Source organism: Pagrus pagrus (genome assembly GCF_965226575.1).
Source record: "Pagrus pagrus genome assembly, chromosome: 7".
Lineage (NCBI taxonomy): Eukaryota > Metazoa > Chordata > Actinopteri > Spariformes > Sparidae > Pagrus > Pagrus pagrus.
The window spans coordinates 26,065,243-26,194,752 of record NC_140191.1 but is presented as its reverse complement, the minus strand read 5'-3'; the positions used below and the strand labels follow the sequence as shown (position 1 = coordinate 26,194,752).

The following is a 129,510-nucleotide window of genomic DNA, read 5'->3' as shown; positions in this document are numbered from 1 at the left end:
AACAGTTATTTTAAAAGGAACCTTTCCACAATAGTGTTTAACAGTAACTCTGTCTTTTCTGTGCGTGTTTTGACTTGCTTGCATGAACGTGTGGGTGTGTTTTGGCCCTTTTTATGATGACTGTGCCCACAAAACAAGGTGTGCCATGGAAGTCAATCTGACTGCAGAATGAAAAGAGCTGTGCAGGAGGCAGGCCAAAGTTGCGTCGAAAATCACAGCGCAAAGAGTCAGCCAGAGAGACAGCAGAGCTTCTCCAGTCAAACTACCAAATGGCATTTGGCAGAATGAGCTAAAGAGGCGTCATCATTGCACTTCAACAAAAACCCCTTTCTTCTCCAGGAGAGGGGACAGAGATTAGTGTGTTAACCTATTCGCACAGTGTGTTTATGTAACCTTTCTGACCCTGCAGAATATGTGAGTCTCTCTGTCTTTCAACATGCAAACACACGGAGGCTTTTCTGCTTTCCTCGTTTCATTCTTATTGTATGAAATCATTCCAAACCTGTGAGGATCTGTTTGCATATTTATGTTTGTGCGTGTGTGGGTGTGTGTGTGTGTTCCCGGATATGTTTGCACAACTCAAATGTCCCAAATTTATCATGCAAAACGTCAAACACCTCACACAAAATGTATCATATGTCAAATGTCCAAAAACCGCATGCGATCGATGACAAATGGAATTATTTCTTGTGTTTTCATGTGAAATATTTTAAATTTGCTTTGATTGTATTAAGGGAGGCTTAAGAAGCTGATACTATATATGTATTTGAACATTTGCCGTGACTAATATCCGCAACATCCAAGCTGAACAAATACCTTTTCTCCCCGTATCCTCCCTCCTCTCACATGTCTCAAGTCCTGGCAGCACGTTGTGAAATCAAAACACCTCCTCTGTCCAAATCCTCGCTATAAACAAAAGCTCTGTCAGGAATAAATGTCACATCTCGCCGTGTTTGTCTCAGCGTGTATAAACAGTTTCATCTCGGCGCGGACACACTGCAGATCTGTTACCCTTCGGCTCAATAACAGGCCTGAATTGTTGGTTCCACTTTCCTGTGCGTTGCCAAACGAGCCTCACTGATGGTGCATCTACCGTATAATCTGCAAAATATATGTTTGGTGTACACTGTTAAAGTTATTGCAAAGTGGAAGAACTAAATCCATGTCGACCAACATCTTGAGCAAACTTTTGTTTAAACATTGCCCTGCCTGGTGTGCACACATCACTCTACTAAGAGATAGGCTTTGGGATGTTTGTTTTGCTTCCTCTTGATCAAGCCCAGAGTTCTCAGCTGTGCTAAATGTTTTGACACTAGTGGGATGAATGAGGAAGGAAGACACTCAAACATGTTCACGAACCAGAAATGAATTCAAAGATCTCTAAGATCTTGAAGTGAGACACAGAGGTCAGTGAAAGAGCACTGAGGGAGCTTGCTATTTTAGATTCTGCTTCTCAAAAGAGGCTCAACTCCCAAGTGCCGTTTCCTTCATACGCTTTTGGGCTGCTAAACTAACCATTACTGGACCGGAGCACAAATTAAAAGATCATCAATCATGGCTGGAAACCATAAGTGTCCAAATACTGTCTGAGCCATGAAAGAAGCAACAGGCACTCCAGTCTGTTTCTCACCTGTAGGTCAGCAGAGAGGGGATTAACAACATCCATGGTGGATGTTTCAGGTGCATGCAGGCATGTGATGTGGAATGATATTTTTACGTTTTTATTGCAGGAAGGGATTACTGGCAGTCCGTGTAAACATGGGGCCACACACACAGAGGGAGTCATAGATGATGATAAAGGAATACATTCTGATCTGTTTGAAAGGGCGGGCTCAGTGTAGCATGCTAATCTGCATATCAAAGTGCAGAATACCTAAACCGAGGAGGTTTAGTTTCATGCTTGTTAGCCTGTCAGTTAGGTTTTCTGGAGGGGGGGAATTTGGAGAATGAATGACAAGATTTCCATGCAGTTTAGTGCAAAGATACATTTAGTACTGTTGATTTTACTGTGGATGGATGTTTGAGTTCCAGATTTAGACAACTTCTCTTTAGACACAACAGCAGGGATGGTCAGTCCACCACATCAACCATTACTGTACGTAGCTTACCATCCAGTTTGGTGCAACCTTGATGATCCCCTGACTTGTGCCACGATTCGGTCAAACTTTCAAGCTGCTGAATGAGCATTAGCTTCACAGAGGCACTAGTGTGGCTCTTTTCAGGGTGAAAAAAATATTTTAACATGAAAGAGAAGGAAGTGAGGGAAGTTTGCATTTAAGGGATTGGGTCAACTTGAAAGAGTTGGCAATATGTCAGCGTGCAACGGTGCAGCGGCCTGGATTTACTTGACTTTGGATTATCTGACAGAAAGAACTCAGACACATCGGGACGACCCGACACTGCTGGGCCTTACCAGCAACAACAATGAAACAGGATACAGAGGCAAGGTCGAGCGGCTTCCACTCTACTGTCACGAATAACAACCTTTCTCTGGTGTTACTAAGATGAAAGAGATGACCGGGCTTCAGGAAGGCCCACACTGCACGCCACCCTCTTCCTACCACCAGAGCCTGCATGGGTCAAGCTGGGTGTTTACACTGCTGATGACCTCAGCTGGTCAAGCAACTACACCAACCTGACCAAGAAGACACAACAGGGTCTCCGATGCCTTTTCCCCCATCCATCCTTTCCACCCTCCATCAAGAGCGGCCCGGCCAGCTGCTTCACTGTCTGGTATGGGAATTGCAATAACTCAGACAGCAAGTCCCTTTAGAGGATAGTGAGTCCATTATTCTGACTCCTCTCCCCTCCATCCATGACATTTTAACTACAGTAAATGCTGCATAAATAGGGCCTCCAGGATAATGAGACTCATCTCAGCCTTCCCAAAGACTATCTGACCATCTGGGTGAGATGATCCAGAATCAACAACAGCTTCTTCCCCCAAACTGTCAGACTCCTAAACACGTTGCTTATCCAGGTTTTGGTTACAGTAGCAGCTAGTAAGGTAGCACCTACATTGTTCTAACTCTAGCTTTTCTTGGGGGTTCGCATGGAAGATACCGGGCTATACAGTCCTTTCAGGGTGTTCTGTGTCTGCACCATGGAGTCTGTCTGGAATACCCTCACAGGGGCCATCAAAGAGGCATCCGAATCAGATGCCAGAACCAACTTATTCCTTTTAATACATGCCAGATGTCCGAGGTCAATGCCACTCTTATCATTGATCTGAATCTTTTCAGCACACTAGCCAAAGTTCAGGACCATAGGTGAGGGTTGGAACATAGATTGGCTGGTAGACCCTCAAGCTCAGCTGCGTCTTCACAATGACAGTCGCGTCCAACGTCCACATCACTGCTGATTCTGCACCAAGCTGCCTGTCACTCCCATGCTCTATCTTACCCTCATGAACCTTGAGTTACTTGAACTCCCTCATCTGGCACAGTGACTCACATCCAACCCCCGAAGGGAGCACTGCAGCATAATTTCAATTACTTGTGCGTCAACAATTTGAAAAGGGAAGCTGTTTTCTTTCCTTGAAGAGTTACGTTTCTCTTCTAAACTGATGGCAGTGCTGTGACATGCCTTCACAGGTCCGACTCTGCAGCGGCACTGCGGTTGCCTGTTCGTTTGCACATGAGATTCAAAGGCGCACGTGTGATTTCAGTCAGCCTTTCATCACATACAGTCTGGTCTCTGAAGAAAGCTGGCATGCGAACCATTTACCTAAATATTTACTGTTAAAAAGGTTATAAACTGTATGTGGATCTAAGCGAGATCTTTAACTAACTGTCCCATTACTGTTTATATATATATTTACTATATATACTGTATTAATGTTGCTGTGTGTGAGAGAGGTAGTGAGGCAGAGAGTCCTATCATATCAATGGTGGTCTGTTTGGCGTGGAGCAGAGCTAAGAGGCCATTCAGTTGTCAAAATAAAGCCTGTGGAAGTGAACTGTGGGTCACTGCAGCCCTCTGAGCTGGTTTATTAGTGTGGTCAGTGCAGAGGAGTAGGCAGCCTTTAATGTATAAACTGCTATATAAGCAAAAAGCCCACTGAGGTCCTCAGAGATAGTTTTCAGAGGAAAAAAGTTTTTTGCTGTCTGAAATTTGCCAGAACACAAATCAGGGAGCTCAGGGTTTCTTTTAAATAATAAATCACATGAAAGAATCCAGATTAAGAACCAACCAGTAGCATTTTGAGCCTGTGAGTCAGGGCAGAGGTTAGTCTCTTCAAAACTTGGTGTATTCCATTAAAAGCCGCACCCATTTGCTGCTTTACCGCTGTGAAGGTGGTCAAGGTCTCATCCAGTACACCCAAACACAGCTAATGAAATTCCTGAACCTTAGCTCCCACCAATAAGCATCCACTCACCACAGCAGAGTGCAAAGGGAGCACTTCCTGTGAGGGTGTGACGCCCGGCACAAAAGCCCCTCTATCCACTCCTCACGGCCCTCGACCCCGACCAGAAATATCACTCACTGCTTTTCTATTTGGAGGCCGCGGGGCTCGGAGCATAGGCAACTCTCTCTCTCTCTGCTGTTTCACTCCTCTTCTGTGACCTTTGACCTTGAACTTAACTGAAAACAGGGACATTTTACTGCGTTTCTCTGTCTGCATCGGTGAGGGTTGTGATAACTGTGGTCACAGTTTGTTATGGTGTTGGGATGTCGAGTGGCCTCGGAGCGGAGTGGAGCAAGTTGCCAAGGACGCAGTAATAATACAGCACGTTCTTTTGCTCATTAGTCGGCTCACTCATTTGGTCAGAAAAATGTGAATCATTCCTGTGTCCACAGTAGATCATTTGCACATGTCCCCACGACTGACTCCGAAATGTGTTTTGGATTCAGGGTTTTCATTCAAAAAGAAAGAAGGGAAGATTAATTGACTTGATAGAAAACATTTAATGATAATTAATGTAAAATGCGCCCATCCCCTACACAAAACTGAGTGCGGTTGCATAATAGTCAACTGCCACGGCCAACTGATTAAGCAAATGCATAAACCCAGACAGACACTGTACAGATTAACCCTGATTCTTCTCAGAACTGGTTGCCGCTGACTAATTTTAGAATTGGCTTGAATTTCTGCCAGATTTGTTGTTTTCCCCTGAAGGATCAACAGTCTGGCTCTCAGGCCATTGGTTGAACTTCAGGCAGGTCTGAAATTTTGGACAACTGCACTTTAACAAGTTCATGGTCCATTTCCCTCATGGCTGCGAGCAAACGAAATGTTATAAACCATTGTTAGCCTGTTGTAGTATTATTGTAGTAGTATTTCACATTATTGTGACTAATAAAAAGATGAAAGTCATTTAATTCTTTCTTTCCATTTACTTAAAAAAAAAAAACTAATAAAAAAACTGTGTTACTACTACCTCCCCTCTGCCTGGATTTTATTTTTTTGCCATGTCTGAATGTTTCTCTGGAGAAAGATAGCTGATTGTTACTATTAGAGCCCCGCTGATATATTGGTTGGCCAATATTTGCCTCTCACAGATACATTGGTATGTGTAGATGTTTCCCAACATGCGCTGATATGAAAGCTTTCTTTTACGAGATGGGCAGTAAAATATTCTTCTAATTCCCGGTCACGTTTACTGTTTCAGTGAACTGGTGTTGTTTTAGAAATTAAAGAAACGTCCTGCCTCTGTTACATATCATTGTCACAAGTGCACAAAAATATGTGTATATCAGCCATTGTATTAGCATCAGAATTATAATCTTCTTAATATCAGCATTATAATCTGCACCTGGATTTTTTTACAAACATCAACCAATAAATCCTGCAGAGAATCCTTTAAACATTGTTGAGGAGTTCCATGCACACTTTTAGTTTGAACAGCTACATCATCGCCAGTCATTTTATCCATGCATTGTAAGTATTAAGATTCAAAGGCTAACTACAAAGTGTCGTGTGGGTAAACACAATATTCAACATTAATAGAGACACACAGTTTGTGCCCATCTTAAAGATGCCCTGTGTTGGAAGTTCTGTTTATATTCTGTGTTCAGTGTCCTTCCTCATAAAACATCTACAGTCATTACTAACCAGCAGGATTCTTCTTCACTGCTTCACTAGATCCAAAGCTCAAAGGTTCAATGAGCTGGGAGGACTAGTTAATCAAGTTGAGTTTCTTATTTACTGTGGTAGCTAACAACATTTTGATAAGTCAAACCCTCAAATGTTGTCAGGGAAACGGAGTTATTGCTTTTAAAAAACTTGGACCATGGTATAACGGGAGGCAACCGCTGGACGGTTCCGGCCTCCACATTCTCCATCAATCCTTAATAATGGACACCTCATTGGGCATTGTGCCTTACTGGTAGATCACTGGAATCTGGATCCTGCCACCTGTGTGCACATGTGTTACCCACTCATATGAAACTGCTCCAGATTAAGTTATTTTGTTCCACGACAGCTCAAAGTCTCAGAGGGGGCTTGTTTACTCAACTCAGAATAGTTTCAGGCGATCATATGAACTGTGGTGGTGTGTTTTCACCCGACCTCTGCTCCTCCCGGCTCATTGCCTAAATAATTTAGATACTGTGGCTTCGGTAATTTGACAAAGATGGCGGTGAGTGGTGAACCCAACTTAAGCTTCAAAAAGTCTCTTCAGAGAGCCACGGCTGATGTCACATACACGATGTTTTTCCACAGTCTGTGTGGCCTGTTGTGCTTAACTTCATATGAGTGTGACTGTGCTAAAGTCTCAGTGCTGTGCACCCGAGCTAATATTCTACCAGGGACCCGTGTGTGTTTACAGACCCAGCAGTATGTTTTCACTGTCCAGTGGGTCAATCTCCCAAAATGTAGGTATGTTTCATTAACATGATGGGCCTGAAGGAAGAACCAGGACCACACCCAGAGAGAGCAGGGGGGAGAGAAAGTGTGCCTCCTCTTCTTACTCACATTGCTCAGAAAACATGAAGCTTTGTAGGTGTATGTGCAATGTACACACACACGTGTGTGATCACCACCCACATGGATGAGCATCCATCACGATCCTTAACACGGTGGTCAGGTGTGCAGGCCACCCAAGTATTCCCCCCCCCTCTCTCTCTCTCTCTCTCTCTCTCTCCCTCTCTCTCTCTCTCTCTCTCACACACACACACACACACACACACACACACACACACACACATTCAGTTTGAGAAACAGGTGTCATTCATGATCTGTTTATTGAAAACAGTACTGGGGAAGCCGGCTGTAAGTCAAAGTGACTGACAGATTACACAAAGATCAGTTCCTAATCTGACTGACGTCCTGTACTCTTCATCCCCTCTTCAGCCAGATGTGTATAATCACCCTCCCTCCCTCTCCTCTCTCTCTCTCTTTCTCTACCTCATTACACACATATTTTCCGTGTCTTTTCTTGGCTCATTGAGACTTCAACTAGTTATCATGGCATTCATCCTCTGTGGGCCGGAGGCCCTCGTTTCTTCCTGTTGGTCCTGACCTTGCATAATACAAAAAGACTAAACACAGAAAATATTTGACTGGGTCTCACAGTCCATCACTTCTTGTTACTGTAAAGAAAAGAAGATGACGTGCACCACAGTTTCTGTGAGGCAACTGACACATGTTTGTCCTCTGGGCAGCTATGTGACCACACGATACCTATTAGGACAACAGCTTGAGTGGACTGACTGAACTGTATTACATTTCATAATGATACATATTAATGTGATAGTTAGCCAGAAGTTGCTGAGTTGTTGCCTGCTACCCCTTAATAATGAAGCTGTGTATTCATGATGCTGTATCACAGGCTGAGTATGTCTATGAGTTGTGGTGAAGAGTACATTAATAAACACACTGAAGCTAAATGCAATACAAATGTGAGGCGCTGATACTTTGCGTAAGGATTTGATACATCAGGTAAGATACAGGTAACGAAAACACAACAGTCCTTTCGGGTGATTATACACAAATGAAAACATACGTTTGAATGTTATTTTCCATTTCTGCCCCTAAATCCACTCAAATCCTCCACACTGGAGCTTTAAACTAAAATCTTACATATTACACCTTTTAAAGCAGAATAATTCCCACTTAAACAAAAACAATAAACCTCTTCAACAATGAACTTGTACGTGTGGTCATTGTTAGATAACATCAGATTTATGTCAGGAAGTGCAGGCTGAATTTGGGTGCATTCACTGCACACTAAGGTGCAGCTCCATCCCCGGTGTTTACACTCCACTGGGCTGGAAAATCAAAGGGCTGCAGATGCTGCGGCTCAGAATGGCAACGCCTAAGAAAACTATTGTAGAGAGCAGTGGAACTAATTCCTTCACAGTCAGCTCAGAGTCCCATTGACGAGGCTCTCCTCCTCCTCCTCCTCCTCCTGCAGCCTGCTGTCCACCAGGCAGCACACCTCCTCACCCAATAGACCACTGACTTCACCCAATTCAGCCTTTAGTTAGGTCGCTTGGTCTGGCCCCACCCATATGTGAACAGCTTTTGTCACAAGTGAAAGAAAAAAAAAAAGTCTCTTTGAGTTTTTTTTCCTTCCTCCCTCCCTCACCCCTCTCCTCCCCCTCCTCTCCTCTCCTCCCTCCCTCCTCAGCATCAAGTGCAGCCTGAGCGCAGCGTCCCGGCTGCGACTTTTCTCTCTCAGCCTCTTTGAAGAAGCAATGAGGAGAAGGCAGCCGTCGCCCTGCTGATACCAGGACGTCTGGGATGCAGTAACAGCCGTTTGTTTTCCACTGGGATCATATTTGTATATTTCTCGGGAAAACAAACAATACATTGCGGATTTGGCGGATCCATCAATCGGATGCAAGCAGGTAGGAAGCCCTTTGTCTTTCTGCACAGTTAGAGGGATCTCTGATGGAGCCTTGGGGAGAATACAGCGTTTCTGCATTTGTTTTTTCATTATTTGTATAATTTTTCTATATTTTCATTTTTAAATCGACTTCTTTCAGTTTGCATTGTTGCTTCTTTTCTTTGAGGATGCGCTTTTTTGTAGTTTTAAATTGGATTTTGTATCCAGTATTCCTCATTCATATCAAAATTTCGAAGTATTTTGATAACTATTAATCCAACTATTCAATCAGTGCTTCATGTTTTTTTTTTAAAGAGACAGTTTGCATTGGTTTCCTTGGAATTAACAGACGCTTTTTGCCTTTTCTTTGCACACACAGTGGCTTTGCTTTTACAGATGTGCAATCACAGATGTTATATTTCACATTTCTTTTGATATCTATTTTAAAAAGAATTGTATTTGCGTTTGCAACGCGAATAACGATGCTTTTATTTTGGAGAGACAAAAGACAGCTTAGACTTTTTTTGAGAATTTTTTTTTAAATCATAATTAAACATTTTTCTTTTTGTAAACCGGTGACTGTGTCTGTTTCCCTCGTTGCTCCATGTAACGCAGGAAACTGTGCCTGAGATGCAGAAGTGCTGAAAAAGATGTCAAAATGTATGAAATCACTCTTTTTAATAAACTTGGTGTTGAACTAGACAATGGATGGTGACCCATGCTGGCTGAGCTGCTGATGGACACTTGCTCCATAGCGCCACCCTTTGGTCATTCTGTCTCCTGGGTGTCTCTTGCAGTTCTTGTGACTCCCTCCGCTGAGGGATGCAGAGGGCACAGCCTCTCCTTCAGCTGACTGCAGTGGAAAATAGTTCAAATGAGCCCCTTCTGCGACCGAGAGCCATCATGGCAGCATATCAGTTTCCACTCTATGCTGAATAATTGCAGGCTTTCTTCTGGATTTGTGTTATGTCTGAGTCTGGCGGTGGGAGTGTGAAGTTGAACAGAAACTAAGGGTCATTTTTGTATTCTCATTTATTGAGACTGTTTTACAGCTCTTGCGGGCTTGTATTTTATTACCGTCTGTTTCGGGGCTGGTTAGATGTTGGCCACTGGGTTTGTTTTATTGGACAGTGTGCGGTAAACTCAAGCCAAACAGTCTCCTCTGCAGTTTGACTCACTGAGATGACAATTCACTCACTGGAATTTGTAGTCTCAACTAAAACAGGAGATTTGGGCGATGAAGCTTTGACATGGTCCACATGTGATGCTGTACATTCTCCCTCTCAGCCGAGTCTCCTGAGAGTCACGCCACACTAACATCTAATTGAAATGCAATGTGTGTCTGTGGACCCCCTGGACAATCTTTAAGGGCTTGTCCTGATGTCAGCCTGTCTGTCACACATCATTAAGACCCCTTTCACAGCCAGAAGAGATGAAATCACTGTGGCTTTTCACTCTGGACTTCTGTTTGAGATTAAGCGTTGGATTCACACTCCTGCAGCAAGCATCCAAATGATTTTCTCTCCCTGTGTGACTTCATCACCACAGCCGTGCTGACGTAATAAAGCTCCCCACTCTGTAGTTAAGTGATGGTCTGCTGAATCTATTAAAACCAAATTGCTATTTCTTTATAGGGTTATCAGGATTGTTGGCAACGCCACACTCATACAGTAGAGGTATGAACCAGCAGGCTGTCTGCAGCCTGCATAGTCTCTGTGTTTGATGACATTTGTGTGCATGGACAAGGACTGGAGTGGAGCTGAGGAAACCAGATATGGTCATTACTGAAGGAGAAGGTTAACCATTGTGGCAAACCTCCAAGCCACTGTCTCAGCCCATTCAGAGGATCAGGGTTCATCCTCTCCCTCCTCGCTGCCCGCAGCCTGCAGCAAGACTCAGAGGACATAAATCTCCTCTTAACCACACAGCTAATGTATCATGTGCAGAGACATGCTTTAAGATCTTAAGAAGATTTTATGCAGAGTGCTGTTTCTTTGTGCAAACTTGAGCATTTTGAGGAATTGTGCTCTTCAAAAAAACTGGACTGTCTTGACTGTGTTGCGCTGCCTGCCACAGACAGCTCAGCTGCCCCAGTCTCAGCTTTGGGCCTGTTGGATGTCCCTGATATTGTGGGCTATACTGCCTCCTTGTGGCTATAAACTGATCTGTGTTTATTTTCTATAGACTGAGAGGAGTCAACATTGGATATAAGACCTTCTCAGTTCTGGGAGATCTGAGTTAAGATGTGCCCAAATCTAATTAAAGAGTCCAAACAAGATAATTTTTCTACAGTACAGCGCTGTATGTCCCCTCTCTTACATAGCAGAGGAGATTACTAAAGCAAATATTACAGATTAATCAAAACCAAATCAATAGATTTTTACACTATGATGAGAATACTCTGCTGCAGATAAGTTGTCGCTGAGTTGATATCCGGCTATTTTACAAAAACACAAGGAAACTGTTTAAACTAGCAGCAGGCTGAGCTGAATTTAAGGTGCACTTTGTAGTTTTGTGACCAAAATCAAACTCAGAAAGTTAATATTTACAATATCGATAATATAATAATACTTATTCTAATAATATTTCTACATAAGCAAGCAGTCCTCAAGAGGAATAAGGTCTCCATGAAAATGTTTGATGCTGGAAAGGTAGCTACTTAGAAGGATCCTGCTAACATAAACAGTATGAAAGTGTGTCGTCCGATGAGGACAGTTTGTTCATTCAGTTTATTCAGTCATGAAAATTGATAAGTGAATACTTTTTTCTTCTGTTAAAATTCCTTCCTCAAAACTACATGGTGCAGCTTTAAAAACTAAAGTGAAGACAGAAGCAGGATTGTAATATTAAGGCATCATGAAAGTTGGGGCAATCACATGCTGATCTATTTAAAGGGTGCTTAGCTTAAAGAAACAGGGCTAAGGATCTACAGCCATGCTTGCAGCTCTGTGACACTCCACTTTGGCAAAGCAGTGCTTTGAGCTAAATGCTAATGTCAGCATGCTAACACAATGGCAATGCTGACATGCTGATGTTTAGCAGGTATAATGTTTTCCATGTTCCTATCTTAATTTAGCATGTTAGCATGTTGACAATTGATAATTAGCACTAAACACAAAGTACATCGTACGTACATAGTACGTCGTTAATTTTGCAGGTGTTTGGTCATTATCCAAAGTACTGGACCGATTGAAATTTGTCCTGAAGATGGTGCTAGCTATAAAGTCAGAAGATCAGCGAAGTTATTACAGTTCATCCTGTGGAGGACATGAATGTGTTTACAAAATGTCACGGCAATTCATTTAGACATGGAGATATTTCACTGGACAAATGCAAACTTTGACCTGCTAGTGGTGCTAGAAGAAAAGTCGGGAATTCACTGAAGTAATTAAGATTAATCCTCTGGGCACCATGATTATCTGTATCTAATGTTATGTGTTGTGGTTGTCCAGACATCTCATGAAGAAATTAAAATGTAAACCTCATGTAGACGATAAAGGGAAAAGTCTGGGATTTACCAAAGTTATTAGGATTCATCTTCTGGGAACCATGAATGTCTTTATTGAATTGCATGGCATTTCATTCAGTAGACATAGAGATATTGCACTTGATAAATGCAAACTTTGACCTGCTAGTCTAGAAGAAAAGTCAGGGGTTTACTTACGTAATTGAGATTCATCCTCTGGGGACCATGATTATCTGTATCAAATTGTATTGCAGTCCATCCATTAGTTGTCCTTTCATTTCACTTAAAAATACAAATGTAAACCTCATGTAGAAAGTAAAGGGAAAAGGGATCATCATAGTTACAAGGAGTCATCATCTGGAGAAAATGAATGTACAATATTTCATGGCAGTCATCATTTCATTCTGGATTGACTGACATTGTCATTCCTCGAGCCATTTGTAGCTACTACGTTACACTGTCAGTAACTATTAATTTTTGTATCGTAACACCTCTATTAAAGAGTTTCACCAAGTATTCCTATTTCCTTTTTACATTTCAGAGCCAGGCCCGACTTCACAATGGGCCCAATACCCCTGTGTGTCCTGCTCCCGGTGACGGTGCTGGCTGTGGTGTTGGCTGTTGCTGCTGAGGAGAATGTAGTCGAAGATGAGTATACATGGCCGCAGTGGAAGGTGCCTCTGGTAAGAAAAAGACGCACTGTGCCTCTCAGCAGCCCAAACTTCTCAGCCCGTCCTCAGTCGGAGCTGAGTGGGACCTGTGGGATTGAGTGTCAGCGTCGCCTGCCTGCCACATCTCTGGAGGACCTGGAGCAATTCCTGTCCTACGAGACGGTTTATGAGAACGGTACACGCACTTATACCTCAGTTTCTGTGCAGGGCCTCAATGAGGTGTCTGCCTGGTCCAGAAATGTCTCGTCTAGCTCTCGCCACAAACGAGAGGTGTACGGCACAGATACCCGCTTCACCATCTCTGATAAGCAGTATTCTACCAAATATCCCTTCTCCACCTCTGTGAAGATTTCCACTGGATGCTCTGGGGTTCTTGTGTCACCTAAACATGTGCTGACTGCTGCCCACTGCATCCATGATGGCAAGGATTATCTGGATGGGGCGCAGAAGCTGCGTGTTGGTATTCTGAAGGAGAAGTCCAGACGAGGGAAAGGAGGCAAAGGGAGAGGAGGGCGAGGAAAGGGCAAAAGGAGAAAGGGAGACAAAGATAAAGAGGAAGAGCAGGAAAAGGAAGAGAATGATGGGAAAGGGGACCGTAAAGGAAAAGGAAAAGGGAGGAAGAGCCGGAGTCGGAGAAGTGCAGAACCAGACAAACCTTCATTCAGGTGGACAAGGGTCAAGCAGACCCAGGTGCCTAAGGGCTGGTTCAAAGGTGTGGCTGACAGACTGGCTGCGGATTATGACTACGCTGTTCTGGAGCTGAAGAAAGCCCCAAAAGTCAAGCACATGGATCTGGGTGTCGTCCCTTCACTCAAGAAGGTCCCTGCCGGGAGGATCCACTTCTCTGGCTTTGATGATGACCGGCCTGGCAACCTGGTGTACCGGTTCTGCTCCGTCTCTGAGGAGTCCAATGATTTGTTGTACCAATACTGCGATGCCAAGCCTGGCTCCAGCGGCTCAGGGGTCTACATCCGCCTCAAAGAGCCTGGCAAGAAGAAGTGGAAGAGGAAGATCATCGGGGTTTTCTCCGGTCATCAGTGGGTGGATGTAAATGGGGACGGGACGCAGCAGGATTACAACGTGGCGGTGAGGATAACACCTCTCAAATATGCACAGATCTGCTACTGGGTCCACGGGGACTCAAGTGAGTGCCAGGTAGCCTAAGGCAGTACAGGATCCCCCCCTTAACCACCACCCTTGTCCCATCCCTCCGACCCACCTCCATCCAAGGGACACCCTACCTACTCTTACCGACAAGTGACCATGACCAACCAGGGGCCCGACGACTGCCTCTCATCATGCCACCTGCCTGTTACCTCCTGTGCCTCCCAGTGACTCTTGCTACACTGATCAACACACACACACACACACACACACACACAGACACACACACACACAATCCACAAACAGCAATACAGACTCGGTGTTGACAACAAAAAGAACTCGTCAGCACATCAAGAGAACTGTGGCTCGTACGCTTTTCTAATTTATTTGCTAAAAAAAAAACAATTGAGAAAAAAATATGTATTGTATGTATTTACAGATCATTCAGATCTGCAGTTTTGCTTTCTATTTTGACTCTTTTTTTCAAAGAATTGACCTTTTAGGATGCCATGTTGGAAAGCTTGTATATTCAAAGATTTGGGAGCAAAGCCCTGGTACATTCATCTTATATCCCAGTTAGGCTTTGTATGGAGAAACCTGCATTTTCAAGAGTTCTCCACCACTGTAAAGAAGAGAGCGTGCATTGGCTTTGACAAAAGACCCAGGAGAGATTAATGTAACTTTTGTTTTACATATAGAGATGTTGAGATAACTGTTTTTATAAACGTTTTAATTGAGCGAACTGGTGTTTTGCATTGTGTATATCTAGAACTTTTTTTTGTTTTTTTTTTACAGCTACCTTTCTAAAAAAAAAAAAAGTATTTTTCTGTCTAAATAGAGAAAGGGTCCCTAAGGATCCTGGATAGAAGATTTTTCTGATTTGACTCTCACCATTTTTTCTCTGTTCTTGCAACGCAGTGAATGTGGTTTCATTGTTGTGCACATAAGTATATCGGTGCTTTTCCAGAAGACGTGGTGCTAATTTATGGAATTGTAAACTTTTTGTTTTTTTTGTTATATTCTTCTCAGAATATATTTTGATAGCCTAGTACTGTAACTATGTATTTAATGTGAGGCCACATATTTGGGTTGCGTTAAGATGGGACTGAACCATTTAACAATTTACTTGAGCTGTTGACATTTCTCTAATTCTTTGGGTTAAATGAGATTACAAAAGCAATATTGTTATGTGATAACAAATTGAAATCTGGGATGTGATATTTTCATGTTGTTCATGTTGTTCCAAAAAATTTATACGAGAATCGTTCTGAATACCAAATACCTGAAATTAATGATGCAGATTGAAGACTACCAACCATTAAACCAAGATCACTACTTGTGTGTGTGTTTGTGTTGATGATCCTGATAGCAGAAAATGATTTCTACCATCATGCACTGGTTTGCAGATAATAATTAGACCTCTTCCAACAACAGTCACTGTACTATTTAATTAACTCTTAACCTACTCGCAGTACAGGAGATCTCCTTAGAGACTGAGCCGCTGTACCATCTGCTGGTTGTGCTCTGTAACATCAGGACCTGAGGTATTGATTGGTGCATTTTTCTCTCTAACGCTTCAGCTCAGATTACATTAACATGGTGGTGTTTGCCATTAAATTTGGTATAGATTTTCTTGGTCTCCAGATAATAATTTGGTAAAACTGGGGCGAGAGCTCTGATTCTCCTCCTTGTCATGGAGTTCTACCGTCATGCCCATTAACACCCTAAAACTTGTATTTATGACAGAGTATTATTAACTAATGGCTGTATTTTCCTAAATATTTCCTTGGAATTATCATCAACAAAGTTTCAAAAGTTCTTCTGTAACCTTTCCCATGACACCCGCATCAGACCAGAGATTCGATTCGTACACACTGAATGAAAGATGAGGACCCCGAAAATACACTTGAAACAAAAAAGCAGGTTAAGATAAAACCTTATTTACTTGTTTACGTTGCAGGAACACAGTATTGGGAATTAATTGTTGACATTTTTTGTGAAACAAGACACTCAAATGGGTCGGTAGAAGTAGCTAACAGCTCCGTGTGTTCCTCCAAGCAGCATAAGCCAAGGAGACGCTAACCCTTCTGATGTGGTGGGACAAAAACCTAAAATACTGCATTAAAACTGACATTTCAATAATGTTTGTGCTATGGAAGAAAAGAAAGTCCTTCATGGGCAGTTCAATCCGTCATTGAATTTATTGCACCTCAGAGGGCTTACATGCACTGGGGAGGGTCATCGAAAAATAAAAATAAATTTACAACTAAAGAAAAATACAATTTTCATGAAAAATGTCAATAATCTCCCATTGTTTTCTCTGAATCACATCAGATTCTCACAACCAATTGCTTATTCAGTCCACTGACATGACAACACACAGAGTAAGCTTTACATTAGTCTGGTTTACAGCACAGGACAAGGACCTCTCGTACATACAGCCGTCCGAGTGTATATCAACATATTGATTCCATTGTAAGTCTGCGGGATCAGAGGAGCTTTATGTTAAGATGCTTCAGGGGAATGAGATCATGGCTGGACTGGTCAGTGGCCTCTTGTGGATTTCCACACTGTACACATCACTCCTATGTGGCCACTTACATTATGCATTGTTCAGTTGACAATGTGCCGAGGTCAGCAATAATCAAATGAACAACTTCCACAAAAATTATGTTCAGACAACAATCAAATGTGAACTTGTGGTCAGTGTTTGTCTCTGCACGTTCAGGTTAACTTTCATTCACTTGCAGTAATTATAATATTGTAAAAGCAGCAGTGCAGAAACACACACTGTCACTTGACCCGACATCACTGGGTGCAACGGGTCAGTAACATGGAACGTAAAGGTGCCCTGTGGAGTTATTGACTATGAAGCATTGTTTAGATGAGCGGGCCCAGCTTTGTTTTTTGTAAACAATATAGGTTTCAAAGTTTCCAATATAAATCTGCTTTTCAAGCGATTCAGTAAATGCATTCAACACCTCTGTTGACCTCAAGGATACACACAAACCTTATTTGGTGAGAAACAGTGAATGTAAACAGAACTTTATTCAGAAAACTCGACAGGGTACCTTTAATTTTAAAAAAAAGTCCTTTCTGCTGGATCACCACGTTCTGCTATTCCTTGAAATTTTGATCTCCATGTCAATCACATACCGTCATGACTTTATTTTTTGTTTTGATTTGTCTGAACATAGAGTTTGGTATGGCAAAGGAATAAATTACTCTGAATACAAAAATAACCATACTGACCGTCATAGTTATAATGAAAGCACAGGCAACAAACATATCCACATGGGTAGTGTCAAGACTGCAGATAGACACTGATAACTCACTGTAAGCAATTTTTTCTCTGGAAATAAGTTGTAAGATATGTACTTTAATAGCAATGCCAGCAAATATTGACACCGGTCTGGAGGATTATACGAAAAGAAACAAAACATATAAATAACATCGGACAAAAAGACAACAAAAGAAACAGGAAAATGAGCCACGAGTATAAAAAAAAGAAAAAAACAGAAAGGGTCACTTCCTGGTCTGGTATGATTCAGAAACCCATAGAAGTTGTTCTATAATATACAGTATATTAATCATATAGCAGTATTCATATTGGTTTCCAAATACTTTTTCAAAAGATGACGGGAAATAGAAGGATACTCACACGACTTCTTACAATTTCATGTCAGATTCACATTTATATTTCTCTTCAACAGACATACAGAATAGAGACGGAATCCTCGCCAGAGAAATCTATGTACATCAAAGAGGACCTTTCTGTAAACAACACACGAAATGTTTCTCCGAAAATCTACCGGGGGCTTCGTTTACCACTCCCGTCCAATCAGAGAGGGACAAAGAAGAGCTCCTCCCCCTTTATGAGGAGGCGGGGACACACATGGGGCGGTGGGTGGGGCTTAGGACACCAAAGCACATCCATCATTCAACTCAACACTAGAAAGAAATCTAAACACATACGCCTTCACTTTCTCTCACCTACTTTTGTGGACTTTTTTTGTCAGGGTTTTGAGTGATTTTGTTTAGACAAAAGATTAGTACATCTACATAAGCACACGCTTGTATTTTTTTTTTCTCATATATATATATAATTCGCTATGGTTCACTTTCACAGTTTGTGCTACGACATCACACAGGAGAAGGGTGGGGCGTTGATGGGCGGGGTGGAGAAAAGAGGCTCTTATAAGGTTGAGTAGCTGAGCATCGGCTGGCATCCTGAGATGTTGACGGACACCAGGCAAAAGGTGAGAGGGCTCTGCTCCAGAGGAAAAAAGCAGCTGGAAGGAACAGGAAGTAGAGAACATGTCAACATAAGACACGTGCGGATGAGCCATCTGTCTATCACCCTCCATTACAGGCTAAGTTAAACCAATCAGATCAACAGTAGGTGAGCGCTCCCAACGAAAAATGTTGGTAAATCAAACTCTATCCAAAAGTCAGTCGAAGGCCAGAAGAGCAAAAACATGTTTCTCATCAAGAAAAGCCTCACTGTGATTCTTTGCTCTTCTGTCAAAGAAATATACTCTCCAGTATTCTAAAGTATTTTTTTGGGGGGGGCTTTGGTGACGTGGATCGCCAGCTCCATCTGCAGGTGCACAGCTGCACAACGGGGTTACAGGTATCAGCAGAGGTTACCGGGGTCATCAAACAGTTGGAAAACACTCCAATCCCACTCAGAGTGGCATTCATGTACTGAGAAATATTGACTAATTTGTTATTTTATGTTGAAGTCATCTCTCAATTCTGTAATCAAATCAAGTCACTCTCTCTGTAATATAAATTTTGTAGAAGCAAAAAGTTGAAATAATCTGATTCCGATTGATCTCACATTCAATCATCACCAGAATTAAGTCATTTCATCCCACCAGATATTTCATAAACAACCACAAAATTAATGTATCATGGTATTCAGGAAGATACATACTGAATTGTATATAATATGTGTACTGTTCTGAGCTCCCACCTGGGGCGTTATAAGAAGTCCTTGAGGTCGAGATCTGCCAAAGGGTCCTTAGGCTTCTTGGGGCTCTGGCTTGCAGGTCCTGGAGAAAGCTGAGACAACAGGAAACACACAAGTTCATATGTTGACCAGACATGGAGTGGCAGGCAAACATAGCTACACATGCATGCTGTATTTTAGGAAACCATAAATCTGCTTGATATGAATCACATACAGGTCTACTGTATGTGTACACAAATTGGCCTTATTGTTGACTGCAGGCTCTACTATGTGTGTGTGGTTGGTTACCGGTGCTCCGGGTGCAGCGGCTCCGGGTGCAGCTCCAGCCACCCCAGTGAAGGGAGGTCTCATCAAGGGCTGTCCCATCATAGGCTGCCCCATCATGGGTTGCATCATGGGAGCTCCAGGCCCTCCTGTAGGAGGCTGGTAAGACAAAAAGGCCAACACAGCAGATTGGGATTTCTAGAGGTTGTGCAGATTAATCATCATATACCTCCGAGATGACCTGATCATCTGCATAGATGCAGTTACAGTACGAGTTGTAGATTCAAAATCTGATGAAGGCTCACAGCAGAAAGAGAGAATTCACAATGAATTAAATCAAACTCACCACGCCAAAGCCAGGCTGTGCACCCATCGGTGGCACCATGGCAGGCGGAGCTGCTCCTGGTGCTCCAGGCGCTCCAGGAGCTGCACCAGCCTAGAGAGACAGGAGGACAAGGGTTCATCGATGAAAACTGTATGTTCTTAAAACCACAGCTTGTGTGAACTATACATTTTTAATGTTTGGATCATGATTTTAATCACACACTTAGGTTTTGCCATATTTATCTTTGTTGTTCGTGATGTCTGGAGAGATTAAAACGTTTGTCAATAACTGCATATTTTCAGTCTGTGGCAAAAGGAACAGCCCTAAGCTCAGTTTGCAGTGAAACTACATTATGGATGAAGTGTGATCTGATGGTGGGGGGGGCAATGCAGTGTCCATGCTGTTCTTACCATGGGGGCTCCTGGTGTACCCCAGCTTGTGGGCGCCACCTTCGGCATCCAGTTAGCGCCTCCCGTCAGCTTCTTCTCACTCTGTGGGTCCCTGAAGGAGATCAAACACAGGATACAGCTCAGGTTCTGCTCTGTGGTTGTTTTTCCCATTATTGTATATGATAATTATGTTGCAAAAGTCCAAAAATGATGTGTTTGAACCAATAGACCTTAATCAGCTTTGACAGTGTTGTGCTATCGGCAGTGTTATATCATACACATTCACATCTGTAAACACACACTTACTTTTTCTTTACCCCAAGGTCTGAACAAAAGGAAAGAAATAAGAACAAGTTAAATTTCTATTGAAGCATTTATTATAAACAGAAATTACTGATCTCCAGACTAGAAATTCTGCAGTCTACCTCCGATCAGGTTAGCCAGCGAGGAGTCCAGGTCTCCTCCGATGGTTTTAGTCGGAGGTGGGGTGGCGGGGGGAGCGGCTGCGATGCCTCCTGCTGCGACAGGAGTCATCATGCTTCCTCCTGTGCTTCCAGCAGTGCTGCCCCCAGTGCTCTGGGGCGTTACGGCGGGCATCAGCAAGTCGCCTAATCCATCAAACACTTGAGGAGAGGGTGGGAATGGCGGGACACCAGAGAAACAACACGGATTACAAACCTGCAAATCCTTAATCTAGCTTTAACATGGGCAGAAGGCAGAGTGAGAACAGACGGTACAGTGAAGGAGACAATCCAGTGGATACAGCATCAGTAGTCAGCTGTGCATCGCATGCACAATGTAGGACAGTGCTGTAAATATGACATCAGCCAGTTCACATGACATCTCAGGAGCCTACAAACTGGTTGATTTTGGAATAAAGCACTGGTTTGGAACAAGGAGTCATCAAGGCCAAAGAGTTTCCAGGTTTTCATTCCAAGTAACCATCACAGAGGCATTTGAAAGTTTAAAGCTCAGTCAGGGAGACTATCTTAATGTTATTCACCTCCAGTTCATCATATCCAGTTCCCAGATCCAGCTCACCAGAGTCTACCTCATCACATCCAGATCTTCAGCCATCCTCTCCATCCCATCACCACCACCAGTGTCTAGGCTCCAACGGGGGTTTCCCATACAGCTCACAGCTTCACCCTCCCTCTTAAAATATAATGGACATCACAGTGTGTGCCTACTCGCATTTCTCATCCGATGTGCACATTGCAATGAATATTTATACAAAATAATTTAAATATGTCTCAGGATACTTTTAATTATGCTGAAGTATAACCCCACTGGGGTTCTCCACTTTAACATAACTAACATTATTTCAACCACTCCATTTTTCCAATACTGTTAGCTAACTATTTCAACCATGTATTCATTACTTATAGCTAACTATCTGACTCTGTTCTGTAACTAGTTATCACACATTGGCATTCACAAAACCAGCCTGTACTCATCAGAAAAAAAGACCATATAGATCAACTATAAAAGCAGCTTACTGCGACCCATATCTTATTCAGGACACCACTGTTTGTGTCCTGTGTGAAACCAGATATACACGCTAAGTTTGTTTCACTTACCATCATAGTTAAGTGATGTTATGTTATGTAACAAAGTTTAACATGATGTAAATTAACTACAGTGTTTTCCTACACCTATGTAGTTTTCTTGCTTAAATCTAACCAAACTGTGACTTCATGACAAAGGTCCAGTACGCCTGTCACTTGTTCGCTGCAGCGCGGCCATGTTGTTGTTTTTGGGGTCGCTGGCAATCGACCTATTCAGTTGTCTTGCTACAAGAGGATGCATTGCACAAAACATAGTTTTCAGGTTTTACAGCTGACTCAATATGTGAATTTTTTTCTATTAAAACCTTATTAATGTATTTTTTAAATAACTACTCTACAATCTTTCAATGTATCATCTGGCAAGTGCAAAATTCGCCCGTTGGGGGGAACAAATACCACTGGTTGGGAGCCATTGTGCTAAAAGATAATGTTAAGCCCTAATTAACAGCTTCAACCATTAAAACGTTTTCATAAACTGTAACTATAGGCAGTTTAGCAGAACTTTCTGCCCTGTACAGTTAAGGGTTCATGAGTATGGGTTTTCACTACAATGTGATGCTGTTAATGAGCAACAATGAAAGGTGTTACAGTAGCACTGTATTGTAAAGGTGTTACAGTTTGGAAATAAACCTGGAGACTCTACTACAGACTTGGGCCTTGATGACATGTTGTTAATAAGAGCCACTGCTCCATGAGACCAAGGGAAAAATAAAGATTTATTGTACAAACATAAACAACAGTACAGTAAGTCTTGTCTCATGCAGGAGACAATCAGGGGTTCTGTTGCAACATGCAAAGACGCAGAATGGGAGACTTGTCCAAACTGCACATGCTGCAATGCACTGCGAGATTAAACTCACCAATTAAAGATTAGAAGAAGCAAGCAATGAGCCAGTAGAGTGGAAGGAGTGTGTGTCGGGAAAGAGGGAAATAAAGAGAGAAATTGTGTCGCAGAAAGAAAGAATCAAAGAAAAAATAAGACAGGAAGAAAAAAAGACAGATTGCAGAGAGGGGTGGGGTGAGCAGGAGGTGGAGAAAGCACAGCATTTGTGAAAATGTGATAAGTACAAGAGAACAGATTGAGGAAAAAGAGAATCATTGCGAGAGAGGCAGCGGTGGTGAGGAGTTAAGCAGTCAGCAGAAAAAACAGAGAACAGTGAAAGCAGCAGATGTCAGTGTGTCATTCATGCAGAAGTCAAGCTCTCAGCAGGAAGAGATAACCAGGTTTCTATAAGTCCGTTTTAATGAACCAGAGCAGAATAATGTGCATCAAGCAGAAGAACTGTGCAAATACGATCAAAAGTCTTTTCGAAATTCTGTAACTACTCACAAGACATGGCGAATAGACAGATTACTACAATGAGACAAAAACGGAAAAGGAATCATTTTCAACATATCACCATCCACTTACTTGAAGCATCGAAGCCACCAGAGGGCGCCGGTGTGGTGGTTACAGGTTCTAATACAGCTGGTACCATTGGTGCTGCTGCCACTGCGGCAGGTACAGGCGGTGCCGGAGTGGAGAGGGAGCCCAGAGCATCAAAACCCGACTCCAGGAGGTCGCTCTGCATCAGAGCTGGAGCCAAGGCTGGAGCGAGAGCTGGGGCAGCTGTGGGAGCCAGGGTGGGGGACATCAGGCCTGAGGGGACAACAGAAAGCACTGTAACTGTGACATCTTGTAGCGCTGCTATCAGTCTCACAGTAAGTCCATGATAAACACACAGTAAATATGATCAGTGAGACAGCAGATGGCACATTAGACGTCTTAAAAGCAGCATGAAATTTGAGTGGGAAAGAAGATCACTGCAGCAGCGGTGCACGACACAGAGACATAGAATATAATACAGCACATTACTCAACTAGTTACAGCACAATAGATGAATAATCTGCAGGATATGCCAAATGTTAAATGTAATGTTCAATATTGAAAAAATGAATGATAACTGTTGTATACATTATAACAAAGGAAAAATATCTAGATATAAAGGCTTTTATGAAGCAGCTGTGTGGGGCCCTGTCATGTTTTAGATGTCTCTGAGTTGTTAGCTGTTCCACCAGAGTAATTTCACCTCATTCTCTTCCAATATTTAACGAAGGAGACAAGGTTAGAGAAAACGAGAATTTTTCTTTTTGTAGCATAATTTTCATTTTTTCTTCTCTCCCAACTTGTTAACTATCTCATGACTCCTCAGACGACTTGGTGTTAGTGGTGAAGTGTTGTGGGGCATAACAGGAAGATTATATTCTTCTTCTTCATTAACTATTGCCCATGCAACGGTGACAGAAATGAGATGGTTGAGAAATTGGCTATGACATCACGAGGAAGTTGCAGCGGACAGACATTTTACAGACATTTCCAAATGAGTCCGGAGCTACTTTGGAACTATTGTGAGTTAAATGTAACCAGTCCTGCCAAGTGTGTGTCATTATTAATTTGATAAATGCATCTCCATCATTACTGCATAATTTCTTAATCAGCATGAAACATTTCTGTCAGCAATTTGCCAGCAAAAAACCTTTCAGCCAGACTGCAGAGAAGATGCATCAGAATTTGCTGGTCCTTTCAGTCTTTATAATTTAACCATCGTTGACATAAAAGTACTTTAGTGCAGTGTTTTTCAATCCTCTCCATGAGATGTTTCTCTGCCCAACACACCTGAATCACATGATGAGCTCGTCATCAAGCCCCGCTGAAGCCTGATAACGAGCCGGGGGGGGGGGCCCTGGGAACTGCCTTAGTGTAATCACAAAAAGTGAGAGTCAGACAAGTCTCACCTCCCAGCAGATCGTCTCCAGGCCCTCCAGGAGCAGAGTTCTGCTGCGTCTCCTCCACAGCACCGCCGAAGGAGTCTGCAGGACCGTCCGGTTATCCACAACGCAGCATGGAGGGCAGAAAGGGGTGAGAGGTCAGCCCTGGACCACACTGGGACACAGTGGGGGGTAGGAGACAAGATCATCTTTATAAAGCAAAACTATGAGTGACATAAAGATGTCAAAGGAAATTAAGGAAAAAAAGAAACTTCAGGGTGGACAGAAGAGGTTTCCAGTCGAGACGAAGCCTTTACAGGAAGAAACATTACCTCAGTATATATACTGCATGCTCAGTTCTATTTTCAAAATATAACAAAATGACCTGAGACCATTTCTTTTCTACTTGCTGCTTTATTTATCCTGGAGTGGGAGTTGTTAAAAAATGTGCAGAAGTACACAGCAACAAGACAGAGAGTTTACAGTCTGGCTGTGCTGCCTCACAGAGCTGTAAGTTAAGCTAAATGCTAATATGCTTGCTAACGTATTCACATGACAATGCTAGCATGCTGATATGTTTACGTTTGCCGCATTAACAATCTTAGTTTAGCATTTTATCATGCTAACATTTTCTTATTAACACTGAACACAAAGTACAGCTGCGGCTGTCAGGGATAACATCATTCATCCAGGTGTTTCATCATAAAACATTTACTGGACAGTCAGGATGTGATTTACTGTGTTGCAATTATTGTCTATAGTAAAAACATTTATTCAAGTCTCACTGTAATCCCATGGTGTTATTGGCTAAGTTTAGCGAGAAAATCTCATTGAAAAAGTCTTGCGAATCTACCACAGGGATCAAAATGCAACAGGTGCAGCAGCCTCTCATAAAATATTAATGGCATAATTCATCCCAATCTATCCCTGAACATCCAACAACATTGTTGAAATAAAATAGAAATAAAGGGATAAAGGGCCTGTCCAGGGACGTCTGATGCCCATCTGTTTATCGGGAATGATTGTGAAACAAATATGTCAACCTCATGAAGGACTCAAGGATTCTTTCTCTGGTAACCATGACAATCTGTTCAACGTTTTGTGGCAATCCATCCAGCAGATGTTGAGATATTCAGAAGTGGTCCTCTGGCAGGGTTGACAGACAGATCGACATTGCTGTGACTTTAACCATGCCATAGGAACGACATTAATTTAACTTGGGAAAAAAACGCACTACATTTTGTAGAAAAAAGACACAAACAAACACAGTATAAAACGATCATTTTAGGAATATAACTAGTAGCTACTGCAAACTATATCTATGATCTGCCCGCAGTCTCATCCAGAAACTAGTAACACTAGTTCTGTGACACCAGCAGTCTAGAGCCCCGCCCATTGGTTGGCTGATATTATCAGCCAATAATGGCCTACCACAGGTATATCAGTATCGGCGTATGTGTTATTCAGTACGTGCCAATATACAAACTTTCTTTTGAGAGATTAGAGTGCAGAAAAGTTTTTTGTAAAACTGTAAAATATCCTCTGCATCCTCAAGTGTTTGATAACCCAACACAGAGATCGTTGCCAAACACATGTTTATTTCAGTCAATATATCAATATCAGGATGTTTCACTTCCTGATGTCGGTATACTACACTCTATCACCACATCTAGAAAATATCAACCTCACCGGTGCGAACATTTACCCATGAACTTACTGGGACAACTGAGGATGCTAAAAAAATATACCAAGAAGGCAGAAAAGTAAAATGATATAATGCACAAACAGCTGTTGAAAATCAAGAATTCACATGCAGCACATGTTGCTTTAATGAAAGTGTGTTTGTGTGTTGTGAGGTACAGTACCCAGCAGGTCGATGACAGGTGCCGGCTCTGCTGCTTTGGGTGGAGAGGAGGCCTCTGGGACGGGAGCTGCAGCAGCAGCAGTGACAGGAGCAGCATCAGCAGCAGGAGCTGGAGATGCAAATGTGTCTAAACAGAGAGAAAGGCAGAGACGGAACACATTAAATTATTCTCACATCTAAATGACTACATTTATCAGTTAAAACCTCACGTCCAAGGGGAGAACGCATTTCACATGCAGCTATTCTGCTTGATCTAAAAGGCTCGCAGACATGCAGAGAAGGAGCAGGAGAAGAAAGCACGCATCCCTGCATCTTAACTGTGTATCCACATCCTTGAAGCGTGCACCCTTTGGAAGTACAGCACTGGTGTGCATGTGCATGCAGACACCAGCACCATGCAAAAAAAATTCATAATAAGTTGAGACTGGCTGCACTCTTCATGAAAAAAGGAAGGGAAAAACAGTGATGCAGGAAAGATAAAGCAGCTTAACTCACCGGTCACGATGTCTCCAACCGGAGCCGGCTCGGGCAAAGGAGAGGGCCCGCGTGAAACAGCAGGAAGGTCTAATATACCAATGCAAGCGAGAGGCAGAGTACGAGAAAGAGGAAAACCGTGGCGGTCGGGGAGCAAAGAAAGGCATTAGCGTGGCAGGTAGAAAGACACGGCGGTAGATAGAAAAGCAGCCACAAGGACAATCCAAGATTTGACGAGTGGGTCACATGCACAGTTCTCATACCACTATGGGGGACAAACCAAGACGTGTGGGGAAAAAAAACAGTTGACAGAGGAGTGGAGGTATGGAAACCAGAAGAGATGAAGAGGTTCCACACACAGAGAAATGGATATCAACTCCTGTACCTGCACCAAAAAGGTCTACGCTAGGAGTGGTAGCAGCTTTGGATTCTGTGGTAGGGCTTTGCTCAGGCATAGAATCAAACATATCTAAGAACAAGGACACACAATCATATGACATTCAGATTTCAAGTCCAGTGCATACAGAATGATGAGTTCAGAAGAGAGATGAGGGAAAGCAGAGAGAGCAGACATTTTGATTATCAAACGGGTAAGCTGCTGTGTATCTGTTCAGTGCAATGCAAACAGTGCAAAAGTTAAAAGGGTATATTACCAAACTTCAGCAGGAAGACTTTCATGTTTGTATCAATTAATTTTGATTATAAGACAATAAATTACTATAGAGTGTATCTGGTTTGTCCCGAATCAGTGAGGTGACGTCACAGATGGGTCCACAGCAACGCCATCAGCTCTGTGAGGCTGTATTTTTTTGTTGATGGGAAAAAAATCAGCCGTATTAAGGTAACTGGTATCCATGAGTGAGTACAGTTTGATGGGGACCCAAATAAAAATCTGGATCTAACTTCTTTTTTTTAAATAAATTGGATTAGGCTTGATTGAATTGAAAGGGGGTTGTTGGGCCTGGGTGGAGATATGCGCTCTGCTGAATGCCATTCTAGTTACAAAATATTGTGCCAATCAATCTTGTAGAAGTCAAGTTATTTCACTATATAAGCGAAAACTTTGACCTGTTGGTGGTGCCAGAGGAAAATTTAGTGGACCACTACAGTCGATATGATTTCTCCTTTGGGGCCACTAAAAAGTTCAAGGCAATCAGTCCAATAGTTTTGGAGCATTTTAGCCTGGGACAAAGTGATGGTCAGACATTTCTGTCTCTTGAGCCAAAATACTTCACAAGTTATGCAGAGTCAAAGGGGTCTGGATCCCATCCCAGCTCACATTTGGCTTTAAATGGGCAGTTTGGACCCAACAATTCAACCTTCATGTCGTCCTGACTGCGGGAGCAAACCGAGCACTCTGCAGAAACCCATAGTAACACAAATTCTGACGTTGAGCAATATTCCCTTTTAACTCAAGTGCATAAGCTACAATACGGCATTCTCAGCTATCAGTATCTAAGACATTGGTCACAAGCAGAAGAAGAAAACAGTTTTCTTCCCTCTACGTTTGGGCAGTCTGTTAGTATAAGGTTAATAATCAAAACAAGTTGAGCCCCCTCTGTTAAGAAGAACAGATAGATTTTCATTTATGTCCCAGGAGATTAAATTTACACTGAGAGTCTGGTCGCCAAACAATGGTTAATGAATTCATTTACGATTAAAATAGCATGCACAAGTGACTATTTCAGTCCTGCAGAGGAGGTCAAGATGCTTGATTAACTTGATTAAATGATCTGTATCTGAGGGGAAGGCATTATGGAAAATAGAAAAACAAATCTGAGATGTAGGGACTGGGCAGGTTATCATCATTGTCACTACTGTCATCATCATCATCATCACTAGCAAGAGCAACAAAGTCATCATTATCACAACCTACATCATCATCATCATCATCATCACCATCATCATCGTCATAATGCAGGGCAATGCAGTGTTAGGCAAAATGAGAGCGAGAGGACATTACCACCAAAGATATCTAGAGTCGGAGCGGCTGCAGACTCTGTGGTGGTGGTGTCGGTGGTGGTTGTGGTGGTAGTGGTGGTTGTGGAAGAAGGGGTGGGGGCAGCGGGGGCAGCGATGGGGGCGACGATGGTCGGCGCCTCACTAGAGGTGGGAGGGGTGATGACGGCGGACGCCGTGTTGGTGGGCCTCATAGCGAACAGGTCCAGCTCTGGAGCAATGTCCCCACTCCCCTCCGTCGTAGCAAAGGGGTCTTCAGGAGAGGCAGCACGGGGGTGGTGTTGAGAAGTTAGGGGGGATTAATGATTAGAGAAGAAGGGAAGGGGTTGGTAGGTGGATGGGGGAGGGGGAGGGGAGGGAGGATTGAGGGTTTGTTAAAGCAACAAACACTGTAAAAAGCATATTTGTGAGGCGAGACACCTCTGAAGCTCCAAATCAGGGTTAGATATAAAGAAAGTAAACCAAGCACACGTCACTCATTAACTTCAGAACTGCATCCACAAGCTACACTGACAGGAAGGACCAACTCTTCAGTAGTTATTAATTGACTACTGTTGGTACAGTCGTGTAGAATAGTCTCTGATTGACTGGCCGGTTGGCCAATTAGTCTTTCATCCTAATTAGCTGTGTGATAATACCAACATGTCAGCACACAAGAGGCTACCTGATTACGCCGCTAGAACGATATAAAAATGAGAAAACAATAACATGCTACTGAGAGTAATAAATACCTAATAAAGGTAATAAAAGAAACCGTTTACTAGCTACTTGACTCAACTGGCCTACCCACAGACCAACAGAAGGTCTTAGATGAGACAGAAGATGCTGTACAGCCCCTTCAGTCATGCTACTAAGGGTGTTTGTCTTTGTATCTGCGCACTTTAGCACACACTGAACCTTTAATAAAATTTGGGGGCTGTTGAAAATATATTTCAGTATATTTTATATATTTTCAGACACATATAGCAACCATTATTATCTCTGTATAAGTCACTTCAAAAGCAAACAAGACCACTACTTGAGCTAAAGCTAAAGTCAGCATGCTAGCATGATCACGATTACTGCCGGTGTGCTAACATGTTGAAGTTTTCAGAATTCACCATCTTAGTTTAGCCTGCTAGCATGTTAACATTGGTAAATCATCACAAAGCACAAGGCACAGCCGAGGCTGATGAATGTCTTTGGTTTTGCAGATATTTTCACCAAAATTCATCAGGGACCCACCGAAGCCTGCAGGATTTATCCTCTGGTGACCGTGAATGTCTGTACAAATGTGTTTGTCAGAGATTAGACAACAATAATTTCAAAGACTATGCCTATTGTTATAACTGACGAGGTAAGCTACCCTATAGGAAGGAGGTCAAATGTGGGCGCAGATTAAAGTTAATGCCAAAACAAGTTAAATAAACTGCAACCATTTGCTTTACAGCTATGGTTAGCATTCTATGCACAAACTACATTTACCATCAAGGAGTATTTTTTATTTATTTAAAAAAAATGTTTTTGCCAAAGAAAAAGACTGAATTAGTTGTTTAAAAAAAAGAAAAGAAAAAATGCTCAACAATGATGAGTATAATCATCATCATCATCATCATCATGATCACCAAGTAGTATCAGGGTTAGGGTATCAAAATAAATGGTATCCTTTCTGAACTGACAGTGTAGTTAATAGCTGTGCTGTGCTTTTTACTGTAGTAACTGGGTGAATATTAGGAGGAGAAGAGTAGTCAAGATGAAGTAGGTGAGGGTCCATGACTGGGGCATTAAAGCAGGATTTGGGGTGAGACAGTAGGCCCTGGGGGCACGCTTGTTCTACTGTCTCCTATGGAAGCAGAAGCAGCTTTAATATAATAAAAGCAATATCAGCTTTCACATCCACACACACACACACATCCACACACACACACTACACGCAAAAAAAGCTGTATTGTCACCCACCAGATCCACCAAATGCATCAGCAGCAGGGCCCGCAGCCACGGCAGCAGGACCGTCTCCTGGGGAAGGTGCAAACGCATCTATGGTATTGCAGACGTAAACAGCCGGAACGCAAACAAAAAACATAACACCCGGGCCAACACACCGACAGACACATGGATGTAAACAAACAAAAAGATGAGTTAACAAATGGAATGGACAGGAAAGAAAAATGAGAGGTCAGCATCAGGAAAAAGCAGAGAATACAAGAAGTATGCAGCCCAGTTACTGCTGATTGTACCATCAGTCACGTGGAGAGTTTTGAAGGGCTGCATAATGCTGCATTCAGTGAGTGCACCACCTGTGCAGGCTCGTGGAATGAGGCACGTTGTCACAAGTTACTTGTACTCTGTGACAAGAGGGGAAATGTCAGGGATGGACGAGGCAAAGTCTGTCTTTGAACAAAGGAACTCAGTTGGCTCTTTTCAGCAGACAATTGGTGCTCAACTGTGCTTGAGGACTGAGGTTAATGTTAAAAAGCCAAAATATATTTAAATAAAATCCAGTTACCCATCATCTTGACATATTAATGAAACTGTTAGTAAGCCATTAGGGAGAGAATCATTAAGGATGATGAAAAGAAAAAGCAAAAAAGCAGCAAATCCCCAAAATACGAGACATAATAACAGATTAATTACACTGCAGTGGGTTTATTGAGGCGAACAAGATTATGAAAAAACTCTCCGATGAATGTTTGAAACACATTAATGTCACAACTCATTAGTGTTTTGTTCCAGTTGTGGAGCGTTGAATAAACCCAGTGAAAAGCTAGTAATTCATTATACTGGCTCGTATTTTTGGGATGTGCCACAAATGACAAATGCCAAACAGTGTGCTTGACATTGTGTCAGCACGTTAGTGTACGAGCTGGATGTTAACACGTTAGAAAGAGGTGACGATATAAAATCATCACGGGTGAGTCACAGCACTGGGGATCAGATACAATATATAAACTAAATATCCACAAATCTTTGAAAAATCCAGAAGGTTTCTAACACTCTCAGTTCTGAAGGTATTTCAAGAATCTATTCCCTCTTTTGGCTTTTCACCTTGCTCAATTTGTGAGCATATTTTCATACCAAATAATGTGCCATATTTTGCTTGTGTTATACAAAAATGCAAAAACAGACACTCACAACTTGAGAAATAGATTAAAAAGCACTCAGCAGACCAAATATTTTTTCATCCAGATGATAAAAAGAGTCTTTTAGGTTTCTGGAAATACTTTCCGAGCAGCAGTGAGTGTTGCTGAACGACCCTCTGAGTTTTTCAAAGATTGCCGGGTGATTAATCTTTTGAAGACTGAATGTGTGGCTCTGTGAATGTTAACACATGAGAGGCACAAACTGGGGTGAAGGTGCCATCTGCTTAATCAAGTGACACAGTTTCTAGCGAGTTTATAACGTTTCTTTGAAATGTTTTTGTTGCATCAAAAAATGCACCTCAAAGTTAGATTCTCGTCAACCTTTATATCTCATAAATGTTGCTTACATCACATAAACGTGTCATCTGATGGGACAAAAGCCTGAAGACTTTTAATGGTTTTGTGATCTGACACTCTTCGTGAATATATTACTGGTTGCAATTAAAAGTGAAGAAGTGATAATCAAATCCTCTATATAGTAACTTTAAACTAAAGGAAACCTATCAGTAAACGATGAAGGGGATTCGGTGCAGACAAGCAGGTAGGCTGCCATGTTGTATTTCCTGGTCTACATCCTATCCTGGGACCAGACTGACCTCCGAACAGGTCGATGTCTGCAGCTGAGGTGGCGATGGGAGCTGAGACAGGCAGTGAGGTGGGTGCTGCAGCGGCCGCAGTGGCGGCAGGAGCGGCAACGGCTGTGGGCGCAGAAGCTGCAGGGGCAGCAGCGGCCGCAGCATCAGCATCAGCATCAGCTTCAGCAGACTCTCCATCCGACAGGAGAGCTTCAGAGGCTTCCTCAGTGGCAGCCGGAGTTGCTACGCGGACAAACCCCGTAATCCAAATGCCACGACCCAGTCACAACCCCCCAAAAGAGAGAAATAGGAGAAAAAAGGAAAGAGGAGGAAGACAGCAGCGTCAAAGAGACAGAAAAATAAAAAAGACAGGCTTAGCAGAGGTGCTAAAGATAGAAAGACAATGAGAAATTTAGGTAGAAAGCCAAGTTGGGTCGTGAAAAGTGAAGTGCCTGCAGGCCTTTCTCATATTCAGTGCTGTCAACAGAGTACTCACCCTCAGCCAGGAGATCTGCACAACAGACAGAGAGGGAGTGAATGAGATCATGAACAGGAAAGATTCAGTGTTAAAATTTAGAAATCTTTCATTTTCAAGCTGCATTATGGAGGACAAGCCAGAAAAAAAGCAGACTTGGAGCAGTGGTAAAGCACAATACTGCTCAAAGCTCCTTAATGTAATTTAGGCTTTGAAAGCCCATTTTTGGACGGGAGCCATCTTCAGGGTATCAGTGGAGATGTGGGGATAAACAGAGGGCATGCCAAAGAGCAACAGCCCATTTAAAATGGAAACGCTCTGTAATTCAAACCACATTGTCCAATAAAAAAAAAACATCAACCAGGGCATCGCTGCTTTAACCTTCTTTAGGGAGTCCTCCAAAAAGAAGACCACAGTTTGTTTCAGCTCATTGACTTCAAATCGGAGGCTATATACTTGATATTACTGCCAACCATTTTCCAAAAGCATATCATAGCTTTTTAAATTGATTTCCTTCTTCCTATCGCTTCCCACTTATTTTACTGTGGTATTAAAATCAGTCTGCAAGGACCTTATCTCACTGTATGCTTTGGGAAAGTTAAAGGGTTTGTAGTTAATGGGATGAAACATGCAAAACATCAGCACGGCCCATTTGAATTTGATGTCATTTAAGTCCATTAAATATGCTCTGTCATTTACTGATATTTTTTGCCCATTCAAGTTTAATACATTTATATTTATTATTCATGTAAGGGCACATGCTAAAGCGGTGTGTATGAGCTACAGCCTCATAAGAGAGATATTGAACATGTAAGGAGTTTGGGATGTGGTGTCTTTTTTTCCCGCTCAGCCCCACAGACTTAACAATGTGATGACATGACACATTTTTTTACAAAAACAAAACCAGTTGTTTGCAGCTCGAAGTGTCCTGTCCCCAGTTTTACAGATGTCTCTTGTATAATGGTAGTCTATGGGGAAAGTCCTTTTTGGGCCGCAGGGGAAATTTATACTGGAATACCGCAAGTGGCCACTGGGCAAACTTAGAAGCAGTGCTGAGCAGTGCCGCCATAGCCACGGCTAAATAATACATTCACTGTAGCAACAGTAGATAAAGGGGGCTGAGCTTGGCGAATAATCAACAACTAAAAGAGCAGAACGTTCTCACCTCCCCATCCAGTCGTGGAGGAAGCAGCTGCAGCGCCCCCTGCTGATGAGGACATGGGGTCTAGATCCAACAAGAAGCCATCGTCAAGCGCACTGAACAGAAAGAGAGGGCGTGTTGACAGAGGGAATCCATTTCTAATGTCATTTCCTTCGCTCGGAGTGGATGTAGCTCAGTTCAAATACTTTTTAATATTGTTGAGTGACTCTTACTTGCTGGCAGGTTTAGCGGCGGCGGGGGCCAGTGCAGTTGGGGTGACTGAGGGCGGAGGAGGTTTGGCAGGCGGCCCTGGGCGAGCAGGGGGCCCGGGAGCCGCGGGCTTGGCCGGTGGAGCTGCAGCGGCCGGTGAGCTGTTGTTGGCTGTAGCATCCTGCTGCAGAGCAAGTTAACATGGTGACCAACACAGTTATGTAAGCTGATGTGATTCAACATCTTTTGGACACATGAATTCACAATGAATCACTACATGTTAACAGTTACGTTAAAAGTGTAATGAAGAATTTGCGTTTTTGAGTTCATACGCTGCTCAGTAAAGATCTGAGTAACTGTGCTTTTACTTTGAAAGGTGCTATAAATAAACAAAGACTGCTATTATTACCACCACATTATGATAATCATGAAGCATAGCTTACCTTAGTAGGCGACCTGCAGAAACAACAATAGCACATGAGTTAAAGAGTTTACTGATGTACATGCTGAAACATAACGGCTGTTACTGGGACGGGAGGCAAAGTGACAGCTTAAATATCACTTTGCTGTTTTTCAGGCAGGCAGCATTTCAAGGCAATTCCATTTAGTAAACATCTGCAATGAATGGATCCACGCTGAACTGCTGAGTAACAGCACGTTGGCCTCAGCGACTCCTCAACAAAGCTCTTCAACATCACAGACAGAAAGCAAGAGCTGAAGGTTTCTGACTGGCATGCGTCTAATGATTTGTAAAAGTCACGCTGAGTGTACAGTAAGATGAATATGTTAGTGATGACATCAGTTAAAAGGCAAAACCTGTCATTGTACAGTATGTTGATTAGGGGTAGACCGATTATCTGTCCGGGCCGATATTTACCATTTTTATGATTATCTTCATCAGTGTTTTCTGTGTCAGATGTCAGATCAGTAATGAATAATCTGAATTTGCTTCCTAAAGTTATCAAATAAATGAAGTGTAGTGAAAGTTTGAAGTAGCAGAAAATGGAAATACTAAGGCAAAGTACCTCCAGATAAGTACAGTACTTGAGTAAATTGCAGTTGGTTACATTCCATCACTGGTTATTCTCGACTAAGATTTTTATTTTTCCGGTAAAGTGTTCCAGTCATCGGTAATATCTCTCCTGGATTACTAATAATCGGAATCGGCCCTGAAAAAACACATATCGGTCGACCCCTAATGTCAGTGACAGCAATGATGCAAATGATGTTCCTCACAAACATGAACACAACGTTCAGTGTGTGTTTTCTATAGACCTGCATCCTGAACAAAATAATGGGTTTGGGTTAGGACAACAATACAAATATCCACTACTTGTTCAGATGTCTTTTCTATAGAATCACTGAGAGTAAATTTATCAGCACAAATGATAAATTTGGTAAATGGTAAAACACTATTGTCATCGACAGAGAATACTTACTTGTCCTCTCTGAGTTGAGTAAAGACAGAGGAAATGACATGTTAAGAGAAGTAACAGAGAACAGTTGGGAGATAGTGTTGACAGAGTCGTCACTGATGTAGCACTGATCAAACAGAACCAGAGAGAGCTGAGAGCACCAGACAAACCCAGGTGCACGTTGGACTGCCAAGCTATCCCGATCCAAAATCACTACAAACTTCAATGGCTTTCGGCATTTCAAGAAACCATGACACTGTATAATAACAGGATTACTGAAGCCTGAGCTCACGGTTGCTGCTGCTAATGATAAAAACGGAAACAGGTTGCAGATATATTGAACTACTTACGGCTTCTTCCCCTCCAGCGTGTTGAGGTGGGTCTCCAGGGACTCCAGAAGACTTTCCGGGGCCTGTGGAGTAATGAAGAGAGAGTGAACCAACAGAGACAAACACATTATCAAGGGTTGGGTTTGGTCAGAGAGGCTGACAGTGCTGATTATACTCAACGGTAGAACACAGTGGACCACACTGTCAAACCAAAACACTGAAGAAGTGGGTTATTTCTATTATTCGAGTTACGTGGTTGTTTCTTTGTGTGTTCTGGTTGATGGTGGTGGTACATCTCCTTGGAAAAATATTGTAAGAAATACCTGACGTCCTTAAAGATGATGGATGTCACCAAACTGAGGTAGGTGCCTTTATTTTGACTACCCTCACACTGTAGGCAGCGTGACAGCGTAAACGTTAGCCAGGTTAGCATGCTTGAAAGGACATCAATTGTTCTTTTTTTACCTTTCCCTCAGTGTTTTATACATGTTCTCGTGCATGCAATAGATCTTAAAAGTTAAAAAAGGACAAAGAAACTGCTCTCTCCCACAGAAAACACTGCTCCTCCTTTGTGACATCACACTATGTCACAGAGTTACACATTTGCATAAGTTATATTATGCCTAGCAGCTACTTTTGCACTTGATTTAGCACATCTGCTCTGTTGTTGTTAGCGATGGTGGGTCAGACGTGTGTGAGCTGACCAATCAGAGCATACTTGGTTTTTGGGCGGGGGGTTCTTAAAGAGACAGGAGCTAAATCAGCGTTTCAGACAGATGGGGAATACAGTGCTGACAGTATGAGAAAACTGATGTGTTTTTTGAACACTGAAGCATGTAAACCTGTTCTAGTAGTAACCCAAAATGAAATTATGAGCCAGAAAATGAACATAATATGTCTCTTTTAATGGTACAGGGTGTGTCCCTCTCCTGATGCACTCATAATCATCTTCCATGTGCAGTTTTTCAGAAGAATCTAATCAACATCGAGTACATTTTACTCCTTTCTCAGAGGCATCAATCTCTGAGCTTCAGCTACCTCATGGTAAATATATCTTTAATTATGATTTGAACTTGAACTGCTATCCAGATGGCATTCAAATTTACATGTAACTGTATCTACATCAACTGCTTGCAAATATGATGCACAATCGTCTACAGTTAAAAAAAAAAGAGGATGCTTTCAAAGATTCTAGTTTGATTTGGGCCTCAAATCTGCATATGGGAACTGGTGCATTTCTCTCCTGAGCTCCTTTGCATCACTTCAGCGCATCTGTCTTGTCAAGCAATTTCTTGAATGCTTCTGCGATGAATAGCATCATAAATAAACCTTCAAAAGTCGAGACGAGGGCTGCTGAGCATCAATATCTTTTGAGTGTCAGCCAAAAAATGTGTGTGTAGCATCAAATTTGGCCTGAAAGTCAGTGCTGAAGCTTTCTCAAGCTTCATTTGCCAACAACTTAGCCAATGTCAAACCACTGTAGTTAGAAATAAAACACAAAATACAGTTATTACAAAACATTTGTCAACTGTTTCATCAGTTAATAATATTGGATGTTTGGTTATACTTTGATCATTTGTATAAATCCATTTGGTACACAGGAAACGGAGGACCAAGAGGGGGATAAAGCAGGATACAAACAGGAACAGAAGACAAAACAATAAAAAGATTTCATCAGCATGCTAACAGAGAGAACAATGCTCCAGCCAGTCACGATGCAAAGCTGCACGCTCAACCAGGCTAAATGGGATCTCATCACCTCCTGACATGCAGTAAAAAGGGAAGTACAATATCCGGTGGGGATTATTATGTGAGGTCAAAGCTAATTCAGCCAGCGGAATAAGTCAATAATTCACTTTCCTTAATTCCCTGCTATATATCCTCGATCTAACCATTTAAAACTGTCTACTCTATTATCCCCAAAACTTTGAGAGACCAACAAGGCAGAGAGGCTGATCATTACTTTGTCTTGGCACTGTCAGGGATGAAAAGACCATTAATCATCCAGAGTGTCTGTCCTCACCACCGAGGACAACGACGGCTGTTCTGCAGACCATGGACGGATAAAACGGCTCTATTACTGAGATGCTTGAACATGCACAGTAGAAGGTCTCATCTGAGGAGGCCAATATAAAAACTGCTGTACCATCTCCCTTTGGATGTGACAGCAACAGGCCTCCAGGCATGAAAATGATCTGATCTGACTGCCATCATTCACTCAAAAACATAGCACGCAAGCTTACATGAGTGATGGCATAACAACATGTCAATAAAGACGGTCAGATGGTAATATTATTCTGTCTTGTCGGTGCTGATGTAATTCCTCCTGGAAGGGATGAGGGCAGAAATTGCTGGGAGTGAGATTAATCCGTTATAGTTCCAGGGATCTGGGAGATTGATCTAGTTCCTCTCCTGGACACATTAATCAAATTTCATCAACCATACAGAATCTCATTTTGAGGACTGACGCCTCTAGATTGGGCTGTGATTAATTATGCTATCCTGCTAATTTATGGCCGAGTGTGATACATTGCACATACTTGTTGTACTATTTTTCTATAAATTCTCTGTAAAAACAACCCTGAATAGTTGAGTCAGTTAATGTGTGAGGTAAAGGACACTACTGTGAAGCTCAGAGCTCAGCTTCATGCTAAAGTGCAACCAGCATGTCAGTAACATTCACATGCTTTCCTAGTTTAAGAGGCTCTAATGGAACCATTTGCCTATTAACAGAGTCAGAAGCTGCAAGACTGTGAGAGAAGAAAGTGTTGAAGAGGAAGAAGACATGAAGAGCAGTTTGAACTGATATTTGTGGGACTAAAGTCTGAACTGAAATAAATCACTAAGAACGCAGAGATGACAATGTTACTCTGCAGGCAGTGCGTCAGAATGTACTGCAGCCTAGCTGGAACATTAATCTGTTGTCTTCTCCTATCTCTACTTCCATTCATCAAAACACACAACTGATGCTTTAAGAACATCGTTGAAGAAGGGAATGATGTTGTGGATTTACCACTAAAGTAAAATTAAAGTAAGTCTATAAAGTAACAGCGGTTTATGGTTCGACATTTTGGGAAAAAGGCCTTTTCACCTTCAGCTGAGAACTAGATAAGAAGAGCAACACAACTCTATGATCTGTATTTTAAACAGAAAGCTACTGTTAGCAGGTGATTAGCTTAGCTTACCGCTAAAGGGACAGTTCACCCCAAAAATCAAAGATACATATTTTTCCTCTTACATGTAGTGCTATTCATCCATCTACATTGTTTTGGTGTGAGTTGCAGAGTTTTGGAGATATTGGCAGTTTCACGTGGGAACTATTTTCTTTCTACTCGTGGACGAAAGGCTCGCTACTAAGCTAACTAGCTGACGTAACAGCTCAGCCCAGGACGACACCATTAATGTTAACATCCATGTCAAATCCATGCACATCCATATGATTGTGCATCATATTTGTCAAGAGCACAAGCCTCCAGTCCAGGAGCAGATGCTTCCTTCTGTTCTGTGATACGGTCGAGTTTGGTGCAGAGAAAATAGTTCCTACGTGCAAATGCTCACAAGAAAGTCAGTAGATTATTTTGAGTAACCGGGTTATGATTTCTGGAAAGAGACATTGCTGTTCAGTTTCTTTTATTTATTTAATCTTGCTAGCATATCAGTAAAGCCTTGACAAGATCTTACACTCCCAAATACTCTTATACTTCACAGTATGTGTGATTCAGTATGATGTGGATCTGTTGTATAGGCCTGCCATTAGCTCTTTGTGGCTTATGAAGCCTGACTTTAATCAGACAGCATTACATCATGCTCTTCATGCAAGTCATCCATACTGCCAGGTCTGAATACGGAGAGAGTTTCCACAACACAACAGGACTAACAGGGTTTCTCATCTTGTGAACCATTTGTATTGGTGATAAAACCAAAAATAATCGTTAAAGTGACTCTGTAGATGTTATGGAAACTCTGCAGCACTGATAACAATCTTCTCTGCCTTTGTACAGTTGTTGAACTAAAACAATGTTTAGCTCAGATGTTTAGCAGCAGGAAACAGCCGCCCGGTCAGCAGCATCGCTCAGCATGTCACAGCTTATCCAACGGCTCTTCCAGTCACATCATCCCACTTCATCACAGCGCCTGATGTCTGTCTGCTGGGTGTGCACTCGCTGTGCAATGTGCTTCAATTCAGTGCACTCAAAGTTCAAGTGTCGACCTTTCCTAAGCTCTCAAAGCTAGCTCTGTGCTCGCTACTCACACGCTCAGCCTGAATGATCAATCTGCATCTCTGGAAGTGAAAAGAGAAGGAGGGGGCACAGGGCCCGTCAAGAAGAAGAGAAGAGGGGTACAGTGCCTCCTTTCTACAACACAGTGTGGCTGTCTGTCAGTGGCTGATTATTATCAAAGAGGAGAAATAATGGTGAACACAGCAGGAGAAAGGAACAGGTAGGGGCTTTAGACATTCACACAACATGCAGTACAGTTAGAAAGAACACAGTGCTGACATGCCCTGTTAGTATTTAGCCCTAAAAACCCTCACAGGTCCAACATTAACAATTTATTGAAAATCAATAAAAGGAAGGATAAGCCTGAGTCAGTCTTACCTGAGTGAGCTCAGGTATGTCGTTTTTGTCTATTCCCACTTGCTGTAAAAGAAGAAAGTGAGATTTAAGTGCAACGGTTACCGAGCAGCACAACACTTATCTGCCAGCCAGTGATTTAATGCGTCTCTGCAGGCTACCTCAGCGATTTTGAAGAACTCAGAAACCCGAGTCATTCGTGTCAGGAACCTCTTGTAGATCTCCAGCCCGTCTTTACACTGGCTTCTCTTCATCTGGAAAAATTTTTCTGGGAACACAGAGATGTGTGAAATATGACTCTTTACCCACTTGATATTATTTGTTTGTCTGTAGAGCCAAAGCCTTATATATCTTACACTACCTCTGTGCCACAGAGCTCCAAAACACAAACGTGAGACAAACCTTTCCGCTGGGAGACATGTTTCTTCAGTACAATGAACTCAGTACACTGTAGTTTATTTTGAGTTGATCCCGCATACACTGTTCTGCTGCTGGAGGTACTCACAAGAGCACCACACCTCCACTAAATGCATCATTTACTCCTGTTGGAGTAATCTTCGCTAGAAAGTAGAGTGCACAGCTGCTTTAGAAAATAACTTCACCTTTCTAGACAATGTATCTGTGACGCATTTTAGATGGGTTTTTTAAGACAGTATCGTAGGAACAAATGGGCTGAGTGCATAAGACATGGTAGGGGGCAGAGTAACACACTGATATTTTGTGTTTTTTTTCGCGGCATTTGTTAAAGAAATACACGTGTAGAACACTCAGCCTTATCCTTTCAGGGCACCTAACTTTCTTCATCGATTTTCCTATAGATCCAGTGAATAAGAGAAAGGAGCGGCGCATTACCTAGCAGGTTAATGATGCCGTCATTGTAGCAGGCGTATAACTTGATCAGATCTTTGAAGAGTAGGAGAAAGCAGGCATTTATCACTGGATTGTCCAGATCCTTGGGATGCACCTACAGACAGAAATAAAAGCCAAGAGGCACAGTGGGGAGAGGATTTTAGAGACAAGCAGACTGGTCACAAAATAAGACAAGATAAGAAAAGAAAAGACAGAACAGAAGTTTATCAATCTCAGGAAATTCTTGTGCCTGAGATCCAAATACATAAATACAATGAGCAATGTAAACATAAAAATAGTGAAACTAAAATAGAAAAAGAACTGTTGGTTTGATCTTGTGTTCGTCATTAGAAGAGGGATATGTGCTGATACGTGGGCATATGTGATGTTTAACATTATACTGTTAACTGGCAATTATGCACTGTAATGTTGCATCGTGTTGCAGAGTAACACAAAGGTCATGCAATGAGTAGTGTAGCAAATGACTTTCTACAGGGAGTAAATATGTAAAGTAATGCCTTCCTTTTAAGAAAGTAACAGGTAATGTGTAATCAATTACTTTTTTGACTGACACCGCAAATGATATAATTAAATCATTTAATTAAAATGACAAACTGTCAGGCAAATTATGTTCCAGGATAGTGCTGATATATCAGACCAGTTAGTGTCTGTAGTCTCAGTGGTATATTTATTTCATAATCTTATATTGCTCACTGAGGGATAAGACAGTTGATATCTACACCACTGATGCACATGTTGTGACATAATTAAATTCAACACTTGTCGCACATGTTACAGGGGCTGTAACTGACAAGTCTTCATACATGCTGCCACAGCGCTAAGCTTTGTTAAACCCAGCTGGCATCTTTTTTTCTCGACTCTGTTTATCCCTAAGCGAATTCAGTAACCTTTACAAAGTGACTTTGTTCCCTATTAGCGAGATGTCACTCACATCAAAATCCAGCAGCGCGTCAATCTGGCTCTGCAGGGTGGGCATTCCTTTCAACAGCTTCTCCACTGTCATGGTCCTCATCACTCCCTCGGCTCTGACACGGAGGAAGAAATGGAGAACGTGAGCATTTAGCAGCAAGACTCAGACTGCCAACACAGAGAGCACCTGTCTTCACCTGTCCTAATACAGTATCAACCTACCTGTCTGATTTCCATTCTCTAGTCTGCATTTATTTTTCAGTGCCAACTTAAGCAGCCAGAGGGACCTTGTGTCTGCCAGCGAAACAGAGCTGTCCACTCTGAGCCTGAGTAATAACCCTCTCTGTATTCATCTCTGCACTCAGTACATGCAGTGGAGCCATGCATTTGACCCAACGCCAGGCCGGAGGTAGCTGAGTCCATCCCACGCACTGACTAACCCCCCGTGGGATGTGCTTTATTCTGATGGATACAGAGGGCAAGTAAGAAGGGGCCACGCTGTTGTCCCGAATAAACTAACAGAGCATTTTAAAAAAAGAATACAAATCAATAATAATGCTGAAATAGTCACGCAGCAGAGCGGTGTCGTGACGAATAAGAAACCGTACCCTTTCTTGACTCGGCCAAAGTCGAAAGCCATCTGTCTGTAGGCGAAGGCCTTCTCGTTCAGATAGCGGCTGTAGCGTCTGATGAACGTGGACATGTCGTAGCCTGAGGGAGACACACTCATACGTAAACACATGCACAGTTTCCAGTGTCAACTCAGTGCAGAGTATTAATAGGATCCTAAACGGCTGACAAGAAAACAACGTTAAAAATGTCTTAAATACAACTGTAAGGAGTAACCTTTGATAGATAAGGGTGAGGAAATGAGTGAGTCATTGACAACCTTTAAAAATAAGAGTTCAACATTTTGGAGAATCCACCTACTTATTTTCTTGCTGAGATGCAAAGATTGAGATCACTCCCTTGTTTGTACGCTGAGCATGATGCTAAAGCCAAGAGGCACTTATCTTAGCACAAAGACTAAGATTAGATGCTGGGAAAAATAGCTATCCTGTCATGCTAAGCTAAGCTAATCACCGGGCTGTAGCTTTATACTGTATTCAACAGACTGATATGAGTGTAGTATCAATCTTCTGTCAACAGCTAAAATATGCACCTACCAGCATCTCTTAAGCTCACTAATTCACTTGTTATATCATTTGCTTAAGCCGTACAGCAAACAATATCCGAAAACAATAATTTGGCTTTTGCAGAGTCAGGCTAGCTGTTTTGCTGAGTTGCTTCTATAGTCTTCATGCTAAGCTAAGCTAATTGCCTGGCTGCAGTTTCATATTGAACAGATGAATATGAGAGTGGTATCAGCTTTCATATAACTCTCTTGTCTCTCTCATATGTGACGTGTAAAGCTAAAGCCAGGAAAAGGTTAGCTTAGCTTAAACAGGGCTAGCCTACTGGAAGCAGGTTGAAACAACTAGCTTGACTGTTGTTTTTATTTGTGGACCAGGAGACTATCAACCATCAAAGCTGTTGAAATCTCTCTAACATGTACAGTTTGGCTTTCTAACCTCTGCAGATACTTGACTCACCCTAGCAGACAAAATGTCCATGACAACAGACTGTGAACACAGTGTTTATCACCATGGGAGACTGCATCAATTACCATGGAGATGGGTTTAATTGAGGGAAGCAGGGCCTGGGAGAGCTGGAACTGGTCAGGCTGGTTGTAACATTCAAGCTCACTTTACTGTTGTTCTACTGTAAATGCTGAAAACATCCATTAAATATAAGTAATAGAGGCAGAGTGGAACCACAGATAAAGGGATGGAAGAAGAACTGGCAGCACATGAGGATGGATCTGGGCTTAAAATGAGGGAGGGCTGGTTTAGCCGAGGATAGGAAGGAAAGAGGCGCCACCCACCGTGGGAGCCGGTTTTGTCCAGGAAGTTGCTGAGGTTGAACAAGGTGTTTCTAGATGCCAGGAACTGCACGAATCTCTGCAAGAAAGGACAAATACACAGGGTTTATCTCTCTGCCAGGCACCAAATGACAAATATGGTGAGTTGCCCGCAGTTTTTGGCAAATTAGTCAGCATTTGGGATGAAAACACAGTGAAACACATTTGGTGTCCTGAATCTGAATGGATACATATGAACAAAACTGATTTGAATTTTAAAAAAAAAGTAATTTTACTAATGGAGAAATGGCCACAGGTTACACCTCACAGTTATGAATAAACACATTATATACCACCAGTCATGGCTCGTTATATTTTCATGATCGTTTTCAAACAGATGGCTCCGTCTCGAAGGCTCTGTTGAGCACTTCCAGCACCCTACCTCAAACCTGTGAAACTGCCTGTAGCAGAGAGTGGCATTAATAAAAGAGGTGTGATGCTATACTTGTATCTCGCTTGAGTGAGTACAGTGGAGAGAAATCCAGAATTAAAGGAGCAATGCTGCAGCCTTCGTAGGGAGTGTGTGAATACCCATCAGACCAGGACCAGGACATATAGCGTAATAGAGACAAATAGGCTCAAAGAGAAACTCACTCCAGCGACACACACACACTCACACACACTGCTGATGTTCATTCAGTGCCTCCATCTACGTAAACACGGGGCATAATAACATGAGTGGAAGGTTAAGAATGAAAAACTCCCCCTGGAGAAATGGTGAGCTACACATTACCTCCCCTCCTCCTTTCATTCTCTCTCTCTCTCTCTCTCTATGGTGTCAGTACTCTCTCTACCACCATCAGGAAAAAACAAAAGCAAAGCTAAAAACAAACAGGTCTCAGGAGACAGGAGGTACATACGTATATTGCCTCGTCAAACTTCTTTTTGTAGCTTACACACATCTACGTCCGCTTTCCCTTTGGGCTTTTGTATGATCATCACACAGATAATAGCACACATGGAAGAAATGAGCTTATATGTGTGCAGAGGGGTCACAGTGCAACACAGCTTACCCCTTCTCCCCTGACACCTGCTGTAGCGACTATAAAACGTTAATGCTATTATCTTCATAGCATTAAATCTCCTCTGCTTTCCATCTAATGCATGCTGGGAAAACAGGCAACCCATCACTCCATGATGCTGAAGAGGAAAATGTAGGTATGGAAGTCAAGTGAATGACTGTCTCACAGTCTCCATCAGCTACAGTATTTTCTCTCTTGCTCTCTCCTGTCAAATCATTCACAACACGTCTCTCACTGGCATTGTTGTTTCAACATGTCTCTCCTTTGTGTCATTTGCAGTTCAGTGGCAGCTTGGCCACTTTGATGGGCTGTGAAGGAGCATCTGCGTATCTCCCTGAGCGATCCCCTGGTGCACATTCAGAGCTATTGTCTTTCTTCAGCTGTCAGGACATAAACTGGGTCAGGGGGTCATGACCAGGAGGCAGAAGGCCAGTCCCTCTGCAAATGCCACAAATGCTGTTGAGGCCAAAATGTACAAGTTTGGGTTAAAACTAAAAATGTAAAGGGTATTGTGCAGAGAAGAAGTGAAGTAATGATGATAAATCCTGAGGTAAACTATAAAAATGCATGCAAAATCATAAGCTGTCATTATATTGTCTTTCTATATGTCGTAATGAAGAGTCTACTTAAGTGTATATGTTATTTTATATATCACAAGTAATGGTACTATTATTTTGAAGTCTCAGCTCAAAGTTACAAACAAATCTTGTTGAGTGAGACTCACTGCTGTTCACTACGGACTTAATTTGATGTGAACAGTTATAAGAAAACTATACCACATGCTACGAAGGCTTTTATTTACTCTTCAGCTAACATAGTCTCTATATTTTCTCGTGTGTTTAACTGACGAGTAGCAAGAAGTCAGCCACTTGTGTCTGCCTCCGCTTCAAGGAAATTATATTAGCTAATTTGTCACTGAATACTTGTTATGAACTCTTTCTGTCAGCACACACTGTCCAATTTTCTCTTTTAATTTCCATTTAAGTAGCTTTATACCTGCATAATTAATTTCTTTGGTTGCTTGAGGGGGCCGTGACAAGCTTGACATTAAAAAGCAGTATTATTGGCATAGTGTCATTTACACATCCAGCAGACATGACGCAACATGAGAACTCATTTGGAGTTGTGATTCTTTTGAGACGATGAATAAAAGTCTGTTTTGGTCATCTGCATGCTCAGCTGCTACATGCTCCACAGCTAGCCGCTAACTGTCATCTGTCATCTGTCATCTGATGCTAAGCAGGTCGTACGGTAAAATGATGTGTCAAAACTTTTTAGCTCAAAACAGCTGCCTGAATTGCATGGGAATGATACGGATGAGCATTCGAAGGCTGACTGCAATAAAGTTGTGGTCCATAAAACCAAAACAATGAGCTAAAAGAAGCTAAAATGCTCCATAAAGCTAAGAGAACTGCTGAGCTCTGTACATCTTTCACATTGCACTTTTGAACCATTGTTCATATAAAAATATGTATTAGTGCAGTTTTATTGTTCAAAATGTTTTAGTTAAACACTCATCTTGTTGTCTTCTCTTGTTTTTATTGATCATAGCATGACATATGCACATTTTACCTGAACTACAGGTTGTGCCTACAGTACAGTACATGCATGAAAAGCTACCTGTGCTCCTGCTGCTGTGTGTTTTTTAAACAGGTATTTGTGTGTCTCCCTTGGGTCTTGTGTGGAAAGTCGACTGAGCAGCGACGCCCTTGTCCGGCACTGCCCTACTTTACATCTGACAGCTTTCTAGTACAACTTATCCTCTACCAACTCTACAATCACACAATGGTGGTCAGTGGATCAGGTAGGATAACCCTAACCCTTACTCACTTCTTCTGACTGCACTTGACCGGACATTACAAGCAGCTACAAACATCAGTATGTCATCAGCGTGTGTGTAGATAACTCACCTCGTTGCCATGCACCATGAGGTGGTGCGTGGTGATCAGGGCTTTGAAAACCACCACCCAGCTGGCGTTGCCGGCCCTCTCCATCAGCGTGTCGGCCATCTGGGGGACGTTCACATTGGTTTCCTGGGTCGCCTGGATCAGGACTGTCAAGCATTGAGGAGAGGAGCGAGAGGAGGTCAGATGGTGGGTATTAGCAGGGGAGAGACTCAGCACAGGTACAGTGTGTCCTGAAAGCCTTTTATTCAGGTAACGACAGCACAAACCACTGCAGGTAGGGGGTAAGAAGAAGACGGATGGGTGTGAAATGACAAAGAGATGAATGCTGGAGTAAACGTGGTGCTCTGGTCTGGGCTTTGCTGCATTTCACAGCTGCACTCTCTTGCATCCTAATTCTCATTTTAATTCACCATATGTATCCCTCTGCACTTTATCGGGGGTGGTCTGAGTAAAAAGTAAGGCCATTTATATTAGGCTATGTGTCTGTGAAAGATTACCTAATCTGTTTAAGTGTGTGTTAATTCCTCTTATTTTGTCAATCAGATGCCTATTAAGCAAGTAGCCAATATATTTGTGCAAAGAAGAGTTTCCATCAACAGGATTGCGTCTGGAAGCAGCCATTTTCCATCCTAATGAAATGTATTTAGTTGAGTGCTTCACATTACACCGCCATCGCCTGGTGTGAGTCACGCTGGCTGCCGCTTTGTTCGTTTCTGCAGCCAGTCATTAATACCGGCTCAGGCAGAGGGAGAGTGGAATATTCCACAGCAGAGAGAGAAACCAAAAAGGAAAAAAAAAAAACAGGGATTGCAATGTGATTCAGACTTTCAGCCTCCAAATCAGAAGCAGACAGACAAACAGCCTGTGCTAAAGCAACACACCAAGATTTTGACAGAGTAGCCTCTTGTTAAATATTGTAGTGCAGAGATAAGATCTTATGTAATACAGAGATGGCTTCCTGAAGATTATTGACTCTATAAAGCCATGCTGATAATATCATGATGATGAATACTACAGTCACAGATTGTAATAAGTGTATACTCCTATTCTTAAAATGGAAACTCACTTCATGAGGAAAAGACTAGCTGTTTCCATGTCAGTGGAAGGATTACAGTATGAACCTTTTATGTCACAACATCCTCTAATGCTCTTCAGTAGTAAGGCAGCTGACACACACACACACACACACACACACTAGCTCTGCAATTCTGCTCAACTTTATGAAGTTTTTTACAACTTCAACTTTACATTTTCGGTTAACTGCTCTCATCAGTCGTGTTACTAACTGAAGCAGACTTATAAACCCACTGTATCTGCCTGTGAAGTCATCCAAATCCATACACATGCATAAATCATTCGACACCCACCCAACAGAATTACTTTATCCGATTTAGCAACCCACACCTGCAGGTGACATATCACTCCACCTCTAGCGGTCCCTCTAGGCTGTATTGACTTTTTAATTATGTCAAACAGTGCAAGCTTTCCAAGGGATTACTTTTTATTGTGTGCTGCATTGACGTTTTAGTGTTTTCTTTAACGATTTACCTACACCTACATTTCCATGCGCATAGTAATGTCACTACAGCAAATATCAGGGGACATTTAAGCAGCAAAAATAAAAAAAAACTACACTTATAAACTTGACAGGATGGAGGAAACTCTCCAGAGATTACAGAAATACACTTTTAGCTTCTGAAATCAATATTTTTAAACAGCTTTGATGGAACTCAGGACGAGAACGACGACCGCTTTACTCAGAACAATTTCACCGTACACACTTGAAATGCTTGAATGACATTTTGGATGTGTGGAAGATTAATCAGATTCTTCAATTTTACGCCTGCAGTGCCCATTGATATAACACAGAGACAGATATTTCTCTCACAAGTTAGTGGAGACCAAAAAAGAGCTACAACGAGAATGACTGTTAGACTTAAACGTGTTGGGAGGCCAGAAAAACAAATCAGCACTATGTCAGTTTCACACAGTCTCGCTGTACCAAACTGGACAAAACACGTGTTAATGTTGCTTTAATTTTAGAACGTACCAACGTCCAGGCTATAATATGAAAAAAAAAAATTTCCATGACTAGAACTCCCCTCAAACTTGAGTAATGCTAGCTGACTAGCCTAATTTAATGTATTGTTTATGTGATAAATACAGTACATTCATATAGCACTTTAACAGTAACAATGTATCACAAGCTTGGCATATCTTGACAATACCCAACCAATCTCTTGTTGTATTTCCTTCCTCCTGTTTACCAGCATCAGATAACAATAGTCTGTGTGTATAGAACATCAATTCTCCGGCAGAAAGGAGAACTGTCTTGCCTAGCAAACCCCGAGGGCCTTGTCTTCAGAGAGCGTGTAAGGAATGAGCTGAGAAGGTGTGTATGCAGAGTGTGGACGTGATGGACAGCGAGGGACAGAAAACATGACCGCCATCATTTTAAGAGCTTTGATTCAGCAGAGCAGGGCGGACGCAGAGCAACTACTATTGAGTCCTGTGATTCATTAATAGTGTCATATCCATGTCTGCTCATTGCCAGCAGACTGGGAGGCAGCTGAGAGGTGTCTATTGAATTTTCCTCCCCAGCTCAAAATAGACTAAATTCCAGTCCGACTCACACCTAGTGCACCTCACACATGGAGCAGACTGTCACTCAGATTCACATGGAGTAAATGGGGTGTTTGGGAACAGAAACGTTTTCCTTCAAAGTAAGATATAGATTAAAATGAATGTTTCTAACAACTCTTGTAAAATCCTTTTTTACAGTTTTTTTAGGTATTGATATATTCCATTTTTGTAAATCAAATAGATCTTATCATTTAAATCCATACAAAACTGAAGGGGGAACCTTCCAGGAGGTTATGGTTCGACTATTTCTTACACGGCAGCAGTGGATTCCTATAGTCTTGCTCTCTGCACTGCCCTTAAATTGCACATGAGAACCAGATGTCAGAATAAAGTTCCAAAGAAATACATTATTTACTCCAGTTTGAGTGGAGTCTTCTAAAACTTACCGTGCCCTGATGTTTTACTTTTTTATAATTAATTTACTTAATTAATTACTTAATTTACTTTTAATTTACTTTTTTTAAAAATGAAAACCACATGTTTGTCTTGTGCTGTTTTAAAAATTCACTTTTCAGCAGAAATAAATGGGCTTGGGTTGGAGTACCAGTGACAGCGTATGGAAATCAAAAAATGTATGTGGGGACATCATATACTCCTGCCTTGTGATTTTAATTTCAAAATGGATTTAATTTGAGAAGAACTCCTTCCACTCGCGTCTCTCACTCAGCTTTGTATTGAAAAATTGAAAGTGTGGAGGATAGTGTGCCATTTTCTTTGATTAAATGAAAATGACTTCTTTCTGGTTTATAATGCATGTCTCTATTTCCATGAAAAAAGTCCAGTAGCCTGTAGTAGGTGTCCCTGAACAGATAACTGCATGAATAATCATGCAAAAATTGCATTCAAGGTCACTTTGCCTTGACTGTCATGCTACAAGTCTGCTAGCGTTTTCGCTCCCTCTATCATGCTTTCATCACGGCGTAATGATTGCTGTGCATGTCCTCTTCAGTAGTAAGGCAGCTGACACGCACACACACATAAACACACATATGCATGCACGCACACAGAGAGAAAGGGATAAGCCCTACAGGGATGATGAGTCAGCAGCCCGCATTGCTTTGCAGTCTCTATCTCAGTCTGTCTCACTCTCTGCCTGTCTGCCTCTGAACTTCTCACTGTGAGGGTCAGTAAACTGTGCAAACTGCACAGCCACAGCCACTTAATATACATACACTGCTGCATCAAACCTACTCCAAATGATATCTTAATGGGAGTACAGTAAGAAAATGAATGTACAGAAGATTATGGCTGTAATTCAAGGTATTACAGTATTTGTTGCCAGGCGGCCGCTGGTTCTGCACTGCAGCTGACAATTGAATCAAACAGTGGGTCCACGCTACGACATATCTTTCCTTTGTCTGTTCGGCTATGGCGGCCGTAGCTACTTATGATAAACACAGCGTGCAGGAGGATGTTACAAAAAACCCTTTCATCAGCTCACTCTTCAATGAACCCTAATGTGAACTGACGTTAGTGTATTTGAAAATGGGGCTGGACACATTTTCGATGAATATTTAAACATGCAGGAGAATAAAACATAATCCTGCAGAAAGAGAAACAGAGAGTCGCTGGTCTGATTGAGATGCTGAACAACAATCCAGCAGGATCTCCTGACTCACCGTCTCCCGCGCCTTCCTCCTCAATTATTCATACGTGTGAGTGTGAGTAAGAAAGAGAGGGAGAGAGTGCAAGGCAGCTCGATATGGGGCCCTTGTCGAGTGCTAGCACACACAGAGAGTCACGCTGACTAAGAATTACTTGCATGCTTGGAAACTCCACGTCCTGTGTGCTGCAACATACAGCAAGACACAATTATTTGTATCACCTCCGTTCCAGCAAAATATAACGTGATGTGCAGAAATTTCAAACTAATTGTTCTCTGAGACAAATCATTTGCAGAGCACTCCAGTGATTTAGTATTGAATTTTCATATACAGCAGGCAGAGCTTCAGAAACAATCCAAAACAAACTGTCAAACTGTCTGATTGATGCCTACATCTTTCAAACTCCGGCACAGGCTTTCTGCTCGTAGTCTCCGAGCACAAACCGTGACAATCCTGATGGCGTGACCACGGTTGCTGTCTTTTTTTTACTTGTCCAGAGCCACAGAGGATATTATATAATTGTTTTCACAGGCTGAGCAGTACTCTTTATGGACAGTACACTGATCTTGGTGTGCAAAATCAGTGTAGTTCCCCAATTAAAGGCAAAATACTGCCCTTAATTTTGTAGTTTGATGAACAAGTCAGGTGAGAGTCCAGTCCAGTCCAAACCTCTATGCTGTCCTGCTTTTGGTAACTACCTTTTAAAGCTGCACTCCTCGATGTTTTTATATTATCAGTTGATTCAGTGAAGACATGTACTGTCAAAGGATTTACTGGTAGTAGGTACAATTTCCATATCTTTCGGTATTGGTTTTACAACCTGCAGCTTCACAGTTTTGGTTCACTCTCACTGTTCTTACCTGCATCTGCATTGGCTGAATTTCAGCACTAAAATGAAGCTCAAAAAAAGCCACTGTGCACTCACTGCCCAGCACAGCTATCAAGAAGCTAGTGGACACAGTGGGGCAGTATTTGAATGCAAATTAATTCAAGTACTGAGAAAGAGAGTCGAGACAAAAAAAGTCCATCTATCTTGGCGAGTGCAGGAAGAGCCTCATGATGCCTCACTGATAAAAGCTTGATGCAGAATGTGGACTCAGCTGAGAGCTACCATGGAGAAGTGGTGGTACAGTACAACTAAGAGTAATTACATGGTGAGTCTGTCCATCTGTAAGAGCAGTTATCCAACAGCTGGTGATTAATGCGATAGTCACATCTACACTTAAATCTACAGAATCACAGGTTTTCAACTGCATTCGAGTAGAGCCCCCTGGACTACAGTGCTACTTGAAGTAGCACACACGCACAGACACACACATATGCAGCCTAACTGCTGGCTAAACGGCTGCATATTGCTGTTGTAATATGTAACATGAGAGTATTTTTACTCATGAACAAACATCAATAATGTTTTTTATGGATCCTGAAAAGTTGAGATAGAGAAGATTACTATAAACAAATAAACAGAGTCATTATTAACAGCTTTTACTGGCCTCTGTGCTGCATTATGGAGGATGTCATATCTACTGCCCTCCACTCAGTCTTCACACAGGAGGCAGAGACACACACCCCTGCCTACATCAGTGGAGTTGAGTAGGAGCGTCAGTGATAATGGCGAAGCGACATGTCTCCACAGAGTCCAGAGGATACTAAAAGACAACACCCACCTCAGCCACAGTCTGTTCACCTTGCTACTATCTGGCAAAGGTTACAGATGTATGCGCTGCCGTACCGCCAGACTACTGAGCAGCTTCATCCCTCAATCTGTGAGACTCCACAGTTCATCGGCTTCACTCCACCATATGAAATATTTAGCTTTTTTGTTTCATTTAAGTGGCTAAAAAGGACTCAAACTCAATTTCGTTTTGCAACCCTGGTGTTGTTAAATGATATACATATAAAGGCACACACATGTTTACAACAGGACCTGTTTACAAGACATGTAATATTAATAAATACATTCTGATTAAAACAGCAGAGGATGAGTCTAACAGTCTCTCGTACTGTTGTCCTTGTACCAAATTTCTGTCCCTCACTGACAGAGCATGTCCTTCATTTAAAGCCCGGGGATTTTTGGCTGTTACACAAGGTTATTCGTGACATGAGGATTACAAGAGCCTCTGAACTATTCTACATATTTGTTACATTGTGCACACATACACACACTCTCGCACACACACACATCCTCCCCCTGTTCTAAATTTACAAACACAGCACCTGAGCCGTCATTGTGCAGCACAGCGAACAGAGAGAGGAGAACCAGCGGTCTGACATGTCCTCATCCTCTACAGTGTGTTTGTGGTTGTGAAATAAGGGGGATGAGAGACGAGAGGAAAAAAACACATCCACACAAAGAGACATTCATGTCCAACGCTTCAGAATGCAGCCAGATATGAATCAGCATATCCAGCTTCATCTGTAATGCATGAAATTTCCAGTGCAATTTTCTCGAACTGAAACCGTCCCATGATACAAGTGGACCCTGGGGAGAATCACTGTCTCAAAGATGAATTAATCCTTGAAAGTATTTTCTGTGTAGCCGCGGCTTGTTGTAGCTCACTCTTCCACACCAGAACACTGCAGAAAACACAAAGATTTGCATTCAAGTCACTTATTCATAACAATAAGCATGGCCAGTGGGGTTGATTCTGAAACAACTCTTGCTTCTGCAATTCCAACCTCTAGAGAGCAGTTCTATGCTGGCAGATGTCACTGAGCATGCTCAGGGGTTTGGCTTCTTGTTTACAGTGCTGTGAGGAATAACAGACACTGGTTATGTTTATTGTAATGGAGCTATATGTCGCTCAGTACAACAATAATGGCTATTTAATGTGTTTTTAATCACTTTTAGATATGTTCTAGTCAGGAGGTACAGCATTAGCAGCACTCCTTAGTGGGATAGAGTCATCCTTGGTTTTGGTCTCTATGTATTGTGTGTAAATACACTGCTATCTAGCCAAATACTGAAGTTATCAAGCTACACGCTATCTCTGTGATCACAGTGGTCCGTGTAGCCTACTGGGGAAAGTGTGAGTGTCCACATCCAGCTGTCAGACATCAGTTCATGTATGTGGAGATTATACACTGTCCAGTAGGGACACATTTTTGGCATGTATTGTCTATGTAGCCAAAGCCTGAAATACCTTATTCCTCTTGGCAATAGATGTCTATTGTTGTCCAAAAACTATTAACAAGCGTCTACAGCCATGCTCGCAGCTCTGTGCAGCTGTATTAGGCATAGTGGTGCCTTCAGCTAAATGCTAACACTGGCATGCCAACATGCTGACTGGCTGTGAAGCGCCAACATGCAGATTTGTACCACGTTGACCATCTTAGCTTACTTAGTTATAATGCTTGCGTTTGCTAATAAGCACTACCACAAAGTACAGGGCATGAATATCCGTAAAAATAATTTCATGGCTGAAAATGCATAAATGAGTCATATCCAACATTTTCTTGGACAAATGTGGCCACTGTAGTTTATTTTGAGTCAGTCCTGCAGATGTTGTCCACACCAGCAGAACTGCCAACAACAAATGCATTATTTATTCCTGTTTGATTTGATATTTGCTTAAAATCACAAGTGTTTTAGGAAATTATGGTCTATACTATACAGACATATACATATACATATACATATACATATATAGGAACCAAAGAGCTGGAGTGCCACAGACAAGGTAGGGAAGGAACTATTGATCGACAGATGCATTGTTAGTTTTGTCCGTTTTTTTTATAGGATCTACTGACAAGAGTTATTCTGTAAAGGTGTCCCAAGCCGGGGGGGTTGGAATGACTGATTTGTCGACTCTCACTCTTTGGACTCCTGTGCTCTATTGACCCACACAGTGTCACATAACTGTCACTTAATACCACACCAGGACGCCCTGCAGCATCTGCCACACCCAGCACACAACTGGCAGCACTCAGATTTCACACAGCAGCCTTTAACATATCAATAACTGTAAGCGATATCAAAGCTGCTGTGTGTGAGTACAACTGCAGGCAGACTGCCAGGCACGCATGCACCACAGGACAGACTTAAGCATTTACGCAAGAGCTGCATGACGCACGCACGCAACATCCTCCACATAATTTTCAGAGATGGATTTTTACAAATGTACCATTGAGCACGACAGGGGACGTGACAAGGTGGTTTCCTAGGCAACAGGCTCTCATATTTGCAGTTGCATCAAGGATGCAGTAAGATTCCTTTAAATTGTCTTCACAGGTGCCAAGTGATGGGGGTCAAAGCCAGATGTATGTGAGTCACACCAGCCTTCACACAGCTGTATGGTTCAACACTGAATTCTTATAAATAGTAATACCATTCACATAACCTCTGTGCTGATTTATGTTACTTTCTATACTGTGAATATGTATATCTATATTTCATATAGATCGATATTATTAATAGGTGACTCAGGCGCATGAGGACTGGTGTATTCAGTGAGCTCTCTATCTACATAAGAGTGCAGAGTGCACTACAAGCCATGCTGCATGAGTGATTCGTTGTTGAGCTACACATGAACGGACCATGAAGGCACAGTGTTTATTTATAGCTTCTCTCACCCTCAAGCAACATACAGGGGGAGAGAAAAAATACCCAGAATGCACTCTGTCCCAGCGTAGCATAGCACCAATGTGGTGTGGCAGCTAAACAAAGAGGAAGCCATTGAGATCCAGACACGGTGGAGGCTGGAAGTGACATCTGAGGCAGAAGCTGGCATCTCACACAATGCTGCTGCTGCTGGTGGATGCAGATAGCAGCGCTGCCTTCATATAGACATTTTCAGTGACATTTCACTCAGCTATTGCTTGGTGGAGTGTGTTTTCTGTGATGCAACTGATGGGTAGAAAATCCCACATTCATTCAGTACCAGATGTCGTTGAAGTGTGTTGTGTTCATTGTTAAATAAAAACAACAGATTTCATAGCAAATAAACTGGATATCAGGGACATTACTTTCTTTGAATTTTTACTGGACTAATACGTCAATAAACAGAGCTGATATCAAGGCCACTGTGTGAGTTCAACTCAGGGTGAACTGCAATCATCATCGCACAACACTTCACCAAGAACAAAACACACGCAAACTCTGTTTTATTGTCCAAAGGCAGATTTGTACCAATAAGTACCAATGGGGACATGCCACAGTGGATTTTATTGGAACTGAAGAGTTTAACAAAATTCATTTTAGTGTGTTCAGCTTAAGGCAGCCACTGGTTTTTTATTCATTTCTAATATGAAAATCCCATAGGAGACTCATTAAACTGGCATGAGTTGCTTTCAGTGTTTCATACTGTACCAGTATAGAAATTAAAGAAATTAAAGGATGCCTGCAATTATAAAAAAATTAAAAAATATTTTTTCAATTTGAGAAAGTTGCAGTTTGTCATAAATCTAATCAAGTGTTGTGAAAATAAGTAAATAGAAAGACTACACACCCATCAGTCGAATAAGTGACGTCGTCTTGTTTAACCAGTAACCGAGACTGTGTAGAGTCAGCTAGCTATATTAGCTAGCTCACAAAACTGACGAATAACCGCACAGCTGTCAGTATGGCCAGACTTGTTGTAGTTTTGACCATTTTTAGTACTTTTTCTGTGCCAAGGTGATAGTCATTGGCCAAATTTCCCAAACACAGTGGCACTGCTAGCAAACAGTGCCACGTAGATTATCTGTGAAAATGTGATTTGTTGCAAATTGGTCACTATCTCTAACATTAAGGGCGGTTGGTATAGCTAGTTTAAGTTGGACAGTAGTTGCTGGGTTCAGGCAGTAAGCTATACCTTAGGAAACTATACTTTATGTTAGGTATAGCTTAAGTAAGTACAGCTGTAAGAAAGTGAGACTAGTAGCTTGGTCAGATAACTGCTGTTTGTTAGCTGTTCGATGAAAGACAACATACCGTCTCAAAGCCTGCTCTGTTGTGAAGAGTACGCTATGTGACTGACAAACATGTTCAGTGCTAACAGCTGAAAGGTGTTAGCTTGCTTTGTTGGGTAAATTAAGCTTGTCACTCATTAGCGTGCCGTCAGGAGAGAGGAAGAAGCTTTCTTAATAAGTTTAAGACAATAGTTGGACACCAAAACAAACCATGTGCAATGCTGTGACATCTTTCTATGCTGATGAACTTGTAACACACCATGTTCAGTCATGGTGGCAGGCTATCACTGCTCTTACTATTGTCTCTTTCTCTTTATTTTATTATCCAAAAAGAAGAAATGCACATTATGCATAATTTGAGCCGCAACTAGAAGCTGTCAGATATTGGGCCGATATAAATACTCTCATGAACCTTCGACAGGCTGATTTACGTACTAACTCATGTTCTACATGTATCATTAAGTGACTGTGTAGCAGGTAGATGTTTCCTCATCGGTGTGCAGATCAGTCTCTAATGACTATTGCTGTCCTTCTTGCCCACAGCTCTAATGTCTGCCTGACTACTGATGCTCTCAGACATAAAAAACAACATACATTATAGGCAATATATCTTCTTACTGAGCATCACCAGTCTAGCATCTCTTCCTGCCTGCAATCATTTTGTCCTCCCTAGCTCCCTTCATCCCATAGCTGCTAGTCTCCCATGAGGCTTTGTGTCTTCCCTGTTTGAATAGAATATCCCCAGCTTGTGCCTTGTGTATTTTTGCTCCTCCAAGAAAGGAGACAGAGACAGATAGCCACCTTGCATGCTGAGCCAAATAATGCAGCAGGACAATTTGTTTCCTATTACTTCTTTTTCTGGCAGAGAAAAATCTGTATCTATGAGCAACAGTAGGTTTGTTCAGGGCTGTGGAAGAACAGGAAGGGAGGGCGGGAGGTGTGAAAGTAACAATGAAATAAAGGGTGAAAAGAATCAGTTGATGCAGAACTATTAAAATTACTCATGCCCTCCTGATGAATGTTTGTACCGCGTATTCCTGACACTGAATTTGGCCATATGCTTCTGAGATTGCAGTGGTATATAAAGAAAAGGTCATTTTCTCCTTTATTTAGCTCAACCCATTAAAGGCAGAGTAGAGCTGTCCCATTGGTTAACATCCAAGCCTTAAAAAGAAATCCAAAAGAAATTCCTAGAGCTCCACACAAGGTGCACAGATGAAGAAAGCTTGAGCTAAGATTTCTAGCAATGTCTAGTGTTTGCATGAGTAAGTACCGTAATCAAATGATAATCTAAGAAGTCAGACAACACTTAACTGTGCTGCAGGTCAACATCTGGAGGTCTCGGCAATCTTTCCTTGACAACAGACATGGTTCTTCTATCACATTAACACAGTGTGTGTATGTTGCAGAATACTAGTGCTGTGTCTGAAACACATGGGTAGGCTATGTATCTCAAGATTGTCAGAGAGCACCTGAGGGCTTCTTGGAATATTTCAGATGCAGGAAAATAAAGATACATGACAAGTGAAAAAAAAAAAAGGTTTTGCTAAAACCCAACTGACTCACTAAATAATTCTCTTGAACAGCGTTTTTTCCAATCTTAGTTTAGCAGCACACCAAGTCTGGCTTTGGATTTCTCATGTGCACGTAAGGAATTAATTAGATTATAAATGAATCTTCTTGTGAGTAGCTCACTACCAACAGCAGCAACCAAGTATTACTTCCAAAGCCACAGCACGGCAATAACAACTGGACTAGTTTGTGGGGTAAAGAGGTTATATAAAGAACAGTCATGTTTACAACTAAGACCTGTGTAAATCCGTGAGTTCCGTGTTGTTAAATGTTACTCTGTCTTGGTCCGTCTTCCCCTGTGTTGCCTCCCAGCATTTCATTCCAGTGTTTCTTCCAGTGTTTTCTCCAGTGTTTCCTCGTGCCTCCCATTTGGTGTTTCTGATTTTGGTTTCTTGTTTCTCGTTTGATTTGAACTCTGCTTTTCTGTTGCACTTTGTTTAAGCTTTTTAGTTGCTACTTTGTTTTTGGTCCTAGTGACTCATTTTTGGTTCCTGCTGGTTTGTATAGATTTCTGGTGTTTTGTATTTTCAGCTTTTATTTTATTAACGCACGCTTTTCGTTCCCCCTATGCTGCCTCCTGCGTGTTGTCTGCGTTTGGGTCCTCTTCTCCTGTGACAAAGTGTAACAAATTCTATAGTTTTCCTTAAAATTATTCTAATATTAAGGCTAACTATGTCTAGTTGGGCTCTATCCATCTTATGTTTAGCCCCGATGACACCTTCATGAATTATGGGAGAGACTATCGCTGAATCGTGACGCCAAAACCTGCGTTTTACATGGTCACCAGACGCTAACCCCCCTTTCTTGGAGTGATTGGTACGGTGTATCATTCATTCATGAAGATCTAGGTCAGCAACTTTATCAAGTGAATACTACCAACACTATATTATTATTGCTTAGCCCACTTAGCTAACACTTCTAAAGTCTTGAAAGTGCCATTGGTGCATCAGTTATTATAATACTTTCTCACCTACGCTAGCTCCACGGAGTACCAGAAGTACAATCCTGAATGGTTTCCCCAGTAATCTCTTCAGTGACCTCCCCAGGAAACTCGTGGATACCGTAAGAACATCCGGTCTTCTATGTTGACGATCAACTGTTGTTTAATGATGGCTGTTTTACCTGGGACATGCAGGTTTAGCATCAGTCTTTCAGCATGATACCTTGTATGTAGCCACCAAGTGCATATGTAACCTCTTGTACAAGAGTCTCCTTTTAGAATGAGTCAGCAGGAAACATTAAAAACTCAGCCGGACACAGTGTTTTAAACCAACTAATGGAGCCTAAGTAGCTTCCTAGCTCCAACTCTTCAACTCTGTCAGCAAATGTTGTCATTTCAGATGGAAATATAAATGATTTCCCAGCCAGTCTGCCTTTGTCTACCTCTGTCTGAAATCAAGACAGAATTGCGAGAATGGAAAGCCTGACAGGCACAGTGGCAGTAACGGACAAGGGTGAGCCTTGTAACAAATGTTCAGCTTCTAAATTTATCATTGACTAAATGACATACAGACCTCCAATGTAGCTTTAAAGAAGTTGTTGAATAGTTCATAAATAATTGATTGATTTCACTGCTTGTGTGGCACGTTGAAAGCCAGATTCATCTTTGCACCTTGGTCTAAGAGATTGATTAATCCTTCTCAGACAGGCTGCCGCACAGCTTTCTAAACTAGACCAAACTTTTTAAAAGCCATCTCAGTGTTCCCACAGGTTCTCCTTTATCCTGTGATTAAGTCAGTGGGGGGACACTTTTATCGTGACAATATTTATCGCAAAGTCGGGTCCTGAGGCAGATCCCAGCAGTCAGACAGAGTAATAAAACTGCAGGATACCCAAGCCTCTATGCATTATTGATATGCAGCCTGGGTATTGACATGGCCTCTTTACTGTTTGAGCTGCTGGAGAGGCTGCTGCTGCTTACCTGCACAAAGGACTGTATACCCAGGTACAGCAGACCTCGGTGTGTACCTTCTGCCCATTTAAGTGCAATAAATCCCCCCAACAGACACGACTGTGCTGTAATATTTATGTTTTTATCCTCAGACTAGCAGGCTCAAGGGCACTGCGACCTCTGAAGAGCATCAGAAAAAGGACTGAGAGGCGAGGGAAGAGGTGGGTGGTACTAAGAAAGGAGAAGCAAATCAATTTGAAATGGCTGCTCAGATTTAAAGAGGATAATGATAGCAGCTGTATGGGGGATCCTGGTCCCAGCTCATTAATCTGGACACACACTGTTGGTAGGACAGCCCTACTCCCACACATTGTTTGACATTAGAGAGACATTCTGGGGCTTGCAACGATACCCGCTGTGAGATCAGCGCTGCGGTACACGCTGGGATCTCTTACCAGCCTCCTTTCACATTCCTCTGTTGACTGCAACTCCCCATTAGACGAGCAGTGCACAGAAGTGCATCATTAAAGGAGGAAATAGAGGAGGACAGAGTGGGAGTGTAAGGACGGAGTGGGTGAGGCAGAAGATGAGGACCAATTGAAGGGACAGAAAGGCTGGAGGATGCTTCTGAGTTTTTCTCCTCACATACAAGCATCCTTTATATTGACTCATACTTAAACTGGACGCATGTATTGTGACAGCCGTTGGTGGCAAATTTGAAAAATTGTGAGAATCTAGTCCTCACACAGGAATTTAACTGAAGCAGCAAGAAAAAATGTCTAGCAGCAGTTCCAACGAAGATATCCACATTGACAGCGTGGGGTCAGCGAGTGGAGGTGCATCGAAAAATGGTTTCTTTATTGCCTGAGTTTTACTGACGTTTTTCATGTTGAGGCTCTCTGCCACAGTATTTTCAGACTGACAGTCCATGGACACGACAACTTCAGCTACTGTTGCCAGGAGACATAATATCCTTCATGCGCATTTTGCTGGTTCATACCTGAAGCAAAAACATAATCCCAAAGCAAAGTACTGACAAAAGAGATGCTGAGAACACTAAAGGTGATCCATGTAACAATTTGAGGTAATTTACACGTGTTAATCTCTTTTTTATTGGCCCTATGGGAACGGATTGTGTCGTGACATGAAAAATGAGACCTTCCCCGTCTCTCTCAGTTGCCTATACAAGCCTGTGGACGATTTGTATGGGTTGATTTATGCTGCTGGACTGCTGATTTCTTTGTGAGGGACTTGGGTCGGATCTTCTGTGACAGTCGAAAGGATGTGACTTTAGGCACGTTCTTAGTGCCTCTCTCGCTCCACTACCAGAGAGCAACAGCAGCTAACATCAGTTTAGAAATGGGGTCCGCTAAAATAAACTAACAACCGGTTCCACAGAGCTTCTTTAATATTCCTCGATTGCTAAAGTGGGTGTCACTTGTTATTATACTGCAATTGTTAGGTGATGATTAGCTAGCCTGCCTGTGTGAAACCACAGCTTGTTGTGTGACACTTTGGATTTTGTAGCAAACATGATATAACATGTTAATTACTGAGCTTTAGAGGGGCTGGTGGACATACTTTTTTTTACCATAAGACAGAGCCAGGCGTACTTTTACTCCCCATTTCCAGTCGTTATGCTATGCTAAGCTAATAACCTGCTGGCTCCAACTTCTTATTTTGCTTACAGACATCAATCTTCTCATCAGATTATCAGTAAGAAAACAAGTTTCTAACTATTTCTTTGAACTCTATATAAACTATAGAAATAGTGAGGATTTGATGCAGAACTATACATTGTGAAGTACATCTTGCTTTAACCCAATGAGCTTGATGAATTTCAGATAGAGACTGAGTACAAACGACCTAAACATGTGTACTAAGCATGTATACTAGCACATGATTTACTGACAGAGCCCTCTCACCCCTCACTCTCTCCTCCCCTCCCCCATTTCAGGGAGACAGTCGGCCTGTCAAATGTGGTAACACATTGATGGTGACTCATGTTGTGGTAACAGCACCTTAGCAGCCAAAGGGAACTCAGCACGCTGTTTATGTTTCTCACCGCTCATCCTCCTGCTTTCTCCCCACCCTCCACACACACACACACACACACACACACACACACACACACAGCAGGTCATGTATCCTGCATTTGCTCTGAGCAGAGCATAATCGCATCACTGTGTTAAAAAACCTGTTAATTGGAGTGACTAGATTTAGAGCGGCAGCAGAGCTGGTGATAATTATTGCAGCAAACACAGACAGAATGTGAGCCGTGACGCCTAATCAGAATCAAGGTCATCACGATAAACGCTGTCTGTGTTAAAAACGTTGTGTGGATGTAAAGGAGAGAGAGAGAAGCGACCGCGAGAGAAGGGAAAATGATGGCGGACATTTTTGAAAACATAACTTTCAAGCTATAAACCTGTTCTAACTCTCTTAACAGTGGGAGCTTTAAGAGGTCAGGCCAACATGAGTAGCAGTAGAGAAAGATGGAGGCTAAGCAGCAGCAGGAGTGGTGGGGCCTGTCTTTGAAAACAGAGCCATCTTCATTTGGCAGACGTTCAAACCATGTTACACTCGTGCTCTAGCTGTCTCCCTCGGGCTGCACATACCCTGCATGTCCTCTGATCTCTGCCCCGGGCCTTTAGATTCACACTGAGGAGCAGCTTGGTTGTTATATCCACCAATCAGATAAATGCTGCCTTTAAGAAGTCTTTGCTCGTCACACATCCGGTTGCTTCATGGCGGAAGTGGTAACAAAATGGGCTCTCTGACAAAACTAATTATTTGGCAGCTGCTGTTTTAGGTTTTAAATCCGGCAGCAGAGAGCTGCAGCAGCAGACTGAAGTGGAAAAAGTGTGCACCGGGCAATTAATTGACAATTTAATTAATGCATTTGCCAGATGTTGTGTAACCCAGTCCAATCAATCCAAATTGACAGAATCACCGCAGTATCCTAAACACAGTCCTAATGGAGCGTGAGATGGGTAAGAGGGCGTAGTGGGCTAGTCTAAAATATGGTGGCGTCGCTAAGTCGTCGTCAGTGAACATGGCATGTGTGCCATTCCTCCATCTTGAACCCCTGAGTCGTGTGCCTGCCAGCGAGCCAGATGGTCACACTACTCCACCAAGAAGACAATTCAGAAGCCAAGTCTTGAGTTAGACTAAACCACATTTAAAGGTGGTCCGTGTCATCAAATATTAAGTACATGCTGTAGCCTCATTTGCTACAACCAGAAAAAACAACCAGAAAATTAAATACATTTTCATATAAATGTCTTGGCCACCTGTTGAAGGTCTGGGTTTCAAGTAGCAGTATCTTTAGTGAGAAGACTGTCAGTCTGCACAAGGTGGAATCTGCTGCATTAAAGGCACCCTGTTCAAAAATATGTTAAACCCTGAATTGTTTAAATCTATGTTTGCCAATTAGGTCTTCTTCTCGCCTGCATACTCGCATGTTTGCATGTGCGTCCTCCTGCACGTTCAAGCACCAAATCTAAAAAACATCGCTCCATTGCTTCACACAGACTCGTCGGTACATGTGCCTCAGCCAAGCGGGTTTGCGTGCATAACCTGGTGATTAAAGGCTAATTACTGAAAAGTTTAGTTTAAAAATTAGTTTACTTTTTAATTTGACTTTTCTAATTCACATTTACTTTATGGCACAAAAAGGGAAGAGGGTACTGTTGATACCAAGCCCCCAGGAGTGCCAAGCTTTTAAGCCAATTTGACACAGTAGCCAAACCTGATTAAATGCAGAGGGCCCAGAAAGGCTTGTTTTCCCATAGGCTTACATCGTGAGAGAAGCTTCTGTAAAACTGGATACATTTTTTTTTGCCTCACAAATGACTAATTTCATTAAAATTTGATTCCTTTGGTCTGATAACATTTGGTCTAGAAGAGAAAATAATTTTATCCCCATTGAAATTAGTGAGGGCTAAACTGGAAGTCTCTAGTGAACCCCACAATGTGGAATATATGTGGAAAATCTCAGTAATTTTATCCCAGGACGTTGAACTTTAGGAATGATGTAAACGCTGTATCCATTTCTCATTATACGTCCATGGTTGTTACACATTAAGCTTTCAGACTGCCAGCCTTCTTCGCATTGGACTTCTTTGTTCACAGCAATTATCCTAACGCCATTTAAACTTCAGCCCATTCATGCTGTTGACTCACAGCTGCACCTCCTCCAAGTCTGCACCACCCTGCTCCTTTCCAAAGAAAAGACACTATTGGATCCTCACTCAAAGTCCCTTTTTTCTGGTATGTAGCCAACAGCATGTGGCTTACGTGCAGCTCTCTGTGTGTATGTGAAGTTGTGTGTGTGTGTGCGTGCAGGCACACACATGCAGCCAGAGCAAGAGCCTTCTGTAAGACACACTCAGGCCATGTGGGGTGTCGGGCAATCTGTGCTGCTGCCGGAGCTCTAATCTTTTAAGAGTTAGGAGACTTCTGATCTGTATCACAATCATCTGTCAGGCTCTTCAAATAAATGGCAGTGTGTTGTGCCAAATGTCTAGAGACACATATCTACCATTGTGCTATTAATGGGATTACTTTTTTCTTTTAGCCTTTCCTTGTACTGACAGTCAGCAGTTTGTGGTCTGAAGACACAAACTGTTTGGTCATAGTCTCTCAGCACTTCATAGTTACGGGTCAGTTTTAGGGTTTAAAACAAACTAAGAGTTGCCACCAATTTGCAAAAGAGATGTAAGCCTTTAAAAAGCATGTCTGTTTCTACCTGCATCCCAGACTTTTCTGTTGTTTTCTATTTATGGTGCCTTTGATCCTTGAAGAGGCTGCAGGACCTAATTCAGTCTAAAAGCTCTCTGATTCTCTCAGTTTTTCTCTCTCTGGGGTTTTGGGGTCACAGCACGAGGAAGCTTACTGCCCTGCTGTTCTCTGGATGTCCCTTGAACTGGATCAGCTGAGCAACAGACCAATACACATTTAACTGTCAGTGGAACAATCCATATGAGATTATTTTTAGACCATGGACACATATCTGGATTTAGGATTGAGATCATAAAACAAATGAATCCTGTAATTCTTTGGATATACAGCACAGTGCCAGACGAAGGTGAATGCCGGCTTTATTCATGATAGTGTTTTGATAAAGCTGAGCAGATTGACTATTTTTAATGGAGGTCTCAATTGATTGGTTGAGCTCACTCTGAGTGTGAGAAGAAAGCAAGATGAGAGTTGTCTTCATCATCTTAATTGATCTGTTACTGTCACATTTCAGCCAGAAACCCAGAAATTAGAGACTAAAATGAGAATTTACTATGTAAGAGGGCAATCAGTATCTGTTTAAGCATCTTAATATAATTAAAATAAATTACTTTAATAACAGTCAGAATGTCCAGGAGCCAAACACACAAAATCCACGTGAGGCTGATATACTGTATGTGCAAACAGCAGAAATTACCCATATTCATGTCGGACCATATCAGCATGATGGGAAGATCTCTGAAGTGGAATAGGAGGTTAATTATGAAGATGACTGATTATGTCAGTTGATTGGTGAAGGATGTATCAGTCCGGATACTGTATAACACAAAAATACATCAGAATAAAACACATCTATGGTTATGATGATGGCTGTAAAGACTTATAGTATAGTAAGGGTATTTTTTGTGAAGCTCCTCGATGTGAACCAGTGCAGCAGTGGAGCCTCCTGACAATGTTCTATGGGAGCCTCTTCCATGGATGATGTACGTGAATATTTCTAATAGCAGTCGAATAAAAAAAGAACTGGATGTTTTCCAGTTGACCCAGCGGCACATTGGGTAAATGTCAACAGTGGATGAAATTGGATATAATGTCAGACAATATCCCTGAGGCAGCTCCTCCAATGTGACATTAATTTACCTTTCACATATTTATCCAAGACCTTTACTTATGAGGCAGCTCATCTCAGTAACCAAACAGACCTGTACTCTGTTTAAACCGAAGGATTTTCCATTTAAATTAATCCAATATTTTCATTGATTTGTTGGCTTTAATACACTGAGCTCATGACTATCTTGGCTAGACCTAGGATGTGCCCAAAATACGCAACTGGACGAGAGTCCGAAGGAAGTGACTTTATCCACGTCCTTTGAGAAGTGCCTTGTCTCAGTGCCTCTCTCAGCTCCGCTAACAGAGAGCAACAGTAGCTAACGTTAGTTTATAAATGGATTACACTAAAAGCTAAGAGAGCTTGTGAAACATAGGAAACTCGCTGCTTACATACTCCCAGCTGAAACTACAGGGGCTATGCTATCAGACTATTGCCTCTGGCTGGTACAGAGTGGTATTACAGTATGAGCATGGGCTAGCTGGTTAGCATGCTAACTACAGTAGACATCTCTGCAACACAGTACATAGACGGCTGTAACAGCTAGCATTAGCCACCATAAGATACCTGTCATGGTTAGGGTTAGGGGTTAGGGTTAGTCAGAAAATGACTTCCTGTGTCTTCTCCTATACACTTTTTCTCAACCTCGATGGAAAATGTCATGAGGTCAAGGAAAGATGTGAAGCACAATTCATAAGCTCGTAGGAAAAGACAACTGCAGTGCTGAGAGAATCAAACAGCACTTACACTGGGGCCCAAAGGAAATGTGGGGCCGTATTATCTCCTTTCCTTCCATAAAAGATGGCCCTGTGTGAAAGGAGATAAGACACAAAGCTCTGAGCACCTTTCCTCAGCATTTAGAGAACTTGACCAGGTCTTATCATGACTGCCACTTAGATACTTCTGGGTTATGTCTCTCAAAAAGACTATCTGACCACAGCCCTAGTGAGGCTTCAGGCGTAAAATGGCCGCAGGAAATGAGCAAGATAGTGTCTTTCTGCCAGAGGATTCAACCTTTCATTAGTGAGAGTGAAATGGTGTCATTACTTCCTGTGAAGGTTGGAATATTCTCACTTCAAGTGCAACATAGGTGTGAAAGAAAGCCATTCATAAGATTAGTAAAGCAACAAGTAAAAGAATTTGATAATAGAGGGTGATACATTGTTGACAGCGGCTCAGTTGTGCAGTGGCTGCATGTATCTTCTAGAATAATTACTGTATAAGTTATTTAAGTTGCTACTTGTGAAGATTTTAATTCTTTAGTCCTTTTTATTCGTAGACGAGTGGGAAAGCAATATGTGGAGGGCAGCGCTTCCTCTGCATTCGCCACAACAACAAAGTGCTGACAAACTTTGGCAAGTGGGCGAGCTCTCCACTCTGTTGTGCTATGATTTAACACAGCTCATCATTCACTTTGATTTTTAAAGTCTGGACACGTACAGACCGGCTGATCTGATTTATCCCTCTGGGTCTGAGTTTGCCGACTTGATATTGCTGCCATTTCTTCTGATTTTATGTTAAAGAAACGATGACTCTGTCTCGTCACGTGGAGCAGCAGTGCATATCTGGTGTTACGGAGTCATCTGTCGAGAAACCTGTTGTTAATATAACATCCGTCTAAAATTGTATTGACTCCGTTTATAAATCAATATCAAATGAAGTGATAAGGTTGGTAGGGTCTTTTTTTAATGGAGGGGTTAACGTTAACAAGACATAACTAACATGTTTCGGTAGGGCTGAGAAATACATTGATATTATATCATTATTGTAAGATCAGACTATATATTGTCTTGGATTTTGGATACCGTTATGTCGTGATTGACATCAGTCTAGTCTCTTCCTGGTTTTAAAGGCTGCATTATAGTAAAGAGATGTACGTTTCTGAACTTACCAGACTGCTCTACGTGTACAAATACAGGCCTTTACCCTATTAGTCATTATATCCACATTACTGATGATTATTTCTCAAATTCTCAACGTGTTAATATTTGTCAAAGTACCAACAGTCATCCCTACAATATTGTTGCAATATCGATTTAAAAATATTGAAATATATATTGTTCATCGCCATACAGCCCAAAGAAATCGACAAATTGGTCATATCACGCAGGTCTACGTTCAGAGACGTGTGCAAACACAACAGAGGTATCAGAAAATCTAAACCTAAACTTAATCTAAATCTAAACTTATCTAAAGGATAAGTTCACCCAAAAATGAAAATCACATCATTATCTACTCACCCTCATGCTGATGGCAAGTTGGGAGAAGTTCTGTTATCCAGAAAACATTTCTGAAGCTTCACAGACATTATTTACAACCTTAACGCGCGATCGAGCTCATGCACCCACTTTAGACAGGGTGTGCACTCACACTTTTAGCTTAGCAGCTACACTGAAGATTTAGGCTGAAAAAGGGTGTAAATACAGTTTTTTTTTTTTTAAATCAATTTGAGATCTCTGGGCTTTCGCAGACTTGGATTACTCCAGACATGTTGTTTGGAGTCATTTTGTGTTTGACATGTTTTGTGGGCTATGACACGTCACCGGACTTTCCATTGACATGAGTAGATAATGACTACATTTTCATTTTTGGGCGTCAGTCTCTACACATGTGAATCAACTTTATGTATGTATGTTAATGACAGTGCATCTTTCTGTGTATGGATGCTCTCAAGAATGCTGCATATCTTTAGTTTCTGTTTGCACTGAACTCTTTCCAAATGCTTTATGGGCCTTCTTGGCCTTTGCATTTCAGCATTTGACACTGAATTAACACCCAACCTCCAAATTGCACCAGGAAAGAAATCAGTGACATGCTGGCACTGGCACACACCTTTTTGCTCTACCATAGCGGACAATAGCCCGGGCACAGGCCTGTGTGTTTAGTAGGTAAAACAACACTATCAACCTTTTCAATTATGCATTGGAGGAGCACTGGAGCAACATGGGGGAGACGGCCTCCCTCCAGTCAGGAAGGCTTAAGTATGTGGTTGAGGGCTTTGTGGGAGCCCTCTGGTTCTACACTGACGCTCGTCTGCCCGGCACAATGGGGGGAAGAAGCCCTGCTGTAGCTGGGTAATGGGTTTGGTTTGTTCAATAAAAATCTAAATTAAAGTAGCAGGTGCCTCGAGCATAATGTGTGTGTGCATGTACAGTACATGTGTGAGCGCATGGTGTGGCTGAGCAACTCCTCCAAGCACATTAACACACACTGGAGGGAGGGAGGGAGGGATGGATGGATGGATGGGGGGAGGCAACCATCATGGCTTTGGTGAGTGCATGGCCTAGTTGTGCATGAGGAGGATGGATGGAGGGTGGAAAGGACACACTTATACACAGAGATAGATAATTAGATAGATAGATAGATAGATAGATAGATAGGTTACTCACATTCCATGTGCTTTTTCTTTGGCGGTGTCTGTTCATGTGTGGTGGCTTTACACACAGCTCGGGACACGTCGGATCCCGTCAGGCTGTACTGCGCCGCGGCGATGCGGTCCGTCAGCGTCTGACCCGACATCTTCTCTCTCTGTGGAGCTCAACCTCGGCTATCAAGCGTCCAATATGGTCCTACCCCCGCCACCCCCAACACACACCGACAGGAACGGGCGGCCTCAGTAATCCCAGCTGCCCTCGAAGGCACCACAGCACCAGAGAAGAACCAGCAGGACACTTTCTCCTGAATTGCGGTTGAGTTGGAGGACGATACTGGAGCTCAGTTGTGTTTCGAGGACAATCATGAACTGACTTTCTCCCCCTGAGGATTGGTATCCGGTGACAGCGAGAGTCTATGAACCTGCTAAATCCAATTCCAGCTTTTAATTTGGAGCTTTTCCTTTAATTTCCCATGAATTTCTTACTGTTGTGTGTCGGTCAGCCTCCCTGACAAAACGGTCCTCCCCGGATGATGCTCGCTGCTGCCTCCCCCCCTCCTCCCTGTCTTCCTTCCTCCAGCCTCCTGGATAATCCTCACCACCAGCAGCAGCACTGCTCCGACGGTCCCTGTGTATCAGCGGGGCGTGCAGGGGAACATCAGGCCCAGGCTGGCATCATCACCATCATCACCATCATCCCCCCACCATCCAGTGCGGCGGTTATTACCTCCTGCTCCTCTCTGCTGCGGCCCACACTCAGCCTGCAAGCCCCGGCGATGCGCGCTTTCAACCCCGGCTAGTCGGATGGCGGCGCACTCAGCGGATTTACATCCTCCTCCTTTTATTTAATTATTAATTTATTGATATTTCTCACCACGCACCGCCCCCCTCCTCTTGAGTCAGGTGACGCAGTATTACCAACCCCGCTGCTGCTTCTTTCATCGCGAGAGCTGGGAGGAGACGAGAGGAGGTTGTGATGTGTAAAGGAAGGACACGAGGGGTTAATAAAGCTACTCTACAGCCAAGCTTGATTCTTGTCATGCTGCTGCCATACTATGAAGGTCATATGAAGCGTGCTGCCTCACTTAACACTGTTCTTTGGTCTGGGATGTACAGAGAGGAGATGTGCAGCCAGTCTGGGCATGTGTCCCTGTCCATGGTGCTGATATGCTCTGCTTTGACAGAAGCTGGTGACTCACTGGTGTGCTGGTGGTGGAAATACTCACATCATTTGCTTTGGAGTAAAAGTATTGATACCACAGTGTAAAAATACTCCAATACGGGCTGCACAATTAATCAAAATATAATTGAAATCACAACATGACCTATATTCAAATCACAGATGAATGCAGTTTTCTTATTTTGCTTTGTACAGACCCCAGAAAATGTCACATCTTCATGATTTTAGTAGTAGAATATTCAGTCTCACTCATCAGGAATAAAACTATAATCGCAATAAATGTAAGTACAATAACATCCACAGAAGTATCAAATGTACAATTCTGCAGAAAAATGCCCTGTGTGTGACATACTGTTATATACACTCAGTTGATAGTTTACACGTAGATACTGCCTAATATGATAGTTCTACAATAAATCCTATCTCCATGAAGGTTATAATGTTCAACCCTAACCTGAACCCTGGTATTCGATTCAACTGTATGATCATTTTGGAGGCTGTAGCTTGTGTTGCTCTTCAACTGTACTGCATTACACAGAGAGGTGTTCAGTTATTTAACCTCCCCTCATTTATGTAATACAAAATTAAGTTCAACAAAGCAGAAGCTTTGAAGCTCAAACTGCAGTCACACGTTACCTTGAATCCCCAACATAGAAAGGCAAGTATGATTTGTTTGTTCCATTCGGCCTGAATTAATTTGAGGTCTCAGCTCAAACTGAACTTCTTTTTTGTTTCGCTCCATTTAAATTGCTGCACAAATCATTGCTGCTAGAGGAAAAATAAGAGGTTTGGAACTTGGTTTAGCTCAGGATATATCGTCCCGAGGACACAGTGTAAATGCATTTTAAACATCATGACGACAGTGACAGAGTGCAGGTAACCCTCCCATTAGAAATCTTTATTAAGTCACATCGATATGGAATGGCACAGCATCTTCACTTTGTCCAAAAGGACTCACATGAAATGTTAAAAGTCAGTCATCAAAGCTGCTCCATATGTACAAATAATTAAAATTAAATACAATAGCTTTTGAAAAGTAAAATAATCATTATAAATACAAAAAATGTACAAACTATTTTCCCCATTTGTATTCCCTTGTTTTTGAATGTACAAGTTGAGGTTGTTCACTAGTGTTGATCAGTTATGTGTTAATCCCCCTCCTCCCCTCGCTGTGTTCTCACGTCTTGATAAGGCCCTCGAGAAAGTCTTTTTCTACCATCTCCTCAATGTTTTGTCGGGCTCGACTCCAGAAAACCTTCTGGCTCTCCAGTTTGTGGCCCTCCTTGTGGCCGGGGAAGGAGGCGTCTGCGGAGTTGTGGGTAAAGGCGGGACCTGAGCGGCTGCTGGCCTTACTGTTGAAGACCTGGCTGAGCAGGTTGAAGAAGGGTAGCAGCTGCTCCATGCTGCGGATCACGTAGAGGGTCAGCATCAGGTGACCGGGCTCCCAGGACAGAGTTCGCGTGGAGCAGTCCTCCTCTGGGTTTTTCTACAGGGGAAGTTGATAAAAAACTTACTCAAGCAGAAAAAATGAAGTGCCCCCCTGCAGATGAGGGAAAGTGCAGCAGGAAGGAAGCGAGCTACAATTTGCAAAAAGGGTCTTTTAATGAACGTCTCCCTGATGTAAGAGGGAGTCATTTGTCTCCATCACTTAATAACCTTGCATGGACAGAAGGAAGATGAAATACCTTGGCTCGTTTCCTCAGCAGCTTGGCCAGTCGAACCACGTAAGGTTTAAACTCTCTCTGGTGAGTCCCCTGACGTCTCACTTCCAATCCTGAATCGTCTGAAGCCTCTGGGATGAAGGCCCAGCGGTACCTGTAGTGAGGCAGGTCTCATTTAGAAATAACACAATTTTGATCTATTTAACGAGTCACCCAGAGCTTTAAAAAGGTGTGATATCCACACATCTTATTCATGTCCATTCATATGCACTACACATGCTGAGATTGGTCAATTCTTAAGATTTAAAATGATCCCGGCTGTATCCATGCATTCCAAACACTGACAGGCACACACACAATTTCCCCTTTTCACGAATTCTGTCTATAAACAACTCAATCACATGCACAGCCTGTTATGACTCTTGTGTGTCTGTACTGACATCTGGAACTGAGGCAGGCTCTCAGGGGGCAGGGCCAAGGCCAGGTCCAGGAGCTTGCAGGCAGACAGATACAGGTTGAGCCAGCGCTGGCTGTTGTAGGAGGTGGAGAAGCCGTTCCCACCAGAATAGGTGGTCTCCAACCCAGCCACAGACGGTCCTGACGTCCTAGAGATGTACAGGACAAAAAATACATCATCAAAGTAATCAAATACATTTTAATTTACTGCTGCAGCCCAGCTTGTCATATCAAAAGGGAATGTACCTTGATATGTCTTCATCTGCTGTTAGCTCCTGCTCCATCAGGAGGAACACCTGTACCTGCAGAGAAACAGATGTAGAGCATGTGAGTGAGAGTGTGTGAGAAAGTTTAAGTTTGTGTAAAAGACTGAAAGAAGGAAACACATTAAGGTACAGCGAGTGAGACTGAGACTGTAGTCGTAAGCGCTGGTTCTCACCAGTTCTGTGATCATGGTGGGCCACAGTGAGGTGAGGTGTTGAGGTGACATGCGCAGCAGCAGCACTCTGAAGAACAGGAACACCTGAGCATGGAGGATGGGCACCTGAGGCAGACGCAGGCTCTCCACCAGACGCTCTGAACACCCAAACAAACTATTAAGTATCTGTCCACTGAAGATGTGGTAAACATTAATAAACCTTAGGCGTCTGTACTTATGTCTTAGATCCCTAATAGTCCCATTTCAGGGTGTTAAAATCTGTGTTCACTTTCTATTATTGTGGGAAATTGTCATACCACATACAGTATGTGTGTATTGTCTACCTTGTATGTCTGGTAGGTATTTCTGGTACTGGTCCACTTCACTGCTGTAGATGGTGAAAGCCAGGCGTTTGAGGAGCATGGCTCTCTGCTCCAGCTCAGCGTCTCTGTTGGTGAACAGACTCAGAGAGCTGCTCTGGGCTACAGCCACCCGGGCTGAGGGAAACACACACAGTCATTATTAGTCTCTCTACATAACAGTCTTTAACTATGTGTTGGTATATATGAATTTAGGGTTTATGGCATATGCTGTAAAGATTGTGATTTAAGATACTGGGCTCTATATATAAAATGGACTTGACTTTGACTATTTTTGCAGCTGACATTTTGCAGGACCCAGGTTTAAGTCTATCTAAGATAAGATGTAAAAAGGGCAAAACACTGAGTGGCCTGCAAATGTCAGAAAGAAACAGATCAACTGCAAAATAGTCAGTAACCACATCGAGTGGTAACATCTACCCCTATTAAAATATAATGAGTCATAAAGCTTACTCATGAGGTCTCTGAATGTGGTCTTGTCATGAGTCATCAAGTGGTCAATTATGGCTCTCCAGCTGAAAAATGAGGAAAATTATGTTAATGTTAGATTAATACTCCGGAAACGTTGAGAACAATTAACATACATACATCCGGTTACATCTGGCAATAACATGTACCATTCAAAAGTTTTGTTGCTAGAAAATGTAGGTGAAATGTACTGACTTTAAAATGTTTCTCTGGCATCCCTGAGTTCTTATTTTTCCTTTTTCAACCAAGGGCAGCCAGTGCATCTTCAGTACATCAGTGTTCATGTGCCTTTTCCTCCCTCAATTGGGCTACATGTTACACCAGCGGTAAAAGTGGTCACCCACACACGGCTAAGTTTCCTCTCCTACTCACTGGCTGACGCAGGAGGAGTCCATCTGGAAGAAGGTGTGGTCCATGAAGAGGTCGAAGGCCTCCTTCTTCCAGGCGCGGCGGGTGTATTGATACCCGCTGAGGCTGCTCAACAGTTGGATGCAAGCCCGGTAGCTGGGGGCGTTGTGAGCACTGTCAGGAGAAACAGCAAACATATAGAGACATGCATATGATCAGCTATGACTCATTTTCACACTTGGCGGTTCACTGCACTTCAGTCTTCCTTTGCTAACATGAATAGATCACTTTTATTTATCCATTTGACATTTCATGTGTTTAACCTTCATACTTATCCATCATTTTTTTGTAATGTAGGATGTGAGATGTGATGTAAGATGTGAACTTAATAAGTCAACTTCTAAACTTTTTCTGAAATCTGAGTGACAGCAAATCAGTAAGCAGCTTATCCCCACCTGTGGTTGCGGAGGTAGGGCACTACATAGTGCATGATATTAACCAGCAGTGGGATCACCCTCTCCTTCTCATCACTGTAGAACACCATGTCCAACAGATGAGCCAGCACCTGAAAAATACATTTAGTAATAATTCGTGTCAGTTTTACACCACATGCTTTCAGTAGGCATGGCAGCATTGAATGAAAGTACGATTTCATCTCTAAATGTTGAACTTCTTTGATCCCTTGGCTGGAAAATTATATATAGGCAGTACATAACTGCAGCACCAAACAGTATGACACACTGCACTGCTGCATTGAGTTGATTTATTACCGCAAATAAAACCATGAATCTATAAGCTGCAGACACCAGTGAAGCACAGACAAAATCTGCATATTTAGCTCCACGTTGAGCTAAAACAGCCAGGATGGAAGAAGGTGTTCAGTCATTTCAATTGTCCAGCTCAGCTCATTCACAGCACCAAAGTGAGACAAACAGATTGATTTATTGGTTGTCTAATAATACCTGAAGTAGAGGTGGGGAGGGGGTCGTAAATCTGCTCCGAGGAGCTCAGTTGGAGTGTGTTAACGTACTGCAGGCCTAAACATTGCTGGTAAATGTGAGTGAGAGCAGCTTGAGATGGAATCAAGATGAACAATGGAAATGTGTGGCAGAGCCACTGACTGATGAACAACAGTGGAGCTGAATCACTGACATGAGTGTTTTACCTCGGCCAACAGTGTGAGGGCGTGAACGCTGTACACTGATGGAGTGAAGCTGGAAGCCTCCATCACTGTGAGCATTAAATCTACAAGACACACATGGCAAACATTAGCAGCAGCTACATACTAGATACATGTTAATACTGCCGTGCTGAAGCATGCACACTATCTGCAATATGTTCATATTTCACATGCTCTTAGTGCTGCTTATGAACAGGAGCCTCTAAATCCTCTGTTTTCACACTGTCACATGTAGTTCCAGTGTCTCACATTCAGATTATTTTTTACACTTGATTTAGCAGGATTACGTTAATCCCTGACATTATAATACATCTCTGGTGTGAACACAAAATGATCTTTCCACTGCCAAAATACAAACAGCTCTCAAAATAAAAATAAAAAGGCCAAGATTCAAACTGCCTGCCTACCTAACTACTACTTCACAGTCTAGTCAATTGATATGGATAAAGTCTTAAACTGACTAATAGTATGTCAGGAGAGAGACCACTCTGGCAACTCAGCAACAGTGTCACATTCACATTAGACGTAGTGCCTTAAACATTAGTTCAGTTTTAGTAAGGCTGGCTGTTATATAGTGCAGCAATATGCAACGATACAGATACAGTCTTCACTGACAGTTAGTGTTACAATTAGCAGCACACCTTCTACATCAGTTTCCAGGTTGGTTCCATCCACAACTATCTGAGGAGATGCCTTCACCTCCAGGTTTCTCCTCAGCCACGTGGTCTGCTCCAGAGAGGAGCCTGCGATTGTCCCGATGGCCTCCACCACCTTATGGGTCACATCCTGAATACACAAGTAACAGTCAGTTCCTTCAGTATTAAGTCATGTTCAATTATTTCATTTACTGTGGCTCGCTGTATAATCCAGTGTGACTACGAAGCAGGAAACAAAATTAAAATGTGTAATTATGATGCTGCAAAAAGAATCATGCAAAAGCATGGCATGTTATTGAATAAAATGAGAAATGTAATGTAATTATAAAACATAATTGAAGCAATTGAGAGTTGAGTAGGAGTCAAGGTGGTCACAGTAATTACCTGCAGCTCCCGCTGATCCTTCTTGCTCTCCAGATTTGGATTCTTCAAAATGAACTCATTCAGAACTCTAGAGACAACAGAGTGAAAAGGAAGAGCTGCGTTGAATAAGTGAAAGAATGTGTAGTCTCTACAGACTGTGACCAACCCACAAACTGATGACTTTAAGTAACTGCGTAATTGTACAAGTGATTCCCCAGATGCTGTAAGGAGATAGGGACACCTGTATGACAATTAAAAGGAGAGAAGGAACAGAAACCAACCCTAGTATAAGAAACTGTCCAGGGGCAGGCAGGCCTAATGGGACAGAGTCCTTCAGCAGGGCCAGCAGAGAGGGCCAGCTGTCAACTAAACTGGACACAGGGATCCTAAGACAAGAACAGGCCACAGTGATGAAAGGTTAGAAGGCTCTGGACAAATGAGGCCTGTATAACAAGCAATATTAAACTCCTTTAAAATGGATAGTAATAAATGTACATCATAAATACAGTATATACTGCTGTTATGAAGCAGTGGACTCACCTCTGGACATAGGCATAGAAGAACTGCAGCATGCAGACCTCCAAAGAGAGGTGCTTCTGTGGGAACAGGTGAAGACACAATGTTAATGTAATGAATTACCATGGACAAGGTGAAACCAAAAGACATGAGGAAAAAACAACCACAATTATGTGATATGGAGACAACATTTTCTCATTGTTACTAAAAATTAAAAATTTTACAAACTGTATAATGTGTGACATCATTATACACAGGTAGAAACTCTGCAGCTCTGCTTTGGTTGAGGGAAAAGAAGATGGGGGTGAAACCATTTGAGCTAATAGGGTTCAGCAACAACACTTAAACACCAACCTTGTCTTTTGCGATGGCAGGCGGCTGCTTCAGGACCTCTTTGACTGTCTGCATTACTGTCTCAGTGCGCATGGCGCTCACCGAACGAACCAGCTCAACCAGCAGCAGCTGCTCCTCACTGGCTAAAGGAATCACCTGAAACATGTGGAAGATATATGAAGATATAAAAACTCCACTCAAACAGAGACATACTGGAGTCTGGACATGTCTTTTGAGAATAATCCTAGTGAGAGAGTCAATAAGAGAAACGTGCTGCGCTCAGGGTTCACTTCAAGTAACTCAAATTCAACCTAAAAATCGGACCTCCATTGGTTTAACTTCTCACCGGACTGCAGTGAAGTACAGGCAGACTCCAAAATTTTACTTTTAAATGGTTTTCAATAGAGACATCAAAACGGTGGGCGTGCAGAGTATGTTATTACACCCACCTTATTTCTGACTGGAGTTTTGACCTGTTTCCTCTCATTCCAAACGTAGGCTATGGCTGCCATGAAGTGAGCTCCATGGTTCATGGAGATTGGACCCAGCAGCTCCAGGATTTGCTGCCGGAGATTCTGCAGAACAGATGTGAGCAAGAATTTTAGGTTACACCTAAACAGCTGATAACTTACTATGCAAACAATTTAAGTTAGACTCCATAGTGTCACTAACAACGTCCTGTAAATATCTTCCAGTGTATTGTGCAGGCTAGATATCACACACTACCTCCCACATTAATCCTGTTAGCAAACACAACATAAATTGGTAAGCATCATTATCTAAATCAAAGTTGAGCTGCTGTTAAATTCTGTTTACTCAGCCCAATTTAAACTGATAAAACATGGGAGTCAGTTGAAGAGGCAAGTTAAGCAGTTTTTTTAGGCCCTTAATTATTCCTCCTGCAGCAACTCAGGCCCTGTAATGATTTCTAATCATCTTCTCAACAGGATAAAAAAAACTGTATTATCTCAGTGAAAATTACATTACCAGCCCACCTCCAGAAAAAACGAATATCATCTGGACGAGGCTATTAACTACTTGCAGGACAATATAGAGCTGTATATGCTGAAAAGAGAAGTCCTTCAGAGACCTGCTGAGACCTTCTCACTGCTGAGACCAGTAATCTAGGTATTATGTGTGAAGTAATAATACTTTCTCTCTAGAAAATGTTAGGGTAGGCCGCCCACATGTTTAGATTTGCTCTAGGACCGTATAGACTGTATAAACTGCACACTGTTTTATACCTGGCCTCTGTTAAGTGTTGCATTTCAGGTTATTTGAACAAGACTTAAGACAAAAAGTGAAATAACATGGTAATACATCCATCGTATCTTCCATTTCATGTTTTTGAGGTGGGAAGAGGCATGGACAGTTTAGAAAAAATTATCTCAGGAACTTCTTCTCATTTCTTAGTTCGTTGAATCAAATGTTTCCATTGTTCTGCAGTCAAGATATACATTTAATTATGACAAGACAAAGGATAGTTAAACCGGCCAAGATATGTGTGCAAATATGTCACCGAGTCTTTGACTGAATACATGTTGCCGGTGTACCTTAGTGGAGCCCAGGTTGATGTTGGAAGTCGAGGCAGCAGAGGCAGCAGCTGGCTTGTCGGAGTTATCAGCCTGGTGGAGGACGCTCCACAGCAGGGTGACAGAAGACATGATGGTGTGGAGGATGGACAGGATGCCTGAGCGAGCCTCAGCCAGATGCTTCTGGTCAACACTCACTTGTAGCTGAGATTCAGGATACGCAACAAGACAGTCAGTACTTTTTATCTATTATGCCAAGAAATAGAAAATATCAAGTATATATTAATCAGCGTTCCGACACATTCTCAAACATCAAATTCAAGGACTTTTCAATTACTTTCCAGGCCCAATTCCCTTAAATTCAAGGACCCAACATGGCAAATTCTGAAACATGGATTAAGTTAATCACTGTTACAACATTTCTTTGTAATGATTACTAGCAGGCTATATAGAAGTTTAAACACAAAAATTAAAGAGAAAGAGGCTTGAAACATCTCAATCACATTCTCAATTGATGGTGGACTTTGTGATCTCTTGCCTTCTCTAACACAACACAGCCTAACAATATATTGTGTAGGTTGAGTATTAGAGATAGAGACTTGTTTAGGAGTTAATTAGCTGAGTAACAACCTGTTATTTCATTAGCGCCATCTTAACAACACAACTACAATTCGAGGCAGGTGGCGCGTGAACCAATGATGCACATGATCACTAACTTACAGTAAAAAATATATCAAAAGCACTTTCAACGAAACTTGTTTATTTATATCTATTTTCAAAATCTGTCATGGCCTTAATTCCCCCCTCCTCAAATTTAGAAACTTTCAAGGATTTCAAGGACTCGAGGAAACCCAGGTTAATATAAACCATATGAATGTATCAAATAGGAGGAAGCCTGTGTCCAGAATCACTAAAAGTAAACACCTCTGTGCAGAGGTTGTAAACATTCACTGAGAAATAAAAGAGGAATTTGTAACAACTAGTTGGGGCACGGCGCCCTCACCTGGTGGTACTGGGAAGTGGGATCCAGCAGGCAGTAATGGATGATGGCTGTAATCCCTTCTAGCACTGTCAGAATCAGGTCAGGGGGGATGCACAGAGCCATCCACTGAGGTCTAGAAGATAAAGGGAGAATATGCAGTAAATACATATTTTTGAATTTATGTATCTCTATACAAATATTTCAGTTGATCACAAATGGTAAACCAGACAGATGGATGATATATAAGAGAGCAATTGCATTTTGTGGACAAGAGTGCCATCTGGTGACCAAACCCCTTCTATGCCATTCTATTGGATTGTATTGCCTGTATGAAACATCTAAATGTTAATACCTGGTGTCTGTAATCCCGGTCTCATAGCGGTACTGATGGAGAAGATTATCCAGGTTCCTGCACAGCTGCAGGGTGACTGAGGCCACCACCCTCCTAAGCACCCTCCCCATGTATGGCAGGGTGGCTGTGATGAGCCCTATCCACTGAGGATGCATCTTACATGCATGGTGCTGATGAAGCGCCCTGATCGTCGCACACAGGAACATTCCTTGCGCTGTAATGGGCTGTCCGTGGAGGTACTGCAGTGATGTCATTGGCTGCTGGGGGTTGACATGCTCTACTTCCCCACCCAGGATTTCAAACCCAGCCCCAGCGCCACCTCCTGTCCCTGCGCCTCCTGCCCCTCCTCCCACAGGTCCTCCTTCTCCTCCTTCTTCAGCTGGCACCAGGACTCTGTGCTCCAGTACGACCAGGCTCTGCAGCAGTCTGAGCAGCTGAGACTGGACGGCGCTGCAGCTGTCTATCTGGTCCTCTGACAGGTTGATTACACTGTCCTCTGACAGACCTTCCTCCACTGTGGCCATGTTGACCCCTGCGACCCGCTGATCATGCCACTTCTGGGCGCTGAATATGGAGGAGAGCAGGCAGTGGAGAACCACCTTCTGAACTTTGCACTTAGAGAGGACATCGCTGATGAAACTAGCAAAGCCCTTAGCCGAGCCGCCTGTCACTTTAGATAGTTCACTGAAGAGGAGAGTTAAGACCTCCACACTGGTCAGCTGCATAGCCCGGTTCCCTGCCAAGTCCTGAGGGCCTGCTGCCACGTGGGCAGAGTAATAGCTTCTTAAGAAGTAGAGACAGAGCGAGATGATGATCTCCAGGTACATGGCGCTGCGGAATGAGTGGGAGTGCGAGTCCTGGGGGATGGGGCAGTAGAAGTCTTTGCCCATGACGGAGACCCTGTGCCGGGCTAGGAGGTTTTGAAGCAAAGAGAGCTGCGGAGTGTAGGTGTTGTTAATGCTGGTGGTGGAGATGGCACTTACAAACCCTGAGGGTGCAGCTCTCAGCATGGCTGCGATGGCTGACAGGGCGTGGAGGGACCGGGAGGAGTCGTACAGCTGGAGGTAGAGCAGGACGTGCTGGTAGAGAGGATGGATGTTAAAACGAGGTGGGGCCGAGGATGATCTCCGTCCTGTGACACTGACACCCCCAACAGTCCCACCAGAGCCCCCACTGGGTGAGCCAGTGTCACTCTCAATCTCTGACACCTCACCTTCCCCACAGCTGTACCAGTTCTCCAGATCCAGGCTGTCCCCAAAGAAAATACTGGGCGGCCGCAGTTTGTCAGCCTGATTTGCCATCTTTCTTTGCCTCTCCTCCTCTTTCCTCTTTGACTTCTTGATCTTGGGCTTGGCCCCTGGAGATTTGTCCGACAGCCTCTCCATGATCTTCCCTTTAAGGCTGAGCTGGGTGCTGCTATGGCTACGTTTACGGGCCTGAGGGTCGTCCACCCGCAGGTTGTGGTCCGGGGTGGCTGGTTCGGAGCCGTCTGGCAACGTGACAATGGAAGGTGATGAACTGTGGCGAGTGATGCCCTCTCTCTGCTGCTCCTCTGCACATACATCAGCCGTAACAGAGAAGAACTCCAGCGTCCCTTCAGCCAGCATCTCTGGCAGAGTCTGGTGGCAAGAGATGAGAGGAGGGCCAGAGTCAAGACGTAGACCAGTGGAGGTATCGGAAGAAGTGCTATCTGTGTCTGTCTGAGGCCAGTTTTCAGGTGGAGGGGAGACTTCCAGAGATCCCTCTTCTTCTACTACACTCAAAACCCTGTCAATCAACTCTTTTATAACAGAGGACACAGCCTCTTCTATAGAGTCCTCAGTCATGTCATCTAAAGAACCAGCTTGTTGGTCTGAGCCGTTGACTGCGCTGATGACACCCTCTGGTTCCTCAAAGCTGCCATTTTCCACTGTAGATGAATGAGAACCAGTGGACTCAGAGGTCTGTGGCTCCCCCTGCTGGTCAGCAGGCTGATATTCACCAGCTAGTTGCAAGTTCTCACTGCTCAGGCTCAGTAAGGATAGGCTGTCACTCAGCGGGTTGACGGTCAGACAGAACGGCTCCATGTCACCCATCGCCAGGTTTCGGAGCTCCTCGTGTGCCAACCGCTCCCCGTGGAAGTCTGATGAAAGAAAGAGAGGGAAGAACGATGACAAAACTTTTTTACACAAACAGGCAAATACTTCAATGTGTTTTTATCGTTAAGAGTCAAAGTGGAGACAGTACGTAAAAAATAAGTAAAAGTAAAACTGAAGAAGCAGAATTAATGGCCACTGCATACTGTCTGAGAAGCCAGAGTCCCTGGTGTAAATGTGTTCTGACGGCTCCTGTTCGGGTGGTTCAGGGAAGACCTGGGCCCAGTGCCGCTGAGCCTGTACCCTCTGAATGGATACTCGATGGGTCTTAGGGTGGAGCAGAAGTAGGAGGAGAGGCTCTAAAACTCGAGCGATGTCATGTCTCTGAAGGACCTGATTCAGCCAAGCCCGACCGACAGCACTGGTACACGGATCCCAATAACTCAGACTGTCGAGCATGATGAAAAGAGATCTGAAGGACAAAGAGAAAAGATATGGAGAGAAGAAGGATAAATTGAGATGACAATGAGTCACGGGAAAGGCACTTGATACAAAAAAGAACTGTAATAATGGATTGTCCTTAAATAATTGAAGCACCATTTCTATGAGGCTGACCCACCTGTCAAATGTGCGATTAAAAGGAGAAGACTTGGTCATGTTCAAATCTCGTGTCAGATGCCACAGCACAGAGAACTTCACGTGGGCCTCCAGCCGAATTCTCTGAAAGTAAAAAGATGCTTCAGCATTGACTTCAGTGACAGTTTGTGTGTGTGCTGTTACTTTGTGTGTTTGTGTACTGTACTAACCTTGTCTCTGTGCATGAGCTGCTGGCTGATGACGTCCTCACAGATGCTGGAGGAAGGCACCAGGTTATGGAGCTGGTAGAAGAGCTCCACGCTGCGTTGATGGTGCTGAGGTGTTCCTTCATTCAACTGGTCCCACAGGATCAGAGCCACACTCTGGGGGAAAAGAATGGAGATTAAACAGGGTCAAAACCATCCAAACATTTCAGCAAAGCAATAGATCCACTGTGACCTTCAATGAGATCTCTACCCTGAAGAAGTCGGTCTTGTCAGCGATGTACTTGAGTATTCCCTGAGTGAGTGGTGGCCTGATGACGACAGCTACGCGGCCCTGGCTGGGGCTCATGGGCTGGGCGGGCTCTGAGCTGACGGCAGATGCTACGCTCTCTGCGGTCACCATAGCAACAGACTGGGTAAGTCCCACGAGGTCCATGAGCAGGGAGATGGCCACGCCCTGCAGGCTGAAGTCACTGGCCAGGCAGCAGGCATCCATCAATGTCTGAAGCCACACCGGCAGACGGACCAGCTCACTGTCTGTATTGAAGCAGGGGGAATATCATGTGTTCATAAATCAAACATTTAAAAAGCAGTAGATCAGCTCTAAATCTTAGCACTCTATTACTCTCATCATTGATTCATGGTTGCCGTTGAATCATCTTTATCTTCTCAATTTTTTTAATCACAGAGCATTTTGGCACTTACCAAACTGCTCTTCCTGTGTGGGTGAGGACTTGAGGTTGCCCTCTGCGATGTAGACAGGGAAACTGGAGCATTCGAGGAAGAGCTGGCAGGCAGCAGTGAAGGCAGCAACACACTCCCTCTGGACCATATCTGATCCTAAGCATGACTCAGTATGATCACTGTGCTGGGAGCTCTCTGAAACCAGAGGTCCAGACTGCATGACTTCTCCTCTTTCACCCTCAGCTCTGTCCCCGTGCCCAGGGGTAATATACAAGCTAATAAGACGGGAGAGGAACTGCTGAAAATGCTCCAGGCAGCACTGCATGACTGGTTTGTCTAGAGGTTTGGTCTGAGATGGGCCTGAGGAGCGCCGGCCTGTTTTGACTGTTGGGTGGGGATGAGGGGTTCGCTCTGTCTCCTCAGAACCATCTCCCTGGTACTGGACAAAGTCTGTGAAGCCACTTTCTGAGGAGCGACTACTGGGAGGGTTCTCCCCGTCCTCAAACACCTCCCCATTGCCAGGTAACTCCAGAGTAGCGGGCAATGCCTGCAGGAGGACAGAGGAGGATAGGTGATGAAAACAAACGTACAGAACATTAAAATTATAACGAGCCAGGTGAACTCAAAGTGCAGATTTCATACCACAATGCTGCCTGGATCTTTCTTTTATAAACAATTTTATGAATGGGAGCTTATTTTTTTTGTTTCTTTGTGTTGTGCTGGTTAAATGTCCCACACCCTTACAGGTGTTCTGCATGACCCCGTCTTACCTCTAGTCAGGTTAAATTTGTGGAGATCTATACTAGGCATTACATGATGTCACCACTCAGTGGCCCATTTCCAAACCGATCTCTTGCTGCTGAGGAGTATCTCTTAATTAAGAGGGATAGTATAAATTCACTAGCAAGCTTTCGGACGCCCTCGAAAATTATTAATTGAATAAATAAAACCTCACTCCCACCCTTCTTTGCTCACATTTTGGTTTTTTTTAATCATTTTTTCGTTTGCCATTTTTAATCTGATTAGGTCCTGACATGACACAACACAGTAAATCAAATCAAATCGTGTAACGTTTTCTTAACAGCATGTTCATACAATGTAACTTTAATTCCATCATCTGCACACAAAAATAGTCCATCAAACAACTGTTTGAAGTGAGAGAATGTATGAATTATCCTGAGGAAACAACAGCACGGAACCCGGCATGTGGCGTTTCCTCCTTCACGGAAACAAAGAGGTGCTGCACCTGAGATGAGTGTGGTTTGTAAATCTTCATTGATGCAGACGCAATGTGGTGGTCCTTCCACATGAAAGTGTAAACAGTGGGTATGGGGAGTGTGTATGGGCCGGTTTGAAATTGGGCCTAATATATATGTACAGTACTAATAATGATGGTGCAGCAAAACTAGCAGGAGAGTGAGGAAGATGTCCGTCAAAGGGGGCGTATCACGGTTAGGGTTAGGGGTTAATCCCAACCCTTATCTTAATATCTGCTGTGAGAAAATGTCAAATGATCCAACAAATGGCCACACCAACAAATCAACACGGAGGAGTGCAACCTATTTCCTGATGCAGGTGAGATTAAACGGGGAATATGCTGTAAATTTATTTAATCTAGAAGTTAAGCTCTACATTTATATGAACTGTTTGTGAAGAGGTAGGGTTGGGAAATAAATATATATATAAAGATAAATACATTTGTCTACTGCAAAAGATTTCTGTTTTGTTATCCAACAAATGTTTTCCTTTTTATATCTTTGACCATATGGGAGGCAATGTTACAGGACTGCTTTATGTCAAATATTTGAATTTACATTTTCCCATCCTGCTTCATCAACAATGTGATGCGGTACCTTCACTTTTCAGGTATTTAATTGTGTCAAAAACAGATACAGTATTTTCACCTAAAATTATATGTTGAGGCACTTTTTTTCACAAATCACAACTGACATTGCAAAATTACAGATAAATACAGTGATGGAAGACTTTATCCATATCTCATACAACTAGACTATACCTCTAATTCCTTCAGTCAAAAACATGTAATCTATTCAGTAAATGGTTCAGTCCAAGTGTGCCTATAGTAACAATTAGTTTTACTAGTGGAGATCTCCACAGACACATCGACCTCATCACTGCACTGTTGTGTGTCCTGCACACTGATCATTACACTGTATAGTGAGGCTGTGCACACAGCTGTTGGGTTTGACCTGAGGGACTTGTGTACACTGAGCTGTACACCAGGCTGACAGACTGAAGTTCTTACAGTTCTTTGTCACAGTCAGCCCGTGGGAGCCTGAGGGCTTCCTGGGATGCATTTTGATCGAGGCAGCGTGCACATTCTGAGCCTGGACTCAGATGGCACGTTAGCTAGCACGTCGTCTATATGCCCCTCAGGGCGGGGGGTGGGGAAGTTATAGTAATCAGTGGATGTATGTGGAATGTTTTCCACTCCGATGGATAAGGATCACCCAGGAGGCATCACAGGCCAGTCTACTCTTCTTCTTCCTCAGAGAGGAGAGGCGAGCTGGGCTCAGCTGTTGGTTAACCATCTTCTGTCTTTCTACTTGTCCTCTCTTCTGCCCCTCGTGAGTCCACCTCAATCTATCTAGCCTCTATCCATCTCTGAACTTCTAATCATGCCTCACTGAGCTCTCGAACACTTTAAAAACCAGGTTGATGGACAGGGACCAGGAGGACCAGGACAGCCAAAGGAAGCATTTGCTCTGAACAAATCTTCAAATGCCTTGTGTCGAGGGAGTGTGGGACGGCAGGGCCGGTCATGGGGCCACCCAGCCAACTGCAGCAAAGGGCAGGAGGCTGGAAGGAGCCAACAGGAGCCGGAAGGGACCCTGTTCAGGGACCAGGGCACACCATCAGAGCCTGAACTGATGGCTTTTTGGGCAGTAACTTGTAGGGGAAGTGGGTCAAACAGGGATTTGGGGGCAGCAACAGGGCCTATGCTTTTATCAAAACATTTTGACAGGATCAGAGAAAGAACAGAATTATTAGCTGGCAATGTTTTTCAAAGTCAGAGGTTGCTTGTGTATTGCTTTTGTTTTAATGCTTGTGAACAATTTTAATTTCAAACTGACCACTTTAGTGAACAGATACTTTGATCTCATCCTGATTAGTGGAGGAAAAAACATAATGTTTCTGATGTAAAAGAGCATAACCCTTTCATTTTTATGGAACATTATTAAAAGTTTTCCTCACCCGTTTGTCCTCCTTGTCTCCTCGCTTCTCCCTTGCTGAGTTTGAGGGGTTGCCGGTGGAGTTGGAGAGGCCCTGAGCCCGGGGGCCCGAGGGCAGGGCCAGAGGGGACACCAGCGGTGGCTGCACTTTGCTGAGGATCTTGGAGCAGAGACGAAGGCAGTGGGTGAGCTCCCCGAGGCCCAGGGCCTGCAGGTGACACGTCAGAGCCGCCACCATGCGCAGCAGCAGCTGAGGAAGATGCTCTGTCTGGATCTCTATGTAGGTCTCCTGGACATGTTGGAAATACACAAGTCAAGTGAGGACTTAAGGTGCGACTACAGGGTATCTGGAGGGAGGTGAACCTAATCTGGAATTAATATGATAATTGAATTAAGGCTGTTAAGTTAGCTGAGGCTAATGCTGGAATTTTATTGAAGTCTTCAAAATGATTGATGTAATCCACTTCACTTGATCCAATGTCATTAAATACACATTAACATCTAAAAATGATTTTCTTATACACACACAACATGATACTAGACCAGCTGACTCTGCTGCTATTATTCATACCACTGTCACTTTGTAATTTTGTAATACCTCAAATTTTGTCTTTACTTGCTTTTGTGTAGTTTTTGTTTTAGTTTCATCACCTCTTATTACCTCCACCAGGAAGGTTTTCACTCCCATACAAAGAAACTTCTGAACAGATTGCTGGAATAGACCCTGCTAACATTGGCTGCAGATCCAGATAAAGGGATGGATCCATGGTTTTTTCCTCACTTTCTTGAACATTATGAGATAGTGTGTTTGTTTCATTTCTCAGGGAATAATAGATAGATCTTGATGAAAAAAAATCTGGCGTATTTAGGGGGCTGGTATCATTGAGTGAGTACAAAAAGGCACTCTTGTTGCCATTCTAGTTATCATTGTTTTTATTTTCTCTTTTTATCTGAACTCGTTTCTTTTCCTGTGCTGCTACAACAACCAAATCCCCCCTCTGGGGATCAATGAGGGTTTATCTCATATCTTTTCTCTCCAGCCATCAAAGGGGAATCTTAATTAATCCCTTATATCCCTGGTGCATGAGTATTATAATTATTTGTGTATATACATATAATTCATCCAGAAGCATCCCCATCCTCTATTTTCTTTTTGTAAACTGACTGTTTCTTATTAAAATAAAGTAATTAATCTTGTTTTACTTGAAAAAGAGAAAGCTCTGCTTATAGTTATAATGATGACTTTATCATTAAAGATATTGGACCTATGGATTTTAATGTCCTTTCCAGATTTGATTTTATTGCCTCTTGCACTTTTGAGTTATATCATTAGTGTGTTGATAGTCTTGTGAACATGTTGACTCAACAAGCGAAACACATTTTTATAAAACAAAAAAAGAGCAAAAAAGAACAACAGAACCATAAAATGAGCATTAAACCATGAAGTAAATCAAAATATTCATATTTCTTACAAATATGTGAGCACTGCAATAGCATATAACTGCATGCATGCTTAAGAGACAGCACATACACACTGGGCGGAGATTTCATTTTCACAAGATCCACACCAAACAGCCAGGGTAAGTTTGCACCACATGTAATGACTGTTACAATCCCACTTCTTCCTTCGGATCATTTTTTGCATTAAAATGTGACAGTCAGTCAGTCATTCTGAAATGATCACTCAAAGCAGGGCAGGATGGCCTGAGGGATGTTGGCAGGACGTTGCAGAAATGTTATCGTAGCCTCAGTGAAGCAGGGTGAGGTGAAAAAGCAGGAAAGAGCAGTACTTTACCTGGCAGATTACCCTCATGCTTCTAGTAGGCTTCAAGGAGAAAGAGCAGATAGTTTGAACAGACAGGAGCAAGCAGAGCACAGGCCACACAACACTTGGTTTGCAGAAACACACACACACTAACCATACGCTTCTCCATCCTCGCTCGCAGACTCACAGAACACAGGGTTCTCTTTCTGTCGCTCTTTCAACACACACACACACACACACACACACACACACACACACACACACACACACACACACACACACACACAAGCATTTAAACAGGGTAATAGAGGAGTGAGGGATTTCCAAACTATTCAGATTGGAAATATTGTAAAGACAAGCACATTTCTAAGAGGGTGCAAACAATATTTTTGCCAGGGAAACTTAACACAGGTATTTTTGAGCCTGTGTAGAGATTGCACACATACACAGAAACAGGAGAAAGACATGGTTCACACACACACACACACACCCCCTAGTGGTGGCCATAACATCCCAGAACTGGATTGAAAAATGGATTTGGACAACATATGCAGGCCAAATTGCAAATGGATATTGAGAGTGCTTGTATGGAACATAATGGATTTGAAGAGGAGGTGTGTGAGCCAAGAGGGAGTGAGAAACAGTGAAAGCCCAAGCAGGGGCAGGAGACAATGGGCTGTTAAAGAGGGAAGAGAAAGAATGTGATGGAGCGACACAAAAAGAAGAGGAACCTATAAAAGAAGGGAAATGAGAACGTAAAAGGACTGGGAGAAAGACTGAATAATTACAGAGAAAAGGAAAGAAATCAAAAGCTGAGCAAACAACAGTGAAAAGACCAGCCTGAAAGTATGAAGGGAAAAGAATGAACGAAGGAAACCGGCAAAAGAGTTCAATAGTGAAGTTAAAGCAATGACAGAGAGTGAGAGAAGGGACATGGGAGATGGACATGAAAAAGACAGAGACAGAAGGATAAAAAGACAGACAGACAGACAGAAAGAAAGAAAGAAAGAAAGAAAGAAAGACAGTATGACAGTCAGACAGACAGAAAGAAAGAAAGTAAGAAAGAAAAGACAGACAGTAAGAAAAGAAAGACAGAAAGACAGACAGTATGACAGACAGTAAGAAAAAAAAGAAAGAAAAGAAAGACAGTAAGACAGTAAGAAAGAAAGAAAGAAAGAAAAGAAAGACAGAAAGAAATAAAAACAGTAAGAGAGACAAAGATAGACAGAAAGAAAGAAAGAAAGCAAGAAAGAAAGCAAGAAAGAAAGAAGAGTCTCACCAAGGAAACAATATCCAGCAGGAAATCCACCAGCTGACAGAACTCCACCAATGACAGCTCTGGAGGATCTGAGCTCCCAGCATGCCGTGGTGCACGTGTGCTGCTGATGACTGTCCTCCTGCAGAGACACATTTCACATTATTCTGAGGAAGGTAATGATGGTTAGCAGTTAACTTTGGTGTTGATGATCTACTCTGTGTATAAACTCTGTTCAGGTGTGGGTGTATTGGCAGTAGGAAATGTATCTTGGCACAAATTTGGCCCCCCTGGTACCAGCTGAGCCTTGTTCTACACAACAGCATACTAAAACAAAAGCAGCAGACTGGCAGGCGGCATCTTTTTAACTCTTTCGAAAGGCAAAACCTTCAGAAGGTTCCTCTGGTATTTACACATTTAGACTTCAGTGTTTCTGATTCTAGCTCATAAAGCGGTGACTTGAGTATATACTGTATGTACACAAACACTTTAATCATACAAACCTGCAGCACTCTTCAAACCAACGAGCGATATAGTCCCACATGTAGTACGGCTCAAACGAGTTGAACAGGAGATTGGCTGTTTTAATCAGTTCTGCCGTCTTCTTGTTCTCTCGAAGTTTACTATGAAAGAAAGTTAAATTAGTATTCATAGTTTGTATAGATGAGTAAACTAACTAAAACATCCATTGTCTGTTAGTGATTAATAAATGGTTTAAGTTATTTATCAAATGTTTATCTTTATAAGCATTGACTGTTGGCAAATTGTTAACGTGTAACTTATTTCAAACATCTTTTCATACCTCTATGTCACAACTACACTTATCTTCCATCAATGTTTTTTCAGTATATTGTAACACTGATATTTTGCATGCCCTGCATATATTCTCAATTCAAGTTTACCCCATTTGTCCAATTTTACCTTCATTGTTTCTGAATGAAGCAAAAACCAAACTATGATGGGATTTATTTAAGATTAATCATATGTAATGTCCGATGGTGGATTGGACTGACCTGCTGAGGTGTGTGTGGTCTTTACTGAACGGACTCTGGTTTTGGAGGTCCAGCTCTGCTCGGCATTGTGTGTATAGGGTCCGAAACACCTCGATCAGAACATCCTCTAGGATAGCTGGGCCTGGAGAGAAACAAATTATTATTTACATATTCACAACATTAACTGGACTGTCGGTGTCTACATATTGTTAGACTGGTTACCGAGCTCCGGTTTGTCCAGCAGACTGATGAGGATGCGGAATGGCTTTAGGTCGTGCATGAGGATGCTTTCCTCTTCCCCGCCTCGGGCCTTTCCCTGCAAGATCCCCACCATTGCCTGAAAACACATACAAACATTCAGAAAATATCAAAAAACTCCAGAGCCACTTTTGGCACAGCAGATCACACATTAATTTGTTTTTATGTTGTTTTTTTTATCTGGCTTTGTACAACATTTGGCACAACCATTTGTCATCCAAATCATATTTGCATTGAGCCCCCTGTCATTTTTTTGTGTGCGTTTCACGCTTCGTCTGCTGCATAATGGGCTGAAGCAGGGAACAGACGGCCTCTGTAGTACCAACCTTCTCCCAATGGAGCGAGCTCCAATAACTATCTCAGAGCAGATGGCAGAAAAGCAAACAAAAAACAAAACAAAAACATTAAAAAAAACATTAAAAAACACAACTTCCCCTCCAGGTCGCTCTGTGTGCCCCCTGTTCCAACCCCTGGAGTACCAGAGCTCAGCACATGCCAGGAGGGCAAAGGCTGTTGAGCGTGACAGGACGGACTGGACAAGTGTGTGTGTGAAAGTCTTTGGGAGAACTGGGAGATGCCTTCAAAGGACAGGCTACTGGGAATAGGAGAAGCGAGCAGGACATATATGCAAAGCCCAGGGAGGATGTGGGAGGTGTGGTAGAAGAAGGATTAAAGGGGATGTGAAACTGTGTGGCAGACAAAAAAGAGGGCCAGATCTGCCAAACTGAGGACAAACCCCAACTGACACACGCACTTTCCTTCCCCACACATGTACACGTTCCATCTCAGGAGACATTTTGCTTGGGGATTGTTCTAGTTAATTTTAAACATGAAGACCGTTTTTTCTTTTTTTTTAGTGACCCATTTGCACTTAGCTTGAAAGCTCACCTGGACTAGCATGTCTTTAGAGAAGGTGTTGAAGTAGTGGCTGGCGTGCTCCTCTGGGTTGCTCTGCCGAGTGCTGCGGGGTCCTGTCATCACCCCATTGTTATCAAAGCCTTCAAAAAAAAACAAAGACATGAAGTTTTATTTACATACAGTAAAGCCTTACATGTACATCCAGCACAAGATGAGACACAAAACACTTCTCCAGAGTGGAGCAAATGGAGACTTAGTATTTAATGAGATAAACTCTCTGTCGCTTCCAGTTAATCTTCCTCTTTGTAAAGGCCCTCTCGCTGTTGCCAACATCACTCCGATTTCATCAGATTTCAGCCATAGAGAAGTTAAGTAAGACTTGGACTTGGATAAGATTCAGAGTAGTAAAGCCTGTCAATCTTCATGATCATTCAACAGTTAAAAAAAAAAAGCCAATCAAATAGCTGGAGCTTACAGTCCTGAGCCCACTCATATCACAAGATAAAACCTTTCGACAATTTCTACTTATTATTTGTGCCTCATCGTTTCTGGCGATCAAGAAATTTGGCATAAACTAATGTTTCAATCATTCAACAATTCGCTCTTAGAGAAGAGTGTAAAGCTTGATACAGTCAGTGTCCATCCTTAGCCATGCAGACACTTACCAGCGTGTTCATCCACAGAGAGTTGCAAACAAGAGAAAATAAAGTAAGACAATGATCACAGCAACAAACACTGTTTTTTTTTTTTTTTTTGCCAGAACAGAAAAAATAAAAAGGGAAAATAGAAACATAGTGTGCATAAACATAGCTCCTGTGCAAATCACAAAACAAAACAATGTGTATGTAAAGATTTGTATGTCAGGGACCTACTATGGTTCATATAAAATGTCTATAACTCTTAATAGGTAAAAGTGGTTTCGTGGCATACACATATAATGTTGGATTATACAAAGGCTATGACATTTAAGTGTATATGTACTCCGGTTAATAAATGCGTGAATAATATGTGTAGGTTTATTCCTGTTAAGAGTGACCCAGCATTCTTGGACTTCCCCTTATTTTCTACTTTGGAGAAAGTGTCTCTCTAAATTCTACGATATATCAGAAACGACACGATGAGTGGGACCCTGGTACATCTAAAGGTCAGTACTGTGTCTGTGTGCGTATTCCGTACCCAGCAGCCAGGCGTAGAGTCTGCGGTTGAGAGACATGTCTCTTCTCAAAACCACATGCAAGGCTGCCGACAGGATCCGGATCATGTCGGGGCGAGTCGCCTGAACACAACAGAACACAACAGAATGTTTGTGCTTGTTTCTCTCTCCTTTCACACATACGTATATGAACATACATACGTACTTACATATAAGCAAACACACATATACATGCACACAAACACATACACTGCGCATGTCAGATAAGAGCTGTGTCCCGGCTCTGACATGTCCAGAAATGTTTGAGGTGAAGGATTTAATAAGCAGCCAGCATGAGTCACCTCCGTGGCTGGCTGTCTGTCTGAGTGTCCTCATCATGATCACACACGTGCACATGCACTTAAAGAAACAGACCCACAAACACATCTGAAACTTCACAACAATACAAATACTAATAGTAATACTAGCTGATATATGAACACATACTGACACATACAGCACATTATTAGCATCCTGCTGTAAAACACAGCCTGTAGTTTCAGCCTGCCCTCCATCAGACAGATTTCCTACCTGGCTCATGTGGAAGGGAAAGCAGAAGAGGATCAGGTCCAGGGTGCTCCTCTGGACCAACACACTGGAGTCCTGGACTGATGTACTGACCGCCTCCACCTGGTGAGAACATTATAAATCATTTGAATGGATACAGTGATTCAAGTTACACTTTAGTGTGACAGCATTAAAGCCCCCCTCCAGTGTATTTTGGTATTTTTATGATATTTCATTTTCCTGTCCTTTCCTGACAATGTTGATGAGTCACATCGTTTGCCAAATGTTTTTTGACAAATAACTTAATTTTGGGCTCAAAGTCACAAAATTTAAGCTGTTGCTAATATGGAAAAATGACTTGTGGCTGCGATAGAATCTGGGAGTCACACGTAATCCTCCAGTAGGGGTTATAAAAGCAGCGTGGCTCCTTTAAGAAACATGGCAGTGCATGGTGAGTGAGTGGTCGAGCAAAAGAAAGATGGTGGTTGCTTTCAGAGCAGACCGGTGTTAGCGACCGGAGCAGAGTGGGCAGTTTAGCAGAGAAGTGACTAGTGGCAGGAAATGTACAGTACAGGTTACAGTTTGACCATGAATAAACTCTGCAGCTCCTCAATACACAAGAAGAACTTCTTGTTGCATGTTTGTGTGTAGTGTACCATGAGCTCGATGTCACTGCCCATGACATAGAGCTGGTCCTCCATGGAGAGCTTGCGATTGAGGTGCAGCAGAACGAAGGTCACCCCAGGGAGACGCACAGCCGGGCTGGTCAGGATGCTGCCCCACAAGGCACTGTAGAAGGCCGACTGCTCCACCGCTGCAGCCACCTTCTCCAACAGCGTGTTGGTTCTATAGAAAACACAGACAGGACACAGCAAACATGCATTTTAATTACAATGAGTTTAGTTGCACATGCTTTTTCTGTTCTTTGCAAGGAAATGCGTTTTCTGACTCTCATAATGTAACATCACTTCACTACACACAGCACTCTTCTCTAATTGGTAAGGAAGCAAAAGATATCAGAAGTTCCTGAGAGAGAAGCATTATCAGTGAGCTCTCACGCAGCGCTGTTCATGAGACCATTTGGATCTCACTGTGAGGCATTAATTAGCAATTTCCATAAACTGACTAGGTTTTCTTGCCAGAATCTAAATATAATCTTAATTAGAACAGATGGGACACTATTGTGATTCATGCTGTTGCTGACTGTTTTTTTGTTTTTGTTTTTTTAGTTTTTTTAACAATCCTAGCTTTGAGATATAAAGACACTTAAATGCCCTCTGTGTGGAAATTAAATTACTAAAACAGCAAACAGTAACAGGTAAGTTTTAGTCATACAAATATGTACTGTATATGTAAAAATGATGCGTCAGAAGTTAAGTATCTGACATACAAGTACTAAAATTATGATATACTGTACATGGTGTAAAATGAAATCGGTGGTACAAATAGGCCTTTTCACAACTGCCATTTTGACATCATACCAGGAAATGCACAGACATTACTAATAACAAAAATTACATCAGGCATCGCTTACTGGCACACTTAAATCTAACGGGGCAATCGATAATTTCATCAGTCACACCGGTGCTTTTCCTGTTAAAACATGTTAAAGGGTCAACCATGAAAAAGTCCTTCGATGCAGCCCCCCCTCTATTTTGTGAATGTGGCTGAACCTACAACTGCAGCGCCCTCTAGTGCACGTGACAGTAATTATGGTAGCACTGATGAGATGAATGATTTCCCAGCTTTTGTCAACATATATGAGGAATAGGATAATAAAAAAGAAAAAGCATTGGAAATGATAAAAACGACAAAAAATGACTGTAAAATACGAGATGTCTTGAAGAAAGTTAATGTAAACACAGAAGAGACAAATATCTGCAGATAATTCCTGGTTACAATGAACCTGTTTGAACAGTAAGGGTGTATCTAAGAGACAGAAGTCTTGGGCTGTGTCTTGAAACATGACTCAAATATCTCATGTATCATTCATACAATCTGAAATCAATTTCCTTCCCCATTACGCGATAAAACCCTTTCTCCTAATGGCTTGTTCCGATGCCCTCACGTATACATTAAAAGTGTTTTTCTTTCCATTCCTGCTCGTCTTACCTGTCGTAATACTCAGAGCCCTCCTCCAGGCCTGGCAGGACCCCAGTCAGTAGCCCCTGTAGTCCTGGCTTCAGTGTCTTCCCCAAGGGCAGATAGTAGGTCTCATAGAGCCCCAGCAGCACGGGCTTCACAGACATAGCGGCGTTGGAGAGTAAAGGGAAGAGCCCAGAGCTGCAGTGATGAAAAAGCGATGTCAAGATCTGATACTAGCTGCAAACTTTATTCAGTGGTCACTGTAAGTAGTACGACAGTATTACCTATAAAGAAAGAGGTCTTTGGCCAGCCTCTTTGGTCCAATGATCTTGAAGATGATCTCGTAGGTCTCCAAGGCCTTGCGGTGGACCCCACTGGGCAGGGCGGGGTGGAGGCATTGGGCCAGCCGTTTGCCTATCGTCAACTTCTTCGGAACCACCTGGTATTTTGCGTTGTTCTGCAAAACCTGAGACGGGATGTGCAGGGCAGACAACAGTGTTGGTGTGCTTGTTTTATTTTGTGTATATTCAACCCTTATGCATATCCTTTTGCCTTCTCAATAACTTGTAAACTATTGCTGTGTATGTGGAGCTGGGGTCTGTCTACGATCATTACCTTGTTGAGTTTGCCCAGTGCTGAGATGAGGTCTGCCCACTCACTGGAGTACTCAAAGTTCTTGAGGGCCTTGTCCACTGCTGCCACATAGTTCCTGTACTTGGAGTCACTGAGCAGCTCCACTTCCTCTGCATTCATTCTCCTGGGTGGTTATTACGCGCTAATGTAAAACACCAGGCACACATAGGTACATCACACCTGCGATGAAACACAGCAAGATAAAAGAACAGATTAGTTAAGTCATCTTCTTGCTTGACAATGAAGACATTAGTCCGAGCCTTTAGAACAGAATGTATTAGAATATTTATCCCCGTGTAGCTGGAGCCATTTCAATAGACTGAGTCATATAATTATCAGGAGGAGCAAGTCCATTACCATCTTTGTTTAGTAAGTAAGTAAGACTACTGATGCGCTGAATCATCGAATGAACTCCCCCGAAAAACTGAGAAGTATAGAGAAGAAGAGGAGTCACACAATGCTGCTTTCACTGATATAATGCAATGATTTCTGCAGCCGGTGAACACGGGAGGGACGAGTCTAATTGGCATTTGACATCACAAGACAGCACCATCTCCCTCACTGTAAGATGGGCTGTTGTTAGCATGCTGTAATGTTGCAACATAAACAAGCAGCTATCATTAAAAAGGCATAAACGCCGATAGAGCAGCTACATATGCTTCTCTTTTATATGGAGTTTTAAAATGTCGGCTAACGTGAACGCACAAACAAGATGTGACCTTATGACCTTTAGCCACTCAGTCCTAAGAGGAGTGTGATAGTTTCATAGGAGGAAGAGGACACTGAAATACAATCTCAGGGGGGTTCAAACAGATTTGGAAAAGGCAAGTGACATTTTGACTCGTCACAACAATAACAGGTGGGACTGATCACATTAAAGGTGACTCAATTGATGTGGTTACCCAAGGAAACCATATCAGTGAGCCATCAAGCACAATTCCACTGATCCATGTTGTTAACTGCACCTGTGCCTTCCCTATTGTGACACGTCAAGATGTCTGCCGGGAAACGTGTCTTACAGCAGATAAAGGAGTGAGTGGACTCTCAAGAAGCAGCCAACACACTTACACAGAAATACAAGAGGTGGCCGAGGCAGTCGTGCGGCTGAAAACTCAGGCTGTCTGAGAGGCTAGCTTGTGGCGGCAAGCAGTGGTGTTTGCTTCTCAAACAGACTTAATTAAACAAACTTTAAGTCTGGCTGTAAAGTGTCAACAACACAGCAACGGCGGAGCAGGTACGCACACCTGTCGTCCAAACAAGGTGAGCCGTTTCATACATATGTAAACGTTCAGTGCTGAAAATTACACATAGAAATAAAATACTACAACCTCAACATTAGCTATGAAATACTCGTTAAATATTCTAGCTTCGGTTATAAGCGTGTTACTGCCGGGAGAGGGACTGTTACAGTAACGGTACAGCTAACAGCTACCTTGTCACTAGCTAGGTAAGGTGATTTCCGCTAACGTACACGGCACTGAATAACGATAAAAATGTAAGAACATATAAAAGCTTACCGTTAAAGGACACGGGCCAGCAACTGTCATTCAATCATGTGGCCGGTTCGCCGAGTAAAAACGGCTGACAGCGTCAATAATATGACTAGCGAGCTAGCTAACGTTGGTAGCAGGGTGTTTTAAATGATGGAGATGCAGGGCCCGGCTCCGATGTCACCCGTTCATATATAAAGCAGGTCCCTTGACAAGAAGGCTTTGGAAGCAGACAATAGGTATCTATATTCTACATATTCATATTTCTCTTCGTAGCGTCCCGCAGTGTGTAAATAAACAGTGATGAGCGCATCGGTAGTTTCCAGTGGCAGAGATACAAAGCGAGACGATTGACAGCTCCCAGACTGCACTGCAGATCAGCTCTACGTCCAACCACCGCGTCCAACGGCTCCGGTCTTCCGCATGGACGTCTTCCGCCTCCGAGCTGTGTGAAGTCGGCTGCACTTACACCAAACACCCCGGAAATTATGTGCTGAACCTTCGAAATAAAAGCTGGATATCTTCCACTGACTTGCCTTTAAGAGTTATCCTGTATTTTCCACATGTTGTAATGTATATTATTGTTCTCTTTGATATGTTAAATTACCCAGTGCTTCATCTGTTTAGCTGCAACACATAGCTACTCATCTCTCCAAACTCTGAAGACATAGGCTGTGGTCTTATTTGCTTACCTTTGGTCAAAATAATAACAACAATGAATAATTTAAACCCTGCAACATTCATTAGTTTTGTTTCAGTCATTCCTTGGTCTGAGCAAGGCTGGATGGCCAGCAGGTTTGTGCAATTGCTCTGGGACCCCCATGCCAAAATCTTAAAATAACATATTCTTAAATGGCATATTCCCAAAAGCAAATACTTGCGCAGGTGAACCCTAACAGTTCAATCTGACTGTGGTTCAGCGTTTTTACAACAGTGACAGTCAAATAAATATTTGGACCCCAAGTGGAGTTAATCTAATAATAAAAAACACACAATTTATCTGACCAACATACACATTAAAAGAAAATATGTTGATAAAGGAGGTCAAACACAAAACATGTATGCATTGCCATTAACAGCATTTCACAAAATCAAGATTGTTTAACAGTTTTATTTTGAAATGTCTGACCGGATGCCTTTCCCCTTGTATGTTGTACTTGACAGCACCGGCATCGTCACGCTGCGGAGTACTACAGCCTCTTGAGTCCACTAAATGAGATAGACGTGCTTTATGTTTGTTTTACTCTGGATGCTGTCTTTCTGTTCACAGTCACTCAGTCACAGTTTTGATCAGTGTGCTGTTCAGTTCCTTTTCTATTCCGTGTGATTATCGCGCTGCCTGAATGTCAGACTTGGAGATGTCAGCTAAAACACATGGACTCGGAGTCTTCTTAGAGCTGAGGAAGAGGCTTCAGACTGGACTTCTTATTGTCGGGTAATTATTCTGAAAGCTAGCGAGCTAACTTAACAGTTACAGTTATTACAGCCATTTAACACTATTGTATTTGCTAGCAAAGCTAGCCTCGAGCATTAGCTAACTTAGCATAGATAGCTAGCGTCAGCTTTACCGTTAACTTGTATGTCTCTATTGTTTCAGTGAACCATTCAACGCCATTTAAAAAAAAAATACTTTTATTGTACAATAATGTGTCAGAAAATGAGTTACTTAAGGAATTGCTGTGGTAATTGAATCCCAGCTATCTGTGGCTGTCTGTCTGTGGACTAAATGAAGGGGTCTGACAGAAAAAGGCAGACTGAGTGATGCTACCTTTCTGTGTGTCACACATGTTAGAGAGAGGCTACATGACAAATACAAACTGGGCCTGGCTGTGATTGACTTTGGTTTCCAGAAAACTTGGTACATTTTTTGTGTCCTTTACTTGAGTATTTCCAATGAATGTTACCTTGTACCTCTACTCCTCTTCATTGCAAAGGAAATATACTTTACACTCTACTATATTTATTTGACAGCCAGAGTCACTAGTTGCTTTTCAGATTAGAGTTTTACATTCAAGCATTAGATCAGGTCATAAAATGTAATATGGTGATTTAATACTGAAAATATTGCATAATGAGTGCTTTTGTCTTTGACACATTAGGATGAGCTACACTTTTTAGGGAAATTTTTGAATGCAGGTGTTGTTCTTATAATTGTGTAATTCAATAGTGCAGATCGACCGATATGGCTTTTTCAGGGCCGATACTGATTATTAGAAATCAAGGAGACTGAAAACCGATAATCAGGACTGACATTCATTTGCAGTAAAAAAGGAAACTCTGGAAACACGACACAATTTTGACACAATCGGATATTGTTGTGGGCATGTAGCCAAAGTAGGACATTTTTAAATTTGTTTATTTTATTGGCAATCTGACAGAAAAATCACTCATACCAGTGGCACGTTGCTGTTGTGTTGTGTTGTGTCATGGGCTGGTAGTCTTGTTAGAAAGGGCCTAATATACATTAAATACAGAAAACTAAACAGAAAAGAAACTCTACCAATCTCATGTGATGGAGTGCAAGTGTAGCATGGATATCATATAATAAAGGCATGTTAATTGAATTCAAGATTATATGAATATGTGATAAAACAAGAGAAGCTACCAGCATATTAAGCATGTATGTTTTCTGTTTTTCTGCTTGTGAAGCACTTTTTAAATGTGCATATGAATGAAGAATTGTTCATATCCTTATTACCAATATATGAACAATAGATTCATAGTATATAGCTGCATAGTGCGGAGCCAAATTGATTTGTCTTCGCATACAGGTGCTGCTGCCTGCTGAATTTGGATGTAATACACCTTAAACACCACTAGATGGGGTTAATGAGATTTGACAGGCAGTAAAATGAGCCCTGCTCCTGTCCTCTCCCTCAGAGCACTGAATGTACAATGGAGAGGTGACTGCACAGGAGGAGAAACTTTAGAAATATTCAGTATTCTTGATACTTCTAACTACATTTTGCATGACTAAAATAGGGCTGAACGTTGTGTTCAGAGTAGGAGAGCTAAAGTTAGGCATTTCTCACAAAAGGAAATGAAATAAAAGGCACCGAGCACTCTGGGACTGGGACTGTACACTGTCAGTATGTCCAATGCAATGTAAGAGAGAGAGAGTAGAAAAATGTGATAAAATCCCCCTGAAGTACATCCCAGAGGAGCTGCTCAGCCTGTTTGTTTTCAGTTAAAACAGCATTTCCTCTCAGTGGTTTTCATGAACTCAGTTATTATTCAGTACTTCCTTTAGCTGAGACAGCAGCGCCCAGCAGGAGGTAGAGTCGCTATTTTGTCGTATTATTATTTCTAATTTCTTTACTTAGTGTTCTCTCCAGAAAACAGATTTTGTTCAGCACAATAGACTGTATATAAATACAGTCTATGTTTATTCATTCTGTATCTCATTTTTCATATACGGTCTGTTTTTTGCACTAAAGGCTGACTCATTAATCACTGTATTGAGACCTTAGCTAATTATAGATCCTAATGAATCCATATTTGTATGATTCGATGTTGCCAAGTTACAACAAACCAGTATCCCAAAGTTTGTTCTTCACTTAACAGGCGTAAGTATCAAGAACAGAGACTATGAAATGATCCAGCCTCCTCAGTTGAGAGGTCATAATACTTTGGAGGCGTCGTTAACACTAATGTGTCACTTTACATAATGTTTTCTTAAGTGTTGAAAGAACACTTTGATGTTTTGTTTTTGCACTCTTTCATTATGAGAGTTAGACGAGGAGACAAACAATACCCTCGTTTCTGTCCGTTCAATATGAGGCTACAGCTAGCAGCCGGTTAGCTTAGCTTAGCATAAAGACTGGAAACGGAGAGAAATTACTAGTCTGGCACTGTTGAAAGATTGCAAGATTGCTTTCTAGATTTTTATTTTCACTGCAAATGTTCCAAAAATTTCTAATCAGTCTTCTTGATGACTGATAATCTGTATCATCGGCCCTACATGTTTTCCCTTAAACCTGTTTGTAAAGTATCTCATTGCATCTGCCCTCCAGGAAAGATGTCGCCAAAAGTCCTTCAGATGTAGCCGTGACGGGTAGAGACTCTTCTCTCCACATCCAGACTCCCAGAGGCGAGCTGAGCCTGACTTTGCCAACAGGAGTCACCTTGGAGCACGGTTCCTGCATTCCTACACATGCGGGAGAATCCAGCGGAGAGGAGCTGCATTTCAGACTGCGTATCAGTGTCACGAGAAGCCCGGATGAAGGTAGGGAAACACAGTGAGACACGTGCAAACCTCCCTCTGCCTTGCTAGACTCCTCTGTGCCAAGGCCAGTACAAAGTCTTTTGGTTGCTATTTAGAGCTTGCTGTCTATTTTGAATTAATTGGACTGAGTCACTTGGTCATCTGAGACAGTGAAGGTGTAAATTTTGCTCTTGGGATCCTCAACAGCTTGCAGGCAGCTGATCATCAGAGTCATGAGAATACTCCCTTTTCGATTTGATCTCATATCATCAGAAGTGCACCCCAGAGTCGTTGCATAATATCCACAAACTCCAGCTTTTGGCGTTTCCTCAGATTTTTCATGTCACTCCCAGCACATTGAAGAAGTTACAGCAAAGGACAGTCATTGACAAATCCAATAAAAATCAGATTGATTGCCCACTCCCTAGCCAAGCCACCTTCGCCACCCAGTATTTTATCGATTTTCTGCCCTGTAGTACAAGGTTACCACCCTTTCACCAAATCTGGCTCATTTATTTCTTTGCCTCTGGCCCTCCACAGAGGCATCCGACAGCGTGATGGAGACACTCCGGGCAAAAGAGACTTATTGCTTCTACTGCCAGGGCTGCATGACCAGGCTGCTGGAGGACAGGTGAGGAGCAGATGGACGAGGAGGAGCAACAGTGGAAATGGGTTTTTATTTACACCCTCCTCCGCAGGAAGAGGAGCGGGTGTTTATTGATGGTGCGACCCAGCGGTGGAAGTGATAGTCTGCGAAAGAAAAATAGATGGATGGAGCCGGAGCCCACAGTTGTCAACCTGACTGGGTTAGAGTTATAGAGTCGGTGTGACGTAAAGGTCTGTGCTACCTATTAAAAAACAATTGTGTTTCTTACCTTGAGGTGCTTCAGCTGGACAGCGGTATTGTTCTTATTGCCTTAAGCTTTTAGCTTTCTGTGGTCAGCAATGTGACACGCTGAAAATTGCAATCGCTGCATTACCCAGACCCTTGGCCTTCGGCTATGTTTCTCAGCAATAACCCACTAAAGGTTGCCAAATACTTATTTTTCCGCTTTCAACAAGAGCTGGGGAAAGTGAAAATGTCAGGAGAAGTGCTCGGAGCGGGGGAAGTTATAATTTCAACAAGATTATGGCTCATTATGCTCTGGAGCAATATGTTCCATTTGTAGCTGCTCAGAGGTGTTAATGCTGTCATTGACTGCAACCTTCACAAAGAACCCTCTAAAGTTTTCTTTGTATGACACACTGAGTGCTGCTTTACTGGAATAAATGAATGAATAAAACAAGTGTTGTATTAAAGCTGCACTGATCAGTCATTATATATTAACAATGTATCAAATGGATGCATGTAATGTGACAGGGGTTGTTAGTAGTGATGATTCAACTGAAAATGATCACCCATCTCTGCAGTTTGCTTTGTTCTACTAAGCTTTTAAAGCTGCTGTAAGCATTGTGGTCGTTTTAGCTAACTTCCTGTCCATTTTGCTGTTAGCAGTCTCCCCAAAAAGCAGACAGGCAGAGTTAGCAACTAGCTAGTGAACATGGTGCCACATTTAAAGGGGCAAATATTTCTCTCAGAAGTGGGTGGAAACTAAAAGAGACCAAAAATGAGAGTGAATATTGGACTTCATTCTTGGTCCAGAAACAACACATTCAAGTAAATGCTAATGTTGCTAAATAATTCTGGACGTATGAAAATAAACTGTTTGCTAAAATGTTATCCATGTTAGCTGTGTTTATGGCTTGTTCAGCAAAATAATCAATTATTGTTGCTTTAGATAAAATAAATACAATTACTGATAGGAGATCAAAAACCATCATGACATTAAAAACAGAGGAAATGCAAGTTTAGATCTTTCACAGAAGTTTTGGAATGTGCATATTTTCCCATTTTGGAAGAGGACACATTTGGTACATGCCAAAGTAAGCATAAATGATAAAATGGTGGCATCCTTTTTTATTAGAGAATGCGAATATTTACCTGTTTTCCTACTGTGGACATGGATTTCATATCTTGATCTTCTCTGGCCCAAAGGAAACGTTGTGCTTATTGATAGATAACAGCTGATGCAACTTCCAAATATTACTGGACAACAATAGAAAGAAAACCAGAGCTGCAACAATTAATCGATTAGTTGTCAACTATTAAATTAATCGGCAACTACATTTAAGGACATCTTCTTGGGTTTTGGGAAACACTGATCGATAATTTTCATAATTTTATAGACCGAACGACTAATCGATTAATTGAAAAAAATAATCAACAGATTAATTTACAGTGAAAGTAATTGTTAGTTGCTGCCCTAAAGAAAACCTCTAATTCCTTTTTTGTAATTTTCCCTCTTCCTCAGAGTGTTTAAACGAGTTCTTCCTCTTCCTAATGGCAACTGGAACGCCATCGTGGACGACTGGTGTTGCCACCCAGATCCGTTTGCCAACAAGCTGCTGCCCCGAGCAGAGGACTGTTTACTGGGCGACACCTTCCTCCTCTTGAACAGAGATGGCAGCTGTGAACAGACTCTCACAGACGAAGTGAGCCCAGTTGGCTCAGAGGACAGTCAAGATTCAAAGGTGAGCGACGTGCAAAGGAAAACAACCAGTCTGCTCCTTTTATTCTTAGAAACAAGACAAAGCCTTTGAACAAGCATGTCAGGGTTTTTGAATTCCTAGAAAACCAAGGATTTTTTGAGTTTTTTAAGCTGTAGTTAGGAAGTGTTCAAAGCGCTAAATGGTCAATACCATTTCTTTAAAGGCAAAAATTGGATTCATAGTCGTACACTCATCCACACAGACACGCACTCCTCAGACGGCTGCATCACTGAAGTCAAACTGTAGCACTCTGTAGACGAGGATTGATCTCCCTCCTCTTCTATTAGTCATTCTCTGCACGAGTGGCACTCTTTGCATGCCTGAAACTGAGAGGCAGATAGAAGGAGCAGGAGAACAAATGACAATCAGCCTGCCATATATCTCTCACCGTCTCTCCTCCTCCTCCTCTGTCTTCCATCCTGGTTTAGTGGCGATCGATTGTGGTTTTCAAACAGCCAAGTTGAGGCTGGGCATGTATTGTGGTGAACGATTTCCTGTTTTTGACTTTGGTTACACACAGAAAACCTGCCGCCGAGTGGCTCTGGTGTCCTGCAAGAGCTGTTCATCAGTGCTGGGAGAGGCTGTCGCGCCGGGTATACATCATTTTTAGCAGCTTTTCATAAATAGTCTTAATTTCAACTGTGTTTATGATCCTTTCTCTGTCGACTCTTCCAGAGACCCTGAAACTGTACATCACACAGGTGGTGGTGGAGGCGGCTGTGGGTGACAGAGAACCAGAAGCTTCACTTAACAGGCAGGTTTCTATCCAAGCAGAATGGTGACAATTAGGAAACTGTTGAAGCACATAATATCATATGGAAATCAATGAAAAGTAGCTGTCACATGCATGTAGGATGTAGGAGAAAAAATTAAGTCACACACAGAGTCCTTCTGGGTTAACTGTTGCGATGGTTGTCATTAGGGCTGTAATGATTATTTTCACTGTCAATTAATCTGTCGGTTCTTTTTTCTCAGTTCTATAAATGTCAGAAATGGTTAAAAAAAATGTCGATCAATGTTTCCCAAAGCACAAGATGTCCTCAAATGTCTTGTTTTGTCCACAACCTAAAGATATTCAGTTTACTGTCATAGAGATGTAAAGAAACCAGAAAATATTCACATTTAAGAAGCTGGAATCTGAGAATTTTGATGCTTTTTAAAAAAACGTTACAGATTTCGCTTATGAAAATAGTTTGTGATTAATTTAATAGCTGACAACTAAGTGATTAATTGTTCCAGCTCTACTTGTCATCTATTTTTGTCCTTGAAATAAAATAAGTACAGAGACTGTAAATCAGTTAATTTGTATGTCAGTCTCATCTCACATGTGACACACCACTGATTGGATTATTCTAAAACCCTGGGGAATGACACATATCAGCACCGTGTTTAGGCTTTTTCAGGAATAATTACAATTGTAGGTCTGAATTAAACATTTTCATAACCACGTCTCCCACAGTGCAAGTGTGAAGGATTACAAGATTACGCAGAATCATCACTCATCATCTCACTTTGATTGATTCATTTTTTTCACCAGCTTTTGAAAATACTCTCCCTTTAAAATCCACTGTACAGGAGCTCTATGATTGACTGCATTATTTAACTTTTCAAAATTAGTCCTGGGTATTTGCATGACCCGCAAAAAAGTTAACGTAAACTTTGCAAAAAGCCGTTTGTTGAGCAAGAAAAACACGAGACCCACAGGCCAGGTGAATAAAACTGTGTACGCTCACAGACAGACAGAAATATACTGACACATTCTTTTGGCAGATTTATAAAGCCGTATGTACGCCTACTTCTGTTTCATAAATCTCAATCATTGTGGAAAAAGGCGCACATGCACAAGCTTTATTTCCACTCCCACAGTTACTCATAAATGAGAGTAGAAACGCCTTTCACCATCCGTGTGCATATGGATACATGTGCCTGCTCCACTATTCATTGGACCTGGAGCAACGGAAAATAAGAAGCCCAATGCAATTTAACTGATTGTGTTTCATCAGCATCAGAACAACTGTCATTATGTATGACCGCTACAAACACTTGTGGCTATTTATAGTGCCCGCACACACACACACACACACGCACTGTACCTGTGAACCATCATTGTAGTAATATCATAATGAAACGTCAGAAGCGTGACCTATGATTGATTTATAGAGCTCATAATGAAACACACTTCACAAAGTGCTTCACAAATGAGGATCACATAAAAAGATCATTAACAGGGAGATGATTTACAGTGTAAATAAAAAGAAAATCATCACTCATAAATAATTTAAAATTAAGTTTACGCCTCTCAGTGATATTTTAATGAATGCTCTGTGGACTGTTAAATAATAACACAATCAAATTGGCAAACAACCTAAACAAACAATGTTTAAAGTTACATCTCTCGCCTTATACTTCATCATTATTACCCACACCTGTCTCTGTGAAAACATGTATGAATGGTCAGGTGTACACATTCTCATCGCACAGTCTACCTGTATGAATACCAGTTGATGTGTGCGGAAGGCGTATGCATGGATTTTGTGCATACACATCCTTCATACATCTGACTGACCTCATCTTGCCAAAAGCCATTGATACCACCATTCAGTTTCACTCATGAGGTTAAATGACTGGAAGTTAATATGCTCTATAAAGACTAAATGTGCGTGAACATTGTCTCTCTGTGGCAGATCTCTCTTTGTGGAGAGGACTATAGCAGCCAGGCTGTTGGGGCTGTCCAACTCAATGAGTACCTTCCACTTCTCTGTCCAGACTCCTGATGGAAAAGCCTTCTTATTGGTAAGAAGAAGAACATAATCATGACGTTTTAGTAAAAATAGAATACTCAATCACTTGATAAAGGGGAAAGAGCGATGTAATAAGCCGACTGACTGTGATTTAAGAGTCGTTGAGCATACTTCCAGGCTTTTAGCTGCTTAAAATCAGCTACATTATTACAAGTGGCTCTTGTAAAAAAACAGGAACACATTACTTCAATAAAAAGACATTGCAATTGTCCGTTTATTAATTTGGGCATTATGCTGAGAACCAGAATGTCCCATTTCATAATGTAATTGTAGGTATTAGCAGCATTTTTGCATGTAATTTGCACTCAGTTTGAGTGTGTGCATTGATATGAGTTTATATTCCAATTTTGATATAATTTATTTTAAACTGAGGCTGACAGGTGATATACTTCTCACCGTCTGAATGACATAAAATGTCCCAAGTTTTCCAGTTTACCACAAATTGAACTTTGCTAAGAACTGTGGGACATTAAAATTCTTCACTGCAACTGACTTAACATGGATAGCAATTACAATATAATTAATCTTGTGTGATATTGAACCATAATGGACAAAATAATTTCATGAATAGCAATTCAAAAATTGGCATCATATCAGAGGTGCGTGTCATACTATCTAACTTTTGTGTTTTGTTGACAACCTTACTTCCTTCTTGTTGAATAAAAAAGGAATAATAGTAAAAATTGTAAAATAAATAGCTTGATAGCTTAATAAACTGCTATAAAGCTTCAGTGACAGAAATCAAAACAGACATTTGTGATTGTACTGTATGTTAAGAACAGTGGGAACAAAGAGCAAATGAGAAAATATGGAAAAGGCTTGACTGGATGCTCTGTGTAAAACAATTTAGAAAAACAATGTGTCCGGTGCTCTTGGAAAACTAGAAAAGAGTAGAAAAGAGTAAAAAAAACAAAAAAAAACAGGCAATTCAGGCACTCCAAATATAAGAAGATCTTTCAAACAAGGAAAGAAATGTGAATAATATGAAAAACCATGTTTTACATGTGGAAATAAATAAATGGTTCAGTAAAAAATGATATTAAATGCATTAAAAATGACATTAAACAAGTAAATGTAGGCATACATTACTGTACAAATTGTGACATAAATGAATATTTTTGTTTAAGATTTTCTGCAGTATTTTTATATATATATATATATATATTTTAGTGTATGTATTTATTTATATATATATATATATATATATATATATATTTCTGTATTCTTTTATCTTTGCATTTTGTAAGGTATACATAAATGAATACTTAAATAAATACTATAATAAATTGATTAATGAAAAATTAATGAATTAAATGATAAAACATTAATTAATACAAAGGTAAATAAATACAGAAGCAAATGGAAATATCAATTTATGTCACATTTTATAAATTAATGAATTCCTACATTTATTTCTGGTGCGTTTAATGACATGTTTTCCCTTTTTTCCGAGCCATCTATTAATTTATTTATTTTAGATTTTGGCAGTTTCAGTCCTCCATAGAAGACTTCAATTTCCATAGAATTAGGAAAAGCCATGAAGTATAAAAGTAATAAAAGAATGTTAAGTATGTTTATTGAGCGACCCTGAGCAAAATATGAGGGTCATTAAAAGCACATTATCGTCCCAAAGTATCACTCTAACCTCGGCGTGCATGAGTGGACGCGTGGAGTTTATGCGCTGGAGAGTGATTCCTTCACCCACGTGTATTTGAAGTGTTAAGTGACCTGTCTGCTCCTCCTGCAGCTGTGGCTGCTGAACAGCGACTCCATTACAGCGTCGGTCCCAGAGACGTGTGTCGGGGGTGAGAGGTCTAACAGCTCCCCGGCTCTTCACAGTCCATCACCCAGAGCTGCCAGAGCCCTGAAACTCCTCTACACCAACTGCTCTCACACAGGAGCCGAGCAGAGAGAGTAAGCAAGGACACTTAATGCATCCTCCAACCCTCTAAATCCCCACCTTCAATCTTTGTTTTCCTCTTCTTAATCTTATCCGTGTTCATCTTTCCAACGCGCCCTCTCAATCACCACCTGTCTCTGCTCACCGAGGGATGAAAGATTACTTTGTCAGTGAATGGATTTCAGGTCTTAATAGAACATTTTGGCACACACGGTCCCGCTCAGATGTAATTGTCTATTATTTTGCGGAATGAGATTGTCATCAAAGGCATTTATCATCTCAACGTTGTCAGTTACATGAGCCACGCTCACGTTTTGTTGCACATATGAGGAGTGTTGTTTTGACTGGATCGAGGCTCAGTACACCATGCTGTGATGCATTGGAAAAGGTGTAGGTGGATGTGCTGCATGTGGTTCTCCATGTTCAGTACAGCAGCGCCCCACCGGAGAAGCCTTCCACCCTCATTATTTTCAACTGAATCAGCACTCAACGTTTTTTTTCCCCCTCCTCCTCTTCCCCGCAGCCGTGCAGAGTGAAGGCAGAACAGAGAAGTTTTGATGTTTCTAGCGTTTTGACAAGCCCCCACCGACTGACTGACGGAGAAAGGGTAATTAGAGGAAAAACTCACATGAAAGGAGGATTGCCTGTCTTCTCAGTCAAAGCAGTAAAAATGCATTTAAGCGACACGATGAACTGTACAAGCTGAGTGATGCATGGGGAAGTGTTTCAGTAGAGGTGCATGCTGGGCACCAGGAAAGATGTCATCCTAGTAGAACAAGCCATGACAGCAACTTTTGACCGGACTACTGCATGCATAAGAATTAACAACCTTTCAGCTTTTCATTTGATTACTACAGCGTATAAATGGTTTCATCCTGCAGACATCATTTTGAACCTCTGCCATTAATAAATTAAACATCTGTTCTTCCACAGTCTAAATTTCAGACCTGTTTACTGTCACAGTCTGACTTTCTAGACCAGGGGTGCCACAACTTTTTCCTTTGGTGGTCCAAAACTGAAACTTAATGGTGGGGCACAGGTCAAAACTCAAAAACCTCCTGTATTACATTCGTAAATGCAAAATGGTACTACGATCCCAAGTTCTCTTAATTGTAGGGCTGCACAATTAATCGAAATATTATCAAAATCACAATGTGGCCAAGTGCAATATCCAAACCACAGAAGCTGTAATATTTTGATGAAGGTAAAATGTGACAAAACACCATCATAATGAAGTACTGTGGTGCTGCACAGATGTCCTGGTATAGAAATCTTCGTTTGTTTGGTACAGACCCCAACAAATGTCACATAATAGTAATTGTAATATTTTTTTATACTATAATGCCATAGAATGATCGTTCCTACTAATTGTTATCATATCGCAATCATAATATCTGTTGAAATAATCGCAGTATGATTTTTTTTTTTTTTTTGATTGTGCAGGCCTTCTTAATTTACTGACCTTCCTGCGCAGTGTCAATCTGCCCGCCATTCTCAGGTTATGAAAAGTAATTAATAATTAGGGATTCTACATTAATTTTGATTTTTTGTTTTTTAGAAACATCTTGGGGGCCAAATTGAACCTTATGACGGGCCAACTTTGGACCACAGGCCCCACTTTGGGCAGCCCTGTTTCAGATAATACAAAAGTGATATGTCAGTGTTTCAAAACTCATTTTTCATCAAGAGCCCCAGAATGTTCTGAAATGTTTTCAAATCTCAAACACATATTTGAATTTATTATTCTCTGTTCAGTGTTTAAACCTAAACTGATCCCCAGCTCCTCATCAGTAACAAATCCGAGTGAAAGTCTCGACTTAAAGGCACTTTACATTCAAGCAGCTGCTTTCTAAGTTTATTTCTGACATTTCTCTAAAGTCTCGCAGAGCTAAATGCTGGTGTTACTCACATTTCCATTTCCCCCTACATAATTTACCATTCATCCTTCATCACTCATCTCTGACATTTTTAAATTAAATGTTATGCCTGGGGAGCTGAACTCCCTGGATGATGGCCCTCTTATTCAGGATACAGTCGGTCACAGGCGACTGCAGCCAGAGGTTGCAGTATGTGTTGTTAAAACTGCCAATAATTGGCTGGAGAATCAGTGAGCCAATGCCTAAGTGGATTATGCTTGTCACTAATGGCAGTGACTTGATTATGAGTTGAGTGAAAGTCTCAGGCACCATCTACAATAGGAATGAGGACTCGTAGATATGGAAATTGAGTCTGATGGAAATTGTAATGGCCATAGAATGTATTCTGATGTATGTGAGTAACCAGACCTGACTGTAGATAGAATAAATTACATTTCCATGTGCAAAGAATTGTGATGTGGACTGGTTTGGGTCCAAATGAGTACATCATAACTTGAGTGGCTGATAGCATGTATACCATACTTGTAACTCCACTAAACCACGATTTGTGTACCTGCAGTCTTATGTTTTCCATTTTTAAATGATGAATGCAGACTACGACTACCTGTGGTATGGAGAGTTATTTCCTCACGCAGGTCCATAATGAATAAGCTAGTTGGCAGTAGTCTTTGTGGTGTGTTCAAGTGCAACTTTCTGGCATAGACACAGGGGACGTGAGGCGACGCGACAGTCAGCCTTCACTGCTAGTTCTTTGGTGTCGGTTTGGTGTGTTTGGGCCCTTAAACAATATATAGTCTCATATCATCATAACAATATAATATCAATATGTTGCCCAGCCATAGTAGCTATAGCAGTAGTGTTTCTTCAGCGTGATGTCTTCAGTAGAACCGACAAAACTTTGTGAAGACTTCTCCCTCTCAGGAACTGCACAGATGGCTGAATGTCACCTAAACAAACTGGATCAGCACCACCAACTGACAGAGCATCAATCTCTCTTCTCTCAATCAATCCTCCTCCTTTACTTTCAGTCCCCTCTGCTTTTCATCACACACATACACAAATTGATGCCACACACACACAAGCACACTCGCCATCAATCCACTTTTATGTATCTCTACTTATCTAGTTCAGTTTACAGTTTAAAACTTCTTAATTAAAACGTCAGGAAGAATGTGTATATGCGGGATTTACAGCAGCTATTCTGGGCGTCATCCTGGTTGTATAATGCCGTGGCAGTCACTATAAATCACTCCTACTCTTCTCTGTGTGTGGTTTCAGCATTGTAACAAGTTGGGAGGTCAATGCCATAGGACACCCTGTGGTGCTGCCGCCGAAGGTGTGCGAGGAGCTGCTGCAAGTGATGGATGACAGCAACTCCACGCTTCCTGCATCTATGCGCCGCATGAGGTCCTATGAGGTGAGACAGTTACTGTGTACTGGAATGGGCAACAGATGATGACTAAGGCGTATCCTCCGCACAGCCACATGTTTTGGATATTTTTAAAATGCTTATGCTGATACTGCGCTATACACGCAGAGAGATGCTGGAAGTCTTCTTATTTATCTTCATCTTTTGAAAAAAAGCTGTATTAGCAGCACAGCAGGGAGTCTTTTGCTGACAGCAATCACTTATTTCACTTCTTACTTACAGCACCTTGTTTATCCGTTATTCAGTAGTGCTTGACAGTGTTTTTATCCCGCCTTAATTAATTTCATGATTCAGAGCTTTCAGTTAACAGCTTGGCTTTAGGGATTATGTGGGTCAAATGTAAGGTTTTACTTTTGTCAGCCTTATTCAAGCTTTTATACACCTGTAATTGTGCAAAATGTGTATATTTAGCCTGAGTTGCCAAGGAAAAACTCTTTGACTAGAAAATAGGAGGTGTTAACTTCGCTGACAACCCTTTTCTCCGAGACGTTTTAAACATAGTTACAGGGGTAATTAGCGCCATTATCCTCCACTTCCTGCTCAGAAAGTTTAGGATGTGACTCCCTCCACTTAAACAAGTTTTTCATCTGCTAAACAATACGAGAGCTGAAATAATATATGATGAGCAAGTCTTTGAAAGGGAAAGCTACTGCTGTATAGTCTTTTGTTGTCAGCCTAAACAGAGTGTGTTCACTTGACAGCTTGGAGTCTTTGTTAATCTAAAGGTGCTGGAGGACTGCACTGAAGAAGAAATGCTTCCTTTGCCATGAAAAAATAGACATTAAAATATATGTTTTGTTTTGATGATAAGACTTCACTTTCAGAACTCCTTCAGTATTCAGTATGAAACAGACTTCCATGGCCACTACAGTCAAAGATACAATAGTCCAGTGAGCAAGAGAAACTAAATGAATTAGAGGAAATGTGCTCTTAATTTTAACAGTATAAACCTGGGATTACTTCCAAGGTCAAGAGTTGGCATATCCATGACTAACTACTTAAGTTTGTGGGGTTAATGTTACAGTTGAGGTTTAAAAGAAAAGCCCTATTCATGACTTTCACCTAAGTTTTGCAGTATTTCCCTACTGTGTTGAAGCTAGTGCCAAATGTTGTCGAACTAAGCTTCTCTTTATTGGCCCTTATTTTATTGAATTTGGGGAAGTTTACACCCATGCAAAACTGGTTTACGTTAACCAAACATGCTTTCTCTCTTGAAATGTGTAAAATATTCTGGAAATACAAACAAGTGTGCAAGCTAAGCAGCCAAACAGTGTTATATCATGACAAAATGACAGCAAGGTCTTACATTTTCTAGGAGAACTAGCTCTGCACTTTAAGAGCAATGGTGCTCCTTGGCAGCTTTAGCCTCTATATGCAGCCATTAGAGTTAGCCGGAAAAGTTTAAACAGTCTGCCACAGCAGGCATTTTCAACCAACTAACAGCTAACGTTAGTTTACTTGCTACAGCTATTGAAATATGCCAGCAACAGTTGCAATTTCAGACGGCAGAGTCGACCTTTGGTCTACCTGTCTGAAATCAAGAAATTAAAAAAATTACTGCAATTGATAATAACAGCATTAACACCACACAAACACCAACAAATCTTACCTTACTGCAGCTCTAAGGGGACACGCTACTTTTTCGTGCTCCCTGGTGGGGGTCTTTTTAAATCACGATGTTGTAACGGTTCAGGGCTCAGAAGTCGATTGGAGTTGACTGTCAGCCATCGACAACAGACAATGCCATCTTCCAACCCTACTGCTACTCATATAGTTGTAAACTGTGTATGTGCTGTGAGAATGAAAAGCTAAACCTAGGGTGGTTCAAGAATTAGTGAACAGTCAGTTATACCAGAGTTCAGCAGTTGATTTGATAATTATGCACTGATGTTTTAAATGGCTGTACAACTGTAACTTAACACACTGTGTGGAAAATGCATATTATCACGGGTTAGCATGTCATCATGTAGCTAAAGCATGCTATACCAGGCCTGTGAAGCAGTGCAGTGTGATTGTAATTGTTCTAACCGTACAGCAGAGGAGAATCTGCTCGTGACTACAGAACAAACAATTTTGAGAAGCAGAGAGACGGCACTAATATTTCACTGTGTGTCTTGTTGGGATGACAATAAGCGAGACTTTAATTCAGCAGTATGTCGCCTCATAAGTGGAACTCAGAATAGAGGGCTCACTTACACCAGATTTTAATTATTTCACCTACAGGAGGCTCCTGTCTTGCCAAAATGTATTGTGCCTCACACCTTAAAATGCTTACTGTGGTTTTGCTCTGGCACCACGAGCCCTGAGGATGACAAACTAATGAAAATTCAGAACCATTTTTCTTCTTTCTCTTACACACTGGGGTACAATGATGAGCAGTATTGTTGTTTATGAGGTAACAGCATGACAGTGATGGGTGGGGGGAGAAATTAGGCTCTGCTGTAATGGAGAGGCTACAGATAGAGCGACCCAGACATAGGACATAGTATCTGTCTGGTGGTGGAAGCAGCTACAGCGGTACAGAGAGTGGGATAAACTGACACACTTGAACACTCCCTGATAGAAGCTTGTGCTATAGGCGGCAGAGGACAGGGAGGTAATGTGATCACAGGGACATCTAGAGTTACCAGAGATGATCAGAGACTGTCTGAAAATCCCTGTTTAAAACACTGTTTGAAAAATACTCTGCCACCTTGCAGTGGGATGGCAGTCCCGAAGCTTATAATGATCTGAACAGTTCCATCTGCTGGAGATGATGAGATGAAGATGTGAGAGAGGAAGAGGCTGGGTGTTCTGAGCTATGGTTTTCTTATTGTTGGCTTTTGAAGGCTCAAGTGAGCAAAAGCCTTCTTGAGAAATGTGAGCGCAATCACTTCTGCCTCCTTCAAAGGAAGATCTCCCATTGTGTTCATCATGCTATCGGACAGAATTGGACAAATTTAACCCAACAATTCAAAATCACTTATTTGGAAGAGGGATGTTAAAGCACACCCACAGAGGTGTCCTTGTGTACTCTGCCTGAATATCTATGCTCAGGCTGAAGTGGAGCTATGCTGAGAGTTATGTGAGGTCACCAAACCATATAAAAATATAATAATCCCTTTTCATGGCAGACATTTTGATATGATATAGCAGCACAAGCACAGGTTTACAACCCATATTCCCAAACTGTCAGGATGCTTTGTAAAAGTATAGAATGCAGTCATTTGTAAATGATTTCTGCCCGTGTTCAGTTTTATATGATGCAAAGACAAGATTTTATGTTCAAACGGATACACTTTATTGTGTTTTTGTTTTGCCGGGTCAGGCCAGCAAAAGACTGACGGGTGTGGAATGCTCCAAAAACAACCTGTTTGGAACATTCCACAGGTTCATTGGTGACAGGTGATAGTATCATGATTGGGTAAATCCTCCAAAGGCTCAGTCGTTCACTAGCAAGGATAGGGGGAGGTTCACCACTATATGAAAAACTGTAAAAGACCAAAAGTTTAAGAACAACCTTTTTCACGGCACAATTGCAAGAAATGTAGGGATTTCCCCATATACAACTCATAATATCATCAAAAGATTCAGAGAATCTGGATAAATCTCTGCACTTTCGTACTTACTGCACTGGCTGCATCTATAAATGCAAGTTGAGACTCTGACATTCAAGGTGGAGGCCATATAAATACATTATCCAGAAAAGCCACGACCTCTCTGGACCTGAGCTAATCAGCGATGGACTGAAGCAAAGTGGAAAAGTGTGCTGACGAGTCCACATTTCAGATTGTCTTTGGAAATCCTGGACCCCGTGTCCTTCAGGCCAAAGAGCAAAGGGACCATCCAGATTGTTACCAACGCAAATTTCAAAGCCAGCATCTGTGATGTTATGGGTATGAGCCTATGGCACTGGTAACTTGCACATCTCTGAAGGCACCGTTAATGCGGTTTTTGAGCGACATACAGTATGCTGCCATCCAGATGATGTCTTTTTCAGGGACGTCACATGTAATTACAGAAAGACAATGCCCAGCCATATTCGGCAAAAGCGTGACTTTGTAGTAAAAGGGTGCACTACATTAAAAACAACTCTATTCCATTTAGATGAGCCCATTCAAGAGCCCTGGTATTGTGCACACTGGCTCACTGGGACACTTAAAGGTATTGAGCCATCATTAAAGTCAGTGTAAAACCTGATCTGTTCATGCAGTGACAAGTGAAAATGTCTGATGTGAAAAAAGGCCAATAGACCCTTTCCACGGTAGACATTTTGACTTGTTTAAGCAGGAAAGGACAGGGGGAATTTATAACATTAAAGATGGCTGCATTCCATTTCAGTGAGCTTGTTCTAGGGCTCTGGTATTGTGCATGCTCACTCACTGACATGGCTCACTGGGAAACTTGATAGAATGGAACCATTGTTAACATCACTGGTCACACCAGTGCTTTTCTGGCTTTGACAAGTCAAAGTGTCTGCCGTGAAGAGTGTATTAGTAAAGGCAAGCTGGGGACATGTTAATCAAGCACATCTGTACACATTCATGAGAAGAGGTCTAACCAGTCAAAGTGAAAACACCTGTGTGATTGGACCGTGGCTGTGAAGGACCTTCAGAAATGATCACTTAACTTTCTCTAAATTTTAATTCTCGCAGCTACAGGTTCAACTGTGACTAAGTGTAAAAGCCTGGTTCTTTCAAGCACATTTACCTTTGTGGAGACCTTTCATTCATGTGGTTTATATAATTGGGTTTAACTGTTGGCTGCACATCTGACTGCTAATGTAAGGCCCTTTCTTCCCAGCAGACATTTTCACTCATGGCAGAAAAAGCACAGGTGTTCCTAATAACACAGCGTTGGCCCAGTTGGATTTAAGTCTCTCAGTAGGTCATATTTCAGTGAGCCCGTATGCACAGTGGGCCTTTTCCACAGAAAACATTGTGACATGTCACAGTCAGGAACACGCAGGTGTAACTAATGAGATTAACGATGGCTGAATTCCATTTAGCTGCTTCAGTTTCAGGCTCGGGGCTCACTGTCACTCTGTCATGACTTACTGGGGCACTTGAATAGAACTGAGCCTCTGTTACTGTTATTCATTACACCTCTGCTTTTTCTACCATGTCTGCCGTGAAAAGAGCTTCTACTAATGTGCTGGAGCTGGCTCACCTGACTGGAACGCAGTGGTTAATATTAGATATGATTATTTTAATATAAATACGAACTGCCCCTTCAGGCTGTGACAGCACTAACAAAGAGTTTGCAGGTAACTCTTTGAATTGTGTGTGTGTGTGTGTGTGGTTAGCCCTGTGAGTAGATCAAAGCCCGCTCCATAACTCAGCCTGTTATTATGCTGCATGTGGAATGTCTGCTGTTGTCTGGGCTGCTGTGCTCCCCGCCCCTCATCCCCGGGCCTGCCAGTGTAATGGGGTGTAAAGTGGCTCAAGCTTCGAGTGTCACTCTCTACCCGGGGAACAGACATCACCTCCCACCTCCCCCCCACCTCATTAATCTCCTCCTCACTCCCATAGAGACAGCATGTAGGTTAAACAGAAACCGATCCAAACACCGATCCGACGTTTTACCATATATAACTGAGGAGATGTATCGATCACACGTCGGCTCAGTCTTTCTGTAGTCCACACGGCCTCCCACCAGGAGCGGCTGCACTTTGTCGAAATAAATTACTTCCCCAAGATGCACACGTCTCGATTCATTGCACGTGGACCAGTGGATGAGAAGAGGAATTTATCAACAGAGCAGAGGGTCTGTGACGCTGTGAACATCAGTGTTTACATCATCAGGAATGAGGCTGCAGTTAAAAAATGTTGTAATGGTAATTTGGTGTTCTTTAGCTCCGGCGTGATGGAAATGATGCGGCTTGTTGACCCAGGTCTGAAGTGTATGATAGATTAATACTGTATTGATTATATATGGCCTATGCCCTGAGCCTGAAGCTGTTGTGGCATATGTATTAAAGTGGTTAACCAGTCGATATCTATGTCTGGCATAGGTGATGAACACCATGATGAACATGTTCCAGATGTGTGCATTTCAATGGATTTACCATTTTATAGGTCTGTTTAATCAAGTGTATTGATACTATAAACACTTGGAGTGGCAGAAGCTGACTCTTTTCTGTCTTATCTAATTATTCCAACTGTTTCACTTTTAGCTATTTCAACTCTTTACCCATTACTTGTAGCTAGTCTTCTACATAGATCAACAACTAATTTCTTCTCGTGTTTCTTATAGTGTTTGTTTGTTGATTGAACAAAACACAACTGTGTGTTTTATGTGAGTTTACTTCATCTCCTTGTTGTCACTCTACATAACTTTCCACCTCAGCTGTCAATACATTACAAATTTTAATAAAAACTGTATTGTCAACTTTTTTGATAGCAAACTTCATTTCCCATGTATATTTCCCACATTTTATACTTGTTTTGTCTCCACTGTAAGCTTTTGTCAACCGGTCACCTTTTTCCATTCAGTTTTTTTTTTTTTTACCATATTACATAACAGGAGGGGCTCGGTGAACTTACTCTTTAACTCAACCATAGGAGAGACTGAGCTGCCTCTGAGGGTAAAATAAAGTTAATCTCCGTAATATTAATATTCAACATCCTCATACGTTTTCAGTGGCAGACAATTACAAGGCTGTGTCTTCTGTTTAAATTATGATTTACAAAGCACTCCCTGTCCCACAAAGCAACTGTTAGAGGAACTTGTAGCACAATAACATAACATTTTTTTCATTGTTACAGTGTTGCAATATTTTATTTAGTTTAGTTGTTTTGTTAAGTATATAGATATTATTCCATGTGCACGGTGAGATGTTGCATATAATCAGCAAAACTGAAAACTCCCAATAATAAGAATCTTGATTGGACAAAAATACATATATTTGGGTCCACATTTAAATAAAATGTCCCTACAGCTTTGATAGAGCTGCAGAATTCTGTTTTTTTTTTTATCAACCTACCTCTCTGATGTGTAGAAAACTGAGCATCACAGAGTGTGTTTGCTCAAAAGACTTCCTCATAGCAGCCTCTTGTCATCATCTAACTCATGTCATTGTCAAGAACCACTTAGACCCCTGTTTTGTAAAGTCCCCTCTTCAGACAAGGAGCAGTTGTATACTAATGGAAAATAAACCCAAATGTTATCTCCTGCTACAGGTAGATGTGTTGCTCTTAAGGCTTTGCAGTGACGTTTTAAATTTCACTATGCTAAAGCTCAAATGCATTTCAATGAGATCAAAGAACTGTAACACCCTTAAGCATATCATCATCAAGGGTTCTGGGCAGACCTGCTGTCGACATCACTGCCTGTTTAAAAACTCTCTTCATGTAATCCTAATACTGTTAAATACTATCTGAGAAAATTTTTTGTCTGGTTTCTCGTAATATAAACAGTTAATTCCAAAAACGTTGAATGTTCTGAACAGGAGCAGTTGGAAAGTAGGAAGTCTTCCGATTCCTTTGCTGGTTTCTGTGATTTGTCAGTTCTGTGAAGCTCTCAGCCAGCTGGTAAACCTCTTGGACTTGACATTACATGTTGTAGACAGGTACAGTGATGTTGAGCAACCACCACTTGCAGTCCAAAACTGGCTTTGCATCCACACATTTAATGAGAAAAGCCACAGGGCTCACTCAGACTGAATTTGAATATCTGCTGGATTTGCTTCTTTTCTTTGGACTGAACATCCGATGGGGTCCTAATGATGCTGCCGATCTTTTTAAGGGAATCGTATGGGGTTTTTTCCCTCTTTTTTTCAACATGGTAATGAGTTCATTATCGCAGAGTGAATCAAAGTAATATTTATTTTCTTGGCGAATAAGCACTATCCTAGTAAGTCATTGTGAGTTTATTTTTAGCTACTAGTTCTTTGGCTTCGGTACACCCAAGCACATATGAGAGACTTCATAACATTTATTAATTAACTGGTCAATAGGTGGTAGCTGTCAGTTTATTCAGGGAAAATAGCATGGTGAATTTAAGTCCAATATTTGTCAACATTTGCCTCTGATTTTGGTCTCCACCAACCCTGAGAGAGATATCTGGCTCTTAAGTAGCTAAATGCTAAATGCTCCACTGTGTTTAACAGCTGGGTGCTAACTTTTCCAGTCTGTGGTATGGTTCTGGAAAGGTGGACCCTTAGGATGTGAGCAGTGAGACCGGATCAAAACAGTAAAGTTACAGATCGTGTAACCAAAAAAATGAGCTAAAAGGTGATAAAACACTCCAGAGACCACGTTCGGTCCGCTAATGGTCCCATAAATGTAGGGAATCTGACAAATTAACATTTCACAGGTTCCTGATTGATCAGCCACTGGGAGGACAATGAATAGTGAAAATCCAGAGGGACATTGGGCCATAGTTTATAGTAAAATCACATATTTGATAAGCAATTAGCTTTCATTTGACAACAGCTAGCCTAAGCGTTCAGCTACTCCCTAGGAAATGTTACTTTAATTGTGTTACACGATGCAATAGTAAAGTCATAAATTCATTCTGAAATATCACCACACGTCTTGTACACATTTATTTAAGCCTGGAGGTCAAACACACCGGATGTAAACAAACAGTATTGTTAACTAAGAAGTGGTTGAATGCTAATGTCAGCTAATGGGTTGTCAAAAATTTGTTTTATCTTAAATTATGGCCTGACGTCCCTCCAGATTTTCACTGTTCGTTATCCTTTTAGTTGCTGATCAAAAAGAAGTGGACATATTGTAACAATTTGTCAGATTCCCATACATTTATATGACATGCAACCTGGAACACTGTAGCATAACATTATCCCAGCAATCAAACTTCCCATATGTTGTTATAGAGAAATCCTTTCAATTTAAAATAAAGTTTTCAGGGGCTTTAATTAAGTTTAATTCATTACATCAACTGCAACATGTCAAGTGAAAGGTGCACAGTGTTCCCTTTCCTAAGCTTCCTTCTCCCAGCTTCCACCTGGACACCCTCCAATCTTCAATCTCCAAAAGCCAGGTTCTTTCCTCTGTCTACACCTCTTGTTCTGGTTCTCTATCAAGTTTATCTTCTTTTTCTGGGACTCAGAGTTGTGTTAGGAGCAGCTCACCTTTCGTTGCCGTTTGTTATCATTTGTATGAATTACCACTGATGCGCTTGAGTGGTGTGCAGACATTGGCATGGGGATGGAGAAGACAGGGCCTTGAGTGAGGCAAATGCCCTCATCCATCATCCCAATATAGAGCTCTCAGTGGAGCGCAACCATTGTCTGCAGCAGGCAAACACCCAGGAATAGCAGATGGAGGAAGAGAGAGAGAGACGGGCCTGAGCTGATTTGTTTTCTGTGCTTTGTTTATCTGCATGTGTGTTTTTGAAGTTGATTAAATCTCTACCACCTGTGGTTTTTTTGTTGTTTGATGGCAGTAATTGCAGATAATGGGTTGCTGTGCTGATCAGCAGACTGTTGAGATCCAGTACATCTGTGCTTTGGGAAAGCAAAATTCTCATCTTAACAGTACAAACTAAGAGTTTTGTAAATATTGTCCTTCATTTTATCTATTTCCATTGTATTCTCATGTGTCAATCATCCACATAGAGTTTAACCTTTGCTAAACGTATGCCTGTTTGTTTTTAGGTGGGGTACCTGAGGCTTTGAGGTCAGAAGGCAGATGCCAGGAGGTCAAGACTCTACTCATCACTCATGGTAGAGAATTCAAGAAGACCTTGGTCAGCTGAGAGAAATAATGTACATGTACTGTATGTCTGTATATGTTAAGGTAACACTGCACAGGTTTCCAGTAAGTATTAGAATGAAGATTACTGCAGGAATGCCTTGTTTTAAGTCAGGTTGTGGTTTCTGGTTGCTTCTATCAACATGTTTGGTAGTCTGTCATCCCCTGCCAACAGATTCATGTAGAAACAGGTCGCTGCCAGGCTTCTAAATGTGATCCATTCAATGCAAAACTGTATGATAATGACAACTTTAAAACTGTTATCACAATGTTTGAAAAGCCTGTATATGTCCATTGTTTGTCCATTTCTAAACTGTATTTTGTATTATTTTTACCATTCTCGACAGAAACAGATTAAACTTTTTTGAAAGTTTCACCTTTCCTTTTTGTGTTTTTCTCCCTCTCTGCTGGAGAGCTCTGCTGGTTGATATGTGGGACATTGTTCTTGAGTTGGCTCTTGATGAAAGCTTATTATAGAGGCACTTCAGCCCCAGGGTACAGCAGTGCATCCTCCACTTGAGTGTACTGTAATTACAGCTTTTGGAGCTAGGTGATTTTTTGTCTAGTCGTGGGTTTATGTGCGAGTGTGTTTGTGTATGTGTGTCAGTGATTGATGGTATTTATGTAACATGCGTGGTAGTGAGAATCATTGTGAAAATGTGTGGTTTAACTCTGAAAATGGGCCTTTTAATTTGAAACCTTATACACTCTTCACCCTCTGAGGCTCATCATTATATGGGCTGGTCGAGTAGCTCTCACAGTATGTCAAATTACTTTTAGCCACATTAGCAGCGTGGATCTTGGGAGAGTGATGTCGGTCTGTCTTTTGGTCGGTCCAACACTTCGGTTCGGACTAAAATACCTCAGCAACTGTCAGACGTACGGCCATTCAGTTTTCCACAGATATTCATGGTCCCCAGATGATGAACCCTATTGACGTAAGTAATCCGCTGACTTTTTCTTCTAGCGCCACCATGTGGTTGAAGTTGGTGTTTTTCAGTGGGAAAGCTGATAGTTTGCAGACACATTCATGTTCCCTTCAAGATGAGTTCTAGTAAACTTGGGGATCCTTTGACCGTATGGGCCTTTCTCAAATCAGACCCTCCCTACTCCTTCTTCATCACAGTGCGCTCTGTTTGCCGTCACACTCGCAGCTGAATAAAGCACCCTTCATTAAGATGTAGGGCAGTAGCAATCTTTGGGACAAACTTCCCTCCCTCAGAGGGAACTGATGTACCTTTTCGTAACCATGGTCTGGTATCCGCATCTTTCAGAAGCAACATTTCTCTGTCTTTATAAACATCTTTTTATTTTTCACTCTGCCGTTTATAAGCTGCTCAGTTTTTGTACCAATACAACAACGTAGCACTTCATTACAAGGAAAAGTCACGCATTCAAAACCTTATTAAAGTACAGGTATCATCTGCTGAATGCACTTTAACTAGCAAAAGTAAAACCATTGGTTCTGCAGTGACACACTTTAAATTCTCAACAACAACTGAATGACGAACATGACATTATTTATCATATTTGTAGTTTGCTTTATTTACCCAGCAGTTACCCAGCAACAACTCCCCATGAACCTTAGAGCAACCAGGAAGGAACATGGGAGAAAAACTTGGGAAAGGGGTTGAGGCTGATTCATCTGACTGATCCTCACAAGTATAGAACAAGTGCTTGTTTTTGAGTGAGTCAGTTTCTGAATATGGATCTGGGCACCAGAAGAGTTTTCTTCCTTTTTTTTCTGGCTCTCAAGAACTTCCAGCTGGGACTTCATGGCGCTCTCTGTCTGTCTCTCTCTCCTGCTACTCCTGCTCCCTCTCTAGCGAAGTCTTCTTCAGGCCTTCTGTGGACTGGAGGAGGGACGACTTGTCCTCCTGTCTCTCCATCTGATGACTCTGCAACTCTCTGAAGTTCTTAGTCTCCTGTCGCAAGCGAAGGCGCTCATTCTCCAGCAGAGGCCTTTTTCAGGGCAGATGCCATCTTCCTGAGCTGTGATTTCAGACCCTTATTCTCTGCCTTCATTTTGTCCAGTTTGACTTGAAGGTCGAGGTCAGTGTCATTTTTGCAGTGTCTCACAGAATGTTGTGAGCTGTGATTTCATTTCCTCGATCTCCTCCACTGAAGGTGTTGACATTGGGAACATATCTCCATCAGCTCTCTCTCAGCTCTTGCCTCGCTGTCCTTCAGCTCACACCTTGTGTTTTCTTGGAAAGCAAATGAATGTCCACCTTTTTGGAGTTGTCTCCCATGTCTTCCAGGTGTGTCCTGTGCTGGACCTTAGTATTGTTTCTCCTCCGTCTACTTCGGTTGCTCTTGCTATGTGTATCCTCCATTGCCACAGTGAAATGTATCTATTTTATTTATTATTTACTCTGATATGCCCTAAAAAGTAAGCCTATGGACTTCCTATCTGTAAGTTAAATTGTATTTACTTCCTATGAAATTATGTTTTAATTAAAAAGTTATTATATTATGTATTTATTTGATCACTATTAGTTTTCGATTCATTTTTATAACACCCACCCCTCATGGTAATGTATCTGTCTATGCAAGACTAATAACTAATATGATAATGGTAAGACAGAGTAAACTTTGTTTTAGTGCTGCACTGACCCAGACTACAAAGCAGCTTCTCTCCTCAGGCAGTGAGACTCCTCAGTTCATCCTCAGCACCCCGCTATGAAGAAGTTTGAATTTTATCACTCACCTGACCCGGATAAGTCAGATTCCGACCCGGTGGCACGCATCAAGAGTAACTACAGCATAATAATTAGATGGAGATAGCCAATCTTCTTGCCGAGCCATAACCCGCAGGATCCTCCAACTGAACCCCCGGTTGGGCCAGTTTGGGTAAGCTTACTAGAAAATATTCCTGGTTCACTGTGGAGGAGCGCCAGAAGGATGTCTTTGTCTTTTGGAGAGATCACTGTTACACTTGTTACGGCTGAGTAGTAGACACATAACAGTTCACCGTATCGATGGGAAGAATGCGATGTTCTTTTGTGTGAGAAAGAGAAAAAGAGAGGCAGAGTCCAGTAGGGGAGAATGAGGACAAAGAGAAAAGTGAGAGTGCTTTTTAGCGGTGCACAGTTTTTCCCTTCATCTTATCCTCAGGCCTAACAATTGTACAAATATAATGCACGTGCATTGTGTTTGGGCTGGGTATGGGTCGTTGATTAGCGCATATTTTTACTGGTTGGCTCTCATAACGGGCTGAGTGGGTGCAGGTATGAAAAAGCCATGACCAGCACATCACTAGATGGTCATATCAAGGCATCAGTATTGAATCGAGACTGTTTCATAACCAGTTTAAAGTCCCTTGCAGTTGATAACTTCTGTGTGACAGTATCAAACATGTATCATAGTTTAAGCAGTTTACATTTGTATTAGCAGATACACCGAACTTGCGCTTGTATGGAACGTCTTCGGTGGCAAACACAACATGACGTTGCACTGGAACTTATAGGGAGAGGGTTTGAGTAAGGCCCTTTATGTTTATGGCCCAAAACCTACTAAACTAACGACATTCCCATCAGTCCCAGTTGTACTTTTGTGTTTAGCGCTAATTAGCTAATGTTAGCATGCCAACATGCTAAACCAAGATGGCAATCTTAGCAAACATACCTTCCCAAATCTCATGTTAAATGGTGACATTAGCATTTAGCTCAAAGTTCCACTGTTCAGTACAGCCTCAGAGCAGCTGGCATGGCTGTAGACCCTAGATGTCTAGTTTCCTTTTAGGATTAAACTATTTCTATACACATGATTGATGATGTGTGGATCGGTGTGACATTTGAAAGCTTTGGCTTTTCCTGTAAATCAAGATGAGACCACTGTGACTGTGATAACCAGCAAACCTGCCTGCAGAGCTCAGTCAGTTGAATAAAGCAAAATTACTGATTACAGCTGGAGCCTGTGATGCCCACACCTCTACTTCATGGTTTGTGAACACGGCATCTGGTCTCCAAAGGTTATCTCTGACCACCAATGCAGCATAATATGGGTCTGCGTGTCTATTTTTACAAGCTCTTATTCGAAGCGGGGGGACTATTTTTCTCTGCCCCTGACTGCATGCCTGCATCCGCTGAATGCCGATGTGGCAAGTGACAATTACTTTTAAAAATACAAAGAAGTATTGTGCCCACTGAGGCGGCAAAGCAGAGAGTGAATTGGCTAATTAAATACATCCAATGCTGAACCGTCAAGGGGTTCTCATTTCCTTTCTGCCCTTTCTCCACAAGTGCAAATGAAGTAGGCTCTAAATAACCCATTTGTTTCAAGCCCGCTGAGCAGAAGAAGCTTCTCCACATTACTGGCCGCTGCTGCCGTTTTGAACACACCGATAGACACAGTCACCCAGAAGCCTTGAGGAGTAGCGGGCACTCTTTGTCTTTCTCCCCTTGATGATAGACAATGGAAGTGTCAAATTAAAAGTTTTTTTGGCCAGTACGCTGCCATGTGTTGACACCGTGCAGCTCATTAGCCTTTTCAGACGGTTCTCTCATGAAAAATATCAGTCTGAATAAAGGTCTGCTCCATATTCAGCCTTAGTAATTACTTCTCCATGGTTGCAGGACACTTTTTGCCTGCTCTTCTTTTACGTTTGAGGTGGATTTGATGAAAAAAGAGAAATTCTATCCAACTGTGGCCCTCCATACACTTGTGCATTGCTTCAGATTTCCCGGAGGGCCTCATCACTCTGTGGGGTGGTGCTTTAGACAGATATCTCTGTCATCATGACTGAACTTACAACCCTGATAATTATCCACATACATGATAATCCACACATACGTAAATAAACATTGCTTGGCCAACCCACCATTATAATATCATGACTAGCCCAGATAGCAAAATTTACCAGTGGGCCAGATCTGTGCCGCAACAATTTAGCTATCTGGGAGGGGTGTCACAATTTTTAATCAAAATGTGCTTTTAATTGCGATCATCAAAACCAAAAGCAATATTGGCTATTGGGTGACATATCAAGACTCGATAGTGTAACAATGGCATAGCCCAAATTCTGGATTTGGAGAATTGTGACAACCCTAATTATTACATCATACTCAGTTCTCACCCTTCTTCGAACTAGGCCTTCAATTTGATCTTAACTACAGACTGTAAAGTTTCATGACTGCATCTTGCACAGTTATAACGCTATCAGGGTTACAAAATCTGTCAGGTCCTCATAACTGCTTTTGTGGTAGTTGCATTTGGACAACAGGTGCCCCAAGTACCACATTTTGCCATGATGACACGCACACCAACATACAAGGTGAAAACGTTACCAGACGATGCCGTCACGGCTGGTAAAAAGGTATCACCAAAGTTGTGAAAGTTCATCCTGAGGGAACTTCATGGTGTTACTGGAGAAGAAGTCACCAAAAACAATTGGGACATCATCTGGGAACCATGAACATCTGTACACATCATGGCATTCAATCCAATAGTTGCTGAGAAATGTGAACAAAGTGTGGACCGACCAACGTTCACAATAAAGAATCAAACATGTAGAACTGTGAAGAAGTAACTCACAAGTTGTCATTTTGGAGCAAATGTAACTTATTGTGTTATATTTTACTTGGTATGGCAGGAGTAAAATCTTAACAGTGCAACTCTTTGCATCTGTAACAAGATCTCCCTGCTTCCTCTTTGACTTCTCTCCCATTGGAGATAAAGGTCCATTTAAGCTAAATGTGACATCACACATATGGAGTGATCAAGTCTCGGGGCACCACAGTATGAATTTCAAATTGGATTTTCCAGGCCTTTGCCTCTGCTAATGTGTTTGATATTATTTTCGGATTAAGCGAGACAGCGATGTGTGAGATTACAACGTGGCCACTGTAGAAAGAAAGAGATCCTTTTGGGAGAGGTCAAGCCATAAAGCTTGTCTCATCTCTGGGAGGAAATGAGGCATTAGATTGAGTTCCCGTTTTAGTCACCCAAGTCTAATGGGTCATCTATCCTGCGAATCTGAGTCGTTCTATGAAAGAGGGATCGCAGAATCGTTTCCTCTTTTTCTGAGGTGAAAAGTGAAAACAAAAACATGACATTGAAGTCAACTTTATTTTATCCATAGTTTTCATAGAAATGGACAAACTTTATGATCTGCTCCTTGAATTGAGAACTAACTATGACCCTACCTTGTCTTCTGGATCATCTGGTGTGTCCATTTACTGTGTAATTCATTACTGAGAAGCCAAACACCTCCATAAGGGCTGAATTGGGTTTGAGTATGAAAATATGCCTTCTAAGACAAAACCGTTTGATTTGAAGTGCCATGCAAAGAAATTCTTTTTTTTTTTCCATTGAAAGACTTTTTGATGGACCATTTGTTCCAAACTGAAACTAGACTGGCACTCAGTAGAGCACATACCTCCACCAAGGCCTGACAATAGCCTTTTGTATTCACTCATAGATACCAGCCACCTGAATATGCTTGATGTTTTTGTTTTTGTAATCTAGATCCATGCATTATTCCCTGAGAAACTG

The 129,510-nt window shown here is 42.0% G+C and overlaps 5 protein-coding genes and 1 long non-coding RNA gene across 12 annotated transcripts; 3 read left to right on the top strand and 3 right to left on the bottom strand.

Annotated features, from left to right (window-relative positions):
• Nucleotides 1-8,574: 8,574 nt before the first annotated feature.
• On the top strand, nucleotides 8,575-15,347 carry prss35 (serine protease 35). Its single transcript, XM_084358563.1, has 2 exons — nucleotides 8,575-8,793; nucleotides 12,779-15,347. Exon 2 carries the CDS (start codon nucleotides 12,798-12,800, stop codon nucleotides 14,070-14,072), a length of 1,275 nt encoding a protein of 424 aa, XP_084214689.1. The 5' UTR covers nucleotides 8,575-8,793; nucleotides 12,779-12,797; the 3' UTR covers nucleotides 14,073-15,347.
• An 842-nt stretch (nucleotides 15,348-16,189) lies between these two features.
• LOC311259233 (clathrin coat assembly protein AP180-like) lies at nucleotides 16,190-24,417 on the bottom strand. Its single transcript, XM_084356227.1, has 9 exons — nucleotides 24,309-24,417; nucleotides 22,945-23,172; nucleotides 20,391-20,588; nucleotides 20,272-20,290; nucleotides 19,987-20,077; nucleotides 19,598-19,687; nucleotides 19,276-19,410; nucleotides 18,991-19,079; nucleotides 16,190-18,304 (listed from the first exon to the last, which is right to left on the bottom strand). Exons 2-8 carry the CDS (start codon nucleotides 23,165-23,167, stop codon nucleotides 18,999-19,001), a joined length of 837 nt encoding a protein of 278 aa, XP_084212353.1. The 5' UTR covers nucleotides 23,168-23,172; nucleotides 24,309-24,417; the 3' UTR covers nucleotides 16,190-18,304; nucleotides 18,991-18,998.
• Nucleotides 24,418-35,518: 11,101 nt separating this feature from the next.
• Nucleotides 35,519-70,773, bottom strand: snap91a (synaptosome associated protein 91a; the record flags this gene model as incomplete). 2 transcript variants are annotated; one of them, XM_084356225.1, is made up of 10 exons in its annotated part: nucleotides 69,921-70,773; nucleotides 47,088-47,230; nucleotides 44,120-44,195; nucleotides 42,804-42,906; nucleotides 42,218-42,311; nucleotides 41,269-41,380; nucleotides 40,578-40,684; nucleotides 40,441-40,482; nucleotides 35,864-35,925; nucleotides 35,519-35,546 (listed from the first exon to the last, which is right to left on the bottom strand). In XM_084356225.1, the coding sequence occupies exons 1-10, from the start codon at nucleotides 70,048-70,050 to the stop codon at nucleotides 35,534-35,536; spliced, it is 882 nt and encodes a 293-aa protein (XP_084212351.1). In that variant the 5' UTR covers nucleotides 70,051-70,773. The 2 variants fall into 2 exon arrangements, with proteins under 2 accessions (XP_084212351.1, XP_084212352.1); XM_084356226.1 differs by lacking the exon at nucleotides 35,519-35,546 and having other exon boundaries at nucleotides 35,860-35,925; nucleotides 69,921-70,772.
• Nucleotides 70,774-71,961: 1,188 nt separating this feature from the next.
• Nucleotides 71,962-98,801, bottom strand: dop1a (DOP1 leucine zipper like protein A). Of its 5 annotated transcripts, none has more exons than XM_084357695.1 (38): nucleotides 98,545-98,801; nucleotides 97,010-97,207; nucleotides 96,679-96,860; nucleotides 96,422-96,592; nucleotides 94,966-95,155; nucleotides 94,334-94,432; nucleotides 93,787-93,886; nucleotides 92,641-92,750; nucleotides 91,717-91,831; nucleotides 91,516-91,636; nucleotides 91,006-91,125; nucleotides 90,527-90,644; nucleotides 89,278-89,307; nucleotides 87,505-87,771; nucleotides 84,310-84,835; nucleotides 83,858-84,141; nucleotides 83,611-83,763; nucleotides 83,424-83,524; nucleotides 83,011-83,276; nucleotides 80,730-82,851; nucleotides 80,399-80,510; nucleotides 79,417-79,641; nucleotides 78,313-78,438; nucleotides 77,885-78,019; nucleotides 77,555-77,610; nucleotides 77,296-77,400; nucleotides 77,036-77,102; nucleotides 76,637-76,781; nucleotides 75,981-76,060; nucleotides 75,271-75,380; nucleotides 74,840-74,989; nucleotides 74,453-74,514; nucleotides 73,964-74,116; nucleotides 73,641-73,777; nucleotides 73,448-73,503; nucleotides 73,186-73,350; nucleotides 72,770-72,899; nucleotides 71,962-72,570 (listed from the first exon to the last, which is right to left on the bottom strand). In XM_084357695.1, exons 2-38 carry the CDS (start codon nucleotides 97,145-97,147, stop codon nucleotides 72,262-72,264), a joined length of 7,536 nt encoding a protein of 2,511 aa, XP_084213821.1. In that variant the 5' UTR covers nucleotides 97,148-97,207; nucleotides 98,545-98,801; the 3' UTR covers nucleotides 71,962-72,261. The 5 variants fall into 5 exon arrangements, with proteins under 5 accessions (XP_084213821.1, XP_084213824.1, XP_084213822.1 ...); XM_084357698.1 differs by having other exon boundaries at nucleotides 79,417-79,599; XM_084357696.1 differs by having other exon boundaries at nucleotides 92,641-92,723.
• ube3d (ubiquitin protein ligase E3D) lies at nucleotides 97,989-123,388 on the top strand. Of its 2 annotated transcripts, none has more exons than XM_084357701.1 (10): nucleotides 97,989-98,059; nucleotides 102,531-102,742; nucleotides 103,262-103,352; nucleotides 105,073-105,292; nucleotides 105,831-105,903; nucleotides 105,986-106,064; nucleotides 107,995-108,103; nucleotides 109,859-110,025; nucleotides 113,167-113,305; nucleotides 122,919-123,388. In XM_084357701.1, the coding sequence occupies exons 1-10, from the start codon at nucleotides 98,022-98,024 to the stop codon at nucleotides 122,937-122,939; spliced, it is 1,149 nt and encodes a 382-aa protein (XP_084213827.1). In that variant the 5' UTR covers nucleotides 97,989-98,021; the 3' UTR covers nucleotides 122,940-123,388. The 2 variants fall into 2 exon arrangements, with proteins under 2 accessions (XP_084213827.1, XP_084213826.1); XM_084357700.1 differs by lacking the exon at nucleotides 97,989-98,059 and adding an exon at nucleotides 99,688-99,952.
• LOC311260168 lies at nucleotides 98,068-99,059 on the top strand. Its single transcript, XR_014622970.1, has 2 exons — nucleotides 98,068-98,287; nucleotides 98,794-99,059. It is a non-coding gene; the product is annotated as an uncharacterized lncRNA (long non-coding RNA).
• Nucleotides 123,389-129,510: the final 6,122 nt, after the last annotated feature.

Bases quoted from the DNA above. Each gene is read 5' to 3' on its own strand.
- dop1a (XM_084357695.1), bottom strand. From the start codon at position 97,147: ATGAATGCAGAGGAAGTGGAGCTGCTCAGTGACTCCAAGTACAGGAAC. The intron at 95,156-96,421 runs GTAAGACGAGCA...TGTTTTCTATAG, and splicing joins GGCTCTGAGTATTACGACAG to AACCAACACGCTGTTGGAGA. The intron at 77,401-77,554 runs GTGAGTCCACTG...TTCTTGTCTTAG, and splicing joins TTCTATGCCTATGTCCAGAG to GATCCCTGTGTCCAGTTTAG.
- prss35 (XM_084358563.1), top strand. From the start codon at position 12,798: ATGGGCCCAATACCCCTGTGTGTCCTGCTCCCGGTGACGGTGCTGGCT.
- LOC311259233 (XM_084356227.1), bottom strand. From the start codon at position 23,167: ATGTCCCCCACCCTGGCTCCCACAGCTGCCCCAGCTCTCGCTCCAGCC. The intron at 20,589-22,944 runs GTAAGTGGATGG...CCTCTCCTCAAG, and splicing joins TGGTGGCTTCGATGCTTCAA to TGTTTGATGGATTAGGCGAC. The intron at 19,688-19,986 runs GTAAGAACAGCA...CTGTCTCTCTAG, and splicing joins GTACACCAGGAGCCCCCATG to GCTGGTGCAGCTCCTGGAGC.
- ube3d (XM_084357700.1), top strand. From the start codon at position 99,861: ATGTCAGACTTGGAGATGTCAGCTAAAACACATGGACTCGGAGTCTTC. The intron at 105,904-105,985 runs GTATACATCATT...CGACTCTTCCAG, and splicing joins GGGAGAGGCTGTCGCGCCGG to AGACCCTGAAACTGTACATC. The intron at 106,065-107,994 runs GCAGGTTTCTAT...TCTCTGTGGCAG, and splicing joins CCAGAAGCTTCACTTAACAG to ATCTCTCTTTGTGGAGAGGA.